General features: G+C 39.1%; 6 protein-coding genes and 1 long non-coding RNA gene across 21 annotated transcripts; 5 read left to right on the top strand and 2 right to left on the bottom strand.

Annotated features, from left to right (window-relative positions):
• Nucleotides 1-36,517: 36,517 nt before the first annotated feature.
• Nucleotides 36,518-73,216, top strand: LOC113127689 (phospholipid-transporting ATPase ABCA1-like). 4 transcript variants are annotated; one of them, XM_026302382.1, is made up of 49 exons: nt 36,518-36,681; nt 40,575-40,683; nt 41,713-41,806; nt 43,125-43,266; nt 43,358-43,476; nt 46,409-46,530; nt 48,860-49,051; nt 50,643-50,732; nt 55,693-55,936; nt 56,042-56,181; nt 56,273-56,389; nt 57,593-57,787; nt 59,496-59,704; nt 59,809-59,985; nt 60,065-60,287; nt 60,566-60,787; nt 60,999-61,203; nt 61,367-61,477; nt 61,658-61,832; nt 61,934-62,065; nt 62,158-62,297; nt 62,399-62,536; nt 62,659-62,888; nt 63,164-63,236; nt 63,378-63,580; nt 63,755-63,806; nt 63,940-64,044; nt 64,377-64,525; nt 64,672-64,796; nt 65,050-65,145; nt 65,319-65,508; nt 65,639-65,733; nt 65,837-65,869; nt 65,983-66,088; nt 66,293-66,367; nt 66,711-66,880; nt 66,996-67,173; nt 67,322-67,437; nt 67,541-67,685; nt 67,833-67,956; nt 68,068-68,197; nt 68,368-68,551; nt 68,794-68,900; nt 69,009-69,150; nt 69,402-69,536; nt 69,663-69,766; nt 69,947-70,039; nt 70,198-70,441; nt 70,526-73,216. In XM_026302382.1, the coding sequence occupies exons 2-49, from the start codon at nt 40,618-40,620 to the stop codon at nt 70,667-70,669; spliced, it is 6,801 nt and encodes a 2,266-aa protein (XP_026158167.1). In that variant the 5' UTR covers nt 36,518-36,681; nt 40,575-40,617; the 3' UTR covers nt 70,670-73,216. The 4 variants fall into 4 exon arrangements, with proteins under 4 accessions (XP_026158167.1, XP_026158164.1, XP_026158165.1 ...); XM_026302379.2 differs by having other exon boundaries at nt 63,940-64,053; XM_026302380.2 differs by having other exon boundaries at nt 36,518-36,685; nt 63,940-64,053.
• A 263-nt stretch (nt 73,217-73,479) lies between these two features.
• spink4 (serine peptidase inhibitor, Kazal type 4) lies at nt 73,480-77,616 on the top strand. 3 transcript variants are annotated; one of them, XM_026303693.1, is made up of 5 exons: nt 73,480-73,508; nt 75,052-75,149; nt 75,673-75,704; nt 76,812-76,921; nt 77,425-77,616. In XM_026303693.1, exons 2-5 carry the CDS (start codon nt 75,095-75,097, stop codon nt 77,501-77,503), a joined length of 276 nt encoding a protein of 91 aa, XP_026159478.1. In that variant the 5' UTR covers nt 73,480-73,508; nt 75,052-75,094; the 3' UTR covers nt 77,504-77,616. The 3 variants fall into 3 exon arrangements, with proteins under 3 accessions (XP_026159478.1, XP_026159479.1, XP_026159477.1); XM_026303694.1 differs by lacking the exon at nt 73,480-73,508 and adding an exon at nt 73,522-73,663; XM_026303692.2 differs by lacking the exon at nt 73,480-73,508 and having other exon boundaries at nt 73,688-75,149.
• Nucleotides 77,617-77,758: 142 nt separating this feature from the next.
• stra6l (STRA6-like) lies at nt 77,759-85,100 on the top strand. 3 transcript variants are annotated; one of them, XM_026303685.2, is made up of 18 exons: nt 77,759-78,030; nt 78,336-78,409; nt 78,703-78,803; nt 79,016-79,146; nt 79,253-79,373; nt 79,560-79,605; nt 79,709-79,834; nt 80,102-80,175; nt 80,568-80,676; nt 80,778-80,931; nt 81,069-81,144; nt 81,316-81,397; nt 81,921-81,969; nt 82,161-82,278; nt 82,372-82,491; nt 82,665-82,828; nt 83,714-83,857; nt 84,107-85,100. In XM_026303685.2, exons 1-18 carry the CDS (start codon nt 78,006-78,008, stop codon nt 84,346-84,348), a joined length of 1,956 nt encoding a protein of 651 aa, XP_026159470.1. In that variant the 5' UTR covers nt 77,759-78,005; the 3' UTR covers nt 84,349-85,100. The 3 variants fall into 3 exon arrangements, with proteins under 3 accessions (XP_026159470.1, XP_026159471.1, XP_026159469.1); XM_026303686.1 differs by having other exon boundaries at nt 77,759-78,031; nt 78,354-78,409; XM_026303684.2 differs by having other exon boundaries at nt 77,759-78,031; nt 78,304-78,409.
• Nucleotides 80,906-100,083, bottom strand: LOC117152678 (uncharacterized). Of its 6 annotated transcripts, XR_004463127.1 has the most exons (6): nt 99,928-100,083; nt 94,500-94,643; nt 92,096-92,298; nt 90,100-90,329; nt 89,544-89,764; nt 87,909-88,359 (listed from the first exon to the last, which is right to left on the bottom strand). It is a non-coding gene; the product is annotated as an uncharacterized LOC117152678 (long non-coding RNA). The 6 variants fall into 6 exon arrangements; XR_004463129.1 differs by lacking the exons at nt 92,096-92,298; nt 94,500-94,643 and adding an exon at nt 80,906-82,435 and having other exon boundaries at nt 88,257-88,359; XR_004463128.1 differs by lacking the exons at nt 92,096-92,298; nt 94,500-94,643 and adding an exon at nt 86,681-86,745 and having other exon boundaries at nt 88,257-88,359.
• Nucleotides 85,800-98,483, top strand: tdrd7a (tudor domain containing 7 a). Its single transcript, XM_033325322.1, has 21 exons — nt 85,800-86,003; nt 86,226-86,370; nt 86,637-86,751; nt 86,908-87,000; nt 87,257-87,294; nt 87,867-87,907; nt 88,216-88,386; nt 88,690-89,448; nt 89,575-89,771; nt 90,151-90,343; nt 91,909-92,020; nt 92,120-92,331; nt 92,588-92,722; nt 93,476-93,559; nt 93,710-93,844; nt 94,546-94,656; nt 95,031-95,205; nt 95,322-95,491; nt 96,145-96,338; nt 96,526-96,686; nt 97,671-98,483. Exons 1-21 carry the CDS (start codon nt 85,800-85,802, stop codon nt 97,901-97,903), a joined length of 3,678 nt encoding a protein of 1,225 aa, XP_033181213.1. The 3' UTR covers nt 97,904-98,483.
• A 175-nt stretch (nt 100,084-100,258) lies between the features above and the next one.
• tmod1 (tropomodulin 1) lies at nt 100,259-118,172 on the top strand. Of its 3 annotated transcripts, none has more exons than XM_026303687.2 (13): nt 100,259-100,395; nt 104,143-104,221; nt 104,394-104,480; nt 104,907-105,042; nt 106,932-107,088; nt 108,516-108,632; nt 110,210-110,299; nt 111,739-111,869; nt 112,498-112,605; nt 112,750-112,893; nt 113,446-113,590; nt 114,389-114,488; nt 116,105-118,172. In XM_026303687.2, the coding sequence occupies exons 4-13, from the start codon at nt 104,920-104,922 to the stop codon at nt 116,121-116,123; spliced, it is 1,134 nt and encodes a 377-aa protein (XP_026159472.1). In that variant the 5' UTR covers nt 100,259-100,395; nt 104,143-104,221; nt 104,394-104,480; nt 104,907-104,919; the 3' UTR covers nt 116,124-118,172. The 3 variants fall into 3 exon arrangements, with proteins under 3 accessions (XP_026159472.1, XP_026159474.1, XP_026159475.1); XM_026303689.2 differs by having other exon boundaries at nt 104,143-104,243; XM_026303690.2 differs by lacking the exon at nt 114,389-114,488.
• Nucleotides 118,173-119,208: 1,036 nt separating this feature from the next.
• On the bottom strand, nt 119,209-140,316 carry cplx2a (complexin 2a). The gene is made up of 4 exons (XM_026303691.2): nt 140,144-140,316; nt 138,620-138,704; nt 129,540-129,718; nt 119,209-120,874 (listed from the first exon to the last, which is right to left on the bottom strand). Exons 2-4 carry the CDS (start codon nt 138,648-138,650, stop codon nt 120,683-120,685), a joined length of 402 nt encoding a protein of 133 aa, XP_026159476.1. The 5' UTR covers nt 138,651-138,704; nt 140,144-140,316; the 3' UTR covers nt 119,209-120,682.
• Between the last annotated feature and the right edge of the window lie 3,493 nt (nt 140,317-143,809).

The following is a 143,809-nucleotide window of genomic DNA, read 5'->3' as shown; positions in this document are numbered from 1 at the left end:
GACATGTCAATCAAAATATTTCTAAAATTTAAATACTAATATTAAATCTGCAGTCAATAAAGAAACACAACATAAAATGCTTATAAAAATCCTTAGAAAATAAACAGTGTTGGCAGTCTGAACCAACTGTGTGCCTTGGCTGCAGATTTGATAGGGTGTACAAAAGTTGTCCAACAGATGCCTAATAGACCAAGTGGAAAGCTGACACTGCAGCACATAGAAATTCTCAGTGCCATTACCGCCTCTGCTGCTGAACTGAGCTGGCAAAATATCTCAGCAGCTTCAAAGAAAAGATGGTTGTATTTGGACTTTTCTGTCTTATCTCTGATGCCCTGTGATGGACTGTCCAGGGTGTACCCCTGCCTTTCACATGAAGAGAAATGGGAAGGGCTCCAGCAGATCCCCATGACCCTAAAAATAGGAATAAACAGGTATAGATAATGGATGGATGGATCCCTGGTGCCGCAAAGGTTCCGGCAGTGGAATAAACTCATATATATTACGATATTGTAACATCTTGGATAGAAATATTTTCTTTCTGTGTACACTATTTTGTTGAGTCTGGAGTCAGTTTCTATGTGTTTCCTGTAATGGGTATATTATTGATATAATGTAATGAAAATACTAGTGGTACTCCATTCATGTGAGTACAGCTCACTGGATTTTGGTAAAATAGAAATGATTCAGAAATCAGTGACAGGGGGCTACAGATGACAGAGGGAAATGACAGACGGAGGTTGGGTGAACAGCACTGATAAAATAGTGAAGGTTCTTATTTGGGTTTGTGTTGCCACCTCATGGCTCACAAGGGTAGAACAACATAATAGGGCAAATGCGTCACAGGCATTTAGGCTATTTGTGACTGGAAACGAGGGCAGAAAATAAGGGGCACACAGAGAACACACAGTAACAAGCACACTCATCACCCAAATCACTTCAGTAGACAGTCAAACAGAGGGACACTGCTGCTGTTACAGTTGATCAAAAGAGAATTGGCCAAACTGTACCTATTAGGCTTTGGTTAAACGTAGTGGCTCATGCTTGCTTTATGACGAATCAAGTGCTGAAGAGCTTCAAAACACAACAATTCCAAAAAATGACAGATTGCGGGCACAATTACACACTTGGATCGGCACACTACATCAGCTGTGAGACTCTTTTCTTGGATTCCATTTGTCATTGGCTTAGCAGAGCTTTGCTGCTGCCTTTCTTGGTGAGTGCAAAGGAGAAAAAACATTGGTAAGTTAGGATTCAAAACCCAGCTACAAAACTAACTTAACTGAATCCTTGGTTAGTTTCTTAAATTTAATTTGCGTGAAATGTGGTTGTCCATCATAAAGTTAGAGAAGTTATTGTTTAAAGTTATGCTGCCACAATATAATCAATCATGTTCAGGTGTTGAACAATGAGAAACCTTTACCTGAAAGATGAATGAGAAAACAGTCACCTAGTGTCAAACTACATTTAATCAAGGAATTTGCATTTAAAGTTATCACGACGAAGAATTTCCACTCCCAGTTGTTGATCATGGGTTTGGAGGTCTCTGTTGAGATTTGATCACACTATGAAACAGCGACCGACACTTGACTGACCTATTAAGGATATGGAGTGGGTGTAGACAGTCATGCCATTTGCTGAATTGATGTTGCACTGGCCAGCACTGTAAGTACTGCAGCAATTTTAATTTCAGTATGCTTTGTCTTCCATTCCTTCCTTTTTTTTGATAAATCGAATGAAGATTGGATGGGGACACTTTATAAGGTGACATCAATCAAACAGACGCTCCATTTGTGAGCATTTGATCCAAGCTCCTGAAATTTGCATAATGGCAACTCAATCTCCACTTTTGACACTTTTCTCCCACTGCTACACTTTTTTTTTAAATTTTTAACACTTACCTTCTGTCAGTCCTGCAGAAAATATTTCTCTGTCTGTGTTATTAATGCTTACAGCAAACAACCGACTTCATATGCTGCACATCAAAAGACATACATCTACTGATCCCTGTCTCTCCATAGCTGTGTTACTTAGCTAGAAGATATCCCGTTGAGGTTTAATTCAAGCATCTCGAACAGCTGCTTCCTCCTACGAATGTTTGTTGTGCTAAAATTCTACTTTGGGTTTTTAAAGATCAGGAGACATTTATACTAAATGGACAGTCTTAGCTTTTTATCTCTAAAGTTGGGACAGCTACTGTCCCTGTGGTCATAAAATAACACACACACACCAAGCAAACTGTTAAAAAACAGGGTTAGGCTCACAGGTGTTCCTAGTCCTTGGAGTCCATTACTGTTTTTTAAATCTTATGATTTGTTACACTGTCCATGCTGTGACAGTTTGGTAGGCAAAGTGTTGACACAGAGATGACCAACTCTTAAATAAAATGGAATTTAACTTGTTTTGATGATTTTTCTCTTATCTCCTCACAGACACATATATTTAAAAGCCACAAAGAAGTGAAGAGAATAAAGCATCCCAAAGGTGCATTCTGGTACTGTTTACTATTTGTGTCATGTCAGGTAATTTCGCTCAAGTTATCAAAACTATGAAAAAAATGTAATTTCCGGCTGTGAACAGAAGGGGTGAAGCTTTGCTGTAAACTCTGTGATGTTGGGCAGCATTCATAAGGGATGAAATAAAAGGAAATATCTGCTTTTCATATTTCAACTGCAAACAAGGTTAAACTGTTTTTCCCCCCAAGGGGAGTAGAGTTAATATATAGTCTGCTGACTGAGCTTCAGAAATAATCAAAGGCCCTGTGTGAAATGATTGGGAGGCTAGCTTTAGCCCCCACATACACAGGTTGATAACTGACAAGAGCTTCACGTAGCTGTTTGAGTCTGATCAATATTAGCTGTGTGATGAATACCTGCTGAGACACTTAAACTCTTTTTCCGTTGTGATCTTCAAGTGATTTTTTTGATTGCAGTGTTTGAAACTACAATATTTAAAAATAAAAAAATAAATCCAGGACATTCTCAGAATATGTCCTCATGGAAACTTTTTCTTTTTATTATCTTTTTTCATTCTTCATAACCAACCACCAACACCTACACCTGTCAGCCCTAACATACACACCCATTTAGCTCCGTCTCAGATATAGTGCCAAGTTGTAGCCCACTGTGGATTAGTTGTATGCTGGCATCTGTAGTGCGGTGTTTTGGTCCTCTCTTCATGTGTGTGCTTTTCATGTGAATCTGTGCCTCCTGCTATGTTTGCCTTCACATGGTGTTTGTGTTTCTTGATATAGAAATACATCAAGCAGAAAGCTGGATATTTGGGGAAAATATATTCTGATTCAGCACAAAGTGTTTCTGTGTGTGTAGTAGTAATAGTAGTGTTAGTAGTAGTAGTAGTAGTGGTAGTAGTAATAGTAATAGTAGTAATAGTAGTAGTTGTTGTTGTGTATAGGACAGTTACATTTGTCTTGCTTGTCTGGGCCCATCAGTATCACGGCATTCTAAGGATATGCGGGTGGACACACATGCTCAAATTCTTGCTCTCTTTCACACACACACACATAACCACACACACTCACACTCTGTGTTATTAAATTCCCTCTCTCCCCAGTCAGTGTCCAACCTCTCCACACCAAGTTTCACTTAACCACCTTTTTGTATCTCTCTAGCAATTAAAAAGCTAATTATGTACCAACCTAATCAATTATTGATTGTCATTCCACTCCACCAGGAATATTCCAAAAATATTCGCCCGCCCTCTTCTGTCTGTGGGTGAGAATGTCTGTCGCAGAGTGTCTTTATTGAGATAAATGAGCCTGTAATAATTGTTTAGACACATATCAAATCCAGGACACAGGACCAATTCTAACATTGGCCCTGGGCCACATTCAGCTCAGCTCTGAAAATGTCACCTTGATGAAACCATCTTGAAGAACATGATATACAATCAGCTTTTGGGGCAATGAAGCTTGGCAGTAACATCTTTAGCACACACAGCAACTGGTAAATGAAGTCAAGAGAGTGTAGTCTTTAAGCAACCTGATGAGACAGTGACTTAATAGAATGAACTGCTAATAATCATTGGCAGAATTAGTCAGCAGAACTCAACATGTTTGACATAATGACCTTATTCACTTGCTGTTTCTATTGTGTTATCAAGCAGTTTCCTATGTACACAGCAAAACAGACACATAGCAATGTTAACGTTATTATTAGCATTGTGTATTCACTCTTCATAGCTCTGGTTTGGTCTTCACCAATTCCTGAGAAGTATGACTGACCATATGACTCCACTAGCTAAATCTATGTCTGTGCCATTTGGTGCTGTGCAGGTGGATTATCAAGATCTCCTCATTGAAAAAAAATATCTGCCTGCTGTGCTTGCACTCAGGGTTGAATCAGACTGTGAGAATCAAAAATAAAAATGTTAATGTTCTGGGCCATAAAAAACAATCATTGAGCTGAAAGATGCTAACACGCTTTACACAGCTAAGCAAAACTATGTGGTTGAGTATTCTCACATAATGCCATTAAGTCATTTAATTCATTGTCAAAATATTGCTTAACAAAGTCATTCATTGGTCATGCATTGGTAGTTATAATGCCAAAGAACAACACCGCTGGTCTTGCATTTAATATGTTATATAATGGGAGAAAGTTCATGTTATGGGGGGGTGGGATTTAATTTTTTCACAGGGTAGAGGTGTTGGATTCCAGTGTGAAACATTGTTTTTAGTGCATGGAGACAACCCATGGAGACAGGAAAGGGGCTGATTGTCGTCCATACAAGGCAGGATGAGAGCATAATTGTGGTCCACATCCCACTAGGACCTGGAAGTAGCACTGAGATCAGTTCTGTGTCATAACTCACCTGGAGACTCTTTTGACGACTGAAGTTTTGATTTTTAAATGTTTAAGATCTTCCTGGTTGTCTAAACCTCTGTGCAATATTACAAATTATATTTTTGATAGAAGAATAACATCCATCCATCCATCCATCCATCTTCTATACCCGCTTTTCCTGGCTCAGGGTCACGGGGATCTGCTGGAGCCTAGCCCAGCTCTCTCTCGGGTGGAAGGCAGGGGTACACCCTGGACAGGTCACCAGTCTGTCGCAGGGCCACATATAGACACACAATGACAGACAACCTCACACACTCACACTCACTCACACTAGAAGAATAACATGAAGCATAAAAGTAATAATATTAGAAAATGTAGAAACAGAACCACCCTTCAAACGGACTGTCTGCCTTGTGACTCTGCATCTTAGCAACTGGCTTCAATAAATTTTCTATGCAATCAGACCAAAACTCTAGAAAGTTTCCTACAAGATTCCTACAGGATCATAGAGGAAAAAAGAAACAACAAAAAAACAGTGGAAAGCCAAGAAGATTCTCTAAAATTTTACTACTGAGAAACCCTCCTCTCTCCTTTGTCTATTTGGTCCTCACTCTGCAACATAATAAGAAGAATCCTGAGGGTGCACAAAACCTCAAGTCAACTTGCTTAAAGAAACCATTCTAGCTGCTCATCTATAATCCCCTGTATGATTGAATGAAGCGTAAACTCCATATTCATCCCTCCATTCAGTCTCTGTCCTGCTTAGTCCAGTTCATGGATGTGGTGGGGACTGGAGCCAATCCCAGCTGACAAGTGGTGAGAGGCAGTGTACACCACGGATAGATCACCAGGCTATTGAGACAGACAACTACTCACAATCACATTTACACCAGGTACAATTTAGAGTCACCAGTTGAACTACCCCCAGTCTGCATGTCTTTGGATTGTAGGATGAAACCAGAGTTCCCATAGAAAACCCACAAAGACACGGGAGAACCCAGGTTCAAATGAGATTATAACACCCAAAACCTTCTTGTTGTCGGGTAACAATGACAATTACTGCACCACTGTGCTGCCCTTATAATCTGCCCCTTCATTTTAAATAGCTGGTTGCTAGGGTGCATATTTAATGTCAACTGAATAATCAGAGATAAATAGGTCTGTAGGCTAGCTCAATAATGGCCTTAAAATTATATGCTGTTAGAGATGATGGATACAGGGGACAAGGGCGATGAAGAACTGAAAAGAAGGAAAGAAAGCAAGAGAGGAAGAAATAGTGACATGGACAACTTTGTAAGAGAGAAAGTATGACGGAACATTGATTAAGAGGAGCAGAGAGGAGCAGAAAAGGGGAACTGAGGGAGAGAGGGAGAAGAAGCAAAAAAAGTTAAGTTACAGGAGATGAGTAAGATAATGTTAAAGAAAAGGAACAAAGACAGATGAGATTGAATACAGATGGTAAAAAGAAAGATAGATGAGGAAGAGGAGTGAGGGGAGGAGGAAAGGGTTGGGAGTTCATTACAGAAGGCTGTCGATGCCTGCGCTCTGTGGCAGTTATCTAGATATAGTGCAAAGGAGGTCTAGTGGACTTTACTGTGCCTCACAGGGGATTGTAGAAAGCTGATGGTGTCTTTCTCCACACCGCCCAGCACTCATTCTAGTGTGTGTTTGTGGGGTGCACACTAACAGAATTTTACTGGGCTGCTCTTTACAACGCTGTAGTTAGCACTAATTGTCTAAAGTAGATGTAGTGTTGGAGAGCATGAGAAATTGATTGGAAGAAGAGAGCACAGGAGGATGGGAAAAAAAACAATTAAGAGACTGAGATAGATTAGGTGCAAGCGTGGGTGTGCTGTGTGTGTGTGTGTGTGCGTGTGTGTGTGTGTGTGTGTGTGTGTGTGTGTGTGTCCTCCCATGGTATCTCTATAAGCTGCAAATGGCCTGACGAGGTTAGAAAAATGAGGAAATCTGTCCAAAGTACTATATTCAAGGTCCTTGTTAGTGTCAGGATTCAGAAAAAGAATGAACATATTTATGAGCAACAAGGTTACTGCTCTCTACAGCTAAAGTTCATAAATAAAATGCCACATTTAACTGAAAGGAGCTATGGCAACAGTTAGTTATGCTACAGGGTGTGTTACAGTGGCAGAACTAAGAAAGTGTTGTATTAGGGATAATTAGCAAATTCAGGATTTTTTTTAACAAATAAATATGGCGGTTTAATCAGTGTTGCACTTCTTTTGCTCATCCCTCGATGCCAGTGGAATCATTTTTTATTTAGGCACTCAGTTGTATGTTTGCCCTCACCTTCCTGTCGTCATCTAAAACATTCCTCTTTGTTTGTATTTTGAAGTGGTACTGGCTAAGAAATTATCCATGAGTGCTTCTATTATCTTATCTCACATTGTCTAGTTTAACTGCAAACCTAAACAAACTGAAGTTGACCTCTGTGTTGTTTACAATACTCTATATCACAACCCACCTGTCACTTCATGTCTTTCTACTTCCTGCAGTTCTTGTTGCTTCCCCCCAACTTTACGTGCTGTTGTGGGTCACTTGAATGTTTGGACTTTTTATATATACCCACCATGTCCCACTCCTCAGTTGCCAGTTTGCTTTGGTTGCCCTCAGACTGCCTTTGCTCATTTAGATCTTGTTTCACTGCCTTCCCTGGGACTCTTTTGGACTCTAGCTTTGTGTGTTGTGTTGGTGCCTCGCTCTGCTCTGTTTTGTGCCTGTATCTAGTCCCCCGTGGTGGTTTGTCTGACTTGTTTCCTGGCTGTCTTGTGTCTTTCTATGTAGGTATGTTAGTTTACTAGCCTCAGTTGTTATGTTCACTCTTTCTCTGACATCTCTTCTGGTTCTAAATAAACTTCTGTGTTTCCACCATCCTAACATTCCTGCTCAGTGTGTGTAAGTCCACAGCTGCTACTTATTCAGAGGTTGTGACAGAATAGGGGTCTGTCTCTATCGCAGACATGCATAACATTATTTTGAGAGATAATGTAGATATTTTCTTCCCATAAAACAAATAGATTAACTAATTTTGGTTAATCTTACTTTCTTTTTCCTCAAAATTATGATTTTTCTAATTGTATTGCAAAACATTTTCCTATTATTACAGTTATTACAGACCGAACAAAACTGGATACTAAATGTTATGCTAAATCTGTTGTACAGAAAAGAAATGTGACAGCAAACCATTAAAGAGAGGAATGGCAGTGTGAATTTATGACATACTGTAGAGATAAGGTCTTATTGACATTGATGCTGTTTATTTATACAAGAGTCACCTGCTCTAAACACCACCCACTCAAGTATCCATATAAGTTGGAGTATGGAGCTAAGCATATTTAAGAAAAGTATTCTCAGGATGTGAATATGAAAATGATGATGCTAAATTTAGTGTTGTTTATTTGCATTATGTATTCCATCACTGAGACCAGTGATCTTTGTGCATCTGCATTTAAAAAATGTAAACTGACTAAACATTTGACCATGACATTTTATATCTATCTGACCCAGTCACTCTCAGACTCTCAGATTTTTTTATTTAGAAGACTAAACTTCGGTTTCCTCCCACAGTCAAGAGACATGGAGTTTAGATTTATTGCCTGAAGTTGCATTCGTGAGTGTGAATGTCTGTCTCCAGCTCAGTGTACCCCATGACCCCACCCCACCCACCAACAGATGGATTTTAGCTTCTGTATAAAGATTTCTCCCTTAGGATAATTCTAAACTGCATAATGTGATTCAATCGCTGTTTAATTCTCATCACATTTCTGCCTTTGATAAGAGAGGAAAAGCTAAATTATTCTTCCATAGCAGTTGTACCTGGGGACAAGAGAGAATGCAAAAATGTACTTGTTGCAGGACCAAGAACTTCAGTGAATTTTGGCTGCATCTCAAGTTTCAAACACTGTGTGAGAATATGGCTTTGAGTTTCTACAGCTACCATTACAGTCTCATTTATTATGATCATAACAGTGTACAGTATGTTCCACCCAGGAAAAACCAAAGAAAAGAAGCATGCTGACTATGGAGGAATAAGAGTCCTGCATTACATTAAAATTAAAATATCTGTAATTTGAAGCAGTGGAAGCTATCAAGAAATGTTTATAACTAGTCAGGTTTATAACTAGTCAGGAGCAAAAACCCTTTCAATAAGGCACCACTCCAAGAGATCAGTGCCTGGGGCAGGATTCTTGAGTTTTCAGACCCTGACAAAACCAATGCTGTGCAAAAATAGTACTCAGCATCCTGAATAATTAGATGCATACTGATATTCAAGGCTTCAATATACAGTTTAGCCTTGAGGTGGGAAGAGCATTGTCAATCCCTCAGGTTGCTCAGATTCCAGATGATACAAAAATATTCACAAGCAGTCCTCCCTACGCCAATGTCAGAAAGGTGTTCAGGTGAGACGGTCTCCATAGTAATTTCAACATTTGCCCAGCACTTTGGACATTATGCTAACTTAACAGTGCCAATGTGTGTCCTGTCTCAGTCCAGCTGTAACCTTTGTCACAGATCTTTACTGTCAACTGGTAATGCGTTGTAAATACCCCCAAAATAGCCTATTGCCTAAGCTGGGTCACTAATGTAGGGGCACTATTAAGCTGCTCAATAGCAAGTATTAACAACTATCTCCTATATAGATACAGTAACAACATGCAAACGTCATGACATCATTAACCCCAGGTTTTTCAAAAATTGCAGTAGTAGTAGATGCTGGCTGAATGAGTCCATATTTCTTTAGGAAAGGAGAGATGGCATGAGAGGAAAGAAGTCTGAGGCAAAACATTCAAAACTTTTCTCTCTAAAGGTCTGTTTGACAGTTCAACCCAAAGGCTTCCTCTTTCTCGTTCCACCCCTCTCAATGTCTCTCTCTCTCTCTATTAATCGACTTTATTTCCAATGTCCTGTACAGTCACTCAGGTTACATTTCTCCATGGCAGCTTCAGGAAATCTTCACACAATCTTAATATCAGCCAGGCAGACCAGTGACCTAATGTAGCATCTGACTCACCAAGACAAGACACCCAGAAACTGTGGACAGCTGACATGCAGTCATGCACAAACATACAAACACACACACACACACACACACACACACACACGCACACACACACACACACACACACACACACACACACACACACACTTAAGGCTTGAAGTACACATGTAAGAGTGATATCATGGTGACAGAGAGGAAGTCAGTGACCTTTGGCTTTGCTGGTTGATAAAGGTGGGTCATGCACATTCTGCTTTTGGTGCAAACACTCCTGCCAGCAACAAGAGACAGCTCATGGGTACAGAAATGCAGTAGGGAAAGAAGACTATTAAATGAAAAACATTAATATAAGATATGAAAAGCTCAGCTTAGCAAATGTTTATTGTTATAGGATAGGAAATACATTCATGTTTCTTAGACCTTAAGGATAAACACAACAGTAACACTGAATGTAACCAAAACTTTTGTTTGTTTACAAGAAAACTCCACGGGTGTATTAAGATTTAACATATCTTAGCCAGACCAGAAGATACTTTATGTAAATGAGGCAACCTTTGACTTACTAGGAAGTGATTTCTTCCTCTTTTGCCAGAAGCTAACAACTTCAACCCCTATACCAGGGGTGCCCAACCATGGTCCTTCAGGGCCACTCTCCTGCTTGTTTTCCAGATATCCTGTTACTCCCACTGCTGAATATCTGGATCGGGTGTGTTCAGCCAATCAGACGCTTGAGCATACCCATTCACTTGGTCTTCCCCTCCTTTCCACCCTCATCTGAGATGTACAGTATCTTCTATCTCAAGAACTAGGATTTGGCACCCCTGCGCTATACTAAGCTAGCAGGTCCTACATTGATCTCTACAATGAACCCATAGAGACCAAACTGATATCATCTGTCCATTCAGCTTCCACTGTATTATCAAATAAAACAGCCCCCAAAGCTGTTAAAGGATGGGGCCATTGCTGAGAGTAGTAATGCAATCACTTGATTAATCAAAATCCCATAGAAAACTTTCTGAAAAAACTTCCATCTATTTACTGTAATGTCTCACTAATGTACCGCACTACTGCCCAGCATTAAAATGAAAAAAAAATGTGGGCCAATTCACCTATAGAAACACACACACAAAACCTATGAGACAAAGCTAAATATAATACGTGAGAAGGGGAGGAATCTAGGGAGTTACAGAACAACCTTAAAGGAAAATGTTAGAGTAAGAGAATTAGAGTATGAGTGCGAGGAGTGAGGTTGTGGGGGGGTTGGAGGAAAGTAACTCCCAACAGAGTTAGGCAATTAAGAGCGCCTCGTTAAGGAAGCTCTGAGTGACTAATGGATGAGATGCAGAGGCGTACACACAAACCACAGGGGATGAGTTATTTGTAAATGCAGACATTTACCAGCTTCTACAGAATGATCTTTGCATTTTGTCTTTCCTTTATTTTTCTCCCTTCTCCCCACATTCCTGTCACCTTACTTGTAATAAAATCTGAAACTATTCTGTTCTACACTGCTCTCTGTCCAGCTGTCTGTCTTATACATGCCTCAACTGATATCATTAAACAAGGGAGGCTTGCACTTGAGCTGTCCCATGCAGTACTGAGTGATAATTGGAAGGAAATATTGAATGTCAACACTTCCAGGAAATCCTAAAAGATTATGCCAGTATTTCATTGCTGCACTGGTCAAAGTGGTTTTCGTGTTGAAGTATTCCTGCTGCTTAAGACCAGTTTAATTTCATCACTTCTTGTGTGCAAAGAAAATTCTCTTTTAATGAGCATGCTCAATATTAGAATTTCATTTGGGTAAATTGGTTGACTCTGCAGTGTTTTAATTAGTGAAAATGGGAGGCTTTATTTCTTTCTTCAGCCTCACTTTGTGATTTTAGGCTGATTAGATGAGCACATTTTATGTCCACATCAGTATCACTGCAGATCCAAGTTTTGAGCTCCGTTTGAATGTAGCAGCCCTGAACTGAATTAAATGTTTCTATCTGGATTCGGTCTGGATTCCCTGAACAAATAGTGCCCTGTATTCTCAGAATCAAGTCAAAGTAAGATTCAGGAAATGGTTGCTGCATGCTGCTGACCAGTTCTTTCTGCCTTACTCTTTCAGCACAGAGTCCACAAGGAGCTGTCTCATGTTGTTACAATCAATTCTCTTGCACACGCCACACCATTGCTTGTAGTATCTATATTTATCTACAGGTCACAGAGAGGGCCGGGGTGGGTTGTTTGTAGTCTGAAGATTGGAAAAGTTGGTTTGTGATTGGAAGTGTGCAGGTTTAAATCATAGTACAAGCTGGGAAGATGAAGGTGTGCAAGTTAAAGGTGCTGTCAGTGATTTAAAGCTCTTTACTAACATCTAGTGGATGCTATGGGAAACCATGACGGCACTTGCAGAGGCATATCCTCTCTTCCCAACCATATCTTTAATTATTTACTTTCTTTTGTAGTTAATTCCATATTAGACTCACATTCAATTTCAGATATGCAAAAAAACATTCCAGAGAAAAGGCTTCAAAATAGTCTAATTTAAAGACATAGAAAAACAGCTAGCAGCTAATTTGGCTAACAGCAAAGAAACCAGACAGCTATGAAAATTTCTTGGTGACCTGGCAAGCTGATGAGAACATAGGATCAGTGGTATAAATGCAAAATGAAATGGGTAAAACACAGCAAACGCATCAGTCACTCGATCAGTGCATGGAAAGCATGTGGCTGAGCAGTGTGAAGAAAAAATGAAGTTCATTAAAATCTCTGACAGAAAGTTTAGTTAGTGCTGCAAATGATGGATTGCAGTAAGGTAAATGGTTAGGGTAAAAAAAAAACATACAAACATACTAGCCAGGCCCCCTTCATCATATCTGATAAAGTGTATTTTCATCATCATTGCGATATGAACATGCGTAATAAACACATTACATTACAAAAGACTGCCAGAAATGTGATGAATAAGAATCATCATCAACCAGTTTTGTTGAACCTTGATGGACTAAGACAGTGTTTAGCCAATTACTGATCAAAGCAGCTAAACAGTAACTGGCACCTATTAAAGCAGGAAGACATAGGAACTGTAGTTAAAATACACAATTAAATATTTATCACAAGTCATATTGTCATTGCAGTATTAAGCAGTGTTTTTGCACATTGCAGATTTTCCTCATATCATGCAGGGCTAATCATGTTTCATTTAAGTTTATTCAGCATTTTTATAATATATGTTATTAACAGTTAATCATGCTTTAGGAAAGCAGAAGACCTGTATACTTTTTCTGTGAAATATTTTACTTTGGTCAGTTAAATTAATAAAACCATGTACAATAAAAATCTATTTTATGAGGCCCAGATTAAAAAAATCATGCAAAAGTATTAACAAAAATGTTCTTAAAGTTTTAGTAGTAAAATTGGTTGTATAGTTAACTATTGCAAGCACATCAAAGTAAATATACTGCGTCACTTTTCTCCACTACCAGCTACTTAGAGCTACCAGAACCTATAATGATCAGAAATCAGAGCTCTGAGGTGGACTAACACTCCAACAGTACACCAATCTTATACTGCAGCTTTGCAGATTTGTCCACTTTTTAAACACTACTATCATGTTTAGTGTAGACTACACAGTTGAGAAAGAGATTTGCATTTTCAGTAAATGCGGCACAGGCTGGCCTGATCACGCCTGTTGAGACAGCTTGAAATCTCTGCAGTGACTAACAGAGGCTGGTATTGATCAGCAAAACGCTCACTGATAAATTGCAGCCAATGTATGAAGGGGGTTTACAGATCACACCTTCAGCTGAGTAGCCTTCTCAATAAAGTACTTCTATAGTGTTGATTGCACTGAGCTGCCACCAATGGTGATTGTAGCTTCCAGGTGTGAAATCAAGAAAGCTCTGCAACTTTTACCAAGCTTGAGAAACAACTAAGAGCTGTAAGCTGTGGTTTACAGATAACAAAAGCTTTTGGTTTTCAGCCAATTTTCCTCTCAATGACCGAACAATATGACTTGCCTGTTGTGTATCTGCCCATAAAATGAAGATGAAAATAATGAATGCAGTGACTGTAAATGGTAACAAATTAGTGGGGAAAGGCTCAGTTAGGGCACTCAGATTGTGAGAAACACCCAGCCACTCACCACTGCTAAGAACAGGCTCTAATTTCCTTCATATCATTTTAGTTTTGATTTTGAAGTTTTGATTCAATCTCTTTCTCATCTGGTGGCTCAATTACATTTTTAATAGGAAACTAATTTGAGTTGAAATTGTTCCCTGCATTTAAAAAGAGAGAAAAAATGAGCTGCCTGCCACTTTGATTGAAGAATAAAGTCACATTTTTTCTGCCCACATTTTCCCTCTCCATTTTTTCATGTTCACCCCACCTGTCTATAGAAATCCATTTCATCTAGACACTGCTGTTTGTTTTCACATGACCTTTTTGTCAACCATGACAGTTTTTGAAGTGGCAGGCTGAAATAAATGCATGCACTTACCATGCCCAACTGAATAATTGCTTTATTTTTGTTTGTGTTGTTGCTAAAGTTTCATTTAATTTATGAACATCTGAATTCTCATCATCAATAATGGCTGATATTGTTTTATCAATCCATTTTAATATATCTTTTTGAAACATGCGTTCTGTGTATGCCACACTCACAATTCACGAACATTGCCACCTACAGTGATGGATGACCAAGTTATATGGTGATAACAAAAACAATAGCCTGTCTGAACAGGATGAAGAGAAGACAGAGAAAAAAACTAAGGGTAATATTAGATATCAATAAACACTGTCGGACTTCAGGACCTCTCATAATTCACTTCCTGTGTTTATATTCTCTGCTTCAGGATTTCATCAGCTAATTCAGTGATTAATTCCTGTAGCTAGTTTTTTATGTAATAAGACCTACTGTAAATTGTCACATTTATCTCTCTAAGACTATCCGATATATTAAAATGAGATGGCGAACAACAGTTAAAGGATTAATTAGAGACAGTGGAGTAAATGTAAATTGGCGTGTTTGAGCAAGAAAGTTACACCGAAAATAAAAAGAGGGAGAGTGGTAATACCCTTGTAACACCTCTGTATTTACTGCACCGTTAAGCCGCATTCATTTATCTTATGAAAAAACAGCTACACACACACACTTGTACATACAGATGGCCCAGTGAGGGCTTTCTTCCCAGACAGCTTTTCTAATTAGTTGCATTTAAATGAATAGTTTAAGTAGAGCTCTCTTTACAAGTATGTGCTGATACTACTTATACAGTGTATTTAATTGTGCTGCACCATATGTTTTCGCAGGAGAGAAAGTCATATACATCAGCTGTATAATACTGTAAAGTCATTCCTCCTTTTTAACCTACGAGCAGTGGGCCTACTAATGTGCATTAGGAGGAAAGGAAAGACCAAGCTTCTTTTTTTTTTTAATTTACAAACATTGGCTGATCAGGGGCTGGCAACCTACAGCTGAATAAATTTGCTCTTATGGACATATCTGTTTAGTTCATATTTCACATGGGTAAAGAAAAACCCATATTAAAACCTAAATAGCAAAGAAATGCATACATTGTAAGGGAAACATCTACAAAAAATCCTTTCCTGCAGAATCAAACTCCCCCAGATCTGGTGCTATTATAACTACTCATCTCCTGCTGCTACACCTTTGTCCAGAACTACATTCATTATGTTTTATTGCCACCTTAAGTGTCTTAACAGCTGCCCTCGCCCTCACTATAGGGTGACAAGAAGACTGCTGACAAGACACAATGCTTATTCTTTTACACCTTGAGCTCTAAACAGTACATTGATAGCCCCTGAAATGCATATGGATCCCACCCTTTAGCAGTATAACAGCAATACAATATAAATACATCCTGGTGGCCAAGTTGTTGCGCCAATGATGTTTATTGCTTGCAATGCCCCACTCTTTCACACTTGTTTCCTATTTGTATCCCCCTAGTCACTAGTCAATCCAGGCAAAATGACAAATACAAACTTGAAAAGAAACCTATGTATAATATTTGAAATGGAAATTTCACTCAAATAAAGATGACATTTTGTCAAGTAACTGTAACTAGCTACTAGCAACCATCAGTTTAGATGGGTAAACTTCTCATTTTCAACAAAGGCTGTACATGTAAAATCAAATAGAAAGCCCCAGGTTGACTGTAGGTCAGTGACTCTTGGTGGTATGGTATGTGGTAGTTAAATTACTTGCAAAATGTTCAGTACTGCAGAAAAATCTAGTTTTTGCACATAGTCTTGTTTTTGTGGATGAGTGCTGTGTCAAAATGCTTTTCTAAAACTTCTCAGTTTATGCTGTGTTGACATGGTGTATTTTTACCAACCTGGGTCAGGTAGTGTGATATTATGAAAATATAATATATAATGAAGTAGCCATACTTTCCTGTAGGAGTTTGGAGAAACTGTTGACCCAACAACATGATTTATACATATACACAAGCGTATGGTTATAGTTTTAGCCAACCTGTAGTGTGGTGAAGCTAAACAACAGACTGTTAACCTCTGTGAGAAACCACCCATTCATTATTTATACCAGCTCATCATTTTCAGGATTGAGGAGGGTGGAGCTGATCCTAGGTCGGATTCAGTGAGCACATAGTGGGGTGCCCTTCAGACAGGTGGCCACTGTCTATAGAGATTTGTTACGACCTACTCTAGGGGAAGAGGAAGTAACACATGAGAATGTAAAATGGCCAATGGGAGAAATTTTATTGTAAAATATACACAATAAACTAACAAGGACCGACTTTGACCATAATCAAATGGGTACCAACAAAAGGCTGTTACACTCTTAAAAGGTTTTGAATTCAAAGCGTTCCCCAAAAAGGGGAAGTTCCTTAAGTGAAAGAAATGAAACCCAAAAAAGACGGAGAATCAAACTACATAGAATACAACAGAATCTCACTGGGACAAATCTTTCCCAATAAAAAGAACAACTTAAACCAAGTACAAACTAACTAACAAGCCAAGCTGAGTCCTAAAGCACAACACAGTTTACACAATATACTAACAACCTCCTTATAGCCACTGGTTAACTTAAGGTTTCCACAAACCTAGCAAAGAAAAGGACAGCATGGCAGACTGCTCACACAAAATCAGAACTGCACCAAATGGTGGTGATGAGACCTCTTTTAAAACCCACTCTTGATGATGTCACTTGAACTTGATTGGAGTACCAAGCAGAGATGAGTGCCAGACGAATCAGGAAACAGGTACTGGATCATGTGGCTCAAGGGCCGGAAGAAGGGAACTCCAATGGTAAGTTTGATATTCTGACCAAATGATTTGGCTTCTCAGGCGGTGAAACACCAATCAGCTTCAGGCCAGGGTGGGATGTTGGAGAAACACAAAGGGCCAATCACAGACGAGCAACTGGTGCAGTTGATTTGCATTTTCACATAGGGCAGCAAGTGAGAGAGAGAGGGAGAAAAAGAAACAAAACACAAGGCCGGGGGCCGTAACAAGATTATTCATAAAGAGCCACAAGAGATAAAATATTTGTATGAGAAAGACCTGAAATCTGAGTGAAGTTCTTTGCAGTTTGCTAAAGTAACTTGAAGACCTGAGTTACCTCATCAAAAACTTTTAAACAAACTCAGCCCTAATGAGGTCACAAGAAGACACATAATACACTATTCAATTCTTCACTTCATAATGAGCACACATTTTTTATTTTCTTCCATCATTCATCATTTGACATCCTTTCTCTGGCATTAATAAGTCATGGATGTGCTTTCTGGCCATAACACCTCCCAGTACACTGGCAAGATGATGAACAGAATGTGTGTACCCCCTGAAATATTTAACAGCCCAGTGTTCAGCAGATGTTAACCTACATGCACAATGTAGACATGCTGTGTGTGTGGAGCCTACAACCTGATTACAGTTGTGATTACCTTTTTGAATGCTTATGAATATTTTAGCTCCTTCTATATCAAGCATAGGAGTCACTGATGATAATGAAGATATTTGTGTGATATCATCTTAATTCATCATTAATTTCAGTAACTTTCACATTGTAGTAATGTCCTGAAAAAGACAGATTAGTAATTTAAAAATAATAATTAATAATGAAACGTCTATGAAAGTCATTGAATAATAACATGAAAATCCAGTATTAGGAAAGTTTTGAACTGAAAAGGAGCTGAGACCCTTTGGTATAAATTTTTTGTGAGATTGACCTCACAAGCAGATTTTTAAAAATCCATCTCGCAACTAGGAGATATAAAATCAGCAATTGATTTAAAAACAAACCTTGAATGGGCTTAAAGATAAAAAAAATACCAATAAATGAGTGATGGCAATGTCTGCAGAGGGACAGAGGCACTACTCACCCTGAACATACAACATGAATTAAGGAATAAGAGGTTTACAGTCAGATAAATATCAGTGATTTGTGGTGCAGAGCTTCCAAGACAAAGAGACACTGGCTTTTTGAGTAAACAACACCATAATCATAATTCCTTAATCAAAGTGGTGAAACGTGGCTCCTTCCAAATCCTTTGAATAATCAAATTTTCCCGTCTGAAAAGATATGAAATCTCAATTCTTGCAGGATATGTAATGAGAGAATGGAGAAGAGAGATGGGAAGAACGGGAGAAGTGGACTAATTAAAGAGTAAGTAGCAGAGGGAGAGACATGGAAGAGAAGGGATTCAGTAAGAAGTCTTTATCTGTCTGAGTGTATGTGTGTTTGTGTGTGTGTATACTCGCCTAACTTCTAAATCCTGTGCAAAGTCAGAGGAGTCTTCCATTCCCAAGATGCATAAACATTGGCCCACGTTCTGTCATCACGACTCCTGTGCCTTCAACCAAAAACAGCCGGTTTGTTTCTTTCTCTCTTCCCCCATGCCAACAGACTAGTGTATGGACAACAAATAGCAAGAGTAAAAGACAGAGCACTGCCAAAAATAACACTTCAAAAATCTAATTATTGTTTATCACCCATCTGCGTAATTAGAAAACAGAAGAAAATGCGAGGAAACACATATAGGCCGTAATGCTCATGCTCCCTCACACACAGCCCTCATTGTATTAGGTGCACATCCCATGAATAATTCATGTTCCAGATGTAGTTATTGAAGCAATGGTTATGATTTCTCATATTCTTATTATTCACATGCAAAGTTGGTGTTTGGTGAGCTAGTAGGAGATTCTTTTTCATTTTCTGTTGCTTAGCGGGATGAGATTTTCAGCATTAATCGTAAGTATGAGTTTATCACCCCTCCTCCTTCTGTCTCATTTATCGTCACATTCACTCCCCAAAGCACCAGGTGGAATCTGCTGCAATGTTGCTATCATATCATGTGCACCTTATATGTAGCCATTTTTTCTAGTATAACATAATGTTGATGCAGAAGCAGAGAACTACTTGGCCAAAAAAGTGTTGTTTCTCCTTTCTTCCTTTACTGCTCTAGTGAATGCCTGATGCTGTTCGTTTGTAGGACACCAGTGCACAATAGATACTGAGGTAAATATTGGCCTGCTGGACCCTCAGGGCTGTTGTTTGTCCATAAAACACAGCTTAGACTACATAAGCCATTTGGAGAAATTTGATGGAATCTGAATTTTTTCATGGAGCTGTAAAAAAACGGACGTTATGTGTAATAGACATCTTATATTCAAACTGCTATGTTGCCCTTAAAAGTGTCATGCAGAAACAACCAATACTCATGCACATAAATGGTCACTGTAATGTTTCAGCTATTAAATATGTTTCTGTTGTCAAACATCATCACAATTATTTTGAATTAACAACCAGCCAAAGTAGTATTTCTTTTTTCTGACTATAGAGGCATCCTCCACTTTAGTGTTACTGTATGTAAAAGGCTTCTCTCTCTCTGTAGAAGCAGATAGTGAAGAATGGAGGCCAATAAAGAATGCATCAGTTAGAGAGTTAAAATAGTAATGATGAATTTGAAGTGTTTTACTTATCAAACTAAAAAAGCCATTTTGTTTTAATAACAAGAGATGGCAATTACCAGATGTACTCCAGGTATGTACAATAAATGATACTTCATGTACTTACCCAAGTAGACAATTACGTTTCATACAAAATGTGGGTGATATAAAAGAAAAGGAAATTCATAGGAAACTTTGTCAGTTATTTTCAGAACAAAACAGACTCTTATGGTTTACAATAACTGATTCAAAGACAAGTGATGATCTAAATACAGTGTAATAACATCCATTTATAGCAAGCATAGTCATTTGGTGTGAGTGGTGTGCACGGGTTCATGGTGACTACAACTGATGACTAATGTGGAACACAGCGTGTACCCGTGTATTAATTTTACAAATCTGTCAGAGGCAACACATGCTGCTCTTTCCCTTAAAATCAGTCACTGACACTGTAAAGAGAAGGAAAGGCGTGACAAAAAAAAACATTGATCTGTGGCAGTGAATTCATACTGTAGTTCTCTGGCTATGGATGTTACTGCCACAAATGATTTTGCAAATTTCAACATTTGTGCTCCAGGTATATACAATAAATGATACTTAATGTACTTACCAAGTAGACAATTACGTTTCATTCAGAATGTGGGTGATGTAAAAGAAAAGGAAATTCATAGGAAACTTTGTCAGTATGAATTCACTGCCACAGATTTATGTTGTTTGTCAGGCATTTCCTTCTCTTTAGAGTTTTACATCAAATAAAACTGACCTGTAGTGTGAACATTGTCTTTATGTGGAAAAAAATGAATAATTGTGGCTGGAAAACAGCTGCTGCAAGCAAAAGATTAGTTTTTGGAACTCATTTATTCAATCATGTGTTTTCAAGAAGAGAAGGGTTGTTTATTTTTTCAGGAATATGGTGTTTCACACTTTCACATTATTTTACCTTTGACTAATGGGCAGTCATGCTGGTACAGTGGGACTGAACCAGAACATACAAACAAATTCTCCAACCCAACTTTTAGCTCTTATATTGGAGTTCAAACTAGTGGATTTCCAAACAATTTACCATCAATGTAGTGCAACTGAAAATATGAAAATAAAAAAAATAAATAAAAAAATTAAATTGTATCTTTTGTATTAAAGTATAATTCTTTACAATCTTCAACGGAGTGACTGGTTGAACAGGGCACATGTTGCACTAAGCAGAATCTTCAGTCAGTTTTTAAAGCAGGAATCTCATTTTTTAACATCAAGCTTCCACTCTCATGGAGGTGAACCCTATTGTCATTTCCATACATGTACCAATAAGTGATAGAGAATAAATGTTCTGCTACCGTGCTGTTACATGATTAAATATATTATTTTCAAGAGTTTTATGTGAGCATACTAACCAGTTCCACCCTGTCTAGTAAAATATTAGTACGAATGAATCAGGAGTACTTATGCTCTAAATTACTAGGCCGATTTTTTTATGGTCTGTCATAAGAAGTAATCATATATTGCCTACGGTAGTTATGTAAAGTATTTATTGCAGTTTGACTGAGATTATGACATATTGGTGCTACGCTCCTAAGACCAGGTCCAGCAAACATCATCCAGTTGTATTGCCACAGTGAAAGCATTTTGAAGCCTGTGGCCCAGAAGTTATAAAAGGCTTTGAAATTTTGATTAAAATGTTCTTAATCTAAGAAAAAACAATGTACTGCAGACTTTTAGAGCTCCTTGCCACAACCAGCCACCTCCTATTAACACAATGGCACTCTGATATACAGTAGGTAATAATTCACAGCTCTGGGTTTCTATTTCTCTGTCAGTGTTTTAAAATCCACTTCATGATGTGAATATTTTAATGGGCAGTTTCAAAATGCTTTCTCAAATGATAAGCATTACAGCCAGTTTAAGTTTAGTACTTTGTCTCTAAATTGTTAAACTAGAATTTTATGCTATAACTGTTCTGCTGAATGTACATAGCTCCAGCTCTCTGTGTGGAAGCTTACCTGTGTGGATTTTAAAAAGGTTTTTTAACTTCAGATGTGACTTTAAAGACTGAATGCATAATAATATCAAGCGCTGCAAGGAGAGTGAGTCTCTACCTTTGTAGATGATGCAAATCAGTGTCATAGTTGACCTAAAATAGCCCTACGATTAATCATGGCTGCATGGCCTCATGTAAAATTATGTTGGCACAATATGAATAGCTGACACCAGCGTCAACATAAACGGATATTAAAGGCTTTGCAAAGATAAGAGTTTTGTGGGATTTAATTAATTGTGCACCCAATGAACTGGACACTCTTTATGTGTAACACACGTTTCTTTTCTTGTATCTGCTTTGGGCCTGTTGTAAAGTCCTTTTTTTTTTAAATTCTTCAAAAGTTCATACTTAACTCTTAACAACACAATGCTACACCAGACATGTTTACTGTGGATGTTATGGTGCTGCATTAATATTGGCTTTTAGTATTTAGTCTTTATTGAGGTGTTGCAACAATTGAATTTGTATGTAATATTGTTGGTTTTTATTCTTCTTGACAGTAGTCTTTCAAAAACAATAAAGCTATGTATTTTTCTGTCCATTTTATCACGATTTTCAAGTTATACCTTTCCAGAAAATGGTTGGCATGCATCACAGTATGTTCGACATGACAGATGAAAGTAGATTATAGTGCATGTTTGCTTATAAAGCATTTTGTTCAGTTTTTGGTTAATCATTTTCATGAATGAGAGTAATGTGTGTGTAAAACATGTAAGTTTACTTTAGGTGTATCCAGTATTATACAGCGGATTCAGAGAGACTTCAGGCTTCCTTCACTTGTGTTTGACTCTGATGGTTATTCACCTAGTGTCTTTTAAGATATGGAGATTCAATAACAACTACATTGTTATACCTGGATGATGATAAATACAGTGTTAAATGTCTTGTCTTGTAGAAGTGCTTTTCCACAGACAGTACAGTAGATGGCAGTAGAGTCCTGTGTTGCTGCTGCTGTTATCCAAGAAGAGGAGGATGAGTCAGTAGCTCCATAAATGCAGACCTTCACTATGACTTTGGAAAAATGTGATTATGTAACAACCACAGACTGGCATATACAAAAATAAAATCACACGTATATATTTACCCACAAATAAAAGAAAATGCACACAGACTAGCAGAACACACTCTGAAATACATGCACACTCTCGCACTGCAACATTGTCATTGATAGGGGCAGACGGTAATGCCCCTCTGGGACTAAAATGGCTCAGACGGACTAGGGTATCCAAAGATAATACAACCTTCATGCAAAAAGAACACTGAAGGGACGAAACACTGGCAATGCAATGGTACCGGGAATAAAACACTGTAGGAAAACAAGAATATTTAACAAACTGTGAAACAAGCTTATCTTCCAGTTGGGAGAGTTTTGTACAGTTCTCTAATATTAAATAAAACATTAGTCTGTAAAACAAAAAAAAAAAAGCTACCAGTCGTGGCCACTGCTAATGATGACAGGAAATAGAGATTTAATAGCTTTCCTTTTTTTTCCTTTCAAATCAGACGTACTTTGGTATTTACAGTGAAAAATTCCATATAGGGCTTCCTGTCTCACAGATGCAGACTGAAACAGCTGACAGTAACGTATTTTTTAAGATGGTTACATCACACTCACTGATTCAAGTCTGAGCTCACAGCTGAACTGAAACTGAAACTTAATTCCAAAGAAATGAAGCATTTCTTACACTTTCAGGAACATTTTTCAAATAATGGGTGTCAAAGTGAAGCACCAGTCACTGCGCTGAAGCAAAGGTCTGTTCCCACAAAATAGCTGCTTGCATGACTATAGAAGTTTTATTTTCAGTGACAGAAACACATAGATTTATTTTGGTTTATATATTCTGAAATGTGCATTATTTTGACATTAATTTTGAAATCATATCATACATACAAGTAGCATTTTCTATTTCATATCAGACCTGCTAGTTATTGGCTCCGGTCGCCCACCCCATGACCCTTGATAGGAATAGGTGGTACAGATAATAGATGAATGGACAGACATGCTAGTTCCTTCTCATCTAATTATCAATTACTTACTAAATTGTTGCTAAATTTGTCATATCTTGTGCTGTTTCTTGTCATATTATAATTTTGTCTAACCTCTAACCTCTATGTTTTTTTAAATTTCTAGACACTGAAAAGTTAAACTTTCAACCAGACAAGTTGTGAATCTGGATTTTTGACTCAAGGATGGAGCAGGTTTGCCTTGGAGCGGTGATCATCTGTCCTGATCCTCTTCCCTTTACCACTCCAAATCTCCTCCCCCCCCCCCCCCCCCAACCCCTCAGCCACACTCACGTGGATGCAGAAAGAGCAGCATGAGTGGAAAAAAAAGAGGCTCATCTGTTTTCGACTGGTGCAGCTGTGCTGCTTCACGATACCCAATTTCTTTCTTCCATCCCGTCTATTCTATACTCTCCTTGTAACATCTTTACATCTGTGTTTTTCTTTTTTCGCTACCTCTCTCTTCTTTGACCTCATTTGTTTCTTTAAGTATCTCTTTGCTGCACTCAGGGTCTCCTCCTCTTTTCCAGAGCTGCTTTTCATCATTTTTCTCCATCCTGCTTCTCTGATGCACCTTTAAGGTCATTGGCATAAATCTCACATAATTTTAGCCTTCTGCATGTAGATGAATGCCTTTTCAGAATTTTCAATGCCAAAGTTTCTTTTCATCTCTGAAACGACTTGTTTCTTGTTTTATCCACTGTCCAGTAACAGAGTGGGTACAGTGCACTTTGGGCCAGAATTAAAGCCTTTTTTACATTAAAATTGCAGAAGCTGCTGAAACATATTATTTTGTAAAAACACAGGCTACAGTAAAACTGAATTCTGTGGTTCTGACAATTGGATGCTGTCTACATAATGATTGTGTACTGGGAAAAGTCTCTGAACTATTGAACTGAAGAGTGGGACAAGTGATCACGGGCAGAGCACTGTTATATAGTACAATCCTATTCATCCAGCCATAAAGAAACAGTCTGATATTTTGGAAAAAATAATTGAATAGCTTTCTTCAGTGGAGCTGGATAAGCACTTCAATAACATTGTCGTGTCTGTGTGTTTTGTTGTGTTCCCTTAATGTCCAAACAAGATGTTATATGTTAACAGTTAGTGAGCTTTGGAGGTGCAGGTAGCACTATTTCTTACTTTAAAAAGAGGCAGACTAGTGGTATTAATTTTATCTTCAAAATATCCGTAACAATAAATACATGTATTGTTAGATTTTGACCTATTCCTTTCAATTTTGTATTTGTCATGGCCATGGTCTGACTATATCAGCATTAATCCAGTCTCCTTCAGTGTAGCAAGGATCACTTATGTTATTCAATGCCTTTTTTCTAAATGCTTTCTCTCTCACTGAGTATTAAGTCCTCCACGCTGCCCAAAATAACCATGGGTTCTCCTTTGGGAGCTTTGCTGTAATAATCTGTGTGTGTCTCTGTGTGTGTGTGTCTGTGAGGATGTGTGTGAGGGTGTGTGTGTGTGTGTGTGTGTGTGTGTGTGTGTGTGTGTGTGAGGGTGTGTGTGTGTGTGTGTGTGTGTGTGTGTGTGAGAGAGAGAGTGAGAGAGAGAGAGAGAGAGAGAGAGAGAAAAAGAGTACATGAGTAACTTGCTAAATCAGCAGAGTCAGATAGAGGCCCTGACAGGAGAAAACCACCACAGCAGCAGAAAGAGAAAAAGAAAAATATGGGGGAAGTTTTAGATGGTGGAGCAGGAGAGACAGAAAACACAGAAAGAGCCTGAAAGAGACAGAGACTGGACTAACACAACTATATAGCATTACTCCTCTCCAAATACAGGCCAGAGAATCCTAAAATGGCTGAAAGCTGATGTGTGGATTGAAAATGGACTGTGAAAGAGAGGGCAATATAAAGCAGACTCTAAGAGACAAACGTAAATACAGTGAAACAAAGATTACTACAAGATAGAAAAATACCTCAAAAACAGAGAAAGAATTTTATCAAAACACTGTATTTTTGTATCCCATGATTTCTTAGTCCTCTTTGTGCCTGTTAATTTGTACCTTAACAGAACCAAAATACACACACACTTAATATCATCAACCCTGTTTATATGGATTAAAGTTAAAGATCACCAAGTTAATGCTCATAAAGTCTGTGCAAATGGTATGTTCAAGATTAGATTTTGTTCAGAATTGCAACACAGAATAAAGCAAGAGCAATGTACAGTTCAAGGTTATCACTACCCATATGTGGTCTCCCTTGTATGCACACACATACACTGTAATGACCCCTCTGTCTACAGGTTTCCCTCTTTACTGCAATCTCTCCCTCCTCGGGCCTGGAGGGCAGAGGTGACGATTATCACCAGCTGCATTATACAAGATAGCATGAGTCAGCCCATGTTTTACACTCTCCCACTATCATTTGAGTTTTTTTGGCTTTGTTGGTATTAAGGTTTTTGTTTCACGGTGCACTTTACCAAATCATTCCTTCATAACAAGCACCACTAATGTTACAGTCTCCCATTCATTGTTTCACACTGGTTTAATGGACCTTCTTTTTTTAGTTGGCTGTAAACAAAAGCATGTCCTGTTAAGAAAAACCTGTCGTTCATCAGAAACTATATGACTGACTCTCGATTTGTGAAGTTGGTCACCATGTTTTGTTTTTTTTTTAGGTCTCTGTCATAACAAAATATTCCCCAAAGGTCCCTGACCTTCCCAGCCTGAAAAACATCTAAATGTATTCTGTGATATTCCAGGGATTCCACAAACAGTGGGGGACTGACGGAACAGCAGACAGAGAGAACAGACAGAGGTCAATGTGGCCACCAGCTGTTTGTGATGAATAGACCATTATATAGATCACCAGGCAGCAGATGGCATGTCAGCACTCTGATACACACACACTTACACATACAGAGTCAGAGGCTAATGAGGACACAAAAAAAAAAACAGTGTGATGGTTAGCATATCTGGAAGTATTTTTTTAGATTCATTTGAGTGTTGTAATCTGGAGAAGCCATAAGGACATTTAAATTACAAATCTGCTATTTCATGTTTTAAAAAAACTATGTGCAAAAAACATCAAGATGTTAATTATACAGTCACCACTCTGGAGACAAAAACCAGGCACTCTGAAACACCAACTTTCATGCACATGTATACATGTGAGTTGATGCACATGCACTTAACCTTAAATGTTCTCATATACAAACACAAATACAAAAAAACACAGTGGCCAGTTGTAACTTCAGAATGATCACCCACTCACACTAAAGTCTCAGTTCAGGAACGCGTATATGTTTTAAACACGTGTTTATTTTCAGACTTTTTCAAGTGGTATGCAAAGAAGGGTATTGCTGAGCATGAAATCACTTCCCATTTAGCACCAAACCGCTCATCAGACAAAAGCCTCTACTTCTTACCACTGAGGAGCTTTATTAACCCATTCTTTCTTATCATTCATCCAGGTTAAAGTCAAATCCAGGGAAAATCAAGTGAAAATTAAAGACTGAGTTGGACTTTGATTGTAGAGCTGGAGATGTAGTAGTACTCATTCAAAAGTCTTCATCAGCTCTGCTCTTACGTTTTCTCAATGTAGTGTGTAATGTTGAACCAACTTTCTTCCCTAGTATTGAATACTTTAATGCTTTAAACCAGTCCATTTTAAGAACAGCAAAAATGAACATGCTCAGAAATATTTGTAAGTGAATAGCTCTAGAAATAGCAGTCGCATGAAAGAGATGCACAGTAGAGGTTTTATACAAAAAATAGGAAATTCTCAGTAATCACCTTTCCTAAACAGATAATGAAATCACCTTGACTGAAGATTTAAATGAATTTTAAATTAAGTGAAAGCTACTGATTAGTCAGCTTTTTATAGACTGGCTAATACTTTCTCACTTGAAAATATTGTTTAACCCAATTCATAAACACTGATAGACTGTACTCATTGAAGCCTGTAATTTATTAACACACACCTCAGGACTTTCTGAGATACACATTGCTGAAGGTAATAGGATGTTTTCTGATGTCAGAACAGTCGTAGGTCGACACCTTGGAGACTCTTTAGGCAAACACAAAATGCACACACGGTCACATTTAGTTAAATGTTTGCAGGCACACACCTGTGAGTCATGCTTGCTGCAAGTGAGAGAAAGTAACATTTGAGTGTGTGTGTGTGTGTGTGTGTGTGTGTGTTAGAGGAAGGCAATGTTAATGTTGCACTCTGTCCACAGAGATCTTAAACAAATTACTGTCATCAAGACTTCAATATCGCACATGTGTTCACAGGTCAAAAATATTTTTAATATATTGGCTGTGAACATGGAGTGGGAGTGTTTTGAGCACCGCTGGTTCACCATGAACATTTCATATCATATGAAGAGACAAAACAAAATGTAAATAACCTCAGGATCCATTTATTTAATGTAATTAACTGTAAAATTCTGTCTGTAAAAGATTTGTGGGTGTTGAAAGTTAATGTGATCTGCTTTTGGTATTACCTTCAAAATCATGAAAGAAAGAATAAATTTAAGAGGGAACATTGGGTGAGTCATGCCAGAGGACAGCAGGCTCAGCTAAGTGCAAGCTTTTCAGCCCTGTTTATGAGAGGCCACAAACACAGTGGAGAAACAGCCCTGAATGTTTTAAACTCTGACTGTTTAAGTGCTGTTTTAAAAGTCACGTAGACTGGTTGATGTTCAAATTCTTTTTTTTTTTTTTTTTATGTTAGGTCTACAGTATACCCCCTGTGGCAAACTGCAGGGAAATAAAAAGTAATTAAAAGTTAGTTTCAACAAAGTCTGCCATTAAAAGAAAACGCCACACTCCTGTAACATTATGAGACTCATGATGTGCATGATTAATAACCAGATATTGTCTTTTTTAATTTGTAAATTCTTCTTTCTTGTCAAGAACTTGTGCCTACAGTTTCTATAGTCCAACTAGACCACAGACAGTTCAGGCGGAGGTTCGTAGGGGCGAGTGGTTAATGTAGCCTCAAGCATAGATGAGGAGCAGCCAACTATAGAGTCCTCATTAAAACTAGGACAAGATGCTAGAAACACAGCTCATTGTAATCAATACAGCTGGTTGGGGTTGGTTAGTAATGAACTGGGCTTTTTTGAATTTATTCAAAGGAATATTAGACATTTATACTGCAGCTTTAACATGTACCAAAGCAGCTGGAATAGATGTGTGTTTATGTGGACTGTAATTTTGAAACAACAATTCAACAACAAACGCCAACAACTATGGGCTTGTTTGTGTTGTCTCTCACAAAAACCGAAACATTAAAATCGACAAAAGCCCCTTTTAGAAACAAAATTGAAACACTACATAGAGCGCACAAAACACAAATTATTTAGGGTCATGACTTATGTAACGAATTCTTTTCAAACTATTCCCAGAAAATAACATCTCTAACCCAGTGTTGCTACAATAGTCTCATTCACACACTGTGCATAAGTAGGACACTTTGATAGGAGCCAAAGTTTCTTTATAACTCTATGGGAAATCATTATTCAATATGAGCCCACAAATCACCAGTGTTACATGCATTATGTTGCATGCTATGTACAGAGATACATTTATGAAGACATTGTAACCACACAATGCATTCATTTATAAAAATGTAAAAGTTAGGAAAAATCATAAATTGTTTATGACATAGCCCATAGCTCACACACACATACACAGATGAACATACAGACACATATATCAAAAACCTTGAGTCTTGGCCTGACTAAGTTGTACAGTGTGACTTTATGGTCATGTTATGAGTTGGTGGTGGGATGATGAAGGAGGAGAGGAGAGGACCCAAGTACAGAACACAAAGAGGCTTTATTAGCCTGGACTCTTCAGGCACAGGCAAAAAAATCACCGACGCCAATCGGTGTTTGGGACACAAAAAAAAAAAAAACTGGAGATGGGCGAAAAGCTCTCCTAGGACAAACAAACACATGTAATGCTCCGACAGCACACAAAGGTAAAGAGGGAATATATATATAGATGGGGAAACAGAACTAATCAAACACAGGTGAAAGTAATATAACTAAATAAACACAAAGCCACCTGGGATCAATACAAGAGAAAACAGGAACAGGAACTTTCTTGAAAATACAAAATACATGTTCTGAAGCATAGAAGTCCTGCATTTTATCACAGACCTCTAAGAATTTCTTTTTAACACCCAGGCAAACTGAAGCTGATTTATCAGTTTAGGAATTACAGGTTGACCTCAACATTTAGGTTTAATGAGAAAATTCCTCCAAGCCTCCTCACAAAGACTAATATAACCCATCGTTTACAGAAAATCACAGTAAAATCTATTTGGAAATCTTGCTAGCAATTATTCAGACTGCTTTTCCAGTGCCCCTGGATACATTTCACCGACATGGCTTCAATAAACAAACTGGAGAAAACCCAACATTAACTGAGTATGTACTGTGAGTCCCTTACTGACTATTACAGTCACCACTGTAGTAGAAGAACACAGTTGTTAAACCATATCCACTATTCACAGTATAAGCATTTTGGTAATATAGAGGATTTAAAACTACTGTTGATTCAAAACTATCCAGTACAATGTATTCAGTATTGTTGTGCTGTGCAGAGATGGAAAACATGCCTTTGATTGTAAACCAATAACAATCAGGTTCTTCGCTGGAATATTTCTGCCCAGTAACCAGTTTGAGTTGCTCTAAGGTTTTTCATTGTTCCCGTCAGTCGTCCTCGGCCAGGCAGTGACATCATTCCCCTTTCACCCACTTCCCTGGTAGCTGCAGTAAGAGGTAACCAGCGGTCAAACCACGACGCCTTCAAGGGCTCCTCCTCAGCTCCGTAAATCCGTGATGTCGAGGCAAGATTTGGAAGATCATAGTTTTTGGTGGAAATTAATAATGAGAAAAGACAGGAGACCAGACCAGTTTAAATTCACACAATGCCTGTCACAAATAAAGTGTTTTTCTATGATGGCTTTGGAGAATAGACCAAGACTCACAAATGGACCCAATAAACTAACTGGGCTGTATTATAGGAAAGGGGGTGGGGGTTTACTTCCCCAGCATGAGAGTATCGTTTCTTTGTGTAATGCAAATTTATATAAGATGAAAATGGCATTTTGTTCTATAGCAACAAAATAAGTGATAGACTATGTAGAATATTTATAAGACTTGGCTTTTTATTGTTTGTTTGTTCTTGTTGTTGTTGTTTTTTGCTGTTCCTGGATGCTAGAGTGCATCAGTTGCACGTTTATTTAAATGATATTGTATCTATGTAGACAGATGAAAAAAGCCTCATAACTAACTCGGTGAAATCAGTGTAATCCTATATAAAGGCCTGTCTGTGGACCATTTTAAGTACAAAATGACGCTATTACGATGAGGTGTTGCTCATTTGCCATATTTCCGACAGCACTCGAAGGCACCATAAGTGTCGACGTTGCAAGCAGGAAAGAGTCGAGCCAGTGTTGATCTGACACAGATCTGTTGAGGCCGTCTCGATCATTTCATTATTCAAAAACGGTTCTATCGTTTATTCAGACCATTACTCAGATTTCCACTGTGACATTAATTGCATATTTCTAATTAAATCATGTGTCACGTGTTTTTCTTTCCCAATATTGCTCCGTCCGTTTTGGCATGTGTTCAGAAAACAGATGTAGTTTAAGGACAGTGGATTATTTGTTTATTTAATATACCAGACAGATGTGACACATTTTTGCAGCGCACAGTTAAATATAGGCATCCATTTTCTTCAGCACGCTGCGTGCAGGGGTTACTATCGGACAAACCTCCTTTCCTCCCTCGTTCTCTGAGCTGGGGTTACTATCGGACAAATCTTCCATCCACCTCCTCCTCCTATTCTTCTTCTCATCCTGCATGTCTGCACCCGCATCATGCAAACAGACACGCATGTAGCCTATAGGCCTGTTTCTTTTTCCAGACGATGATTTGTCATTTCAGCTCGCATTGTTATGAGCTTGACACTCATATCATATGTTGCAGAGTAATTTATTCCTGCAATTTAAAAAACAGGTCTGGTCGAGGTTACTATCGGTCACAGTGGTAATAAGGATGAGGATACAGTTTTTCAGGTCGTGTTCCCTTTATAATGAAACCGAAAAGTAGCTGAAGAAAAAACGAATGACATGATTAATAGACAAGGTTTTAAACTTAAAGAACAGGGAGAATTGACATGTTGCATTTCAGTGCTGAAATACCTATAAATCATTTTCTTATAAAGAATTACAGGTTGTTTATCTCATCTCTGCTTGACATGTGAGTCCACTGTGTTCTATTTTCTGAATTCAGTTGAATTGTCTCAAAAGTGATCACTGATTGCTCAGGAACCCTTCACTGTATCCTGACTGCTTCTGAACAAAAGCTTGTATGAGTTTCATCTGTAAATGGAAGATGGTGTCATTTTTGCTTGTGTCAGACCTTGACTGAAGTAAAATAGGATGGTCTCTTCTACTATATTTGTCAGTTCTTTTTAACTAATGACTGGAAGAAAAGAGAATTTGTTATATTCAGCATGCAGCAGAGCCAGTGGCATGAGTAACACAAAAGGCTGGGTCAGTAACGAATCTGAGTTGCAACATTTTTTCAAAACGTGTTTTTTTCTGAATAATATGAATGATTTGCACAGAAAGTCTTTCTTACTATTGCCTGTGGATTCTTGGATGAACTCTTAAGACAGTGGTAGCCAACTCAGGTACCACTGGCCTGCTGGTTTTTCAAATACAATATGAGGACTAGAGTTGGCTACCACTGTCTTAAGCAATACACCAGGACAGGACTAGAATAGGGCAATCAGGCATGCGTAACAGGAACAGATATTTGGTCTCTCAAAATGACAATATCATCTATTCATTATCTACCACTTATCCTGGAACATTCAGGGTCACAGGAAGCCTGGAGCCAGTCCCAGCTGAAATTAGGCAAGAGTCAAGGTACTGCCAGTCAATTGCAGGGCCAACACACAGAGATAAACAAATACTGATCCTCACATTCACACCCACAGGCAATTTAGACTCACCAGCTACCTAACCCTAATCTACATGTCTGTGGACTGTTGGAGGAAACTGGAGAACCCAGAGACACATGGGGAGAACATGCACACTCCACACAGAAATGCCCAGAGTCGAACACAATTCCAACCCAAACCCTGCTGAAGGCAAGAACTTGTTGTGAGGCAAGCCACTGTGACAATAGAGTGACATGGCAACTCATTTTTTCTTCCTTAATATAAAGTCACCACCAAATTATTGTATGCTTTTACCTAAATTACTATTAGTTCAGCAGACCTTATATATATATCACAGGTTTCATTGTCATGGCCTTCCTTCCTGCAACAAAATGCAAAAGCATTTTATTATTAAAAGCATTTTATCCAAAGTTGATTATAGTCTAGTGATCCCATCCGCCCTGAGCGTAGAAGCTTACTCACGCTGTGCCAGCCATAACACACCATTGTTCTCCAGGCAGTGGGAATAACCGCGTCTGACAGTCCACTACACATAATCAAAATGAATAAGATGTGAACTGCTCGATGTGAACCCTCTCCAAAAAAAAAAGAGACAGACATTTGTGCTTTTTCATACTACAGACTTGCTGGCCATGCATTTTTTTCTGCCCTTCCAGTAGGTGTTCATGCTTGTTCTCCAGTAATCAGTTTATTTCCAGTAATCAATGAATTATTACCATCCAGAAAACAACACAAACCTATAGCAATCTCCTAGACCTTAAACAGAATGTAAGTTTTTGCTCTTCATATAAATTACCCCCTGTAATATAAAGCCATTTGTACACCAGGATTTCTTTTCAGTTATTTTCAGTGGGTCACAAGGTTATTTTAAGGCTTTGACAATGACACTACCTTCAGCTTTCCCTAATTATCCTGGCTTCTTCAAATAAAAATGAGCTGTTGTATAGCTCTGGATCTTCTTTGATGGATTAAGTTAATAATCACCGTGATTGGGGATCCCATTTTAATGAGACCCCATGCTAAGAGACCTCAGTGTATGTCATTCACAAAAAGTGAGAAAAAGTTCAAATCATCACAGTGGCAGACAGGACTTACTGTGCTAACACAATGAGATGGAAATTATTGTGTTCTTTTATCTTCTGTAATAACGTTAGTTGAAATTTGCATATCAAAGGGTAATAACAAATTCCGCTCTTTACTCAGTCAACTTGTGACATAGCAAGTGACTTGTACACTGTTTGAATGGAAAACTCATACTCGTTAGATCATTTTAGACTGACCATGTTTGAGTCAGCTTTCCTGAAAGTCACTATATATCTGGAGTTTTGTTAGAATAGACCAGAGCAGAAACAGGAATTTTATCATCTATCCCCACTTCGTATCAACTGTTAAGTGGAAAAGGAGAGGAAAAAGGAGGATTTAGCTGTCCTCTGTCTTTAAATTAATTGCACCCTTAAGCACAGAGAACAGAATAAAAGGCAGTGGAGGCAGACTGGGGCAGATAATCGCTGCCAGATGGCCGTCATGCTTTTTGTACACTTGTAAGCCTAGACTGTACACCAGGCTCATGTAGCTTCTACCAAACATCAACAAAAGCTAACCATGGGGCAAATAGGATCAGAGCTCTGGAGAAATGCTGTGCTTTACTCTGGGGATTTGTCAGTGCAGTCAAAATTTAATAATGATGTGAGCTGGGGATCAGTTATGGTTGATTTTTATTTTTTTTATATGCTCTCTTAAGGAGTAGTGTGGGCAGAAAAGGTTACAATGCAGCTTTTTTAAAACCTGCCAGCTGCACAAATTGTTGTTTTGTAGTTGATGCACAGTTTAAACATACTTGTTAATGAGTTTCTGCAGTCTCATCTTCCTGCATCCTTTTGGGTGGAAGACAGTCATTCAGACATGAACTAGATAAACACTGATGTCAGTATTTACTGTTGCTCCTGAAATAATGTTAGACAGTAGAGTGCTCTGGTTACCCAATGGCCATATCGAGACCGCTTGTTATTGTTTAGCCCAAATCTCTGGGATGGAAAAGTTTTTGGGACAATCACAAAACTAGCAACAAGACAGTGGCAACTTTTGCACTGCAACATAGAATATTATTTCTTCTTGATTATTAGAAATGTTGATGTAAATATTTAGGCTTATGTACATTCAATGGTCACAGTAAGAAGGTTCTGGGTTTGAATCCCATTTGACTTTTTTTGACCTTTGCCTGTGAGTGATTATCTGTCTTTATGTGTCAGTCCTGTGATTCTGGTGGTCTGTCCAGGGTGTATCTCACCCGTGTGTCATTTTTGCTCTTTCCACTGCTTTTTACCAGTGATGACAGCTTTAAATAACATATGCAGATATCAGTTCAACACAGATCTGATCAATCTTTTGGGGATTTCTGAGGCAAATATTGTCAAACAACCAAGCTTTGTAAAAACCACAATGAAATTCACAGGAAATATCAGAAACAGAAACTAATTTTAAACTTGCTTAGGAAGCTTAGTCACTTAGAAATCACAGCTGAGTTATATTGCAACAGCTGTGAAAGACAACAGTCTTGTTTCTTATATAAATCAGGTGCATGTTGCTGCTGGACTTTTACTTCACGTGACTTGCTGTCCTTGTCCTGCTGCAGTCTGAGTCTAGCTTTAATGGATGAAATCAGCAAGTGCAGCAATGGCAAATTGACATCCAACTATCCATTTTCTAAGCTGCTTATCCTGTTCAGAGTCATGCAGGCCTGAATCCTACCCCAGAGAGACAACCACATTTACTCTCACCTACAGTAGTAGTACTGTTTCTAGGAGGAAGACAGAGGACGAGGATGTCAGCAAGGTGACAGACCTGTGTTTTTAATAGAACTCTCCTCATTCTGTACCACCATAAATACTACTAATATACAGTATTTTACTGCGCACTATCATTGTGCAGTTTGTATATCTTTATAGTTGGAGACTATGATCAATTCATAGGTGCTAGCCTCAATTTTTATTTATGTACTTATATTTAATTTGTTATTTATTATAACTTTATTTTGTTCTTAGCATTCTATTTTAATACTCTTGCATTTGTATTTAGTTGTCATTTTGAAACTGTTGTAATTTATTTGCATATCTGCGGTTGTTTTTATGTTTTTTGATGTTTTTTTTGTTTGTTTTGTTTTAGTTATTCTGTTTCTCTTTTTGTTCACTTTGTGCCACTTTGTGTTCATTGGTTCTATGGTTTACTTTTTTACTCTACGCATTTTATAGTGATTTTATGGCTTGCCATGCACGTTTACTGTCTGATCTATGAGGGTGATTTTGCATCTTTACATTGGCTTTTTTTAAAAAAATTGTTTTCAGTCTCTTTTATTATTATTATTTCTTATTCTCTTTGCTATTCTGTGCATACCATAGCCCTTCCTTAGAAGTGCAACGACTTGTGTTGTATGTCAGTCGGAGGCAGGAGACGATGAAACGTCTTGTGACATGTAGGTGGTTATAGAACATATTTTCTATCATTTTTTTTTTTTATTGTTTAGCCTGTATTTGTGCATTCAATGTGTACATCAGCAACAAGAGTGAGGACTAAGCCCCCCTAAGAATGAAATCCTAGAACCGCTCCTGGTAACACGTTCCTGTAGGCCACTGTAGCAGCAGCTCGGTGAATTGATCAGGCGTTGAGGCGTCGCTGGCCCTTTAAGAGATGTTTTGACTCCGCACGTGCTTGCCTTATATGGGAGCAGCAACAAACGGTGACCGGTAGTTACCTCTGCTGCTGCTGCTCTCTGCAGCGAGCTGCGCTATAAAAGCCTGCTGGAGGAAAAAAAAAAAACAGTTTGTCAAACACTGAGACAGAGCAAAGCAGGACATCAGAGGAGTACCGTTTTTTTTTCTCCTATTCTAACTCCAGCTGGAAGAAGAGTTTTCATTTATGAAAAGAGAAAGAGTGGATATTTGCACAGACCAGGATCAAGGTTGGTGAGTCGGGAGTTTTGTTATGTGTGGATTTGTGAGTTTCTTTGTTGGAACAACAAAGAGATGTATGGCACTGTGTGCCACAGGCATTATTACATTATTTCTCCACTTATTATTATAACATTCTCATTTGGGCTTTGAGTAATTAAATGTTAATAACAGAAGCAATTCTTGTCTTGAATGTCCTGTCCTGCAATAATCATTAGATTTTCTTTATTATGATTATTATAAAGTTAGATGATTATTTTAAAGCGGTAAAGTTAAACTGCCAGTAGAGTCGTGGTGGAGGTTATTAGTTACAGGTAATATCGTAGATTAAGGAAAATGACAAGAATTTTCCTCACTGGTTTTTGCTCTTTTCTCATATTCACTGACCACCGTTAGGACTAATTAACGTCGAGACAGATGCACAGGCAACGACTTGACTTCCGGTAACTTTTTCAAAAAATAAAAGCCTCTTGATTACAACCTTTATAATTTATAGTCCACAGATTATCTAACAAAAAAAATGGGAAATGAAAAGTCTAACTATGTTCTTATATATTAATGTTCTGCAAATTAACCCGCAGCCAAATTAATTTTAATGCTTACAGGAGATTAGCTGACTGCGGGTATTTTTGAGACACGTTTGCAACTTTATACTGAAAGCATCTTCCTCCCTGTTGTTGTCTCATGTTGGCCGACTTGACGCTGCTGCGGGTCAGCATCGCGAAGCCGAATGACCGACAGTAACCCCAGTTCAATAGAACAATGAAACACAATTATTTTCACTCGGTCTCTCAGACTGCCATAAAGTTGGCATTGAGGTGCAGCGCAAATGTCCCCTTTATTACATGTTACTGCGTCCTGCGTTTTATTCTTGTCCTAATTCATTTTTTTCCAGAAATGTGTGCTATTTGAGCTCAGTATCTTCATTTATAGTTCTTTATTTATTTTCATATGTGCAGTTAATGTCGAAGAAAAGCGTTTGCTTTCTTTTTTTTCTATTGTATCTTGAATACACAAATATGTCTCGACGGTCTGCTATATTTTCTCTCATGGCATTTTTTCTTTTGGTTAGTTTTTCATTTGAGATGATGTTTCGATTCAGAAAACAATTGAGACAATGGAGTTGAAAAAAATCTATAGGAGTGTGATATAACACGTGAGCGAGAATCGATGGTAAACAAGAATAAAAATGAGTGTTTTGTGTGCGCCACTAGAGGCGCCCTGGCTCTGCACCATTTGCGCAGCTCAACATTCAGCAGAAAACCCTTATCTCTCTGCATACGATGTATTTCCACCAGTGCTGAATTAGACAAGGCAGAAACGACTCAGTGCCCTCAGATAAGATTACAGACGACATCAGTAGAACCAAGCTGATGCAGGTGGATGAAGATCTGCTGATATAATTTAATTTACAATAAACTATCTACACGGTAGTAAACACGCGTTCTGTTAAGAAATAAAAGTGCGACACTTGCAGAGACGCCAATTTCATTCAGTGTTTAAAATGAACAGGCGACATTTGGGTATAGGCTGTAATGTGGGGAAATTAAGCCTAATATGTGTCAGCTGTGGGAAAGATGTAAAACTGCCTTGATTGTTGTCCCCCATAGACAATATACAGCAGCACTGAACATAAGCAGGTTTTCCCTGTGTGATTTGGATTCATGCAGTAATGTAAGAGGGAAAAAATCAAAACTGCTTATGTCAAACCTGCAGAGATGATGTTTTTGGCTCTATAACCCACAGCAATGATGGCCCTAAAACCAGTTTAGGGTTCAAGAGTTTTACACTGTGTCTTGGTTAGGTCAATGGAAAGGTCAGTTGTGTTGATGCAATTATAATTGAATCGATTATCTTTGTTTTAACTGTAGGCTTTAAAAAAACATACAGCTGGTGTTTTGCTTTGTTTCTCAATGACACTGTTAAACGCAGTGTATCCTGTGAGTGCTGCTATTAAATCAAGTGACTCATAGAGAAAACAGATGTACCAGTACAGCAAACATTGTACAAAGGTCACAGTTCTGTTTGTTGATCCCAAAGTTTATGTTGGTTTTTTTTTAATTGCAACATATTATACATTCCAGTAGATCTACTTAATACAGCCTACTGCATTTTACTTTGGAAAATTGGTGTGGTGTAAATGGGTTATTAGTGTAAGCAGCCAGAAAGTGATGGACAGTGTGCATAAACTGTTTGTTAATGGTATCCTATTATCAGAGGTTAAAAAACACTTAGTGCTTTAATTTTGACAGCAATGTTTTAAATTAGTTTCACCCAGCAATAAATTGCAGAGATTGCCAGAGATGTGGTTAAATGTGATTATAGTATTGTAATTGCATTAGAGAAATGTGTTGCAAAACCATAGAAACTGGATTCATGACTTGATCCAGACAACTGAAACGCAAACAAGCAGTGGAGATTGTGTCCTTGACACTGTTGTGTTGTCGTTCCAGTCTCTATGACAGTGAGTCAGTTTTATACTGTATAAATGACATTATGGCCTTTTAAAGATTTCCAACTTCATCTCTCACGTTAACCATCAAGTCTGAATTAAACAAAAAAGTTAAGCAACAGTGTTTTTTTTTTTTTTAAGTATTTATAAAATGTAATTACGTATGTACCCACAGTGTCTTTATGTTAATTAGTTCTTAGTGTAGATGATAATTATAGGAGTGGTTATAAGTTTCACAGTTAAATGTTTGCCATATTACAATTCAGCCTGGCTTTATAACATAGAAACTGTTCTGTTAAGAGCTGAAGTCTGTTTTTCTAGCTCTATAAACAGTGTATAATTAAATGAAAGAGTCAGTTTTCAGTGACTGACCTGACTTCAGGTCTTGGTGAGCTGGTGTCCATTTTGGGAAACCTGAAGGATAACTCCAGATAACGCAGTGTTTCTGATTTGTGGGACTCTTGGGTTTTGGTTGCTATCCAGATAAAGTAATTTATCTTTGTACGAAAAAATATTACAAAACAACAAGAAGAATGTTGTGTATTTTGTTTCTCTTGGAGCTTGTTGGACTGGGTGGTCTGATCCAGTTGCACAAGTCTGAGCACAAATCCAAGGACTTTTGTATCTGCAAACAGAAAAAAACAAATAACCATGAAATAGTGTGTGCCCCAAGATGAATCGCATGGCTTTGACTAGATTAGGCAAAGCCAAGTGTAGTGAAAATCACATTACTTTCAGTAAACCCCCTATTTTCTGTTTAATCAGCGAGTCGGGTTGATGATGTACTATAACATTTACATCAAAGTACTACATGTGTAATATGAAGTGTTAAAAGGGTGGAAATTCTGACCATAAAAGGATTATCAACAACTTTCACCACACACAAAATGCCCACCACCCACTCCCAGCTGAACTGACGCCTGACCTTTGGACGGCTGAGTCTACATCAAGTCTGCACTGGTTAGCAGCCTTCCTCAGTTATCAGCTGCCTTCATTTGTGTTCTTGTACTTCTGCTTGGTCTGAGTGAACCAGTTTTCTTCAATAGGTGAATCTGTTGTCATGATTATTTTCTGTCACTAACGATTCTTTGTTTTTTTTTTTGGCAACCTACTGCTTTTTAGTTTGAACTGTTTGTAGAATCACATAATAGTCCAGTAAAGCTCATCCTGTTTTCTTATTTTGCTTGAAATCATCAGGATGTCAAGGTCATAGTGTTTACGAGAAGCTGTCTGACTCTATAACAGGGCATGAAGCTGAATGTTGCATCCGTATTTGGTACAGTTTCGTGACCATGGTTAGGGCTTGTCGGTGAAGCCTAATGGCTTTCTGTTCTGTTTTGTGGACATTATATGAGGGAATTGCATCTTTTATAAACCGGGAACACTGTTATACTGCTGAAGTTTATTTAGCTAACAGTGATTACCCTGTTTCTTTGCCTCTGTTGTTCACAGCGAGGGGCTGAAGCGTGCTCAGTGAGGTTGGGAAGACGGCAACATGGCAGTCTTCACTCAACTGGGTTTACTGCTTTGGAAGAACTTCACTTACCGACGGAGACAGACTGTAAGTAGGAGTGCTTCAACTTACTGACTCATAAGAACAATGGACTAAATGAGAATACAGTACACAAGCAATTTAATTGCCCATTTGATTAATCATCTAGCCTATTTACTTTTTTATAACTTTTTTTGCATTCCTTATTTCAATGTTCAGTATCACAGTCATTAATGTAGACCAATTGCAATGGCTTCTTTATTGAAGTTACCTTTAAAAATAATGAACATTCTAGATAAGTCCACAAAAAATAACTAAAGATTTTTAAAAAACAGTCTGGGGGTCCAACTCTCTGTTCTCTGATTAGATTTACCACAAATGCTTTGTCACATTTTGAATGGGGTGACTTTGAATCATAGATAGATATAGATATGGAACTTTTCAAGTTATGGAATACTAAGGTTTTATAGATGTAATGTTTTTATCCATTCATATGCATGAAACCAAAGCATATTCAGCCCACAACAATGGAACTGATGTAATTCTCCATCAAGCAGCTTGGACTAAAAAAGCATTACTGTTTACAGATTGAGTCAGCAAAAGATGTGATGATGACACATTTACATGTCAGGGCTGTAGCATAGTACTTCTTTATATGTGTGGAGACTCATCTGCATACAATTAATCCTTTTGTCCATCAAGCAGAAGCCTCTTCTCATGGTGACAGCTGTGGCTGCTTGACTTTCAGTCCAATTATTTCCAACAACGGGATATAGTCCATTTTCTAAGACAGTGTCTTTATTCTTTATCCTCCAGCTGCATGCCTGCCATGTTGTTTAATGCCAAGACACAGGCAGCTGAAACACCAGAGCCATATGGAGCAGATAGACATTACCCATAGTCCTCTAAACCCTGCAGCCCTCACCCTGTGTGTCTCACTTTGTGTCCCCTTATTAACCCATATACTTCTTTACCATGACACATAAAGGAAAACTCACTGCTGAAGAATGATTAACTCATCTACTCTGTGATTTGTATCCTATGAGCGTAAAGCTTTGATTAACATCCTTTTTCATCCTTTTTATCTTCCATTTGTAGATCCAGCTGCTGATTGAGATTGTCTGGCCTCTGTTCATCTTCTTCATCCTGATCTCGGTCCGAATACATTATCCACCCTACGAGCAACATGAATGTAAGCAAACATGCAGACATGGTACTAGCAAAAACTGCCTTTACTAGGAGGATTAGTCCTTGTCTAGGACTAGGATGGGATGCTGTCTTCCCAGAATTGATGTTATATTGCCCTTTTACACACACACACACACACCCTCACACACACACACACACACACACAGACACACACACACACACACACACACACATCTAAGAGAGTGACTTTAAAGTCTTTTTCTTTTTTTTTTGACAGTGTTTGCCTCTTTGTTCAATGTTGCTGTAACAGAAGGATCTGTTGGAATTGTCAATATTTGTTTGCACTGTGGGAGCATGTGATAAGAGTTTCAGCTCTGAGAAAAGAGAATTACATTATAATTTATCCGCAGAACTAGTTTCACAACTGTAAATACATTTCATCTAAATTAGGTTATCACTTAAAGAAAAAAAATCCTATTAGCAAATGCTGTTAATTTAGTTCAGTTCTTACAGGAATTTTCATTTGTACTAAAGTTATTCAGTATTATTTTATTATGTACACTTTTCATTTCCTGTGTCAGTTCTGCCATAGGAGATACAGATTTTCAAAGAGTTGGTGCATGTTTATTCTTGTTTATAGACACAGACTTGTGTCTTAACATTATGTAATTATCATGAGCTAACATGTGATTGTTCTGTCGACCAACAAACCTTTTTCACTATGTGTAAGAAAAACACTAATACCAAAGACAGTGTATCATAAGCCAGTTTGAACCCAAGGTAGTGCAAAGAAGTGCGTCAACTTTCTGACCTTCTCATCCTCTAAGCTTGTTTTTTCAATATAATAGCTAGCTAACCACTGTAGATTGCAGTACTAGCATTAACGTTGGCTGATAAGTGCCCCAACAATTGTAAAGATGAAGTCACTGCTTTTTAAAGCTGATTCAAAATGCAAAGGTTCTATATTATATTGTTTGCATGGGTGAAAATCTTGTTTTTGTAACAACTCCTTTGAGTTATGTCAAAGACATTTTATCCACCTTTAATTTCAGTTCTTTATGTTTTGTTCAATGGTGTCTAGTTTTTTTGTATAGAGAAAATAGCAATTGTTAAACAAAAAGGTTGTTAAACAGCTGGCATGATTATTTACACACAGTGGAAGTAGAGATGTAGGTTTGTTTAGTGGAGAATAAGTAGTTACTGAGACAGCACACCTCAATTGCAAGGATTTGTCTGATTTGGCAAGAATGATAAATATCCTAATTTGTTTGTAATGTTGTAAATTTTGATCTCCCCTGTCTGTTACTGATATTTAATTTCACTAAACAAATTCTAAACATCATATTATCTTTTTACTCCAGGTCATTTCCCTAACAAGGCCATGCCATCAGCAGGCACCCTGCCCTGGGTACAAGGCATTATCTGTAATGCCAACAATCCCTGCTTTCGCAATCCTACCCCTGGAGAGAGTCCTGGGGTGGTGGGAAATTTCAATGATTCTATGTGAGCATCATGATCTTTATACCTATTACGATTTACACCAGTGCATAGTTCTGATTCACTGTGCTCACTTTTTGCTTCTCTCTTGAACCAGAATCTCCCGTCTATTTATTGATGCCAAGAAGATCCTGCTTTACACCCAGAATGACAAGAGCCATGACGGTTACAAGGGACTGCTGAGGGCCCTCAGGAAGCTGCAGCAGAACACTGCTCGTAAGGGCCTACCTTTGATTATCTGCTTTTTTATTAAGTTAATGACAACAGTGAAGAATTGATTGAGTCACCTGTCTGTTCAGTGATTACCCATTAATTTAGATAATATGCTTATTTAAACAGAAAGGAACACTGAGGCACAACTACATGTCCAGGTGTTATCTAACCCGGAGGGAATATTTCTGTTAATGAAAATGTATTGTGTATCCAAGGAGAAAGTAGTTTTGTCAAGATTTCTAATGTGCTTTAAATCTGACCCCACAATTAGTATAAAGTGAGTCAAGCTTGAATCATTACATATCAATACGTAGACAAACTAGAGAAAGTAACTTGTTAATGTTACTTTTGCAGTGTAGCAGCTGATGCAACTGATGTTAGCCCTGAGTCTTCAGAGCAGGGTTGATGTGACATGTCCCCGTCTTATCACTGTCTGCCAGGCGTGGTGGCCCCTCACAAAATCCAGAGGGTGTTGCACTTCTCAGCCTCTCTTATTACATGCTAGTGGTGGTGGTCCAAAACAGGAAACACTGAAAGTTGTTTACTGCCCTGACAATCAAAGCACAGATCTGGTTTATAAAATGCCAAGTTGTTCGGACTTAAAATCTGCTGTTTCCTATCAAGGACAGGGAACAGATGTTGTCTTGCACTGGTATAGCACATGATATTTTTCAAACTCTGCTATCAGTTTTACAAACACATTTAAACATTACTTTCAATGGTTTCTGGAGCATTATTTTTAAAATGAAAGTGGGAGAGTTTTAGGCATGACCTTGGTTGTGGTGGAGCAGAGAAAGATGATCTTTCTAAATTAAAAGCTTGTTGATGACTCGTCTGTGCTGCTTGGGTCAAGGCAACCCAAAATAGGAAAGAGGACTTTACCGGTAACTTTGCTCAGTGGAAAAGATTTTCATGTCAGTTTAATACTCAGAGCAAATCAAAAGAAATACTATTCTTTAAAAAATTCTGTTTATAAGAAAAACTCCTACATTTGTTCACCTCCTGTTAGAACCCTACCATCTGTGGGTCATTTCATTTGAACTGGAATGAAAAGAGCAGTATGTTTTTCCTTTCTCTATTCATGGCCATTTATTATATTACTGAATTTTTGGTTTATCTATCTGTTTATCTTTATTCTGACTGACTTCTAAATGCACAGCAGTCATTTGTCTTGTGCAGGAACAGTCATCTTTGATGCAGAAAAAAGAAACAGCTCTACTGATGCAGAGTAACGTTTTAAGAAGAAACAACAGGGATCAAAGAAGTGAGAGTGAACCCCCTCACATGTCGCTTAATAATTCAGCAACTGACAGGGTCACCTAATGAGGTTACCTTAACAGGGAAGGGGGATTAAGCTCAGGGAGAGGGTTGAGTTTTCTGTTTATAGGAGAACTAGATAAATCAAACAGGATATACCTTTCTTTGATCAGGTCCAATGCATGGCTGCTGCATGATACTGTCCTGAATGACAGATGGATAAAGAGATAACACAGAGATTTGAACATTTTTAGGAACAGAGTCAGGCAACCTTTTTTAGGAATAGAGATAAATGTAGTCTTATTATGAGTGGTGAGCTTTACAGGTTACACTACAGTTTTTACAGTTTGTTTCTGATCTTCCCAAATGTGTTTTCACAAAAGCAAAGCTGAAAATGGAAGCCAACTTGCGATAGATTTGGGCATATGTAGTTCCAAGCAATCACAGTCTATTTGTGGACTAGTTTGACCAGTAATGACAATGGTTGTTAAGGTGTGTGGTGGCAGAACTTAACAGGAAAGGCATCACCAGGAGCATGTGCAGACTTGTAGGTGTTAATGTAGGGTTCACTCCTGTAGGAAAAACATAGACAGATAAGGTTTGTTGCTCCTGATGTTATGTTACTATCTCAATTGCTGATAACAGTGGAGATTTAAACCACTTAAGCAGTGTAAATAAAGACAAACACACATAGATAAGATAAAACAAGGAAATGAAATGCGCACATACACACACGAAAGGAACTTTGCTGATGACAGTACTGCTAGTACTTTCCATTTTAACAAGGTTGCACCACCCTGTCTGGTCTGCTCTCAAGGGCCTTTGCATGCAGTGCACCATGGGAGTTTACTTACCACTGGGACACTGATTAGACCTTATTAACACTCCTTGGATGTTCACCCCTGAGAAATGTGGTCACATATGGGCATCATACAGAGCTGCACACACATGTACAGAGGTCCATGGAGAACAGGAATAAAGGATGGTAGGCGTGTATGTAAAACACACACTCACACCTCAAACTCACAAAGGACACACACTATGATGCAAAGCCATGGAGCTAATAAGGCAGAGCAACGCAGCACATGTGCCCCCTCAGTGCATAGAAACACACTGTTCTATTTCACTTCCTCCCAGAGGATGTTCAGTTCAGCTGAAGCAAAGTGTTTCCCGTTTGTGTGCGCATGCATGCAGCTGGCTCAGGCCAGTCACAAAAATGGTTTGACTTCTGTGGAATGCAGCAGTAGTACAAAAAGCTCTCAGAGCTCAGAGAGGAGAGTATGGCTGTGTTTAAAATGAAACGAGTTGGTGCCAATCAGTTCTTCAGATTTACTATTTTTATGTTCTCTTTGTGGTTATCACTGATCATGTGACTCTTTCCTTTGGCTTTCCAAAGGAATTTTGGGGATTATTAAGAGGTATAATCCAGACAAGGAAATTCTACAGGGCATCTAATTTCCCTTTACTGGTATATGCCTGGATATGTTTTGTAAGTTTCATAGCAATTGTATGAGAAAGTGTTTTACAGTGTAACTATATGTGGAAACTAATGTAATTTACTGCATATCACATAGGGACTTTGATTATTGTCCTTGTCTACCACCATATAAACATTTATTTTCTCACAGAGGGTTTTGCATCTCATATTTTGTTGACTTAATCCTTCCATTTTTTTTAGGTTTCAAGCTGAAGGACTTTTTGCAAGACAATGAGACCCTTTCCCACTTCCTGCACCACAACGCCTCACTTCCTCATCATGCACTGAAGCAGATAGTAGAGGCTGATGTCAATCTTGAGAAGGTAAACTATTGCAATTAGCCTGATTCTTTTCAACCACTGTGTATTTTGTCATTTTCTATAGCTGAAATACTTTTATCAGATCTACATATTCCTGAGTTTAAGAACCAATTTTCCTCCTCCATGTAAATAATCACTGACTGACCTAGAAATTCTCATATTAAAATACCAAATTGTTGTAAATTAAATGGTTGATCCATAAGGAAGATCATTGCATGTTACATTTCTCCACCACTATCAGCTGCTCCGAATGTCTCAGTATTACAGTCCAGTATTATACTGTATACAGCCTCTTTGTTTTTTTTCATTTTCACATATGACATATTCATTCTCCCCTGACCACAGCACTTGTGCACAAATCCAATGACCTTGGCTTAACGACTACAGAGCCGCAGGATTCTGCTGTGGCACAGTTAAGCCTTTAATACCCAGCAGAAAATGTACTGTGAAAGGGGGTTTGGTGCTTATAGAGATTGTTGGGCACCACAATCACCCTTCCTGTCCCTCTCTTCCTTAACTTTCCCCCCATCAAAAAGTAATTGGGTGAAGATTTTCTTTCAGATGTAATTTTTCTGTTTTCCTTTCAATGCTCTAATTTCATCCATTACTCATTTATTGAATGTTTTTCTGTCAAGTCTCCTGTTTCTGCTTTTGTTTTCCTAATATCATTCTTTTCTTCCAACATGGTCTATTTACAGGATTCTTTACATGCATTCATAAACATACACAAACTTCCTTATGTCCCATTCACATCAAATTTATTTTTATAATCTAATATTACATACACACATATACTGATTCAGCCACCTAGATCCAGGCCAAAAACACCTCCCATCAGAGCTCGTCAGCATCATCTCTGCTGTGCAGTTGTAGAGCTGGGGTCACGTGACTACTCTCCCCTCCCTTCCCCCCTTATCGCCTCACGTGCAGAGGCTTAAAGACAAATTCATGTTACTCCATCTGATTCTGCTTAACAATCCCTTTACCTAGACATCTATGGATCAGAGGGGATGAGAGTCTGTGGAAAATCACCAGGAGCATTATTTAAATAGAGAAGAGAAAATGAAGGGAAGCTTTTTATTTCTGTATGGAGTGAAAGTCATTTTGTTAGTGTGGTTGACAAATACATCAGTGAGATGCATAAGACACAAACACCAAAATTGACAGATATAACTATGTATCAAATGCAGTTTATGTTTGGGATTTTCTATCAGATAATTCCAGTCATCCAAACTCACTGCTTATATTTTTCTATTGAAAAGATTATCAGCTGTGACTATGCGTGTCTGTAGAGTATGTGTACACTGATGGTATAACACAGACTGTTCAAGGACAGTTTGAGGAGAAGTCAGTCTTCTGTTTGTCTCTGTCTCTGTCTCTGTGTCTTGTCTCTGTCTCTGTCTCTGTCTCTGTCTCTCTCTCTCTCTCTCTCTCTCTCTCTCTCTCTCTCTCTCTCTCTCTCTCTCTCTCTCTCTGTCTCTGTCTCTCTCTCTCTCACACAAACACACATCCAGATCCACAAAAGAACATCCTGACTCTGTCAAAGAAAACAAAGCATCTGTCTTTAATGCTCTGAGGTCCCAGAAAAGGCCATTTTGTTACTACACTTGCACAGGCACAACTGTGCTTTCCCTTTTAAATAACTTGCTTAGCAGGGGAACAGAGCAAAGTACAAAAATAATTTTATCTAAAAAAAAAAAAAGAAAGAAATATCGCAGTTTTTATCACAACACTTGTCTCTGGTAGTATAGTTTTATTTGGATTACTCCGTATGCCAGAAGGCTTTACTGAGAATGACCTTGGCATGCCCCAGCATTAATAATCAAAACATTTATTTTCTTCATACTTGTTCAGTGAAATCTTTTTTTTTGGGTTGACACATAATGATCTGCAAAGAGTCAAAGACAACTCCTAACTACAATTACACATTTTAGGAATAGCACTTATGAAGACATTGTGATTTAAGTATCTCCTCACTCTTTCTTTGTAATTGCTTTGATTGAAAGTTTGTATGTTCCTAATAAGGAAATAAAAACCATTGATTAGATGAGCCCTAAATATTTATTGGCAGGATGCCAGCATGTTTACTGTATGTTTTAGTTAACATTTATTGTGTAGTATTTATTTAAGGTGATGCACAGGGATATAATGTAATAAATGCAGCATCCAGGAGATCACTCCCTTGTGTTACTATTTTGACACATTAACGTTTGAACCAAACTAAATAAATTGGTTATTTTTCTCTCCCCTTCCGGCCTTTTGTGGCATCTAACACTTGCTTTGTAATTCTGTACTTGATCTGAATCAGTGTGCTCTTTTTTTCCTTGTTCAGGTGCTGACCAAAGGTTTTGGCTTCCATCTCAGAGACCTCTGTAACACCACACCGCTGGAGGAATTTGTCCACATTGCTGACCTCAACGTGTCCCGTATGACTCAAGAAATTATCTGCAAGTCATCTAGTGATTGGCTGAACAAGGCCCAGAGCCATTTCCTGTCCAACTTGGACTTTCTCAAACCCATCCGGGTGAGTCACACACATTGACTAGTTGTAGAGTGTAATGATCAAATCTTTCGTAACGCTCTGGGTTACAGTTTTCCATGGGAATGTTGGCCATAACAAAGTAAAGGCAAGCATGAGAGAGTTAGAGAGGTTGTTACAAACCCACCGTTTGAGTGTTACACAATCCCATCTCACAGGGACATTGTGTCTCGTCCACTGACCACAAATCATAAGATCTTCTCATTTTAAGAAATATGTTGCATAATCACTGACCTGTGTTGCATAACCACAATCAGGGGCCTTTGCCAAGAAGTGACCTGTCATTGTAGATATTCCAAGAAAATGCAATTTTTATTCAATTGGGAATTTGGAAACAACCCTATCTTTTCTTTCTTGGCAAGCAGACATACTAAGAAGTCATTATTTTATTTGCCTTTGCATTTTGTTTTTGTAACTTCAGTGTTTATAGAATATGAGCTGGGACATTATGAACCAAATCACACATTCCAATACACAGAAGAAATGCAAACACACATCCGCATGTAGTGCATTGCTGCTTTTTATGTAATTTTAGATTTTCCTTTTGGTCTCTGTATTTATCCATTCAAAGTAAAACCCAGATTCCATTGTCATCTTTTTTGCTTACTGCATTATGTTTTCTGTATCCCTCTTCCTCTCATCCTCTCTTTCTTTCTCTTTCTTTCCAAAAGAATTGTGAAAAAGTAAGGGGTTAGAACTCCTGCATGGCTTTCTCCTATTTTTTGCTTACTCCATGTGTGGGTGTGTGTGTGTTTAAGACAGAAATTATTAGGTCAAGAGACAATGAGAAACAAAAATGAGCATATGAGAGAGACAGAGCTACAGTATTGTTCTCACTTCTCAAATGGCTGTTCTGTCTTCAGTAACACCTGTGCTTTAACCAGTGTAGACAATTCAGCAGCTGACAACACAGTGTGATACACACACACACACACACACACACAGAGCAGGTTGACAAACATGAACACAGAAGGTCAAAGCCACACTGACCGGTTGTTCTTTAACAGCTCCCCTGTTCCTTCACCTTTGACCCCAAACTTGTCCTCTTCTTTCTGATGCACCTTCCTTTATATCAGCTTTTGTTCTTTTCCATCTTTTCACCAAGAGTGTGATGAACCTTTCACTGTCCATTACAGAAAACACTCAAAAGGTATTTTTAATGATATCGAAGAAGTTTCAGTTTTAGTCATTAAATAGGTAAAATAGTTATTAATAAAACAAAAAAACATAAATACAATATTAAAAATGGAAATTACCTCTTCATTCATAATAACAAATGAACTTTCAGAAATTATCTAATTATATATAAGATTATTGTTTTTTTGTACATAAGTCACATGAATAATGAATACAAGTTACATTCAGATTGTTTTTACAGTTTCTAGACATGATTTAATTTGAGATGTGTTTCCTATTGTTAGGAACTTTTTATTAATTACAGTACCTTGGCCTCCCTACACATATCAGTACTTTTATTGTACACCTTTTTCCAGGATGTCTCAATTGTGCACACGGGAAAAAAAATGTAATGTAAAATCTGTGCAACATAGTAATTATCCCTTTTCCTCTCCAACAGAGAGATGTGAGGTCAGACCCAAAAGTCGTTCAGGAAGTCTCAGCTGCAACCGACAATCTTCTGGAGAGCCTGGGAGCACTGGCTGTGGAGGTAGACACAGCACGCACACACACACACACACACACACACCAAGCCTATTGCCCACATATTATAATTGGTACACACAAACATACTTTGTTCCAAAGTTCAGTCTTCTGTAGTAATGTTTGTGAATAAAATCAATTCTTACCAAGAATCAGCTCTCAGTGAAGTTGCTTCAGTTACTGTATACTCTGCTCATAGTTGGGGCAGGTAGGGTCAGGGCCATATTGACAATATTAACACACACATGTGAACACACAATCTTTCTTGGAGTTTCAAATCCTAGAAAGCACATTCTGATTTTAAAAAAAAAAAGTGATATTGGAAGTGCAACTAGTGTAAAGTACAAAGTAGGTGCTCAAGATGTGAGACTGAGTATTGTCATCAAAAAGGGAAAGGGAAGATCCCTAGCAAGTCAAAGCACACTGCTTTGTTGTAAAAAATTGTTTATCAAAGCTCTTGGTAACATGGTTGCATGGTTTCTCAGTGTACAAGCCACTTTAATAATAACTTTTTAACTTAATTCTACCACAGTGACACTGCTGGCTTTGATTTAAAGATAACTTGCACCTTCGATAATAAACAAAAAGCTCAGTAGTAGATAATAAATTACAGTCAGTCTTAAAAGTTCTGAAAAAATATTCTCTCAAGCTTAATTTATAATAAATCTGCGGTGGAAAATGTTACTGTTGATCACATCACAGTAGCACACAACAAGGTGCACTGTATACACAAATATATGCATGCACACTTGCACAACATGACTGCCTTAATCTAGTGTAACCCAGTCTGACCTCTTGGAATGTAGTGGAAGAGAAGATCAGTGGTGCAGAAACACAGTCACACCAACAAATACATACACACACAACACAACCCCAACAACCTGCTCTGTTAAAAGGTAAAATTGTCATACACTCTTTGTGTATGAATGTGTGTGTATTTGTGCTTAGAATGGCACCTCGCTAAGTGAGCTGTTACCTTTTGTCTTCAGCTACTAATGCTGCATCCTTCAGCGATCCATTTATCTCAATTTCCACAATATCAGATAATTTTCTGCTTGAAACTGCAGGACAGCAATATTTAAATAATGTGAACTCATGAAGTATGTGAAAGACAAAAGTGAAAGAATGTTAACCAAAGTCATTCTTGCGCAAATTCCTGAGTTTCACCATGTAGCTCTTTGTGTTTGAACCACTTCTTGTTGATCTTGATCTTTTATACCTCTTGAGGAGACATGTGCTTGTTTTAGGGTAGTGGTACGCCAGGTATGACATGTCAACACACAGTGGCATATTCACTGAAATGGCTTCTATTTAATCAGTGGATATTTAGCTACTAACAGAATCCATTCCTCTTCAGTGTGGTTTATGATATTTGAAGGTGATTATATGGGTTCACATATCTGGCTGGTAGGTGAGGTATGTGCCTGGCAGAATGGAGAAATGCACTCCTGTAACCTCTGCTTCAAATGCAATAATCATAATAATAATCACCTCTGCTTATCACTGTGGGAAAGAAAAAAGAGCTATGAGCCATTGATTATTTTCAAAATTTCTTCTCAGAACACATTACACATTTCACATTTCAATTTTCAAAATGTTTGCCATGTGAGGCTCTACATGAAATTAATAGAAATAAAAATGATTTTAAAAGGGGCAAAACAAATCAGGTACTAGGAGAGAAGAAGGAAGAGGGTCTGAAATGTGACGTGTTTTGCTGCTTTATTTTCAAGTGAATTTTTTTTGGAGCAGAACAACTAAACAAACTTGCATTCACTGTGTCCAGTCGTAAATTTACATTTACCTATTCAGGATACGGGTTTTTCCAGGTTTTTTTTACTGGCTTTCTGGGTAAGTTTATTTGGGGAAGGTATCTATCAGGTAGAACAAAGCATGTTGTGAAAATTATGTTGGACAGTTGGAATATGATAATTATCATTATCACAATAAAGTAAATGTGACCAGTAAAATATCCTTCACTATTTCCTCAGATCAAGCACATCAGCAGTCATCCATAGTCTAATTGTACTGTTAATCTTAATTAGTAGTTTCAATATCCCTCTTAGCCGTTTTCTGTTTGTAAGTCGATTGTTTTTGTGCAGCTCAGGAGGCTTCCAGTGCAGAGATTTTATCTCTATTAAGTTGGACTCCTACTCATTCCCAGGCTATTACAGCAACCAAAGTCTTATACGTGATTGGTGACATTTAAAAAAGCATTATTTACTCCCCTGACAACCCTGGGAAACTTGTAAAAACGATGTCTTCTAATTTTAATCAACATGAAAACATTGGTGACATTTATCTTCTTAGTATTGTTTGGGTTAAGTAGCTTGAGCAGCAGGGGAGTATGTGAGCAATCTAGTAACCTCTCCTGATCACTGTCTTCATGGAGAAATCTACAGCCTGATATCTGGAAAGAAAATCAATCAAAATCACCAAATTCTGGACTCTTTCCAGTTTTCCAGAGTTTTCATGGTCAGACTAGAAAGGTACATCGTTTTAGCCTCATCAGAGCCAATATTTTTTTAACAGATTATTACTGCAGCATTAGCCTTATTATGTGTTAAGGCTTTACACAGATGCTAATCATCAATATTTTATAGTCTTCTAGCTAGGTGTTTACTGCTTTACATTAAGCATTACATATTTTGTTATTGCATTTTTCATTTGACTATATTTATACTGTTAGAGTGAGGGTTGTCCCTTGTGGTCTAAAAGAAAATTAGTTCTAAAGTCTTGTGATATTTAGGTAACAACCTACTGTGGATATTGTTAAAATGTATCATTGTCTGTTAATATTTAATTCAGGATTGGCCCCTGAGCTGCACTGGTTTAAATAGCTGTGTGCTGCTGTGGAGGTATGAACTATAGTAACCTCACACAGGCTCCACTACAAGGTTACTCTGGTACGATCCTCTTCTGATGCCACTCTGTGTGTGTGAGAGTTAACATGGGTATCTTCCCTGTAGAGAAATGACACACAGGCTCAAACAACAAGCAGAAGCATTTTCAGCACAGGCAAATGAATAATAGCTTGCACAGACCAACATACACTCATATAGATTTTTGGCAAACGTGCACACATGTGAGAGAGAGAGAGAGAGAGAGAGCTCATTTGACACCAGAGCAGAAGCATAAAAAAAGAGGCTGAGGTTTCTGTCATTGCTCAAGTTTTTCAGCTACTGCAGTTTTTGGCAGAGAAGTTACATATGACAAGACACGTATATAAAACACATACAGAAAACATTTTAATGCATATCTGTACACAGTCACACATGAAAACCACCTCCACAGACCCACATATGCACCCAGTCCAACAGACCACATGTACACACAATCGCACCAATTCTCTACCTGTGAACGAGCAAGAAACATATGACACTTGATGTGGCCATGGGTTCAGTTGCAAAGCAACCACATACAGAACGAGCTAAAGTAGTGCATGCATGTGTGTGTTTGTGATCTGAGATGCAACAGCTCTCAGTCTAACTTTCTCTTTGTTGGAAAACAGTGTTGAATATCTTGTTGATGGGCAGAATACAAACTAAATGCCGTCAACGGACTAACAGTTGGTTTGACATAACGCTGAGTCAACAGAGCAAACAAGGTTTTTTTGTTTTCAAACAGGCATGCATACTGTCACAGTATCATTTTGCCTGTACATGTGTTTGTATGCCATCGAGTGTGTAACACCTGTTAGTATGACAGTGCTCTGCTGTGCAGCCTGTCAGGAAAACGACCGATAGTAACCTCTCTTTGTTCTTGTGCCTTCCCTTCCTGCCTTCTGCACTTATGTGAATGCATATGATTTTCTATCTTTCCTTCTTTTTTCCTACCTCATGTCTCTAGAGAAGGAGACATTTAAACTCTATAAACAACCCAAGTATGCAAAGTTAACAAAAGCTCCCCTATTCTTCTGCCCTTTCTTTGTTTAACTGGCACAAGAAAACAACCCCCCCCCCCCATCATTCCTTCCTAATCACGAGTTGGTGACATAATTGCATGTGGATTTGACCAGGACTGAGATATAAACTGCGAACTTGTGGAGACTTGTCTTTTGACCTATAGTTACCTCTGTTTGAACCAAATTGAACTCCCTGCTTCCTTCAGCGTGATGTAACACTATTAATGACTGTTGATAGGAAATCATAAAAATTTCTCTGGTGACAAGAGGAGTGTGACAGCAAACTCTTTTGTTTGTCATTTACGGCAATTAAAGGCAGCAGAATTGTATATTAAAGCTTGTGCTTGCACATACCATAAAATGTCTTAACTAACTTTAAGATCCTGATAGTTAATTTTTATAGAAGTAACAGTCATAAGCAAGTAACACATTTGACCAGTTATGTGTCATCTGACCTTTCCTCTAGATTGAAATGAAAGTCACACACACACAGAGGGAGAATGATAGCAGTGAGAACCACAGTTAAATTTATCTTAGTTAGGCAGACGACTAAGTGTTCAGCGTCTCCACCCCCCACAGTCAAGCACTTGACTTCCATGTCCAGAATACCACTCATAGTGTAGATGGTAACTTTAAGCCTCCAGGGTCACACACAGGCATGTGATTTACATAGGTTTCCACTTTTGTGACAGATGAAGGTCTTTTAAAGGTAGATGCAACCATATTATAATTCAGATCTCATGCCGTGGGTGCATTGCGTGCAGAACAAGTTTGAACACGGATGTGATAACACGAGGGAGATAAGACATACAGTTCTTTCAGCACAGGCCTTATTCTGTTGCTTGAAGCTGTTATCAATTAGGATTAATTTCACAGACATGAACAGAAAAAGGACAGCTGTTTATATGTATGTACTAACTAATGAAATAACTTTGAAGCATGAGCACCTCCAATCACCTATCCCATAATAAGATGAATTATTTTAATATTAATTTGTATAGTGTTAAAGCTAATCAACTTAGTCTACCATTATGCCAACATTTTCTGTATGTGATTCTCCCTTCAGCTTTCCAATATGAAGAGCTGGAAGGATATGCGAAAGGAGATCCAGTACCTTATGGCAAATGCCACAGGCTCTCCAAACCAGATGTATCAGGCTGTGTCACGTATTGTCTGTGGGCACCCCGAGGGAGGAGGCCTCAAAATTAAGTCTCTCAACTGGTATGAGGACAATAACTATAAGGCTTTGTTTGGAAACCATGGTAATGACAGTGACAATGAACCTCTCTCCACCTACGACAACTCTTCCAGTAAGTGTCCAAAGTCATTGCCGAGACCTTTTTTAACTTCATACTTTTACCTGAGTCTTTACTGGAGGCTGGCACTAAATATCTCAAAACGTCTTTGTTTCCTAGCTCCTTTTTGTAACAACATGATGCGGAGTCTGGAATCCAGCCCCATTTCTAGGATGATCTGGAGAGCCCTAAAACCTCTGCTTGTGGGGAAGATCTTGTACACTCCAGATACTCCAGCAACACAGAGAATCATCCACGAGGTAAAATAGGCCTCTGTTTCATTAAAGGCCCAAACCACCGTCACTTAAGGCCAAATAAATGAGTAGAGATGTGTGTATCTGTGTGTTGCAGGTGAATAAGACCTTCCAGGAGCTGGGTGTGCTGAGGGACCTTGGAGGGATGTGGGATGAAGTGAGACCCAAAATTTGGAACTTCATGGAGAGTAGCGAGGAAATGGATTTGGTTAGGGTGAGTGGGATGCACTGACAGTATTCACGTACACATTCTTAGTGTCCTTCCTGTTTACAAGAGGGGTTTAAAAAATGGTAATCTGTGCATCTGAGTGATTAAAGTGTAATTATATCTCTTACAAGGTCTGGTTATTTTGTAGGGGTCAAAAAACAAAATATATAAAAATATGTCTGATTACCCCTGAATGTCACAGAGAGGTAATGTTTTTTGGGGGGTTTTCTCAGGCTGATGAAAATACTTGTAACTGTGGAGAAAGAGGGAACAGTCAAAGAAAAATCTGTTTTTCATCTTGACTGGTGATTGTATGATTCCCATGAGAGACAAATAAACAGAAAGATAATTCAGATGAAAATGGAGGCTTGGTTGATTTCTTTTTTTTTTTAAACAAACCATACAAGTATTTTGGTGTTAAAATGTAGATTTGGTTCATGCTACCAGGATCAACCATTTCCCCTCTTGTCAATAAGATCAAATCGCAAGTAACATAGCTCTATCTGGCTAGAAAGGTGTTTTTTCACTCATGTTAATCTGCCTCTTCTCTCATGTAGCTCAAGTAAGAACCACCTCCACCTAGTGGCAAAAAGTGAAATTGTAAAGATTAAATTCACTCAGTAGTTCGAAAGCAATGTAAAAAAAAATGGATTTTCTGTTTTGTTTTGTAAGTCTACAGTTTGTTTAAATCAGTACTTTAACTTACAGCTCTGTTCAGTTTTATTTTCTAATGATGGCAGGTTAGAAAACAACCAGGCTTAAATATTCTTCTGTTCTCTGCAGCATATCTGATTAGATGGTCGTCTGTACTACTTTAGCCATTCTGCCATGTAATAATTTCATCTGTATGGGAAATGTGGAAAATGGCTGAGATAACAGAGATAACTCATTTGAGAACAGCCTTGAGCAGGGATCTTAGAAAATCAAATGACAATAAAATAGGTCACAAACGACACAAAGAGGTCCACACAAACAGCAGTAATTCAGGCTGAAAAACTAAACAAGCCTCAGGACATACAGTGATTATTCAACAGTTTATTTTTTGTTGTCTGACATATATTTTACAGCAGAACATGAGAGAAAATGAACTCTGATTGTGTATGTATGTCAGGTATTTTGTGTCCTTAACCTTTTTAGGTTTTCTTTGGCATGATAGGTAATGGTACACTACCTCCCAATAATCAACAAGGTAAACCTTCCTTTTTGCAGACACTGCTCCAGAATAACGCCAGTGCTGCATTCTTAAATGCACAACTCAGCGACACTGAGTGGCGTGTTTCCGATGTGTCCAATTTCCTGTCCAAGGCCTCAGAGGACCAAAGACCAGCAGGAGTCACCTATACCTGGAGAGATGTCTTCAACGAAACGGACCAGGCCATACAGAGCATTTCTCGCTTTATGGAGGTTAGTGCTTGTTAGTGAAACATGAAAGGTGTATCACTGAAGATCCAACACATACAATAAAAAAAAAAACTTTTAAAAATGTTGACAGTAATGTGCGTACAATGATGTGTGCTCTGTTTCCTGGGTAAACACCTTCAGTGCATAAAACGACAAACCAGTTTTAACCTGAAAGAAAACAGATCTTCAGAACGTTATAATGGTTCATATGTCTGGTTTGGTCTGTATATGCAGGTGTGCAAAATAATATTAGTGTGGAGTCATTCTTGTTTTTAAAGGCAGTGCCAATGAATTTATATTTGTATGGGTCTCAAGTTATACTTGTAAAGTTGCTGTTATTTAATATCTCTAGGTCATGATACAAAGATAGCCTAGTGGAGAAATAAGTTAAATACCAATTGCCTATTTAGGTCAGAGCCTAACAAATTCGTCCAGTATCTTCCTTGTCTCTTTTTAACAGCGTTCAGATCTTGGCACGGTTATTAAAAGCCTTGAAATCAAATGTTATTTTCTGCCCCTTCCCTGATACAAATCAAACTGTTGCCATGCTGAGCGCGTCACTGCTCAGTAAGCCAGATCCAAGTCTTAGTGGTAAACAAGTAGCCTTTTACTCTTGCCAAATGTTAATCCATTTATGCCCTAGTGAATGGGCAATTGCTGTCTTATTTATCTGTGTCAGACAATCTCTTCATTGAGATGTCTGTAAAATGAATATCATGTTTCAGTGGTAAATGGCCTAATGGCCTGATGATGTACCTCTGAATAAATAATGTTTTCCATTACATAGACTAGTGACAGGCACACTAATGATCTTCCAAATATAAGAGAGGATCTTTATGTGGTGTTGAATCCACATCATGGTCTTAGACTCCCCTTAGCCTCTTCATGGTGAATAATGTAACAATATGCACAAACAAAATATTTTTAAAGAAACAAAATTTTACCCCAGTTTGGATGTCACACAGATATCAAACCCACTGAATTTAATTAGTTACTGTTTGTTTGGCAGCCCATTGACCTACTGACTGTGTGTCTTTTAAGCAGATTGTATAATGTGTGTAAACTGATGGTACACATATCAAAAACTATGTCAAGGCTTTACACAACCATGAAGGACTGTCACACCTATAGCATTAGGAGTTCTCTCACTCTATTGTTCATTGTGTATTTTGAACTTACTGGCTTCTCACCCACTTTTATGTAGGGATGATATAAGGTCAGCTGAAGTCAACTAAATGTGTGAGAGGCTAATCTGTAGGAGATCTCACCAAATCAGCTGAACACTGGTGTGGTTACTCAGTATCTACCCAAAGCACGAGTTTGTATAGAGTTCATAGTTGTTTTCAGCCTCTGAACAATATTTATGAGGGAATCATGTGATTGTTTGAGGGGGAATTTTTTTATGACTTTGTACAAAAGTTAAAGAGATATTCTTTTGTTTGCTGCAGACTGGTGACTCTGTAAACCACAATAGCTTCAAAATAAACGGTCATATCATGTCATTAAACTCATTTTACAGCAACATTTTAATTGCTATGGTTTGGCACTCTCCACAAAACATCCTACTTGTGTGTTTATTTTTCCCATCTTTCTGTAATTGGGTGACATTCCATCCAAAAGAACATTTTTATCTTACATCGACTAATGCAGTTGCATGGTCTTATATTAGTTAAACTGAAATATGGCACAAAATCTGCTCTTTCTCCTTCAGTGTGTGAACCTGGACAAGTTGGAGCCAGTAGCAAATGAGGAGCGATTGGTCAACAAGTCTATGGGTCTTCTGGACAACCAGAGGTTCTGGGCAGGAATTGTGTTTCCTGACATTGCCCACACCAACAGCACTGACCTCCCCCTCAATGTCAACTACAAGATTCGCATGGACATTGATAATGTTGAGAGGACAAACAAGATTAAAGATGGGTATGTGGGTGTCTTCAACAAGCTGCTACTATTTAATCACAAATACTTTGTAGATTTTTATATAGTTGTGTTATGGGCTTAACGCTATTCAACTTGCTTTTCAGCTACTGGGACCCTGGTCCCAGGGCAGACCCCTTTGAGGACCTCCGGTACATCTGGGGTGGATTTTCCTACCTGCAGGATGTCATTGAGCAAGGAATCATCAGAGCCATCACTGGCACCAAGGAGAGGACAGGCATCTACATTCAGCAGATGCCCTACCCATGTTATGTTGATGACATGTAGGTGAACACTTTAGGGGATAAAAACCAAAAAGTCTGTCCCAGTACAGGTGTGTGACCAATTTATCTTCTTTCACAGTTTCCTGCGGGTAATGAGTCGGTCAATGCCACTCTTCATGACCTTGGCATGGATGTACTCAGTAGCCATCATAATCAAGGGTGTTGTGTATGAGAAAGAGGCCCGGCTTAAGGAGACCATGAGGATCATGGGACTAAACAACGGCATCCTGTGGCTCAGCTGGTTCATCAGCAGTTTGATACCACTGCTGATCAGTGCTGGCTTGCTGGTGATGTTATTGAAGGTTAGTGTTAGACTTAGACACGCTCACATACATGTGCATCCAGGGCATCATCACTCAGGAATGTCAGCAAATTACAGCGTACAAGTGGACATACTAGCACCAATCATTGCTGATGTTTATACTCAACATTTAACCTGATAGTCAATGTTTTTCCATGATCACAATACTTCATTGTCCAAAAATGTCATTAAATTGGAAAACAATGAAGTCATATTGTTGTAACCTGAAAACTATTTAACTTTTGCTGTTTCTTTCTTTCTCCATGTCATCCATTTCAGATGGGCAACCTGCTGCCTTACAGTGACTCAGGCGTGGTGTTTCTATTTCTGGGATCATTCGGCGTAGTGACCATCATGCAGTGTTTTCTCATCAGCACACTGTTTTCTCGGGCCAACTTGGCAGCTGCCTGCGGTGGCATCATCTATTTCACTCTCTACCTGCCCTATGTGCTGTGTGTCGCCTGGCAGGACTACGTGGGCTTTGGAGCAAAAGTTGTAGTGGTGTGTGAAAGAACTTCAGTAATACACATAATAACATACATGAATCCATGTGTTCAGTGTTGTGCTGAGGTGTTCAGATTTCACCTTTACAGCTTTGTATAGAAATCTGATGACTGTCAAGTTGTGATACACAAACATCTCTATTTTTCTCTGCTCTGCAGCATACTCAACATGTCATGTGCTTATTTTTGTTTTTCTGTTGTTCTCTCAGAGTCTGCTGTCTCCTGTTGCTTTTGGGTTTGGCTGTGAGTACTTTGCCCTATTCGAGGAGCAAGGGGTGGGTATCCAGTGGTCAAACCTGCTCGCCAGCCCCCTGGAGGAAGACAGCTACAACTTGACCACGTCTATCTGCCTCATGCTATTTGACGCTGTGCTGTATGGGATAATGACATGGTACATCGAAGCTGTGTTTCCTGGTGAGTAATGGACAAAGTTTGATAGGAGAAGATAGTATCTTCCAAAAGATAGTAGAATTTCTAATTCAATGATGTACATTCAAACAGTGCATAATGACAAATGACTTCAGACAGGTTGCTTTGGTTTGTATTACTGAAGGACACAATATTCACTCTATTCTAGGTCAGTACGGTATCCCCAGGTCTTGGTATTTTCCTTTTACTAAGACCTACTGGTGTGGAGAGAAAGAGAACAAGAACATTTCCACCCCTCTGTCAAAGGGTAACGCTGAAGGTACAGATCACAGTCATCACAATTTACTATTTGTCCTTCTTCTTTTGGAACTCTTCTCAAATAAAACCAAAAAGATTATCAGAAGTTTAAGGAGAAGACAGACAGTTCCTTAATGTCTCTCCAAACCTCTACTTATGTCATTGCCATAATGCTGTTGTCCTTGTCTTTATTTATCCACAGCTGTGTGTATTGAGGAAGAGCCAAGCCACATTGAGCCAGGTGTTTACATTGAGAATCTGGTGAAGGTCTACAGCCATGGAAACAAACTGGCTGTAGATGGACTCTCCTTGAGGTTCTATGAAGGACAGATCACCTCCTTCCTTGGCCACAATGGAGCTGGCAAGACTACAACCATGTAAGATAATAGGTTCACCGTGATATGGCGAAACTACAATATTCCAAGAGAGGAGATGAGGGTGGTGGCTGAAGGTTGTTTCTCTGGCTGGTTTCTGTTAGGTCGATCTTGACAGGACTGTTCCCTCCCACTTCTGGTACTGCCTATATCCTTGGCAAGGACATCCGCACTGAACTCAGCACCATCCGGCAGAATCTGGGGGTCTGTCCCCAACACAACGTACTTTTCAGCATGTACGTATGCAGTATGAACAGCTGAAATCTTAGCACACTTTTTGATTCTTGTATTGAGTTAAATGTGGAATTTGTGGTGCACTGTGATCCAGGCTGACAGTTGAGGAGCACATTTGGTTCTACGCCTGTCTGAAAGGGCTGCCAGAGGAGAAGGTGAAGGCTGAAATGGAACAAATTGTGAATGATGTTGGATTGCCACACAAACGAAAATCCCGCACCAGCACTCTGTCTGGTCAGTTTGATTATCTCACATGTTTTACTTTTGAAAATTTTCCATATAGGATTTCCATATAGCTAGTAATGTCATTCTTACTTTTCATGTTGTCTTTGTAGGTGGGATGCAGAGGAAGCTGTCAGTGGCTTTGGCTTTTGTCGGTGGCTCAAAAGTTGTGATACTGGATGAACCCACTGCTGGGGTTGATCCTTATGCACGTAGGGGCATCTGGGACCTCCTGCTTAAATACAGACAAGGTAAATGATGCAACTGATAGTTGATTCTTGGTCATACAGTAGTTAAGTAGTTATAATTTTTTTATTATTTGATATATTTGACTCTGTAGTTTGTAAGCTGAATATGTTTGTCTCTCTGTCAGGTCGCACCATCCTCCTGTCCACTCATCATATGGATGAGGCTGACATCCTGGGTGATCGCATCGCCATCATTTCCCATGGCAAGCTGTGTTGCGTAGGTTCCTCGCTCTTCCTGAAGACTCATCTGGGGACAGGCTACTACCTGACCCTGGTGAAGCGAGACTACGACTTGACTCTTCAGTCCTGCAGGAATTCTGCCAGCACCGTCTCCTATAGCAAAAAAACAGAGAAGGTAAAAGAGGTGTAATGAGTAATATGGCAACGCTGTGTAATCAATGGGAATAAAAGGATTTTATCAGGTTTTATTCCCTCACATTGTGGTCAAAAGCAAGGACATGCAGATATACATTGAAAAGGATTTTTTCTTCTGAGAGAGAGTTTAATTAGTAAAAGGAACAAACACTAAAAAGCTACTGTGGCTTAGTTGGGGATAATTTATTATTAGGAAAAAAATCTAATGTTTGTTTTGCTTCACTTAACTGTGTATGTGCTTTGTGCTTGTTTCAGGAGGACAGCGTATCAGAGAGCAGTTCAGATGCTGGTTTGGGCAGTGAACCAGATAGTGAAACCACTACTATCGGTAAGAACTGAAAATACATTGGCTACCTTAAAGGCGAGCACATGTTTTCAAATAAACTGAACATTGCAAAACATAAGATGTTGGTGTTGATTTTATTCTCCCTGACTAGGTTGTGCTCTGTCTGTCCATTCTTCTCTACAGATGTATCCCTTATATCCAATGTGATTTTCAAACATGTCCCTGAGGCTCGCCTGGTGGAGGATCTTGGCCATGAACTCACCTATGTCTTGCCCTATCAGTCTGCTAAAGATGGAGCCTTTGTAGAACTTTTCCACGAGCTGGATGACCGTCTCACTGACCTGGGAATATCGAGCTATGGAATATCTGATACAACCCTTGAAGAGGTTAGGAGCAGTAAAGATCTTGTACACCCTTTCATTTTCCTTTTATAATAAACTTGGTCATAAGTTGAAGGAAACTGTTATATATGTATTATGTTTCATTTATTGTTCATATATCTCTGTAGCTGGTTATTGTCTGTTTTCAGTTTAACTAATATTTCAATCTTGTGTCTGTAGATTTTCCTGAAAGTGGCTGAGAACAGTGGGGTGGATTCTGTGGAGCTTTCAGGTACGATTTATGATGTATTTTTCTGTAATAATTATTTTAGATTCTCTTGATTGAGAATCCACGGGTGAATTGTCATTAAAAAAAAAACAGCAATCAACGTATTTAAATCAATACGTTGATCTTCCTGCTGCAGATGGAGTCGTACCGACCAGGACTCGTCGCCGTCATGCCTTTGGAGACCACCAGAGCTGCCTGAAACCCTTTACCGAAGATGACTTTGATTTCAACGACTCTGAAGGTGATCCAGGTAGAACCTTAATACCAGCATGCAGTGCAGTAATAACAACAGTCTGATTGCTTTAATTAGTACAATATTTTATCCTTGTGTGCTTTGTATTTCACCAAAACTACACTTAAAATAGTAGCCAAGATGTTCATATTTAATTTTTTTATAGAAAACGCTGATGTCGTTTCTTGTTTGAATGAAAACTGCTTTTTATTACAAAAATCTGTTGTAAAATTGCACTTACAGACATTCAGTTACTATGAAGAGTTTCTTAATACTATTACAAAATCACAAAAGACACAAGCTGCAAGTTTGCTCATGTGTATCACGGTTTCTGTGCACAGAATCCCGTGAGACTGATTGGCTCAGTGGAACAGATGGCAAAGGTTCCTACCAGGTTAAAGGTTGGAGTCTGAAGAGACAGCAGTTTGTTGCTTTGCTCTGGAAACGTTTCCTTTATGCTCGGCGCTCCAGGAAAGGCTTCTTTGCTCAGGTATGTTGATGCTGTTTCACATTGAGGTATTAAATCTAGGAGTCTTGTTGCCTTGCATCACTTCCGCAGAACCACATTGCTCTTAGAATAGGTGTCAGTTTTACTGTGTGTTAAATGTAATAAATTATCACTGGGTTATTTTTCAGATTGTTCTACCAGCGGTGTTTGTGTGTATTGCCCTGGTGTTCAGCTTAATTGTTCCTCCATTTGGAAAGTATCCTAGTCTGGCTATGGATCCAAGCATGTATGGAGAACAGTATACCTTCATCAGGTCAGATACTTTCTCTGTCTAGAAAAAATACATGTTTCCCTTTTAAATCCATTTATCTCTAATTCATTTACAAAAAATATGCTTCTTCTGATTTTACATATTACTTGCAGAAACCCGCTAACCATTTACCTGTCAATGCACTTTTTAATCTCCCTTGATCAAAATATTCTCTTTTTTGTGAAACAGAAGTTATTTCCTGTCTGTAAAGTTCTATCTGTATAAAGTTATTTGATGGGGTCTGTGTTGTTTATAGTAATGACTTGCCTGAGGACCCTCACATCAATAAACTACTGGGAGCTCTGACAGAAAAGCCAGGATTTGGAACACGGTGCATGGAAGAAACTTTATCGTGAGTTTTTTTTCCAATTCATCTTAATATAGGGGGAAAAAATTGCCTTAACTAACATTTGGAAAATTAAAATATATAGAACTATATGTAGTATTAGTAAATACACAATATGGTTGTCTTCATGTATGCATGAAATGGAGATTAACAAACACTTTTCTCTCTCTGGGCTCCAGTGACACTGCCTGCACTGCAGTAGAGGATGAGTGGTCTGTTCCACAAGTCTCTCAAAGTGTGAAGGACATGTTCGACAAAAGCAACTGGACCATGGAGAATCCATCTCCCCTGTGTGAGTGCAGCTGTGAAAAGCGCAAGAGGATGCTACCCGAGTGTCCAGCAGGTGCCGGGGGACTTCCACCACCACAGGTCAGTGACACCAAACATTTTGAAACTGAGGAGATAATCAGGCAAAGTAAAGATTACAGCATAGATTAAATGACTTTTACGAATAAAAAATAAATGGACACAAAACATGCATTATCTTTTTTGTATCCAGATGAAGATCAGTGACAAAGACACGCTTCAGAATTTGACTGGCAGAAACATTTCAGACTATCTGGTTAAAACCTACGCTCAAATTATTGGCAAGAGGTAACACCTGTTTCAGATTATATTACTATTTCTATTTTTCTAATGTTACTAGCTCTTATTCAGGAAGACATTAACCACTGAATATTTATTTCTCTTCTGACAGCCTGAAGAACAAGATTTGGGTCAATGAGTTCAGGTTAATATCAATAATATTATCTATCTTGAGCTTATTTGTATATCCATAATACTGAACTGAGTGCTTCTCTGCTGTGTCCTTCTCTAATGTTAAAACAATCCTGCTCTCTACAGATATGGCGGCTTCTCACTGGGTGCCAGGAGTTCTCAGTTTCTGTCCCAGAGAGATGAAATTGATGATGCTATTGTTCAACTCAAGAGACGCTTCCATCTGGAGAGAGTAAGAGATTTCATCACATTTGTTTAAAGTAAAAACACATAAACATCTAAACACAGGGACTAATTTCTGCAGTTGGTATAATTACAGCTGTAATAGTAGTTCTATTATTGCAGGTCTTAACGTTGTCATATCATCACTAACCATGTACTGATGTACACTCTTTTCCTCTCCCCAATTTCCATCTCTCTCTGCCTCACCCATCAGGGAACTGCAGCAGATCGTTTTTTTCGCAGTCTGTCTGGTTTTATCCGAGGGCTGGACACCAAGAATAACGTCAAGGTTAGCATACACCCACACACACACAGATGCTCACTCTGTTAGAGGCAATATGATCCATTCATTCTTTTCATATTGTGTAATTTGATTGTGTTATAATTACATTTTTTCTTGTGAAATAGTGGAAGCCTAAGCACACTTATTACTTAGTACACACAGTACTACTTTGAATGCAAAAAAATGATGACATTACGTAGAAGGCTATGAGGCACATCAAGGATATAATCTCCCACTATTTACTCACATTTATAGCACTTATCACCAAGCTCCCAATTTACTTCCAACTACTTTGTTTGTCCTACAAGGTTCCAAAAACTAAAACCTTACATCTGCCTCCTTTCTCCAGATCTGGTTTAATAACAAGGGCTGGCACAGCATTGGTTCTTTCCTCAATGTAATGAACAATGGCATCCTGCGGGCAAGTCTGCCAGCCGGCAAAGATCCCTCAAAGTTCGGCATCACTGCCCATAATCACCCACTCAACCTCACTAAGGAGCAGCTGTCGCAGGTTGCATTGTGAGTATTAGGCTCAGTATGGAATGACATTTTAAAATGTTATCACCTCTTTAAATTTGAAGAGATTGCACTTCTCGTGTTCATCGTTTCCTTTACTATCTTCTCCCTCTCTCAGGATGACAACCTCAGTGGATGTGTTGGTGTCTATCTGCGTGATCTTTGCTATGTCCTTTGTACCTGCAAGTTTTGTGGTCTTCCTCATCCAGGAGAGAGTGAACAAGGCCAAACACATGCAGTTCATCAGTGGTGTTCAGCCCTTCCTCTACTGGCTGGCCAACTTTGTCTGGGATATGGTAAGACATGTAAATCTACAGTGTAGTGGGACCCTTGAAACCACAAATATTCCATATTATATAATCCTGTGTAATCTTGGTAGAAAATGCAATATGATAAAACTTATCAAAGACTTGTTTTTACCTTCTTTCTCTCCCTCTCCTGCAGTGTAACTACATTGTACCAGCCACGCTGGTTATCATCATTTTTGTGTGTTTCCAACAAGAAGCCTATGTATCCTCCACCAATCTGCCTGTGTTGGCCCTGCTGCTGCTGCTCTATGGGTGAGCTTGCCACAAATTTAATTGCTTTGGTTCTTTATTTCATATTTTTCTGTTTGTTATTGAAGCGCTTCTCAATTAAAAATATGTTTGCACTTCCTCCCAGATGGTCCATCACCCCTCTGATGTACCCAGCTTCGTTCTTCTTTAAGATCCCCAGCACAGCATACGTGGTCCTGACCAGTGTTAACATACTTATTGGAATCAATGGCAGCGTCTCCACATTCGTCCTGGAGCTTTTTGGAAGCAATGTAAATAATTTCCCCATGCAACAATTGACTGATTCTTGATTGTTGATTCAATGTGTCAGATGAGAGTATTGAGAAACAACTAAGAATAAATGAGCCACCCATCTATGTTATATATTAACTGGCAATGTAAATATTTGTTTCTTTCAGGAGATTGGTGGTATCAACGACATCCTGAAGAATGTGTTCCTCATATTCCCTCACTTCTGTTTGGGCAGAGGATTGATTGACATGGTGAAGAATCAGGCAATGGCTGATGCTTTGGAAAGATTTGGTAATTACAGCAGGCCTCTATTAACAATGGATTCTTAAGGTAAATATTCTTAGGGGTTTTGACTCCTAAGGGAATTTTTCTAATAGTTCTGAAATATTGGTTCTGTTGCAGGTGAAAACCGGTTCCGCTCCCCTCTGGCTTGGGACATGGTGGGAAAGAACCTGTTTGCAATGGCTATAGAGGGTGTTGTCTTCTTCTGTATCACTATCCTCATTCAGTACCACTTCTGGTTCAAGGCCAGGTAATGTTCTACAAAAGTTATATCTATTCTACTCTGTTAAGTTTATTAAAAGTCTCCACTTCTCATAACATTTAGGGCATTAAGGTTTAAATTCCCTCTGGAAAGACAATTCAACTAAAGCCCTCGTCAAGCTGTGTCTCTAATTTAACCTCCTACTTATGATCTTCCAGGTCATCCACCAGTCACCTGAAGCCTATTGGAGAAGAAGATGAGGATGTGGCCAGAGAGCGACAGAGGATCCTGAGTGGAGGAGGACACTCGGACATTCTGGAGCTTCGACAGCTCACAAAGATTTACAAGCGGAAACAGAAGCCAGCAGTGGACCGGCTGTGTGTTGGGATCCCTCCTGGAGAGGTACAGATACAGTATCTTGTACCTGTACCTGTTATACCTGCCATACATAACTATAGTTCAGAGCACCAGGAGAGGATGGAGTTTCCTTAATAGAGATAAAGAGTAAAATATGATTTTTCATAATGTAAATTTCAAGTTGGGCTATAAATTACAATCTAATACAGTGAATTTATAAAAGTGAGTAAAGAAAATTGCAGCTTGCAAAAGAAACTTGACGTTAACATGGCCTCTAAATCCTGCAGTGCTTTGGTTTGCTTGGCGTTAATGGAGCAGGGAAAACCAGCACCTTTAAAATGCTGACAGGAGACTCTGTGGTCACCAGTGGTGAGGCCTACCTGGCAGGCAAAAGGTAAGGATGCATTATCACACAAAATACACATTACATTACATATGTAATTATATTTTGCTTTCTGAAAAATGGAAATGGAAATACACTCTTCTTCCTTCTTCACTCCAGTGTAACTACAGAGATTGATGAGGTGCATCAGAACATGGGCTACTGTCCTCAGTTTGATGCTATCAATGACCTGCTGACAGGCAGAGAGCACCTCGAGTTTTATGCCATCCTGAGAGGGGTCCCTGAGAAGGAAGTCTGTGAGGTCAGCAAAGCACTACCTACCCTGTTTCTTTGAACTTTTTATTGTATTTGTTGAATATACTTCGTTGCATTCTTTTTTTATAACAATTCTTCTTTCAGTTCTTCTTTCTTGTTTTACTATTTTTGAATTCTGAGGATATATCATCATTATATGAGATCTACAGGTCTATAAATGAAGTAGATATAATGTTATGTTAATAAAAAATAAAAACTGTATCAGTAATCATCATAAAACTTTATTATGTCCACTAGGTGGCAGAGTGGGGAATCCGGAAGTTGGGTTTGGTCAAATATGTGGACAAAGCAGCCGGCAGCTACAGCGGAGGAAACATGAGGAAACTGTCTACTGCCATCGCTCTCATAGGAGGACCACCTGTTGTGTTTCTGGTCAGTGGCAAAAAACTATCATTTTTCATAAAGTAGGTCAACACACTAAAGCCAGAGAACTATATGTGTAGATCATGTGTTCAGCAATATATTGTAACAGCTGAATATTTTGTTTTCTGTTAACAGGATGAACCAACAACAGGCATGGACCCTAAGGCACGTCGGGCCTTGTGGAACGCCATCCTTAGCATTATCAAAGAGGGGCGTTCTGTGGTCCTCACCTCTCATAGGTTAGATGGAGCAATTAAATTACACAGCTGTTCTGTTAACAATATAATTCTGTTTTTCATTGTGTAATGGACAATCTTGTATTGCAACCAAAAGAAAATTTCATCGTTTATTTCCTGTTCATTTCAGTGTTTCTCCCAATGTGACTAACCTTATCATGATTTGTATTTGTATGTTTACAGTATGGAGGAGTGTGAAGCACTTTGCACCAGGATGGCCATTATGGTCAATGGCAGGTTCCGCTGTCTGGGCAGTGTGCAGCACCTCAAGAACAGGTAGGAATACATAGGACACAACACATGACACTAACTGCTCAATGCAAAAACCTCAAAAAAAAAAAAAAGCCCTTCAAGTGCCAAGAAATGTAATGAGGCATAAAAAAAAAAAAAACAATTTAAGTTCATTAAAATATGCTTCTCTGTATTCTTGCCAGGTTTGGTGATGGTTACACCATCATTCTGCGGGTGGCAGGGCCAGACCCAGACCTACGGCCAGTAATGGAGTTCATTGAGCGAGAACTGCCTGGCAGCACGCTGAAGGAGAAACACCGCAACATGCTGCAATACCAGCTGCCCACCTCCCTCACCTCCCTTGCCCGCATCTTCTCCCTGCTCTCCAAGAACAAGGAGGCACTCAGCATAGAAGACTACTCTGTCTCTCAAACCACTCTAGACCAAGTAAGCAGGTTTAATAAACTCTCTATATATAACTGGATTGTGTCTTAATTTTAGGCTAAATCCAATTTCACTTTGCCCCTGTAGGTGTTTGTAAATTTCGCCAAGGACCAAAGTGATGAGGACCATTTGAAAGATGTCCATCTGAGCAAGCGGGACGCTGTGGTAGTGGACATTTCTCAACTAAATTCTTTCCTTACGGACAGCAAGACCAGGGAGAGCTGTGTCTGATTCCTAACATACCATCAGCGGGAGTTGCTAGACTTCGCCCAGCCATCCCCTACACCTGAAAAACATGGACCACTAACCTGAGGGGGAAGATAAACTGTTGTGTTTTTTATTTCAATTTTTTAGTCTTTTTTAATTATATCATTTCTCAGTGGATCTGCACTTCAGCGCACAGCCTCTTGAAAAGGCAGAGAATGCAGATATTCAGATGCTGAAATGATGAAAACTCAATGCAAATCAATGCAAGAAATATATAATTATATTTAAGATGAAGGATGGAGACTGGTGCTTCTCCTTCACTAGATGGACAGAAAGAAAGACAAGATAGAACACTTGAAATGCCAGCAGGATTATGATGCTGTGTTAGACTGGAAAGCTTGTAGCCTTGCTGCTCACTCAATGGACAAGGCATCGGGGATGATAGATGGAAGTAGTTAGCAGTAGTCAGTGGGACCGTGTGTGTGTGTTACCCTGTGTCATGAAATCACGACAGCGCAAAAACAAAAAAAGGCATTTGGATCATTCACTGCCAACTGAAGATGGACTGAATACTTTTACATTCAGGGTCAAACCTCTCTCAATTTCACTTTGTTACCAAGCGCAGTTGTTTTATAATGTAAGTGAAAAGCATTTACAGTCCAGTTGATTTCAGTCAGAAACATGCAATCATGCAACATATTTACTGATTTTTACTAATTAGATTTTCCAGATTATTTCATTCTACTAGACAAACATAAACTAAATGGAGTTTTTTTTTCTTTGTTTGATTAACAATTAAGATTAATAACCAAACTGTATTTTTATTTGTTCTTCTTGGTGTCCTTGACATTGTCCAGCACAGTGCCTATACTATATCATGGTGGAGAGAGAAATCTGAGCACTCCATTGTAAAAACAACAACATAGGCTGCCAAGGAATGTATAAGACAGAAATATCCATCAAAGCACAAAAAGGAGCTTTTCGTGGAGATGACAAATGAAACTTCACTGTTTTTAAAAAAAATGTCAAAAAAGAAAACTCTTGTGGCTGCTTGGTGTACTGTACTATTAGCTATACTGGCTTGTTTTTGCTTTTCCTGCCCACTTTAAAAGGACGTGAAAGCTAATCGGAATGATGTGTTCGAAAGATTAATGAAGAATTTGGGCACTTTTTTGGAAGTTCATTGGAAATATGTATTGCATGCCTTCCACAGGTTCACACACCTGGACTTCGTGTGTGTGTCAAAGCATGCGTCAGGTCAGCTTGTAACAGAATGGCAGAGGACTACGTTCTGTTTCATTGTTGTTGTATTCCGAGTCTTAATCCAAATTCTGTTGTTAAAAAAGAGCAAAATCTGTATCAAAATGTAATTTTCACAGTGAGCAATGTAACTGTTCCTGCAGGTCAATCTGTAGCTCCCATACATGGAGATGTCATTTTCAGTAACTCTGCTTGTATGAGCCCTAAAGATGGTACTTCATGCAGTAACATGCTTTTTTCTGTGTCTGTGAAATGGCACCATGAGAGTGTTTTAGACCTGAGCCAGTGCCAACATGGATATTATTTAAAGTAGCAGTTGTGTGATGTGGAGTAAAAAAAAAATGTTACCAGTGGAGTGAAAAACAGCATTAGTGCCAAATGGTTCTGAGTGTGTACCTTTGATCAACCAGCATAATGTTGAAGAGGCAAATGTTTTGTAAAGTTGTGCTTTGATTTGAGTACTTTATTCATCACTTACAGAAATCCTCATTCTCATTGTCAGCAGCTCAAGATATATATTATGTAATATTTGTGTTCTCTCAGTGAGTCTTCATATGACTGCAATTTCTTTCTATCTTCTAGTGAAGTTGCCAAATTCTAATCTTTCTGTCTATCCACATTAATAAGCTGCCACACTGAAGTTATACTGTCATTAGCTCATATTTTATAAGTAGGGTTGAAATATAAATGATCTTTTCTGACCTAATCAACACTTCAAAGTATACATAAATAGGGACCACGTTGAATGGAGTTGTGCTTTTAGAGTTGTGAGTTATGCTTTATAGTACAAAAATTCTATCCAGGTTAAAATTGAAAGACAAATTATTACGGGTGCTCTTGTGTCATACAAAATCTTTGAAGGAGGCTCTTTTATCTCGGGAATCTAATACCTGCCTACGGGCTTCGGTGTTACTCTGCTATCGACACTGAGGGTCCAGGCTCAGCCCACCAAATCCCTACCTTTAGGTAAGTAGGGATTTGGGTATGGCAAATTAGACATTTAAAAACAAATCTCTGCACTGGAACATAGATATTTCAGACAAAATGAAGCTACACCACTGCATTATAACATTTGTTTGAAACTTGAAATAGAGATAGAAGAATTACATGTGATTAAGAAACATGAGTGAAAAACAGAGGCAGTAGTGAAGTAACTAAAGAAATGCAGGACAGTATAAAGGTGGTCATTTTCTCTTCTTGTGCTCAATATTATTTGTTTACATTTTTAAGTATTAAACTGTTTAAGTCTGTTACCCATTATGTAAAGTTACTCTTTACTCTTTAATAAATTTTAAAAACATTCACTAAAAATGAATGACTCCTGCTTCTTTTTTCTTTTCTTTTATTTATATTGTGTTGTATTTATGTGTGTATTTGTCAAATCTCTTTTCTCTTTTTCTTTCTATTTCTTTATTTATTCATTTTATGTCAAATTAGTTGTGTCTAGTTATCTGTCATAAATGAATATAATTATATGAATATAATATAATTATGTATGAATATATTTATATGTATATGATTCACAGAAACGTTCCGTATCAGACTTTTATTTTGATACTCTTCCAGTCACCTGACCTTGTTATTTCCACCTGAGGCTCTACAGGTAAGCAGCTATTCCAGTTTCCGCAGTTGTCAGGCTGTACTTCCCGTGGTATCTTTTAATGTTGATTAGTCTGCGTCCGTCTGACTGGCGGCCCGTCTAAAAGAGTCGCCTGTGATCACCGATTTAAAGATTAAGGTGGCTGTGGTCAGGATAAGGTGAGGTTCCGGCCTTGTGTCGAAGTTTTCCCTTAAAAGAGAGAATTCAGTTATTTTGGGATATCACGTGATTTGAGGCAACATAACCGCATTTTTCTTATGCTGTGAAAAGGGCGTGTTAAAGTTAGAAGATTTATTTATTGCTGTTGAAGCAAACAGCTCGAGTCACGTGCCTTAAATTAGGTGACATCACACGGGGTGTGGTCCGCACTAAACAGGAAGTTGATCCTAAAAATAAGACGCGCAGTAAATAATTAGTATGATGAATGTAGATAAAAATTATATACCAACATGTATGGTCTTTTACTGTACCAGAAAAACCTTCTTGATTTAATATAATTCATAAGAACTGCATAATGGATAACATAAAGAGTATAGCAATGAAATTTTTAAAGCAATGAAATGAAACTGTATCCAAAGTATCCAACATGCCACTAAAAATTATTTTTTGTCAACTGCAACACAATAGTGAGTCATGCTTTGATAAAACGTCATGCACACTTATTTTTTTCACATAAAGTTAAAAAAAGCATATGTTGATTTTTAATTGACAAGAATGTTGTCACAGGATAGAATTACAAAAACTGCCCTGATATAGCTGAACTCGCCCTGCCTTAACCTGAGCCTCACCTTATTCTAACCAGAACCACTACACTGGGAATGCTATGCACAACACAGTGTCAACAAGCGGAACAGATTTCCAAAACACTTGCTCATTAATATTTTTTCACGTCAGCCTATAGGGGAGAGTGTGGTAAGCAGAGCCAGCGGGTCATGTGAGCCACCCCTTGTATCTAGGCAAACATAAACAAAAGTAACCAGGTGATCACAGATCAAAATGTCTGAAAATATGATTTTTGTTTTGACAGGCAATTTTGTCATTAATATTTCATCAAACCTGTAATTTAAATGGAAAAGGATCAGTTTTCTCAAAATGGGTGTGGGGCAAAATGCACCACCAACCTCAGGGCAAGTTGAGCCATTGTGATGAAAATCACATTTACATTTTCTTATGGTTAAATGAGTGAAGTGTTATTTTCAGAATATGTGGAATGTGGCCTCAGCCTTACAGTCACAGCCTTAAAAGGTGGAGCACAATTACACAAACATACACTTCCTATCCCTCCTGTTCTGGTCATTATTTATGTTCGTTACCTTATCGCTTCAGCATCTGGGTCCTTGATTTGTAACCCATGACAAATAGATACTAAAAAAGCCAATGTGGGTTTGTCAAATGGGAGTTTGTAGCTCCTGACTGATCAATACATTTCCTGTATGTTTGGGTGTGTGTATTTGTGCTGGTGACTATGAGTTTCCAGACTGCAAGTGATGCTGTGTCAATTTTCACCTGCTGTGTTCTCACACCCTCACACATTTATATGGCCAAGCATTCTGAGGTTTTTGTCATCGACTTACTTATCAACCAACATCATGGCTGGAAGAGTTGTTTTTCTGGGACTTCTTCTGCTCGTCTGTGTGGTTGCAGGTAACAAACGAAAAAAAAAATTATCATTTGTATTTTTGCCTTCTAGTCTGAAGAGCAACGTTGAGCAAAAGGTTTTCACACTGACAGAAAGCTTTTGTTTTTTTCTCTTGGAATATTGAATCTACATGAACTTCATGTGGCTTTTTGACATTGATCACCATAAAAAAAACTTGAATGTCAAAGCGAAAGGAGATCCCTTTAAAGTGATCTAAAATACAAAAAGATAGTAGTTGCTTGCATACTCTCTTTAGGTACTGTGCAGTATACAGACATCTCATGACACTACAAATGTAAACTCATATTGTAATAATATATAAATATCTTGGTATTGCATATCATATTAAAATATGTAGTTTATTGAAATCAATGTTCTGTATTTAATATATTTATTACTTGTTTTTTGTGCATTTAAGCCTGCAGGTGTGTAGTCAGTTTTGAATAGCTGATATTTTTCTGTATCAAGGATTGCTTTTATTCTTGCATGTTATTTGAACTTGATGCACCTCGTGTGTTTGTTCCACAGATGTGAAGGAGAAGTCTGAATTCATGAGAAAGGTGAAATACGTGTTACCGTGTGTGTGTGTGTGTGTGTGTGTGTGTGTGTGTGTGTGTGTGTGTTGGAATTAGGTTTGCTGTAGTAGTTTGGCATAGGCATTTAGTTGAGGGCCACTGCCCTGCTTGTTTATGTGGATCAGGTGTGTTCAGCCAAATAGAAGCTGGAAGATACCAAATCACTTTGTCTTCCTCCACTCCACTCTCGTCTCTCCACCTGATCCAGGGGTGGGGGGTTGGTTAGGGAAAACTCAGTTGTTTAACCCTGAATTGAGTTTTCTCTTCCAGAGACAGAGATGATTTAAACTCTGTGTCAGTTACTGTGAATGAAATCTATAGGCTACACAGTCCTTTATTACTGCATGGATAGTCCTATTAGAACAACTGCCAGTTTGTTAGTCACATCATCTCCTGTCAAGCCAAAGTATAAGACAGTATTAGAACCACAAGGGAAGATTTTGTATTTAAATTTTGCATGTTGTGAATGAAGTTGAAATGTGGGATTATAATGAGTGAAACATAGTCTATGTGTTGAAACTGCATTGTGTTTGATAAATGGTCTTACGGTGCATTCAGAAAGTATCCAGACCGCCTTCACTTTCTTCAGCTTTATGTTTCCGCCTTACTACAGTTGTTTAAATTATTGTTTTTTCTCATTAATCTACACTCAGTGCCACGTAATGACGAAGTGAAAACAGAATTTTAGAAATAAATGAGATTTATTAAATGTATTGCACTGTACATAGTACATCTCTACACTCAAGTGCACTCAAAGCACTTCTGAATTTTGATCCATAGAATAAAATTTTTTTCCTTCCGTATAAGAATTGGTGGTTGCACTTGTGTGAAGAATGTACTGTAGTCCTTTTTTCCTCTCTGTTGCCATGGTGAATTGTTCTATCTGAGCTCCACTGATGATGGCTTTTTATTGACCTCCTGCACATAGTTAACTTGGAGTTAATGAACTCAGAGTTGGTTGAACTAACTCTGATTAGGTGAGTTTCCCATCTCAGGGTTCATCAACTCAAAGTTCACGGTTAAGTTCAGTGTAAAGTGTTATTGAGTAATGTTGAAATCCAAAAGACAATGCCACGTTTTATTTTATGACAGCCTTCCTGTCCTGATGGAGAGATTCTGGCATGCCCTATGAACTTTGTTCCTGTGTGTGGCAGCGATGGCAACACTTATCCCAATGAGTGTGTCCTGTGCTCCCAGATACAGTGAGTACACACAGCTGCTTCACTCAAGGCATTCACACAGTGTCATCATCGCCTAAAATGGCTCTGCTGGAAAAAGTGCTCCAGTCTCCATCTGGTGGTGAAAGAATTTAAAGACTAGTCACAATACTGAACTCTTACTAGATAACAGTAGATGATGCAAAGCTTACAAATGTAGTATAACATTCATGTTTTGGTGAATGGAGAATAAGATAGTATTCATTCATTTTTACTGCAAAATGAAAAGTGTATACTGTATGCACTACTAGATTTCTCCATTTTCTGGGAAGAGATCCTTGTGGATTATTGCTTTTTTTTTTACACAAGTACAGCAAAACTAACAGATTTTTCATTTAAATCAAATGATGAATGGCTTGATGACAGCCCTGAAAGTTTTTTTGTATTAAGTCTTAAGTCTAGCACTTAATGCACTGTGCAGCTCAGGGTGAACAGCAAGTTTATGAGGAGAACCCCAAAAGCACCTTTTGACTCTTTTCTCCCTGCAGAAAAACCAAGCTGGACATATTCATCGTCAAGGAGGAGGGTTGCACACCTGCTGAGGTTGTGATGACACCACCAATGTGACCAATCAGGATCTAGTTATGAATGTGACATGGATCTTCAAAATGAAAACTGGATCCCAACTGTCTCAAATATATGTGTAATTGACATGAACAATAAATGTCATCTTAACACCATTGTGGATTTTTTTTAAATGATAAAGTCCAAATCTCATGAAGTTAAGCATTAAGAAAAAGTTTGGAACATGTGTAAAGGAATAAAACAGATGCTAGAATGAAAAGGCAAACATTCTTTAGTAAAGTAAAGGCAGGAGGTGAATGACTGGTTGGTTATATCTGTGAGCTCTGTTTACTTTTCCTTTGCACAGTGGTCCATTATCGCGTGATAGTGGAGCATAGCCACAGAGGACATGAAACAAGAGTTAGAAATGAAGTGTTATATCTAGAGATCAAAGGTCAAATTTGAGTCACATGGCTAAAACCAGGAAACAGAAGTGGTTTCTATCCACAGTTGCTTCCTTTGTCTTTACAATAGAGCAATAGTTTTTCAATGCACTGACTTAAGGATGATAAGAGACCGAGTGGAAAATGTGTAAGTACAGAGTGTAAACTCTCACCGTTTCTAGTGTAATGATACCACCTGTTGGTTATGTTACATAAAATTTAGAATAGACGGTTTGATTTGTGCAGTTTCAAATGAAATGCAACAGCAAACATTACCTGAGCCTAAACAAAGTTATTTGATTATTTCATATTATTAAAATTTTAATGATTTGCTGAATGTGCAGAAACAAAGTCTGTTTTTGATATCCTGTGTAGCTTAACTTGGGTCAGGTGAATGTCACTGTTACTGTTTTGGTTCAGGTCAGGTGACTATCTCCATAATTATTTATCCACTGTATCCACAATTCAAGACTGTCAAAATGGAATCTCTGTCGACCTCTTCCTGCACCTTTCACTCATACCAGCTGTAAGTTGATCATCTGTTAAACTTCTCTATGCACATAAAGAAATGACTTACTAAAAGTAGCATTTATTATAGACAAACCTTTTCTAAAACTAGGTATGTAGAACATGGTAGTGTCAAGTGTCTTAAACATAAACTGGCATTTTACAATCAGTCAAACGTACACAAAAAACTACCACTTTTACATCTTTGTTACATGCCATATATGTCCACTTTCATGCAATTGCTGTGATACAGACAAAGCATTGTCCAAGTACATTTCTTTATGTATGATGTATTGATTTGTTGGTTTCCAGGTACTGATTGTAGGGGTGCTCTCATTCCTTCAGAAAAGAGCCCAGAGACTAGGCATTGACCACAGACTGCCCTTCCTTGGGGGACGTTTTGCCATTGTGGTGTAAGTCAACAGGGGCAACACTCACATCACTTTAATATCCTGCCTAACTGGTCCTTAAATCTCCTATGTCAACATTTAAAATCAATAGGATGATTGTAATATGCAGCTATAGAAAGCCTTCGATGTACTCATATCTATGCTCATACAGTATGTCAGGCTACTTTAAGCAGCCATGTGACTTTTATTTTATTTTGTCATGATCATATACACAGGCCTTTGGATACTATAGGAAGCCTTAGCAATCGTTGGTCCTATGGGTTTGCATTTGGTGCTGTATCCAGCAGTGTCCTGCTGCTCTTCTCTGAGCGTTACATCCCCTTCACTGTCCCACATTGGGCCAGAGGTACTCCCGCAGTTGATGTCCTAGACTCTATATTCAAACACCTTCGCCATACATATGCAGGGAATGAATTCACTGACTGATGTGATGTCTCCTGACTCCTCCTCAGCTATAGTGTACCTGGTGGGAGCTTTAGAAGTGGGCCTGGTGTACTTCCCTTTCTTTGCCTGTCTGTCTACAGCTTTCAGAACAGCCGGGGCTGTCCTGGGAACACTCTACTCTGTGTTCTGGTAATGATTTGTTAATTTGTATGTAACAAAATAGAGATTGAAAAATGTTGATGTAATGGTTGATTTTTACTGTAGATTTGTTTTGGAATCATGCATAAAAACATTTCAAAATGTTAAAAAAATGAATTAAATTAATGGGTGAAGATGTGAATTGTTAAATTTTTATGGTCTTGGTACTTTTTGTAGGATCATCATTATGGTCTGGGATACTTTCACCTGTCCTGATGGTAAGGTAGGTGATAAACACATTACAGCTAGTACTTTATGCATCTGTTGCAATGCATCTTCATGAAAAAATTAATTTAACGGATGACTTTGTGTGTGTGATTTTAAAGATTTTGGGAAAATATCAGAAGCTGATTATCCAGTGGCCATGCATCCTGTCTCTCATCTTCCTCTTGGGTCGATTTATCTACATGCTGGTTAAAGCTTTTCGAATACAAATGCAACAGGAACAGGAGGTCAGCATGGCAGTGATTCTTACATATGTTTGCTATTTTGCTGGATGCTTCCTCTATGGGGAATTTCTAATTACTTTATAATATTAAATGTAACCTATATTAATACATTTTGAGTTTTTTTTTCCTTGTGTTTTGTTTCTTTTTATTCTCTATTTCTGTATTTTCTTTTGTTGAGAGATAAGTAACTTAGGATCTACAGTGATTATATAATGCTTTCCTGAAATTGCTTATAATAATAAACAATGAATATGCTGAAACTGCTGCCAGGACCCTGATGAGCTGATTGAGCAGCACCAGGTGCAGCATGTTAAAAGACTGCTGAGGAAAACACCTGCACACAGGTAGAATACACATTCAGTCACTAAAACCTGTACTTGACCTGCAGGTTTGCAGGCCTGTTAATACATCCCATTTTTATACAAGTTTTAACAAGTTTACCATTTACTCTTTATACTCTTTATACAAACAAAGATCGTTTTGGCTTTCTTTTAGGAAACCACTTTGTCTTTAATTTTTCTTATTATACAAATCAAAATACAGAGTTGAACATTTGAGTTGAGCATTTCTGAGTAAGATGTTACATCACTTGCATCATATCCATTTATTCATCATCCACTGTGATTTGTTCAAGTTTTGCTGGAATGGCCCCAGCACTGAACATTGACAGGTGGTGTTTTTACAGCACTGTGACAGACAGAACACACATTGGTTTTGACCTACCTCTGTGTTGCAGTAAGCCACTCAGCTGGTTCCAGAGAAGAGTGTATGAGTGGGACCCCTACTTCAAGTTCCCCAACAGGATCATCGGCACTGCCATCATATCACTTATAGGATTATATACAGTAATGACAGAAAAGAATAATATTTTTGTTCTATAAAACTAAATGTCTTAATTGGTGTCTCCATGCTTAATGTCATAATTGATATTTTGCACATTCACTAGCTAACCCTGGCAGACTACAGTCTCAGTAGTGTGGCTTTTGAACAAGTAGAAAAGTGGAAGAATACATTAGAACATCTGGTTACATCTTGCAACCAGACCGAAGCTTTAGGAGCCATGATACCACAGCTGGAAGAATTTCTCCACGTGGCTAGGAGTGAGTTGTGCTGCACCTAACAGATTCTAACAGATTCATGTCAAATGTTTCCAGTAAATCTGTCCTGCTTGCTTAATTCTGCATATTTCTGAAAAGAAAAATACATTAAAGTCAAGTGTCTTAATGTGTCTTGTCAGAGACTTGGCTAGCCACTACCATCTTTGCAAGTCTCAACTCTGTTGCCTACTCTTTCCATGTCCTGGCATGTTACAGGTAAGAGACCTACAAAATTATGTGAAGCATACAAAATGTACTGCAATTTGATCTGAAAACTTAAAATGTTTGAAAGAATAATGAAAGTCAAATGTAAATATCATTTTTTAGTGTACTGGAAGTTAAAGGAACTGTCTCTATCAGCTATCACATTGTATACTGATGCTATAGGAAACACATGAAGAGACTGTGGAAAGGACAGAAGGGTTTCCTTCCTGAGAAGTTTCACAACCCTCGATCTGCTGTTAGTGTAGTAAGTAACATACATACAAACACACACACATACATACACACACACACACACACACACACACACACACACATAGCTGACAGGAGATGATTTCAGGGCAAATCATATTTCAGCTTGCCACTAAAGACATACCACATTAACTTTAGTTTAATTGTATTTTCAGATCATAATGTGTTTCAATGGGTATGGAATATTTGAGCTACATATTGCAAACATTTGGTCACAGCACCCCACAAGCTCTGCAGAAACGCTACATGCTACATTTTGTTCTGGCTCTCTGTGGTCTTAATGAGGCTTCCAGGTGGGGAACAGACTGTGGCTAATCGTGGATGCAACACCAGACACACACTCTACCCAAAACACACATCTGCAAATGTTTGAAATATTTCCAGTTAATGTATGAGGAGTGATTCAAAAATGAGCATGTATTTACTTTGTGTGTCCGTGTTGGCCTAATATGCATTTAGTTTACACATACTTCTAAAAAGACTTTATAAATGCAAGTGTTCTTATTAAATTCTCACAGGCTTCCATTGCAAGATATTCTGGATGGCAAATAGCATTTACACTGTGGGGTAAGATTTTCATTTTGCCAAAAATGGAGAAGAGGCAGAGCATGTACTGATGCATTCTATGTGCAATTCATTGTATTACTTGATGAATTTCGTTAAAAATACACAACAAATGTGTGTGCATTGAAATTTTTGTTATGGTGCTTTTTAGGAGTTAGTGAAACCTCCAAAATTATTTTCTGTCTTGTTTTTAGGCTACTTGATTGTTCATTTTGTCCAGTTCCTGTTTGCCCTGGTGTTTGTCTATGTGCTGGTTCTTCCTATAATGCATGGAGAAACACTGAGGATGTTCACCAATCTGGGAATCATACTGTAAGGCTGTGGCAGTTGTGGTTTTGATGGTATATGAATTGATGGTTAGATACAGTAGACCTGCCAATTAATTGATTTTTTCATGTCTCTCAGTCTGACCATCAGTCTGGTGATTGCCATGGTGATTTTCCAGGTAGTTCTGGTCCAGATCTTCTTCCTTCAGGACAAAATATCACCAACTGATAAACAGAAACCTCTGGCTCTCAACAACAGGTGGGTATATCTTAGTGTGAGTCACCATACTCAAACCCAGATTGCCAGCAAACACGATTGAAACGAAGTGTCATCTGAAAACAGGCAAATCACTGATAGTTTTAAATTATTAGCTGTGGAATGTGGGTGGGTTGATAATATGCAGGTTATGATTTCCTCTTTCCCCCCTTTAGAAAGGCGTTCCACTGCTTCAACTACTTCTTCTTTTTCTATAACGTGGTTATGGGGATAGGCAACTGCATAATGAGGCTGCTGTGCAGCATTGTGTTGGGCACATGGCTGGTGTCCCGCATTGATCGAACCATCATGCAGAGAGGATATGAAACCATGGATGCTGGTAAGTTTAAATTCAACCAAAAACTTGCACTAGACAAAAATGAAATAATATTGTAACATTTTTTAAGTTCTGATTTCCAGATTTACCACCACAACATATTACAGTAAAATCTATTTCTTCCTAAAATACTGTAGCAGCACATAAGACCGTATTTATTATATTATGTTGGCACAGTTTTGTTGAGGTCACAATATAGATTTACTGTGATGGACTGCTAACCTGTCCAGGGTGTACCCCTGCCTTTCACCCAAAGAGAGCTGGGATAGGCTCCAGCAGATCCCTGTGACCCTAATTAGGACTAAGCTGGTACAGATAATGGATGGATATAATAGATTTATTAATTTTGTGATATTGTTACTGCAAGCATCTACATATTCCAGCAGATGGCAGCATTTCACAGAGAATCACAGCAATTACTGTGCTCAGGAAGTGATAAACGAAATATATTAGATATGTTCTATACAGTATGTAGATGTATTGTATATCTATATGTATTTAAACTTGTTATATACTTTGACTACAGTTGGTTATCAATAGTAACAATCCTGCCACCATCGTTCCTGGGCAATGAATAGAAAAATGAAATTGCTGTAGTTGAGTAACTACTTTTGTCTGAAACCTGTCAGAGAAACTAACCAGCAGCAGTATTGTCTTAATATATATGTATGTACCACTAATATTAGCCTTTCCTGCCTTTGTTGATCTTGAGAAGTAAATGTGTGAAAGATTTGGAGTTCAGAGTTTAATTTGTGTTAATGAGACATTTTCCTCAGTTGTGTGTCCTCCTCAAACACATTATGTATTATTAAAAATACAGTACTGGAAATGAGGAGGTCTTTCCTTTATAAGCTGTGGGGATCTAACAGTATTTCTCACAAATTACAGGCTATAGTACTTGGGTTGGGATGATCTTTGCTGATCACTATCATAACAACCCAGTCATGGTGTGCTTCTGCCATCTGCTGCTATCCAACATGCGCGAGAGACACACTGCATCTACATACTCCACATTTAACAATGAACTATCAGGTCAGTAGTGTGTGTGTATTGAGGGGATTTAATAACTAGTGCTTGCACCTGTCCTCTGTTTAAGAACATACAGGCTTTTAGACAAACTTTTCACCAAACTAGTATCTTCGTTTAAATTATTTTTAAATTCTGTTTTTGCATTTAGGCCATTGTTTTCACTCTACTTAATTTCCATTCTGCAGTGATTATGTATTATGGGAATTCATAGTTTTCCTGCTTTTTCTTTTATTTCCTCACCACTTTTTCCAGAAACCCCTTTGAATAGCTGGGCCAGGAGGCGTTGGATGTTGTTTTATACCTTACTGCGAAACCCTCCTCTGATCCTACTCAGAAAGCACCACCCCTCCTCATCCTCATCATTACATACAGCCTCATCATCCCAGACAGACACGGTGGTGCAGGCCTGGGTCATGGCAGCTCAGACACAGAGAGGCCAAACAGCATCACAGTCACTACCAGAGATCATAGTCACTCCAGCAGAAGTCTATTAAAAAAACATTCCTATAGACTCTGCACCATTTAGCGGTGGATCTCCACATTGTAGAATGGGTACTGTGGTGTCATTTCATAAGGTTTAGCATTACCATGTTACTTGACTTATTTCTGGGGATAGCATTAATATCTGACTGACAAGATATAATCTAGATAATGTGATTAATTATTAGGTCAACACTCTATGAACTTAAAGATTGCATTAATCTTAAGTCTTACGCAAGGTCCCAGACAAGCGGAAGATGGATGGATGCATGGATTAATCTTACTTTACATATTTAACCACCGCTATAGATTGATTTATGCAGTTTAAGGAGTTTAAATGTATTACTGCTTGAAATATGTAAGATTATGTTCACTGTTATCATCGGACCTTAGATGCCAGTTTGTGCCCTGCTTGTCACTGAATGATCAGAACTAGGCAAAAGCATAATTTAAGTGTTGCTATGCTGTATACAGTCAAAGTTAAAAAGTAAACCTCTGTACATCATCCCAATAACATCCCTAACATTTATTCTATATGTACTAAAGTTGGACATATCATCCATCCACTGTGCTGCCTAGATGGACGTTTTTCTTTTAAATAATGTTCATTTTACTAGAATCATAGTTGTCATTTTAGGGATGTGTTATAAATTTGATTATAAACTTCCATGCAAAGCAGCTGTGTTTTCTCAGTGTTGGTAGTCATGTACTACCTTGCATTTGAATGTCATAAATGTACCGCACAAGCAATGTTGTACTTTGGAAATAAAAACAAAATGGTAATACTTGGATTTCAGACAGTACCTAAAAGCAGCATTTTTTGCCATTGGCTTTTTCCCCCCTTCCTTTATTTCTATTTGTCATCACATCACATTTAGCTAAATATTTAGCATTTATTCAACGTTCGCTTTCTAAGTTTGGTAAATGTTTATGAAAATTAATTGACAGACTGATCTATATTGCCTTTGACTAAAATCAGCAACAGTGACCTTTTGACCTTGTGGGCGTAAACGTGCGTCTGATTTTGAATGCGGGTCAGGACGAGGCGCGGCGGCGTTGGACTGCTAACTTAGTTGAGATTACAGGTAATTTAAACTTGGCGTTACGTTAATATGTCGGTGGTTTGTCTCTCGCTGTGGAGAATCACAGCTACTTTGTAAAAAGTGGAAATACGGGCCGTAATAAGAAACTTAATTTTACCGCTAACAGTTAGCCGTTAGCTAGCTAATGTCCACATTGTTAGCTGTCGGCTAGTTTGATAGCAGGAGCTAAAGTTAATGCAAACACGTGCGGTTATCACAGCACAAATATTACTTTTCCTCTAGGTGTCTTTAAACTTAATGTAAGGACTGAAAATAAGAGTTTGTGGTTACTCACGCAGATATTTCTCAAGTATTGGTGCTTTTTGTTTTTTATCATTATTGTTATTTATGTGTTGTTTCTGTTTCAGTGTGTATTTACCAAGATGTGCGACAGTGAGTCCGTAAAGAAAATGCTGCGGTCTGTTCTCCAGTCTAGTAAGACTGGAGTATCGATTAAAAACCTCCAGTCAGAGTACCGGTCACTATGCGGAGAGATCATCCCACTGAAGAAGCTAGGCTACCCAAACCTGGAGGATTATCTTCGCAGCATCCCTTCAGTGGTCCGACTGGAATACCGCATGGGTGATGTGAGAGCTCGTTTAGTTTTTTGTTTTGTATTTTATTCGATTGACAGTACTGACTCTTTACCACAGTCTTACAGTCTTTACCACTGTCATAACATGGTTGACTAACATTAGCACACAGCCGAGAAACTGGAAGTTGTCTATACTTTGACAGATTTTGCTAAATCCTAAGTAGTGCTCCAAACTTTACTTGCCAGTTCAAGTCACAGTTAACTTCCACTGCAGGTGCAGTGCTTTGCAGCGGTGTGTAAGGAGACAGCACACATTGCTGAGCTGGTGGCCAAGCAGAGGAGCTCCAAGAAATCTGGTCGCTCCCAAGTCGTCAATTGCAGAATGAGGTTCAAACCTTCCAACCCCTACATGCATAATGGTAGGAGACTCTTATCATCTAAAACACATGGCTTTGTCTCTTAAAACAGGGCTCTCTGGCTACAAAGGCATTTAAATAAATAGAGAAGCATCTAATTTTAAGCAGTCTGCAGCTTACTAGAGCTTAGAACTCTAGGAGGTATGAGAGAGGGGGCATAAACCTCTAAAATCTTTCTTGGGGATTTTTCAGCATTCATCAAATATTACTTTGCTCATTTTTTTCCTCCACTCTAACCTAAACTGTTATACCTTTTTCCATATGTTCAGTGAGGCCAAGATCCTCTCTTCGCCAACCCTCAACTGGTGGTGCCGTGAACTGGTCAGCAAATCGAGCTCGGTCCCATGGCGGCTACAGGGGCTTCAGTGCTTCAGGGGACTACAGGTAGACATTATCACCATTGTGGTTTTGATATGCAGACAACTTGGCTGGAGAGCATTGTCCATTAGAAAAATAGCCCAGCTGTGATGTTTTCTGTAAACAGTGTGAATGAGGTTGACAGTTTGTTTTCTTCTTGCTTTTGTTCTGTCCAAACATCAGGAAGTTGGACCAGAGTTTTGGCTCCATAGTAACTGGGGAGCACAGTCAACCTACTCCTCAAACAGCTGGGAAACAATGCATCACACCTGACAGGTGAACGCACACGAGCAAACCTTATACATTTGTGAAATAGGGCCTACTGCTAAAATATTGTTCATGGGAAATTATTTTATGTGTTAGCAACTTTATGGTAATTCGTGTCTTCACAGGTCACTTCTCATCTGAAATATATTGGCATAGACAGCAATAGACCATTCTATATTAACTTATTCTAGGATTACAAAATATTTGTTTACTGTCGATGTTGCTATGAAAAGCACAATATGCTTAATGTTGCTGTGTCCAATAGGAAAAAGGAGAAATTGTCAAACTTCCAAAAGCCAAGAGGTATGTCTATATGTATTCGCATTAATTTCACCTTTTATGTGTTTTGACCCTTTAAGTGAAGTGTTCCAGTATTTATTTATACCGCAGGTTGATTATGATTTTTGAAAAATGTTTTATTTGAAAGTGTTCTGCTTGGCATATTTAAAAATGTTTAACCCATTTTAAGACCTCACAAACCCAATGTTTTCCTTGCATTACACAGGCTAGTCTAATTTGATAGCATCTGGACCACCAAATAACTCTGACAGTTTTGTTCAGATAGCATCTCACTATGTTATTGCTTTTTTTGTAGCTGATTGGCTTGGTATCCCACACTTTTATTTCGCCAATAATACTTGATTAGAACAAGTCTTAATAGTGATCCATTAAATTTAAGTTAAATGTTCCACGGTCACTGTTAGAACATGATTTCTCAATAAGACTAAATGTCACAGACACATACATTATGTGTTTTGCACATAAGTATGAGAATCAGATTACCTAGCAAACAGTCAAATCAATCTGCTGCAGACTGATTTACAGATATCAGCATCTGTTAACATTTCCTTCATTCTTTGCACATTTTCTCACAGAGAAGCCTCCTGAGCAAGCCTCTAAACCTAGGCAGACACAGGTATTGAAAAACCTTTATTTTGTTTGTTTTATTTATTTTTTGTGTTATTTGTGTTATTTTATTTTTTTTCCAGCATAAGTGATTTCATCACTTGCAGTACATCTGAATACGCCATTGTTTTGTGTCTCTTCCTACTTAGATTAATATTTCAATGTTCTGGTTGAGATGAAGTAATTCACAAAAATCTACACTGATCCCAAATGTTGTGTGTTTCTGTAATGTGTGGGGGTAAAATCTAAGACCTGTAATAAACCAAAGCATGGGGTGCATCTTTGTCAAGGTTAATCATGTAAAATCTCTTCCTGCAGTTAAGTGTGTATGATGTGGACGTGGTACAGACTAGACTCACTGAGCTTCTGGAGAAGTACTGCAGTGGACTCTGGCTGTCAAAACTTTCAGCGGTCTACAGCCAAATGTTCAGTCAGAAGCTCAACCCTCAGGTTCTCACTGACCTGGAAAAATGGACACACATATGTATGGTGAATAAGCAGCTTTTATTTGTAAAAACACATTTGCCAACATGTCTTTTGGCCACCCCTACTTGCAGTTAATTGTTGTCTGTGTTGACTAGGCATACAGTTCTCATTTTATGTTTGAAAGAAAGTTTCTACTATGTCTTTTAAGTCATGGCAATGGTGGGAGGTGGGGGTTGCTGATGCAATATTGCTGGACTAGAAGTTCTTAACTAGAAAAACACTGCCAATATTTTATACACAACCTTTATATGAATTCAGATAAGTTAGTGTTTTTCTTTCTGTGTCTTGCTTATATGGCCTTCATAGGTGGAGCAGCCTTTCACCACCAATCAAGCGGATCGGCTGATCTATCCTCCTCTGCCTCCCAAGCCCTGTATTGTCCCTAGGAATAACACCAACAATTCCTTTTCAACATCATCCACTAATTCAAGCACAGTCACGACTCCCACTTCTTCCCGTCCCTCATCACCTGAACAACTCACGACACCTCTCTTCTGTTTCCCTGTTCCTAAACCTAGAGTCTCCCCCATAAGTCCCTTGGCTAAGCCCACTTTTATTTTTTCTCCACAACCAGTTGCTGCATCTTTGTGTCCAGACTCATTACACAGCCCTGTCCACAACCCAGCACTTCCTCCTTCAGTTGTCAATATTGATGTTAGCACCAGTGATGGGTGTAAAAATAATGACCTGACTGCAACTACCCAGCCTCACAAGAACACTGAGTGCTTAGTCCCCACCTCGACTTCCCCTGCAGCAGCCAGCCCTTCTGCAGTTGGTTCCTCCCATGATCCTGGATGTCACATTTTACCGCTTTTGAAGGTCACTTTTCCCCCTACTTCTTGTTCAGCCCCTCCCTCAAAATCTGCTGCTGTTGTATCAGATGAGGTGCGTCAGAGAATAAAGGAGCTTCTGTCCAAGTACAGTCAAGGTCTGTGGGCTCATGCTTTGCCTAAACTCTTCATTGACACATACAAGATGGCATTCCCTGATCATATTCTGGACAACTTGTCTGTTTTGTTGGATATATGCACTATAGAGTACCCCATACCACATGACAGGAAGAAGGTGAGTGAATCAATTCGCTCACTTGCCTCAGCACAAATGGAAGTCATGTTTGGTGCGAAGAACATGGAATGCTGCTAAGAAGTTTAATAACATACATGTCTGGATGATATGCATTCTTGTGATTAGGTCATCCTGTACAACTCCAGCAGAGCAGACATGGAAGCCACAGGTAGTGTAGAAAGCCACCAGAGCAGAAGCCATCCCCTCCCCTCTGGTCTTGATGTCCTGGGCCCTGTGCGTCCCCCCTGTCTGGTTCCTCCCTCAGTGCAGTACCCGTCTGTACTGGTTACTGATGTCAAGAGCAGCAATGTTGTCACTATAAGGTAGGACATGTATTTGTAACAAATGTACACACAATGTAAGAGTGGTTAACTTTCAAATGTAAAAAGCCTAACAAGAGTATATCGTTTCATTGTTAGATTTTGACTCTTTTTACAGTGTCAGCATTGCGTCAAAGTGATTAGATATATCTTTAAAATAATTTGCCTCCAAATAGCTCTCCACCATATAGATGTTTTCTTCTAGCATTTTAATCCCTTCGTATTTCCACACTCTTTCAACATTTTGTCTTGCTAGGATATGCAGAATAATTTTAGTGTTTCTATTCAACTTCTGAATATGTTTGGATTTCTGTTTTGTATAAGCACTAACCAGGTGGAATTACATGCATCATATGGAACAAGCTTTTGCCTCTCTTTTTAGGTATGTAGGTGAGAGCTACTCTGATGCCCAGGAAGCCATGGAGGATATGATGCGCTCCTTCTACAGCCAAAGGTCTACTCAGGATCATCTGTCTAGCCCCACTGTTGGCCAGCTGGTAGCGGTCAGAGGGGAGGATGGAGATGAGCTGGCCAGAGCGCAGGTCTTGGAGGTCACAGCCCCTAACAAGGTCAAGGTAATTTGTTCAGTTTGGTTGTAGTTAATTGTTTTTGCTTTAACCCTCTGGGGTCGACGCAAGCGCCGGTGCATTTTGACGCATCTTTTTCTGATAAGGCCGAAACAAACTTAAATTGCTCCGTCAATTCTGATCGTACAGATAAAAGAAGTATATCATTCAAATCTGTAAAGGGTCTAGTTTTAGTGGTATACCATCAAAATAACAACAAAACGTTGTGCTTTTTTTAAATAAAGAAAGCCGACAGGGTGCGCTCTCGGACTTTTCTGTCTCTACCATTTCTCTTCACAGACGCATAAATAAAACAACCAGAATCTCAGCGAATACTTGGCTCCTAAAAATAAGAATTATATGGCTAGAAAGCTTGAAATGTTTTCTTTTGAGTGAAACAATTCAAGTCAAAAACAAATCATCACTTTTTATTTAATCCGTATGAACGTAAGGAGAAGTCCGTTTTTTCCTGTCTCACCTCATTACAGGTAATGCGGTCCCGCCTTGTACACTGTCCACTGTTCACATGTAAATAATCTCAGGTGAACCAGGTAAATATGTGCACGCCCCCGAGAAATGACATAAAATATCAAACTTCATCATAGAATTTACTCACTTTTTCGGCGCGTTTGGATGATGGCGCGTTACGCACGTGAAGCGGCGCTCCTTACATTCCACACAGAGACAAACAGTTTAGTTTGTCCTCAGAGTAAAAACACTGATTTTAACTCAAATGAGGATCGTTTGGCTCCTCATTGTGTTGTATTGTACAGCACTAATCCGTCCCATCTACATTGACTGAAAGGCTCATTATGCGCGTCTTTGTCTGGTCGTTCAGTGCGTCTTTTGTGTTCTCAGGTAAATCACATGACTATTCATCCTCAGACACACCCTCTTGCATATGGCCTTTCTGCACAAAAAGTGTCTTGATGAAAATTTAAATCAGTGTATTGTTTACTGTGAATGTGTGAACAAGATGACATTCACAGCACTCTGAAGTAAACACTTTAGCCTACAACATGCTGGTCTCCAAAGTCTTGTGAACCAATGTTCTGTTTGTGTTTTATGGTCTTATTTCAGTGAGTAAAAAATTGTAGTTTTTCACTAACCATGCATAAACACTTTTTTCTCAAAAACACAATAATGTATAAACTTGAAGCTCACATATTATTGTAGCCAATTTTGTGCTGATTACAGTGTTATTAGACTTTAGACATTAATATGTTTAAAAAAACACTGAAAAAAGCACAAATGTCAGGACATGTCAGAATTTGTCCAGGCCCCAAAAACCCCCTCAGACCCCAGAGGGTTAAAAATGTTGAATTTTCTTTTCCTCATTGTCAAAAAGTGTAAACATTTTTTTATGCTTTAATTCAGAATTTTAAAACACAGATGCGAGACATTTTAATGGAATGAACTGGCAAATTATGGCATATATGATCTAGAAATGTAGATTTTAGAAGATTCAACCACTTGCTGTAGCACAGCTCATGACAATTTTCAGTTTGCTAGAGGAATATTTTGTGAACCAACAGCATGGGTGAGTGTGCCAGCACTGTCTGTCTTTCTGCCAGGTATACTTTGTAGACTATGGCTTCTCTGTTGAAACAAGTGAGACTCATCTGCTGAAGCTACACCAGGAGTTCCTGTCTCTGCCCTTCCAGGCTACTAACATTAGGCTTGCAGGTGAACACAAGATTATGAATTGACTGTAAAAGTTATTTCACATTACTGGTGTTGGTGAATACTGAGACATATTACCCTATGTCTTTTTCCTTCGGTCAGGTCTAGAGACATTCAGCTCACACCCACTGGTCATATCATCCCTGGAACAGTTGGCAGTTGGAAAAATTCTGCTGATGGAGTCATTAGATCCATGTCAGCAGAGTGAGATGCCTGTGGCAGTGCTGTATGACACTTCGCAGGATGATGACATCAACATCAACTCCAAGTGCCTCAGGTCTCTGCAGGATGAGACCATGAACAACCCTCTCACTGTAAGTTTAGGGCCTTCCCGTCGCTTAGAAAATAACAAGTATATCATTTTGTCTCTTAGTTTTATAGTCAGCAGTCAGTTATTGGCTCGACGTGTAGTGGAATGCATGAGATTAAGGACAACTCTTAGAGGAGCAATTATCAGCTAATGAAATAGCAGTAAAGGAGAGGTTTGTTATTTGCTACTGTAGTAGTTGAAGTTTCGTGATATCATTGCCCCCTGCATTATATATAACATCACTCTTCTGTTGCCTATAGGTAAATGTTACCTATCAAGATGTGTGTGTCACAAATGTATGTGCCGATGGCACCATCTACTGCCAGCTGCCCTCCAGAGGAACAGCAAGACTTGGCAAGCTACTGGAAAAAATAGAGGCCTTCTTCATTTCCCAGGTAGGCAAGAGGTCAGAGTACACAAATATCCCCATTTGCTGTAGCATTTGTAGAACATTTAAAGTTTTACTGTGATCTTATGTGGAATAACTTAACAGTTTAGTTTTGGAATGTCTCTTCGATGAGCTTGTCTGTGCAGACAGGCTGTCTTCATGTTTAAATTTATTTAGTAACTACTGCAAGTTCACTTCACTGTTGTGGGCTTCTCAAAGCAATAGTTGAAAGTTCTTTATAAAACTAACTTGTAGGTTGGGCTTGCCACCTTTTGTAAGAGCCTAATTAGTGCAGACTGAGGTGCACAAACAAGGTTTTCTGAAATGACAAAAGTAGGTATTACTTCATCAAAATATTTAAACCAAGAGCAAAAGGATATTGTAGTGTATATAAACATAGTGCTGTTGTCACACATCCTTTTGCAAATGTTGCAGTTGAAGCCACTTTTGTTTTTTGCCAATTGCCATCTCTTTGGTGTCGTTACATAAAAGTTTCAGCCACCCCTCTGATTCCTAATCTAATGGGGGTTTTGTTAGGTCTTGAAGTGGTGATTTTCTAACTCTATCTGCTATATCTAGATCGTGATTGGAGCCTGCTTTCATGCTTTCTTTGACATTGTCTCTGGATGTCTTAATTGTCACAGTCAGGGACTTAGACCCCTTTTCATAGAGTTTTCATTGCTTCTCTGATTTTGTCCAGTGTTCCTCTCTCCACAGGTAGAAGGTCTTTTATAATTGTTACTGTAACTGTTCCTACTAGATAACATCTGAATCCCTGGTGTCCAGACCCTTTTGTGGCAAGTGCTGTCTAGCTCGCTACAAAGGAAAGTGGTCCAGAGTGCAGGTAAAATCCCAATCATAAAAATTCATTTTACTCAGTATCTTAAAAATATAAAGCTCACAGTTACTTTGAACATTGAAAGCACTTGGGTATTGTATAGTTTGCCCATACAGTTTCTTTAGCACCCAGTCACAATGTTGGTCTTGTTTTCAGATCACCAACACGCATAGCAACAGAGTCATGGAGATTCTATTCATTGACCTGGGAATCACTGCAACTGTGGAGGTCACTGATCTCCGTGAGGTGCCTCCTCTTTTGCTCAAAGACTTCACCATTATCCCCCCACAGGTCAGTTGTCTGTGTGGACATGTGACTGGGAGTAGATTTCATAAACCTGTTTCCATGTAAAAGCCTGATTGACTTTTTGCTAAGACTTGTAAACAAGCCATTACAATAACTGTAGCAAGCTGGAGAAATCAATCAAATCAGTGAACCAATACATAACAGGATAGCTGATTTCTTCCTGACAAGTCTTCATGAAAATAACTGTTTCTGCTGTCCGACAGGCTGCTGTAGACACTTTCAGTCACTGTCCTTTAAGCTCCACAAGAGCTGCTGACTGACAGCTTTTCTGACAACAGAGAAGCTGAGTTAGTGTGGACTAAACAATTCACTTCTGCGTCAGTTACATTTTTAATATGGATTCTCTGTCACCCAAATATCCTTTGTCCTCTTTCTTAGTGTTCAAGGGCTGATCAGGAGAGGGGGGGATGGTTTTGATAAATTACTCGTTTTCTTTTGCTCATGACGATTTTATCGCATTTTAGAGTTATGGGAATAACTGTTATAACCTTCTCTGGTGTATGTGTGACAAAGAACTAACATGAGCACCTGCAACATTAACACCAAAACCTTACTAAGCCTATTCACTGGTACTAATAAAAAAAAATGTTCCCCATCCATATTAGGAGCTGGTTCAAACTGGGAGCACTAGGACACTCACACTGGGTTGTCTGATAAAGTATTGCACAGTATTTTTCTCTCCCCAGGCCATCAAATGCCGCCTGGCTGACCTCACCATTCCAGAGGGAGAATGGAGCCCAGAAGCTGTTTTGTGGGTGAAGCAGGCCGTCCAGGGTTCTGAAGACTGTAAAATGAAGGTAAACAAAGATGATGAAAAATATCTAACCTGTCTATTGAACTTATCTTTGAGTTATTTTTCTTCTATATTTCTCGAAATTGCAGCTGTAAGACAAACAGTATTGTAGGAAACTAAAATGATTGTAACAGCTTAACTGCCTGAGGCTCACTAATACTATGTGGGCTTGCAGGAGTAGTGCTGATTCAAATATACATACTGTGCAAATGAAACTTAAGCTTTGTTACAGGACTCCCTGGCCTATTGGAATATTTACAAACTGTACATTCATGTTATGAGTCACCTTCTTGTTGAAAAGAATTTGGCACACATCTGTGTACACTAGTAGTCAGATGTGCATCATTGTTTTTTCCTTCTTTTCTTTCCTCATTTTAGATTTTGAAGTTAGACCAGCACAAAGAGGACCGGCTTGTCTATATGTACCTCTTCATTGGTGCTGATGGCCAGGAGCTAGACAAGAGCATCAATCATCAGCTGACTCAGTCAGAGTTGTGGCAGAAACTCAGTACACAGAACAAAGTCACAAGCAATAACAGCAGCGTAGATGCAGGTAATACGAATATGACAATATGAGTCTGTACTCTGTCTGGCAGTTCCCAATAACTAACTTTAAAATTATGTTTAATATCTAAATTAGAGGATGTTTTACTTATGTTTGATTTCTAGGTCTCAGTGCTCTAGTGGAGAAGTGGACTCTAGACAGCTCGGACCCAAATCCTGCTGTCAAGACCTTAACTGAGCCTTATTTTGCGGCAGGTGACTTGTCCCTCCCCAATATGATTGCCAAAACTGGGATCCAGCCACTTTCACTGCCCCCACCAGTGGTGCTTCCCCAGGTGTGTGGAGATCGCCAAACTTTCTGTAGTGGTTTGCATGACACATGAGAGAAGTGTAATGTTTGTGTACAGTTGTGCTCATAAATTTACATACAATTTTAGAAACATTGAAAACTAAAATGTTTTCTGCCTTTTGAAAATCATAACTGCATTTACTAAAGATACTATCAGACTACTTTCCTGTAAAGAAATGTTTTCCACATGCTCATTTCTTTTTAAAATGGCCAGTACTTCTCAGTGCTAGAAGTATGTACATTTATGAGCACAACTGTTTGTATGTGTGTATAGATGAATATTAACAATCTCCAGTCTCACTAGAGAGGTTACATCAAAATACAGTTTTGCAAATATTTTTTTTTTACCTGTAGGTTGATGTATATAAGACAAAAGACAAGCAGAAAGTGTTACAATTCATCAAATGAGCCTTGAAAGGGTTAATTCTAACAAAACACTTTCAAACTCAATTTTTGACTTAATTTTTTTTTTTGACATATTATTATTTATTATTAGTGTCTTGAGTCTTTTTCACTAGAAAAACTAACCCTACAGGACAAAGGAATCACAAAATGCTGTTTACGCAAGTAAAATCAATATGTGGCAAAGCTTATGTGATCATATACACTAGATTCTTCCTCTTTTTTTTTTTTTTCCAGCCTGGGCAGAGTATGGATGTGTTTGTGTCAGTAGCCTGCCACCCTGGTTACTTTGTGCTGCAGCCATGGCAGGACCTGCATAAACTGGTGGTGCTGATGGGAGAGATGATCCTCTATTACAACCAGATGTCTAAGAGCAACATAACCACACACATCCAGAAAGGAAACGTCTACGCTGCCAAAATAGAAAAGAAGTATATGATTTAATGTTTACACCTGAATATTAACCTGAATTTGTAGCATTGAACTTATGTAAGGACAACATTTTTAAATTAATGTTATGTTGATCAGGCTACCTATTTTGGGTTGTAAGGAAATTAACTAAATGTAAAAACCCAAAGATGCTATTATCTGATGGTTGATGCCTGTCTCTCTACCTAGCTGGCACCGTGTGCAGGTGAAAGGGATTCTGACTAACGGCTTGGTTTCAGTGTATGAGTTGGACCATGGCAAATATGAGCTGGTCCAGAATACTCTGATCAGGCCCCTGATAGAGGAATTCAGACAGCTGCCTTTCCAGGCTATCACTGCACAACTGGCAGGTAAGTTCTGTATTGTTTTATTGTATTGTTTTTCTCTGGTTTTAATTGACATGCATTGACCTCTTCCACTCCATACCTGATTTTTTTATTTTTATTTTTTTTTAAATCAAAAAACCTAAAATGACATCCTCCAACTAAAATAGCTGTGTCCTGATCCACTGTGACTGTATGAATCAGGGTTTTGTGAGTACTTTAGACCAAAATCTGGTCATTTAAAATTATTGAATCTACCCTGAGTCATGTTTGGCTTGATCTTTCTGATGTTAGGTTGATGTTACATTAACTGTCACAGTAGCTTCAGTCTCACTTTGTTTGGTGGGAAACTGTTGAGGTTAGAACATATCACCTGTGATATAGTGCTTCCATGTTGTAGTTCCTTCACAAATCAGTTAATATTTATCATTCTGTACTAAAACTCCAAAACATAACATTTGCAGACTTTGCAGCCTGGTCAGAGTTAATCAGAAAACAGCACGATATGGAAGGAATAATACATTAACATCTCACTCACAAGTGATTGTTTCTCGTGCCTTATTGACCTAATATGGGCGAGTCCAATGAGACTCTGCACTTAAAAAAAGCGTGTTTAGTGCTCAGTTGGTGATTGTCAAACACACTGAATTCTATGTGCAGGAAAATGCTGAAATAAGTAACTGAGTATAAAAGTGGTGGAGTTGCATGGGAAGTTAAAAAACAAAATTGCTCTCCAAGTCATCCAGCAAATCCCTGCCATTAAACAGGGATTTCACTTTGCACCCTCCACTTTTTGAATCTACACCGAGATTAAAATGATTTGAAAAAAAAAGAGTTAAAATGTGAAATTTACAGACTTAAAGTTACCAAGATAGTGTGCTAAGCTGCTCCTTGAATATCACTGATCCAACACCAAATCCACACAAAATACACATAGGCACTCAACCCATGAAAGCAGCTTATGAGCACAAGATAATAGGTCTGTTTTGACATCTCCTGATTGTCTTGCAGGTGTGACACAGCAGCACTGGTCAGAGGAGGCCGCCATGTTATTCAGAAACCACGTGGAGAGGCGAGCACTGGTAGCCCAAGTGGAGAGCGTGCAGGAGATGTCAGAGATTAAAGGTGAAGTGTGGGAGCGCAGGATGACAGTTTACCTGGTGGACACTGGACATCGGGACAGGGACCTTTGGATTCACAGTATCATGGCTGACATTGATTGTGAGCTGTCTTCAGCAGCTTAGAATGGCACCTCATGAATGGTGTGGGGAAAAACAGCAAGCAGATTCCATCTTAGTCCAACCCCCCCCCACAAATGTATTTTTAAAACTTTTCTTTTCCCGAGTTGTACTATTTTCTAAAAAGGCTGTAAGTGCTCAGTGAACTTTACAAGCCAAGATTCACTTTTGTTACCTTTCATTCACTTTCAGCAATTTGGATGTTCCTTGCTGTCAGAAGCCCTTTTAATATTAATCAAGGGTCCTGTGATGATATTGTTTTGAGGTGGTATTTCTGAAATTAAGGACTGACAAATTATTTCAGAGGAGGCCAGTATTAGAAGTACAGTTTTCACGAAAAAAATGTAAACATCACTAATCAGACATTTCTTGCCAGTCTTACAAATAAGCATTTTGCAGCATACTCATCCATTCACTCTTTGTTCAAGTCACCTGTGTTGCATGTTTTGCTTGTGTGCTTACAACCCTGTACCCCCATTGAATTTGTTTCTGCTTGCTGTTTATTATGCATGCATTATAATGGCTTGTTTTTTGTTTTAATTCTGTTTGTTTTTTTTAATACAACTTAAATAACTTAACTGCATTCATCCACAGAACTTTACAGAAAGAGACTTGTTTCATATTACCTTCTTGTCTGAAAAATATGTTGTAAGATTTCTAGTGTTTCAACATGAAAAGCTGTTCAAAAACAAAACGGTCCAGAGAGATCTGTCTAGAAATTGGTCTGAGTCCACCTGTGGCAAATTGAATTGACTTCACCTAGTTCAGAAAAACACACACTTGTGCTAAACTATTAAACCATTCTAAAGCTTTGAGTGTTACCAGGGGCACAGTGGTATCAATAATTGGATATGTTCAACTATCAGAACTTTTCCAAGAGTCTGGTCAAACAGACCAACTGGTCTTGGTCAGGGAGGTGTTGGTATTTAAAGATGATTATGAATTTGTTATGTGATGAACTACAAGTTGAATGATTTGGGCAGAACTCCAAACAAACACAATGTTTGGCAAATACCAGGCAATGTTTAAAAACCTCCCTGGCGGTGAAGTGTGGTGGCGGCGACAGCATCTTGTTAGGAGCTCAGACCTAATGGAAAGAGGAATTCAGTTGACAGTGCATCCTCCATTTTGGTTTCCCACCAGGTTACTAAGAGAGCAGCTGAAATTGCGTGAAACACTAACCATAATTGGACTATATACCAATCAGCCATGACATTATGACCAGCTGCCTATCACTGTGTACACAGGAGTCAATGCAGCAGTAGGTTGGCACTTGTCAATCTGCACCTCATCTGTGAATCTGTTTGCTTTCATAGTTCTACTGTCAGGAACACAAACACACATTTGTCCAGCATGCAGTGAAAAACATATCAAAGGAAATGAAAACTGTGATCATGAGGACAAGTTAGAGATCATTTTTTAAACAAACCAGGAACACCCAACACAATCTGTAGTTTGCTCTGACCCAGTCAGCCAGGCACCTCACTTTGGCCCCTGTCAGAACCACTCAGATCCTTACACCTGTCTGCTTTTCTCTCTTCAACTTTGAGGACTAAATGTTCACCTGCTGCACAATATACCCAACACACTGGCAGGTGCCACAGTAACGAGATCTGTCGGTGGTCATAATGTTATGGCAATCAGTTTGTTAGCTGTTAAATTACTTTTCAATGGGCACGTGGGCTCTTGTAAGAGCAGAGTCTGGTTAGTGACCTTTGTTCTGTTAGAAAAAATCCAAAGATTGAAGAAAAACATTATAGCAAGATTTTACATTTAATTCCTTCCATTCACAAGCTGGGAGCCCCTGGACTGAACTGGGTAGCTTTATGGAAAATAAACTAGTTCCCCTTTGATCAACTACAATACAACAGTAAATTATTATTTGCACATTATTAAAAAGACATCAGGTAATATATGACGGTACTAAATTTAATGGACAGTTCTGCAGAACCAGCGCTTTCAGTTTTGATACTTTAGTAGGTGTGTAATCCTGACACTTTGTGTTGTATGTAGCGGTGCAGCGGTTTTACCTGTGATGGAGTGTCTGGGACACACAAATGTGGAAACTGAGTTTTTGCTCGGTTGTGCGTCTGAAGGTTTCACAGATGAACCAGCGCGTCCGACAGTGGCCCCAGCTCCACTTCGTGACGTCACTGGAGTGACAGGGCAGCCGGGTGCGGGGGGAGGAGGGGGAGGATCTCTCCCCGTAACTTTACTTTGCCCATTGCGGGAGATGAGACTCAGCCTCGGGAAACCCGTGGTCAGGCATCCAGGGGAGGAAACTTTGTAAGGGCGCTGAAACATCTGCATTCAGGACTAACCGGGTCATGGACGGCTTCGTGTAGCGGAGTGTTATCGCGGATTCCGGGTTGCGAGCTTTGCAGCAGAGCGGACCTCGCAGTGCGACTCCAGGCGGCTCTGAAGGAAACCATATCTGGTCAAAGTATTCGTTGCTGTCACCCTGCTGGACCGGCCGGCTATAAATAGCCCTGGAGGAGGTACGGAAATAAATGCAAAAATTATACAGCAGGCAGTAAAACAGACAAATTAGTGAAGATCACATATCTGGGTTCAAATACTGAGCAGGGCAGCGGTTTTAAAATCACTTGGAAAAAAAGAAGTTTCTATGGGGCGTTGAGAATAAAGGAGCTTTTCTGGTGGGGGAATGAGAAGTAGTTTTATTTTTTTTATTTCGCATCAGTTTTATTTCAGGGTTTTCCTTCCAGACTGCGCTTGTTTTATTGGATGTGGTAGGATGTGTAACTAATGCAGACACCGCAACGCCTGACACCAAGATCCTGCACAGATACGGCTCTAATAAAGGCTGCAGGACCAATTTACAGGTCTTTGAAAGAAATGGGTGAAATTTTATGCTGTGACAAATCCGAACCAGCGATCAGAATTAGGAACTAAATGAGTTTAATGTTCATTTTCAGATCTAACCAAAGATAGAGTTCATTTGATTTCACACAGCCAAGACGAATCTGGCCACTAAAGTTACCAAAGTTTGTGTTAAGACTTATGCATCACCACCTTCAGTCAGCAAGTGCTATGAGATGCAGCAGTTGTCTATCAACATGCTGTCTCTGTTCATCTTTGACCTCACCATATTTCACACTAGCCCTAGACTAGGACTTGTAACCTCTATAGATTAGGGTGTTATTTTTTCCCTTTAGCTTGGTTTAACACAGCCATGCATGTTTACTTCACTGTGCTGAGCCTGAGAATAAACAGCCACTTTGGTCATTTTTTTCTTGCTTTTCTCCATCTTGGTTATTATCTCTTTGGTTCATGTGTTTTACTACACCTGAGCCATGGATGAATCATTTCATGTGTCTCTTCTTTATCCCTGGGGTTAAAAGTGTCTCCTATCATCAGCTGACCTGAAGCAACACTCTGAGTAGTGAAGTGACACTTTATACAAACAGGTTGACCTCTGCAGAATTTACATATGGCCTGACCTCAGGTACAAGGCAGCAAGTGAGTGAGCTGCCAGGCCCTTCATTATACTGATCCTGATACACGACTCCACGCTGGTCCCAGAAGTTAACTAATGGGCTTAGTGTCCTCAGCAATATGGACAGCTTAATTTCAGCTTCAAGAAAACATTGGTTAAATGACAGAATGACTTTGTCTTGGCTTTCATGTTTACATCTTTACATATAATGTAAAATATATGGTAATAACCTGATATGAAAAAGACTATGCATAGTGCACCAATTGGGTTAAGTAACCCTCGATGCATTGTTTCATTGCTAAAATTAAATCTACCAAGTACCGTAAGTGGACACCCTCATTACTGTGACAGCAGAAAACACACACTGTCCTGTAGAGCTATCTGCCACATGCAGCAGACAGGAGAGGAGGACAGCTGCCTCTCAGCTGTGTTTTTACTGGGTCATTTCAGAGACCTGTGCAGTTCGAATGACCACGATCTTGCAAAAACATTTCTGACACCATAACAATTTCTCTATAAAGCTCTAATTCCCACACCGCAGAAGAGAAACAGCACTGGATATGTTGAAGTAGTTGGTAAATGCACTAATCTTCATAGCATATTGTAGTTATTTTTTGTTCCCAGGAGACGTACCATTGTAAAACTACCAGTGCAGCATCTAGTTAGAACTCAGATTAGCAATTTAAGCAATTTTGCAATTTCTTTGTTATTTTTAAAAGCTAGAAGGATCTGGAGTTTTTCATGTCTTTATGTTATTATTCATATCTGAACCTCTAAATCAGTTACTCACTAATGTATAAATGATAGCATAAGACTACCTAGTTTACACTCCTATGTTTAGTGACTTTGACAATAGATTAGAAATGTCAGCATTAAATATTGGACTAAATAAAACACACACTACTTACATTTTATTATGCAGTGTAAACTAAGTATTAGGCACAGCAGTGAGGTGGTTAGTGCTTTTGCCTCACAGCACAAATGTTCTGGGTTTGAATTCCCTGCAACCATGTGGTCTCTCTGTGTGGAGTTTACATGTCCTGCCTGTATCTGTGTGGGTTTTCTCCATGTACTCCAGCTTCCTGTCACAGTTCAAAGACATGCAGGTTGGGGTTAGGCTGATTGTTGCACATAGCGTTGAGCCTGAAAGGATAAGTGTGCTCTCACCATGTTTTATGCACTGACTTATTTGTTTGAGGCTTTACAGAGATATGTGTGTATTCATGGCAGCTTCACCAGGGTTTAAAAGCACACTGAAAGATTTAGAAGGAAAGTGCATTTGAAGCAGGTCATAGTACTTTACTCTGCAAGAGTAGCTGCGTGTTATTCTTGTTCAGAACTGATCATTGTGTGTGTGTGTGTGTTTTTTATTTTACTGTAAAAAAGATTGCTAATTACCACCAGTTTCAAGGTTTTACACACACATGTGACCTGATTAATGATCCTGTATACTTATTGGCCTGAGGACTTGACAGGTCTGGGTTAGAGGGCAAAGATCAAGTCAAGTGTTTTTGACTTTTACAAGGTACATTCAGACTCAAGTGAACTCATGTTGTTTTTCATTTCTGCACCAGTGATGTCCTCCAATGAAGTAGAAGTTGCTGAAATCTTATAAATACAGGCATGGATCTGTTTGATATCATCAGAGCAGGTCAGCCAGCATCTTCCAGCAGTCTTGTAGTGTTATTTGGAGTTCAGCCCAGTTCTTCATCTTTGGTTTTGGAAACTTGTCTTGTCATGGAGCTTAGAGAAAGCAGAGCAAAAGAGTGGCATGCTTGACCCTACCTTTTAAGAGGTTAGCCAAAACACATTTGCTGACATACTTAAGATCAAAAAGAAAAATTTGTGCGATCATCTGTTCTCATTGACTACAGAAGTGTTTGCACTTCAGTGGTTTTTAAGTCCCATCTAAACTTTCTGTGTCTAGTTTGAGTTCATCCTTGGCTGATGCTCAGTAGAGTTATTATCAGTGCTATCATGTGCAGAGCTATCAGCAGCAGCTCACACCACAATTCAAACCATGATCCAGAGTTTTAAGAAACCCGGGCTTAGAGACAGCATACTGTTTATTCCGAGCGTTTGGTGCCGTGACCTACAAAGGTCTGCTACAGCTCGTCCATCATTAGTCATCTGGTCCCACAGCCAAGACTCTGTCCTGCCATGCAGAGAAATGGAGAGCCTCACCACCAGCTCAGAAACAAAGCATGAGAAAAAAAAAAACTTTCCAGGAAAGTTATTTGATGTTTCCAGGGCCAACTTCTATTTTTCTGCAGAGTGTTTGAAAAGCAGAGCTGTACTTCTGTGACTGTTTAATGGCAGAAAGGTCAGGATATAATACTGGGAGAAAATGGAGCATTAGTTTAGACACACAACATGACAATGAACAGCTGGTTATATTCTTGGAAAATGAAAGAAAATTCTAATTTCTGTAGCAGACCACACATCTGGACCTGAACTTATACTTTGTTGATATGTACAGCAATGGTAGGTTATCTTCTGTAGGTACCTAATTATTTTTTTTAAGTGGCATCTGATGGTTTTTTTTTCATGCCATCAAGTGTATTACTGTGCACAGAGGATTCAGCAGCCCTTGTGTAGGCTTTGATATCCCTTTTCAAGGTGAGTGTTAGAAAAGTATCAGAGAAGCGACACAATTCTCTCACTTGCACAATTTGTCTTGTGAGGTTTCCAGCAGCAGATGTTTCACTTTGATGAACTGGTGGATCTATTGCTTCCTAATTCTGAGAGTTATTAATCCCTCTCTACGCTGTGTTTCTGCCTCCTCCAGGTCCCTCTCTTTCCCAGGAGCGTAGCAGCCACTTGGCTGCCTTCCCTGTTAATTCACCACCAAACTAGGGGTCACTGAGGTGTGTGCATCAGGTTATAATGGTACACAGCAGCATTGTTAGTGTATATCTACCTATTTTTCTTTTGGTATTCCACTGTTAAAGGCAGTTTTGCTTTTGCTTTAATCTTTCAAATGCCCTGCTATTTCACAATTCACTTTATTTCTCTTTTTGTGGTTGTCTCCATCCACAGGTATAGTTTTTTTCTCAAACCCAAGAGTCTTCCAGGCTCCTGATTGCCTCAAGTTGTTTTGATTTTCTGTGTGGAGGGCTTATTGAGGTGAGGGAACCTTTTGAATGACTCCTAAATCCATTTGTGTTGTTGTATAGGATAAACTGAATGTCAAGTCTCAGATATCTAACAAATCTAAACATGACATAGACAATACAAGAGATAATGACAGAAGCAAACGCTTAATTTAATTGCTTGCTATAACACCTGAAGTAATTTAAAGTACAAGAAATTTAAACGTAAGATCAGTGTTTTAACATATTGTAAAATCAAACTGTTATTACCAGAATTCATTGTTTGTGTATTGGTTTATTTATTTCAGAGATTAAAGGCATTTTTACCTTTTTTAAATTGTTATTTATATCATCTAATCCCCTCAACGTGAAAATTCAGCCAAGTGGTTATGTTTTTGCGTTTCACCTCGTCTTCATGAACGTGTGTTTTACCGTGAAGTAACATTATCCGTATTTCCAGGTTTTCTGTCATCATGTCGGTGTTGAAGAAGGAGATGGAGAAATACCGGGATATAGATGAGGACGAGCTGCTGAAGAAACTCACAGAGGAAGAGCTGCAGCGGTTAGAGGATGAATTAGAGGAGCTGGATCCCGACGTAAGTTTATAATATAACATCCATAAGATGCTGTTCTTGTCACTGTGTTGGCGTCAGCGAAGAGTTATGGGGTCATACAGGTTTGACTCAGTCCCCTAATACAGTAGTGTAGCTGTTAGCTGTTTTCAGCAGCAAAAACTAAAACATAACATGAAAAAAAAACAGAATATTAACATAAAAGAGAATAGAAAAGTGTAATGGAATATATTACATTATACATTGGTAGTTAGAGCTACTTTTTTTCCATTGAATATTTTGTTGATCAGCAGTTTTTATAAAAAGTTATAAACTTTTTCAAAGTAAGAGAGAGGAAGTGTAGGAAAAGCATGGGTAATTAGGCTGAAATGAAGCTGAGCTGTCAATAGATTTTTAAATAACACTGCTTTAAATTAGACTGATTTTATTGTTTAGTCACCTTAATCTTTATTATGTACATTATGTCTCTCTTTGTGTTGAGCGCAGTCTATATGTCTATATGTGTTAACCATGCTACAGTAGGTACAGTACACCAGTTACTCTTGTGTTGAGGTTCTTTTGCTTTTCGGGATGTGTTTATTTTTCCATCATGCATCATGGGTTGAGGTGGTGACAGCAGCTGTAATAGCTTTCTGATAAATGTCTAAATATTCATAAAGAGACTGGCGGGGATCCCCCACCCCCATGCCAAGAGGATGACTAGAAGGGTATAAAGAGTAGAACTGTACATGTGCATGAATGTGTGTATGTGTTAGAGAGGCTGATGTGACCGCAGGGACTCCATGACGTAAGCTGAAGAAACAGTGAGAAGCAGTGTGTGTGTGTGTGTGCGTTATCTTGTTTGTGCCTGTTTGTGAGTGTAACAACAGTAAAGTGCCCCTTTGCTTTGCAGTACATTGTAACCTTCCCACATCACTTCCAGTAAGCCACTGAAAAAGCCCCGTCATGTTGGGAAAATAAAAACATCTGCCAGCTGTACCGTGACTGTACAGAAGTAAATCTGTCAGTCATCTAGGGAACATTTTGTGTTTATAGTACACACAGTACTATGCCATGGTCGTATACTGCAGCTGGATTTTGGTCACATCCTATTACACTGAACTCTTATACATTTAGACCAATCAGCTTTTTAAGGTCATAGTTTGTCAATGTTTTGTTTACAACTTAGTTTCTACGGTGAAAATCACCTCTTGCAGCCTTGAAAAGAAGGTTTGGTCACATTTTACCTGAATGTATTGAGATGGATAGACCAGTGTGAAGTACAGTTAAAGGGGACAGGGGATGTTGGTAAAAATAACATGCTGAGACTGAGTCTAAGAGGCCTGTTATCTACAGCTGATATGTAACTGTGTGACATAAAAAGCTTGACACATATGGCATGATATATTCTTGTCTTAACTATAAATACCACTGTGGATTATGGACTTCGTCTGGAAGTGCTGAATGAGAAAGTGACTGAAGTTATTTAGTTTTTTTTTCTAAGACAATAATAATACTGTGTAAATTTGGTGTTTTTAAAAATGGTTTGCTGCCTTGGAGCTGTTGTTCTATGGAGGCTGCAGATTAAAGAAGATAGTTTGAAGTCAGATAAGAGACAGAGAGAGACGCAAAGAGAGTGAGTGAGACAGAGAGAGGCCTCGTAAGTGCTGAGAAGACAGATAAGATATGAATCTATAAGTAGCACTCCAAAGACCTGGGTTGTCTTGTTTCTGTATTGGGTTGGAATAGAGATAGGAGCTTGTGAGAAACACTGTACAGTACCACCATCTTGAGTTTGTTCTTCATTGATGGTGCAAAATATTGCAGGACTGAATTACTATTAGAGAAGGAAAGGAGTGAGATGAGTTCGGAAAAAATGAACCTTCTTTCCAGTGCCTGGCCTTTAAAATATGAAAATTCCCATCCTCGTCTAGAATGCATTGTTGCCAGCTGGGCTGCGGCAAAAGGACCAGACTAAGAAAGCCCCAACAGGGACGTTTCAGAGAGATAACCTCCTGGCCCATCTGGAGAAACAAGCCAAAGAGCATCCTGACAGAGAAGACCTGGTACCCTTCACAGGGGAGAAGAGAGGTAGGGACGTGTTTTCTTAAGATCAGCCCACATAGATGAAAAGCTTCTGTCTGATTTTCATCAAGTGATTGGACGGCACAGACATATGACGTTAACACTATTTGGTTTCTCCATGTTTTGGTGTCAGCTGAAGAGTGGATGGTCTCCAGTATATTAGCTGTATTGGAAAGAAATCTAAAGTGATAAAAAAAAAACACTAATAATGGAGCAGATTCTGATTAACCCTCAAATAAATCCTGTCTTAAATTAAGCCACAAACCTAAGCAAGGTGTCTCAGTAAGCCTTAAATACTGAGGCCTGCCTTGGAAATTTCAAGTGCAAGGATTTTTTATTTTATTTTATTCCGTTCAGGATAATTGGTGCCATGAGACCAAGTCTGGTCAGGCCTGTATGTAAACCAGCATCAGTCTAGTGTGGACACAGATATGTGATGGATAGTGAGAGATACCAGACACCTCTATCTAAAACTCAAGAAGGTTTTCTCTGCTCTCTGTTTTTCTCTTCTCATGGTCTTTTTTCAAGTTCCATGGCCATATTGACCTTATCTTGTTTATTTAAAGACCTGATAGATTTCAATTTCATTTCACAGACCAGCAGAGAAACTACTGGTGTTGAAGGTGAATAACTAACAGTTTCTCATCCCTCACTAACCACAGTTGAGGGGCCACTGAACAAGACATTTAACTTCCAGTTCTTGTGGAATTGCCAGTTCACTGGAAACCAGATCATATAAGCAGAGTTCGGCAGTAGCAGTTTCTGCCTTCTCTTCAAAGCTTTTTGGTCATTTGCAGCCACTCTGTGTTTTCTATTTACTGCTCCGCTCATGCAGAGACAAAGCCCACCACAGGGTGACTCTTTGTAGGACATAAAGCAGGTTGATTTTTTACTTATCAGTACTCTTAAGCGCGCTAAACAAAATGAAATTAATTGAACTGAAAGGGAAGTCATCTGCTCTCCAGCCAAACTCACCACCTGTGTATAAATGGGCATCAGAAAACGTCTGGTTGAAACTTGAGGAGATGACCATGCACACATACACACAAACCTAGTAGACCTATCAGAAAAATACACATCTCAGGGTCTTAGTGACAACAGCGCGTGGTCAGATATGAAGGGACAGTCAGTTTTGATTACATCTGTTCTGGACTGAATATGACAAACTGTCCCCATGTGGACCTATACCTGTGGCTCTATCCAGCTTATACCTGTGCAATCTATTTAGCATTTTTGGGTGAAAAGACCTGGGTGAGCAGGGGGACCTTGAATTCACAAAAGCAATGCAAGTTGTCTAGCAAATACATTACAATTGTGCAAAGTGTCACTAGCTGGGATTTAATGCTAGTCATCATAAAAGCAGTACTTGTACTACAAATGCAATCTTATGCAGTTTATGTACTACATATTAAATCTGTCTGCTCATGCTGTAGGGAAGGCCTGGGTGCCTAAAAAGATTGTGGACCCCATGATAGAGAGTGTGACTCTGGAACCAGAGCTAGAAGAAGCCCTGGCTAGTGCTACTGATGCTGAACTGTGTGATATTGCAGGTAAGACACACACCTAAGCCTTCACACATCTCATCACAGATACACAGGACTTGATTTTAGTTTTGCTCAGTTTTTACCAGACTATTGCACTGCTGATATTTTTTTTTATCTGATTTTGATACATTTTTAATATTAAATAAAATAACGCTTGTTTTTTAAATAAAAACTTTAAATAAACACATCCAAATGCATGCATGGAATACTGCATGATATTCATAATCTTGATTATTACTATTAAATATACTAAAAAGTGTTCATCATTGCATTAGTCAGTGTAAACACCATCTTACCAGTAACTAGCGCTAATGAATAAACTTCATTCTAACTCCTCTCCCTCTCCTCTAGCTGTCCCTCCATCTTTCCCTCCACCCTTCCCCTTCATCTCACCATCAGTCCTACCATCCCTGCTGGATCACTATGTTCACTAGCTGAACACTATCCAGGGTATCTGTAGACTGCACACAGTGCTTGCATGGAAGGATTCTGACCCTCTGTCATGTTCGTGTTGTCAGCTTGTGAAAAACAGACATTTATCACAACCATGTGACTCCACTCAGAGCCAGACAGACCTCTGTTATTGTATATGCATTACACATGAGTACCACAGAGTGCATGGCAATGTCATTACTGTGGCAAATATCTTGCTGCATGTACAAACTTCCAGTGTATTGCCATAATTTGTCTATGACTGACAACACATGTATTGAAACACTGTATACAATGAAGGTATAAATGTGGAGAGCTCATTTACTCCTCAATCATATTTAATAAAATATCACAACCTAATTTAGATTTTTTTTTTCAAATCATGGAAATGATAAATAACAGGTTTGAAGTCAATAAAATGCAAATACTGATATTTTCTTAACCACCATTTAAGTCTCCATAGTGCATTACTGCTTTTATTAGCATGGCAGAAATTGATCATCACGTTGATTGTTCCACAAAATTGTGTCTTGGAACATAAATTGAAAAGGAGAGTAATTTTAGGAGCACAACAAGTTCTTGCACAGAATAATGTCCCCCTTTCTACTAAGAACAGCCTGGTAGCTTGTGTTCCCTAACTGTTTATGTCTTTGCAAACACAGTCTGTTCTTATGCGCATGATCTCTCTGACATAAACACGGTGATAATTCTCTCTAAATTGGATCATTATTGCAGTGTCCTCAAGGAAGCTGCTGATAAAAAAACAAAATATATTTCAGATTCACTGTTGCCTGGATCTTGATGTGTGGTTTCACAGGTTGATAGCTTAACATCTGTGGCAGTTATGGTGTAGAAGGTATAAGAAGGAGTATCACATTCATACACATTTGGCCAGAAGAGGGTGCGATGTCAGCTGTGGACATGGGACAAGCTAGAACATGTTATGTTAATGCATCTGAAACCTCGCAGTATTTGATTGCTTCTTAAAACTGAGCTTTCAGGCTTGACTTGCTTATGAGTCTGCAAGTACTTTTGTGCCATCTGTATTAGCATGGTGGACCACCATATGGCTGCATCCCTCTTTGTTTTCTGACCCTCCATTTATTGCTTCATTCTTTCCATCCTCATTCTGTCTTCTTGTTGTCTTCCAGCCATCCTGGGTATGCACACCCTGATGAGTAACCAGCAGTACTATGAAGCTCTAGCCAGCAGCACTATAGTCAATAAGCAAGGCCTCAACAGTACGTGAAACACACACATGCACACATTAATCAAAACGTACTACTGGATATGTTACTGGAGCCATTATTTCGAGAAATCAGTTGCATGAGCTGTCTTCACTTTATTTGGTGCATGGATTTTCAAGAAAGGAGTAAAAGGACTATGAAATACAACAGACTGCTCAAGTAGTTTGAAGCAAATATCATCTCATTTAAGAAAAATGTTGAAACGAGTTGGCTTGGAGTCAGATGAAATGATCTCATGTTGGCAGTATCTGGGTTTATTTTACTAAAGATAATAAGCTCAGTCTTTTTGTACATCATCCAAACACAAATCTAGCTAAACACATTAAAAGAGCAGTATGCATATACAATTGCTAAGCGCATGGGTAGATATAAAACACATTACAGCAGTACATTATAGCTCCTCCAAAAATATCATATGATGTTTACCCTTGTTCTTATACTGTAGTATAAAAAAATCTTCTGATGCTAATTTTATCCATCTATCACACATGGACACACGTTAATAAGCCATTGTTTATCTGGTATGTTGGCACCTTCCATAAAGTCTCTTCAAGCTCTAAACAGAGATGAGACAAAGTAGATCACTTCCTTATATGAGTGTTGCTCATTAAGGGACCCAACTACTAATCCATGGGTCATTTTCATGTTTGCACCATGAATCTTTTTTGTTGTTGTTTAAATACTGTTAGAGACAATGAATGTGTATCTGTATTAAAGAAGCCAACAATGGGATCTCATCCTTTTTGCCCAAACTCACACTGCACTGAAGGGACATTCATCTAATATTGTACGCTGTAAATTTGATTTCATTTACACATTTACTGAAAAATGCCCAAGAAGTTGATCCAAAATCTTACCTTATTAAATCTCAGATGGACTTTCCTGTGGGTGCATGAAATGTGAATAATACAAATGAAATTATATATGAAATGGTATACTTTTTAAAATGGTGATCATAGGTGTCAGTCACATATACATGGGTTGTAGTAAATTGTCTAAAATTTGCAAAACCATGGTTTGGTTTATTGTTTTCCTTTTTGATGTTTTAAGTTAAATAATGAAATTCCCTGAGAAAGTTAACTTCTGAACCAGCAGAAGGCCCCATAATTAAAAATAATATTGAGTGTCACCTCTGACCTTCGTAAACAGTAGGGAATGCTTTTTTTTGTTTGGCCAGTACTGTAGGCAGATGTGTTAACGTCTTTCCAGATAATGCTGCTTAAATTGTTCAGTGAACGTAGATATAGAAATTGGCAGACTCCTAATGAACTCCTAATGAAGTAATATGAAGTGGGGAAAAGACTACTTGCATGTTTTAATGAGTGCTGTTCCCACAGTAAGACTTACTCAGATTAGACCTGATGAAGAAACGGTCCATCTCTCAACAGTCTCATGTTGTACATAAGTGTGTAAGTAATGCTGTTGTGTCCCAGGTGTGATCCAGTGCACCCAGTATAAACCAGTCCCTGATGAGGAGCCCAACTCCACTGATGTAGAGGAAACTCTGTTGAGAATGAAGAGGAATGACCCTGACCTGATTGAGGTCAACCTTAACAACATCAGGGTATGTGTGCGTGTGTGTGTGTGTGTGCGTGTGTGTGTGTGTGTGTGTGTGTGTGTGTGTGTGTGTGTGTGTGTGTGTGTGTGTGTGTGTGTGTGTGTGTGTGTGTGTGTGTGTGCGCGCGTGTGTGTGCGTGTGTCTGTGTGTGTAAAATTGGGTTTTCACAGACAGCTTGTTTTCAAGAAATAAACTTTTAAATTAAGTAATATATGCATGACTTTCCCCTTGGGGATTGATAAAGCTTATCATAATTATTATTTTGCAATATGAAATTCATTCAGAAAAAGCGATGCTTCAATGTATAAGTCGCATTTCTAATTATACTAATTCTAGTCTAAATTAGCCTATGAAGAACATAGGCTACACATAACAACAAGCAAAAGTGTATTATGATATTCACTCATCCATGTCAAGTAATGTTAAACAACTGTGCCAACATCAGGGGGAAGAAGAAGCCAGAAAACTACAAAAAGCATGACTTACAGTCTGGAAAATATGGTGCCACAGAATCTGAAAATAAAAAAGACAAACATTGAAATGAGTCTAAATTACTTTTTGCTTTTTTCCCCTTTGGATCTAAGAATAAACACTGTATGAGTGATATTTTGGTGTTGTGGTTTTCTATACACAGAACATCCCTATCCAGACTCTGAAGGCGTACGCTGAGGCCCTAATGAAGAACACTGTAGTGGAGAGGTTCAGTATTGTAGGAACCCGAAGCAATGATCCTGTAGCATTTGTAAGTCACAGGTGTCAATCCAGATCAACCAAATTAGACTCACCTTTTAGTTGATGATTTTAGTTGGTGTTGTGTCTAAAGATATTTAGATCTAATAAACAAGTCATAGAAATAAAGAGCAAAATGCTGTGTGTGTGTCCTCAGGCCCTGGCAGAGATGCTGAAGGTGAACACAACACTTAAAAGCCTGAACGTTGAATCCAACTTCATTACAGGCACAGGAATCCTGGCCCTCATAGAGTCACTGCAGAATAACACCACACTATTGGAGCTCAAGATAGACAACCAGGTACAGACAGACACACAAATCCCACCTACACAGGATATGCAGACTTGTTTACACATTACACGTTTACATGCACAAAAACGTGTGTGTGGGTATGTGTGTCAGGTAATGTACACTGACTGTCTTTGCCACTTCAGTCTAATGCTCCTAGATTGCGTTGTGATGTGTCATGTTGATGTTGTTGATGCTTAGCTGTATAACTTTGACTCACCACACACTGATTAGTTCAACATTTCAAATGATTCACAATGTTTTTCACCTCCTCTCCTGTGCTCCTTTGCCATTTGGCTACACTGATTGATTGAGTGAAAAGGTATCAAACTGACATTGAAAAAGCATGTTCCCTCCTGCCACTTCAAACTCTGTTGCAATGGAGATCACTGCTGTATTGTGTCTGTAGCAGCACTGGTGTTCAGTCTGCGGATGCCTCTTGTCTCTGTCTTTTTTTGTCTTGTCTTCCCCCTTAACATTTATATATATATTTCTCTGCAACTTTTAAGCCATCTCTACATCTATTCCTGTTATTCCACCTTCACCTTTCTCTTTAAACTCCAGAGCCAGCCGCTGGGCAACAAGGTAGAGATGGAGATAGCCAGCATGCTGGAGAAGAACACCACACTGTTGAAGTTTGGCTACCATTTTACCCAGCAGGGCCCACGCCTCCGAGGCTCCAATGCCATGATGAACAACAACGACCTGGGTGGGTTACAGACACACACATATACATGCATTTGATAAGGCAGGTACAGTGCTGAGTCTTGTATACCACTGCATGAACACACATAAGATGGTAACATTTCAAATACATACGGTATTTGATGATTAAGTCCCTTCACTCTGATTTCAGTTAGTTACATAAGTCCTACAGTACACAGTGTTTCTGTGGTATTTCATTTGGCAACGTTGGTTGTTATGTGTGTCAGTGCTGACGCTTTATCTTCACTATATCTCGTTTACTTTTACTTTAATCAGACCCTAATAGAAGCAATGAAGTGATATCATCAGCTTTTGACTCAGTAGTAGGGCCAGGAAGCCCCAGCCAATGAAAACAGTGCCTTCTTAAATTATGACATCAGCACTAAGAAAAGGCTGTTTGCATGAGATGGGACAAAATGAAATCAATGGAGGAGCTGTTTTTTCATCTCCATTATTCATGCTTGTAACTTTGTATAACAAACATCCAAAATGTGGCCTTAAAAATAGACTCAGTACCTCTCTAGACACAAAAGTTTAACCTTGTAAGATTCACAGGCATTATTACTTGATTGCATTAAATTGCATGAAATTTTATTTTATTCAAAGCCTTGACATAAGCCTTGAGTATGACAGGCAAAGATATAAGAGAGGGTGTGAGTGAAATCTCCTAACATCTGAGTTCAACAACATGTTTAGGTTTGGGGCTGTTTCAAATGGTCTCATGGTCTGTTTCTTTTGTGTCACAAACCATGTGAAGTTAAGTACATGTGTCATAATTTGTCCTTGCCTCATCATCTTTAAGCCCGAGTCGTCAGGTCAGAGACTGATGGCTCCTTCACCCTCACTCTGTCTGTCCCTGAGCTGGAGAGGGCCTTCGGGAAAAAGTTCAAGTCCAAGACTAAGTAAAGAAAAAAAAAAAACAGCTGAAACACAAACACAGCACCGTTTGACCGCTCAGCCTTGTCTTTCTTCTGCCAACCTCTCCTGGTTCTTTTCCAGACCGCTGCCACCTCCTGTCATAATCCTCTGAGAGTTTGTGTTGCTCCTCCACACCACCTCTCATCACTTTCCTTCTTTTTCTCTTCTAGTCATCGCTCGCTTGCAAAGGCCACTGACAGTGTCTACCAAATTTAGCTGTAGCTGCTCTACAGTGTCTACTACAGTAATACTGAAGAAGTAACACAAAGAAGTTTTAAGAATCACCATTTTTTTTTGCCAGGCTAAGACCTGAACAGTACTGAAGTCTGGAAGAGCCAAAACAGGAACTTATATTCATCCACTAAATTACAGAACATTAATTTTCCTCAGCACAAATAAAATCAAATTAAAGTAAACAAAGAAGATACTGCAGGTATAAATTAACCTGTACTTTTAAAAAATTGAATCAGAAGAAAAGATTATTCTCCCAAAATGGACACATTGATCTCAGGTCTGAATTCTGTCATATGCTTCTGTCATATGTTGTAATGAAATTCCCTTAAGCAAGACAGTGAGTCACCAACTGATTGACAGTATCTGCTGATGCTGTTTCAGCTTCTGAAGTCTGGTGGATGGGGTGAAACAGTCCCTTTTTGCCTGCTATAGAAGTTTTTGGCAGATTCTTTTGGCTGCAGAAACCTCCGAGGTCTGTTGTGTTTCCTACATCTCTTTCCAATTAATAAATCTGTGCTGCTGTTTAATCTTTGGCCATAATATCTACAGTGTCTTTTTCAGTGGCCCTTTAACACTTTGGATCTTTCTCTTCTCTTGATCTGGTATTTTTCTGTCATTTTTGCATTATCTGGAGGACGACTTCTCTGCTGAGCCTCTGTGCTCTCCTCTCACCTATAAACTGCTCGTATTCACAGCTGGATTACCAACTGGGCAAACCAGGCAACTGCCTTCCAGACCATGCACTGGTCTAGGGCTCTGAGTGATCAGGGCATCTCTGGACCAGACATGACAGACAAAATGACCACCACCACAGACTCAAAATGACTGCAAATAGATGCAAAATAGCTTCAGAGATGCTCAAAGTGACTACAAAGGAATGCAGAGCAATGACAACATGCAAAATGACCACAAATAGACTTAAGACCAAAAAATATTTCCTTTTTTTGCATCTCTTTTCAGTCTGAGGGTCCTATGCAGGGAAGAGTGTGAGTCTCATTACTGGGTCCCACAGGGGGTTAATCCAGCCCTGCTATCATATCAGCATCCTGTCTTTGTCTCCTGCCTCTTTTCAAGCTCTTGTTTTAGCTGTTGCTAAAGCCATTTACCTTTGCAGGCATGAGAAATTGTTTATCTTTAATCTTTCTGTCCTATTTTAAAAAATGTTCCTTCATTTGCCTCACTTCTTGCTTGATGTAAATGAATAAGCCAGACAAACTGTGCTCTGCTTCAGCTAAAGATTATTATGGTGTTAAATCTTTGTTCATTTTTTTTCTTTTTCCTTTCTTCTGCTTCTCCTCTCACCCTTGCACCTCTTTTCTCTGTATTGTTTGTTCTTTCTCTTCTTCCTGTGCCTTTCCATCTACAGTAAGAAAGAGAAGGCTTGAAGGAGGACCCATCTTCCCTAAATGTCGGACAAATGTGTAGAAACCAGCACTACCTTCAATTTCCTGTTCCCCTTTGACAACCATCGTCTTTCTGAAACCTGATCTTGTAAACCCTCTTCAGCCACGCACCCTGTAATGGCCTACCCAAAAGGCCATAATGTTTGCTTCAGTGTGGGGTTTGGAGAAAAAAAACCTTTTAATTTCTAGAGTCCTTTTTGTAGATATTAGAGGATCCAAAAGGATTGCACAGTAGTGTCCTTATGAGGTTTCAGTGCATGTAAAAGTGACATTGGTATGTTTTTTTGTTCTCTGCAGTTTGTATTTTGACTTGGGTTCTAGGCTTGGACAGCAATATCTGGAGCTCTGTGAATGAAGTAACCATGCAGCTTTGAATCCTTTAATATCTAATGAAGTGTCTAGATTCCTTAAGGGTTTTAAGGGTTTTCATTTTGAGTATGGACTCATTTAAAGAGTGACAGGCCACTTTAATCATTTGAATTCATTCTGATTAATATTATTGTGGTGTTATTGAGTTGTGCTGTTGTTACTGTTGTTCCCAACAGTTTCTGATGTTGCACCAATGTATTGTCAGCAAACTATACACTGAACCAATGTCCCCTTTAATTTGACAGACAGAAGAATATTAGATTCCGGCCTGGTTCTGAAAATCTGATGTAATAACCTTTTTTGTATTGGGACTGAACAATGTTTTAGTGACTCTAGGTCCTCAGACATTAAGCTATACAGATTCTACAGTAACTGACTGATTAATAAACCTGGCTACTGTGAGATTTGTCACTATACAGTATGTAGAAAGTATTTATTTGTGACAGACCTGGGAAAGAGCCAAAATCCATTGAAATACTTGACATAGCTTGGATTTATTGTGCTGGATAGTGTAATAACTGACGTGAAGTGTTTGCGAAGTAAATGATGTGAAGTAAAGGAAGTAAAAGAAAATGTTCACACTTATTGCATGTTATGTAGTATTTATAGTTGTGGTCTCGACAGGATTTATCCTGTTGAGCTGTGAATGACTTTTTCTGTGAGTGCACCATAACATATCTTATGAACAGCATCCTGTTATTTAGACAAAACTGTCTAAAACTATGAAAGTCAGACTTTAATTTTAACTCAAAAGAACCGACAAGTATTTCAATGGAGTTTTGCTTCACTTTCAACCAGATTTGGTTTGTTGATTGTTCTTTATTTACTGGAGCTAAAAAGTGTGCTTTAACATGAAATGGTTGGTACTGTTGACGCACTTGTTGACGTACTGTTTATCACAGTTTTCACATTAACACCTCAGTCCAGTTTTGGAATATTTCAGTAATGGATGATGCAGATTTAAAAAAAATACACAGGGAACTTTCAGTGTCTTTACAAATTATACAGGTTAAGTTTATTTAAATCAGGAAATTTTAACATAGTTTGAAAATGCCTCTTCAACATGTTTAGCTATGCCGCATCTTAAGTCAACCATTGAACATCTTACAGCATTTTATGACTTTATTACCCAGTCAGATTTGCAACTTAGCACAATGAGAAAACTTAGAGTTTGCTGCTATCTAACCAAGAATTAGAGCAAAAATTTTGCTTCTTCAGTAAAAATGAGACAAGAATGCCAGGGTCTAGCAGTTGTGGACTTGAAAGTAAAGTTGTTCCTACCATTCATGGTTTTTGGCATGAATAACTCCTTCCCAATACTGAGACTCAGAGATGAAAAATAAGTCAGCACAGGCCAGCACATTTAAGGGTTAGATAACCCATTTAATGTTAATTCATACAGTGTCACTGCTTTCCTACTTTCTCATCAGTGCAGTGGGTGTTGTGCAACAAATGTTAATTATGGATGTAAACATTTGTGAAACAATAAGTAACTGAATGCTCAAGAGGAAAAAGCTTCACCCTGCCATTCACAGTCCTTGTGTTTTTTGTTTTATTCTGTGTAGTGCTTTCTTATATTTTAGTGATTAATTCTATGTTTTGTTAGATAGTTCACCTTTTTTGGTTGAATTGTTTATGAAATAAAAGCTTGAAAGTAACATATATATTTGGTTGGATGTGTGGACTACAAAGACAACAGTGACTCTATGTGGCTAAATGGCAGAAATACAAGTTCAATTGGATAGTCAACCAATTTGTGTTGCCATCTACAGACCAACAATATTATGACACTTGTGTGTTGTAAAAGTGCTAATGAAATGAAAACTGCTACAATGCAATGCTCAAAAGTTTAGATTTTACTTTGAATGATTTCTATATTCCGATTTCAGCTGAGACCCTTCAATTCCTGAAAATCCATAATGATGTATAATAGTGTCAGGTGAAATATATATATATATATATATATATATATATATATATATATCTGTATACTGTACCTTTTATCTGCAGGTGTCTGACCAGGACACTATGTAACTTAAATGAAAGCCAAAATACAGAGAAAAAAACCCTAAAATATTCTCTATTTTAAAATGTGATGCACTGTGTTGTAAAAGATTGTTTTTCATTTGGCTTTGTGAGTAAGGGATTTTATTATAACAGCATTTTCTTTGCCCCAAGAGGTCTTCATGGCAGGCTCAATATTTCACGACTGTACACTTGCACTTACACTTACACATCTTCTCCATCCTTGAATGACAACTTCATGTCATTCTTAAATCGCTACTGTCTTGATGCCTTTAAAGTAATTTAATAGTGCAATCATGCTTTCTAGAGTGGTTCTAGACACATTCTTTTTTACAGTGGGCCTTTTTCACAGAAGGCATTTCTTATAGTAGGAAAAACACAAGTTTTACTAATGTCAGTAGACCAAGAGAAAACCGTATCTTTTTTGCTTTGCCTACTGTAACATGTCAAAATGTCTTTGTGAAAATGTCTAATACCAGACTCAAAGACACTGCATACATGGATAATAGTCAAGTTAAGGGATGAAGCTTGCTGGTTATTTTGATGCACTTTATGAAGCCAAACTGACATTGCAGAGAAAAGAGGATAACATGTTTTCATGTATGTGAACAAGGTTTTAGGTTTTTATTGAATCTCAGGCAGAAACATACACAATAATCCTTTATTGCTCATGGCATTCCACACTGTCTGCAACAGCTCACTCGCACATCTAAACCAACAATATGTAGAACTGAATCAAGCACCTCATCACACCTTTTTTTAAAAACACATGGTTTTGCTGTGCTCCTAAATCAGCTTCCAAATTCCAGTTTTCACTTTACTGTGTGTGTGCTGAGGGAGGGTAGTCTATTTCTCATAAATCTTATCCAGACTTGCACTCCACTCTCAAGTTATTTGATTATAATAGCTTAAAAATGATAAATACTTTATTATTATTATATTTATTCATGTACTGTATACAGTTTCATTCAGTATTCTCTCTTGTAGGAGATCCTGACAGTAATAGTATATATATATATATACTGTAAGTTCTGGTTTTATGGCTGAAAGCTTAAGGTTTTGGCTGTTGTATGAATGGCTACAAGTCTTCTTTGATAAATAATTATCAAAACAAAGAAACAGCAACAACAACAAAAAACCCTGCAAACCTGTAAATTAAATGTCCTGAATGCATACTTTTTTGTTGGTTTGTTTTACATTATTAACCGTTATATTGATATGGTAGTGAAAATACACTCAAACCTAGGAGTTATTGCCTTAATCTTTTTTGCATGATATAGAACAGGATAGAAGGGGCAGGGGGATGAATTTGAACATATTCACACAACAGATTTGTCCAGACAAATGGCATGCAGGACATAAGGAGATGCACCGAACAGGGGAATAGAAACATTTTTAAACACTATACTACATGAATGTAATACATTTTTAGATTGGTGTTATGTGGAGTAGTGTGGGGTAGAGAGACAATATGTTTTACAGAGACTAACACTGTGCAAAAGTTCTACATAAATTTTGGACATGATCAAACACAAAACTGTAGGAGCACACAACAACAGTTTTTAAATTACATTTTCAAAGTATGGCTTATCAAGTTATCACATTTTGTTTTATTTTAGAGACAGACGCACAGTTAATACAGTATGTTAATATATTTTATGACTCCTCCCCTTGAGGCTTGTTATGTTTTTATTCATTTATGTACAAACTGTGAACAGCATGGTGGACAAGGAGATTATACTTCAGAGCTGCGAGACAGTTCTGCAGCGATCAGAGAGGAGAGAAAAAGAGTTTAAAACATCTCAGACTAGAAGGATAAACTATCGGACATTGTGTTGTTTGCCCCTCTGCTTGCTGTCAGCTTCTTAAGTGTATCAAAGCTAACATTTATATCAGTCAAGCTAACGTTGACCTGGCTGGGGTTCAGCCTAGCTCAGTCTAATGGCTGCAATTCACACTGATGGTTCACATTTGGTTCATTTCCCCACCTCAAAACGTTGATTTGTCTGAACATCAAAACACCTCACCAGATTTCAGCACTCTTTGCCATACTGCACGTGGATGGAAAGAAACCCTGATTTAAGCCAATCTTGTGAATGTAGCCTATGAACTCAGCTAGATAACGTTAGCACAGCTTGCTAGCTAACCTATTTCTTCAGCATGTCTTGCAGCGGACCTGGCAGGTATTTCATCATTGTGTCCATGATGCTCTCCTCCTCCTCTTCATCCCCACAGCCAGTCGGCACTGCCTTCTTGGGTCGAGTCAGGCTGCCGGCTGCAGGCTCCTCCACAGCGGCTGCTGCTTCAGCCTCGGCCTCCTCACGCTTCTTCAGGCCGTACTGATGGTCAAGCACAGAAACAGAAATATATACAAATTAGGGTAAAAAATATCAGAGCTCCACATTTCAGTAGCATTATTTTATTTGTGAGAAATTCATGTTAATATTGTCATGTGTAACAAAAGCTGTGAGATGATGTTGGTGTAGTGGCCACTTTGGATATTGCAACTCCCAGTATCACCACATGACACACCTGTGGGCCCACAAAGTGTTTTTCATACACAGCCCTCATGATTGTCAACCCACCTGACTGTCTGCATATAGTACTGTAACTGTTCACCCCTCACAGTTTCTACTGAACATACTGGGTACTGTAACTGTTCACCCCTCACAGTTTCTATTGAACATACTGAGTACTGTAACTGTTCACCCCTCACAGTTTCTATTGAACATACTGAGTACTGTAACTGTTCACCCCTCACAGTTTCTACTGAACATACTGAGTACTGTAACTGTTCACCCCTCACAGTTTCTACTGAACATACCGAGTACTGTAACTGTTCACCCCTCACAGTTTCTACTGAACATACCGAGTACTGTAACTGTTCACCCCTCACAGTTTCTATTGAACATACCGAGTACTGTAACTGTTCACCCCTCACAGTTTCTACTGAACATACTGAGTACTGTAACTGTTCACCCCTCACAGTTTCTACTGAACATACTGGGTACTGTAACTGTTCACCCCTCACAGTTTCTACTGAACATACTGGGTACTGTAACTGTTCACCCCTCACAGTTTTTACTGAACATACTGAGTACTGTAACTGTTCATCCCTCACAGTTTCTACTGAACACACTGAGTACTGTAACTGTTCACCCCTCACAGTTTCTACTGAACATACTGAGTACTGTAACTGTTCACCCCTCACAGTTTCTATTGAACATACTTAGTACTTTAAGTCTTCACACCTTTCAGTTTATTGAAAATACTGAGTACTTTCTGTATGTGTGCAAGACACCAAGACCCCAGTATAGTTACCTCATCTCTATAGTACAGGATAGCAGTAAAACTGCTTTGTCTTACACTGAATCAAAATACAAGTGGTATGTGTCCTGTATTCTAATGCATACATTTAATATCCACAGTGGTAACAATGTAGTAAAGCCAAACTGACTAAGGGTCTGACAGGTAAAGGCTTGCTGTGTTGTGTATCAGGCTGCAGGGTCTGCTGGTTCTGTGCCTCACCTCTGTGGGGCCCGCCCACCGGGTTACCTGTCAAACGTTTTCACCTGCCCCGCATTTCTACTCCAGACATGCAGGCGTCGCTGTTTTAAGGTCAACTTTGCCGCCACTAAGTCCTTTGTAGCACCTGCAGTTTTCAGGTTTGTCTGAGACAAGTGCGTTCAATTCATCCCTACTGACCGCCAGAGGCGGTGCTTGAGGCACTGGACGATCATTCTTGTGTATGCGCAAGCTGAGTATTAATAAAAACAAAGTCATCTGTGACCTTCTGGTGACTCCCCGGTGACCTGGTGAATCTATAAGATCATGTGACACCGGAGGCTCAGTCCCTTTTGTTCTTCTCGCGCGCAAGTTTGCTGAGTGCATGTGTGGTTGTGATTACCGCCACTCCTTTTCATTTGCTTGTCGCCAGTAGCCTCGTGACTGTATTACAGTCGGAGCTCCTGGTGCATCTCGCAGTCGATAGTGGCGTTCCCTGCTCGACCCGACTCTCTAAAACAGTGTTTCCTTAACACCTTTCCCACATGATAAATATTTAATTGTTGCACAATGCTTGAATCCCTGTGCTGTAGGATCTGTTTTCAGCCCCTCCAACCTGAGGATGGGCATGATATGTGTCCCTCCTGTCTTGGAGAGAACCATCTCAGGGAAGCACTCACTGAGAACGCATGTACCAACTGCAGTATTTTGCCCAGGTCCATACGGGCAGCCCGCTTGGCTGCATTGAGCAGCCTACTGAATGGCTGGCAGAGGGGCAGTCGAGCCAGTTGCCGGCAGGCCAGACTGCGGGCCTAAAGCGTGCAGCTACAGCGGGGGCATCTATTCCAATCAAGCGAACAAAGGAGAGCTCCGGAAAATTGTCTGCTCAGGTAGACCATCTCACTACGGAGTTGGCCCAGATGAGAACCCTCCTCCAGCGGCAGTGGGCATGAATCTGCGGCTTTAGCTATACGTACAGCTCTTGTCTGCTTGCAGCTGGACATTCCACAGGTGCAATCAGCTACTTCCAGTGCCTTTAGGTGGCAGGATACCGCGTCCTCCTTTGCTGTCCCCCCTTCGGATTTGGATTGGGCCATATGCCAGCAGTTGAACCGGCTATAGTGGCTCCAGATGAGGCTCTAAGGCAGGGGTATTCAACTAAAATTTAAAGAGGTCCAGTTAGAGAAAATTTCTTGAAGCAAAGGTCCGGAAGATCATAATGTCTAACTAGTTAGTGTGATATATATTTAAGTAGCCTAGTAGTTTTATGGGCAGCATGGTGGCTGAGTGGTTAGCACTGTTGCCTCACAGCAAGAAGGTCGTGGGTTCGCATCCCGGCCTTTCTGTGTGGAGTTTGCATGTTCTCCCTGTGCTTGCGTGGGTTTACTCCGGGTACTCCGGTTTCCTCCCACAGTCCAAAAACATGCATGTCAGGTTGATTGGTGACTCTAAAATTGCCCGTAGGAGTGAGTGTGAGTGTGTGAGGTTGTCTGTCTTTGTGTGTCTATATGTGGCCCTGCGACAGACTGGTGACCTGTCTAGGGTGTACCCCTGCCTTCCACCCGAGAGAGAGCTGGGATAGGCTCCAGCGGATCCCCGTGACCCTGAACAGGAAAAGCGGGTATAGAAGATGGATGGATGGATAGTAGTTTTATCAACATCTGCATGTAATCAATACCTGACTGTCAAATCAAATGAATTCAGTACCATTCAAAAACTTTCTGACAATATTTATTGTCATGTAACACACAACTGAACATACATGTATGGCTGTAGATATGAATAATGTTCTCTCATTAACTAAGTTCTCTCTCTTTCTCCGTCTCACTCGCCTGTTTCTCTCCCTTTGTTTTCTACATGTATCGCTCTTTCTTTTTCTTTGTACTGTCTTTTCATGCAGTGTTGCCAACTCGTCAGTAAGGAAAGTAGCTATTGGCTGTCCTAAAAGTCGCTAGAAGTCGCTGAATGGCGTCATCGCGTAATTTGCATAATGTCCATGGCACATGCTGTAATTGTGATGGACACTTTTGCCAACTTCAGAAATGGAAAGTAAGAGACAATTGTGATTCTTTATAAGAAATAAGGGACAGAATAAGGGACACTCAAAATATTTGTACTGTGCCATATAATGTAGCATGACGGCCTGCAGTTAATAAGTTCTCAGAACTAAACACATTTGCCTTGCTGTAAATGACCGTACACTGTTTGAGTCAAATGCAGTGATTTATTTTAGACAAAGAACATTTTACTTTTCATTTCATTTTATTTTTTTATTATGCCATGCATCAGTACAGATCACGCACATACATGATCGCACGCGCGATTCATTTGCAGTCGCGACACGGAGGCGTGAACACTTCCTGCTGTGACTGCAGCTGGGAGGGAGGGACTGCTGCGAGAGGACTGGGCCGCCTGTGAGGGCTTTGGGACGGGGGAGGGGCTCGCGGCTGCAGCTGATTTGCAGTCTTACTGCGGCAAATTGAGAAGTGTAAGAATGGTGCAGTACAAACACATCAGAGTCTCCAAAAGTCTCCAGTAACACCAGAAAAAGTCGCCAGATTTGTCGCTAGTCGCTTTTAAAAAAAAGTGTCACTAGAGGGGTCTGAATACTCGCTAAATATAGCGACAAAGTCGCTAAGTTGGCAACACTGTTTTCATGTGTAACTTGCCTCTAGCGCTGTTTACACTGTAGAGTCGTAATGTTTACTGCCTGGGATGCACAGACTTGATTGGCTGAGTGGTATCACGTGGGATGGCTCAATTCGCATGCAATTGGTCTGTGCGTTTCCACTACTGTAAAATCTAAAAAAGCTGGAAATAGAAGCGCCCCGTTAGGTTTTAAATCACAATCTTCTGTTTTGGCTGTACGTCCGGGTCCGTATGGGGCGGCTTCTGGGTCCACACCCGGACCGCGGTCCGCCTGTTAGTGACCTCTGCTCTAAGGGCTAAGGCCAGGTGCCCACGGCCACAATGTCGTATTACAGATGACCTGCTATGTAAAGGGCCAGCGGGCCTGGAACAGAAATGATCGGGCCGGTAGTCGGTTGTTTTACCCCAGAACAACTCAGTTACTGGGCCATTCACACCCCAGACGACTGGGTGCTGTCCACCTTGTCTCAGGGATACCACCTACAATTCCGACGCCGGCCTCCCATTTCTGGCCGAGTCAGGATGACTATCATCCACGATCTGACAAAGCCCAGGCACTGAGTCATTTCTACCCTGTTGGCCAAGGGTTCTATAGTGCCTGTGGACCCCCTGACAGAGCCAGGAGGCTTTTATATTTTCTTGTACCAAAGAAGACAGGCAATCTATGCCCGATTTTATACCTGAGAGGTCTGAATGTGTTTTTAAGGGTGATTTCTTTCCACATGTTGAGCACCAAAGAGGTGCTGCAGGCGATTTCCCCAGGCGATTGGTTCACTGTCATCAACCTGAAAGATGCCTACTTTCATGTGCCAATTGCACCTCATCATTGGTGATTCGTCCGTTTTGCTTTTCAGAGGAGACACTTCCTTCGGACTGTCTCTGTCCCCCAGGGTTTTCACCAGGTGTGTGGCAGCGGCCCTGTCTTCCCTGCAGACACAAGGCTTAAAAATTCTGCCTTACCCGAACAACTGGCTAATTTGCGCACCGACTCCCTAGGTGCTCTTCCTTGTGGGAGATGCTTGTATATACACATGCATCTCCCACGGGCTGTGGAGCAACATGGCAGGGGCGAATAGCACAGGGAACATGGTCCCCACAGCAAACAAGAGAACACATCAATACACTGGAATTAATCGTTGTGTGGTTGGCCCTACAGCACTTCCTCTTAGATCTGCGAGGCAGGCATGTCTTGGTGTGGTCCGACAACACCTCTGTGGTCTATCATATCAACCACCTGGGAGGGACCAGATCAATGAAGCTGACACTGTGGACTCTGCTTACTTAGGCAGCTTCCCACTTTTTCAGTCGCAGTTCATATTCCGGGGGCACAGAACCTGGTAGTGGATTTCTTGTCCCGTCAGACGCCGCTACCAGGGGAATGGAAACTCCACCCACAAGTGGTGGAGTACATTTGGGAAGTTTATGGCAGAGCAGAGGTGGACCACTTTGCCTCAAGAGAAATAGTGCCCTCTCTGGTTTTCCTTGACAGACAGCGGCAGCCCTCTGGGCCAGGATGCACTAGCGCGCGACTGGCCAAGGTTCTCCTTTATGCCTTCCCACTAATATTCCCGACACTCCTGAGAGTCCTTCAGGAGGGACACAGACTGCACTTGGTGGCTCCTTTCTGGCCAGGGAGGACTTGGTTTCCACTCCTGCGCAGGCTCTGCTGCGGCTCGACGAAGTGCCTCACCTTCAGGAGAGATCTCCTATCCCAGCTGGGGGGTCAGATACTACATCCCAACCCCGATCGCCTCCAGCTCTGGGTTTGGCCACTGCGGGGCCCGGCACTTCCTTCTCGGAGTACCCTGAGGAAGTAGGTGATACGATAAGTAATGCACGAGCACCGTCCGCACGTTGGTTGTATGCCAACAAGTGGAAGCTTTTTGATAGGTGGTGTCAGGAAAAGGGACTGGATCATGTACGCTGCCCGGTCTCATCCATCCTAACGTTCTTAAAAGGACTCCTTAATCAGGGACGTTCTCCATCTACTCTGAAAGTCTATGTCGCTGCAATTTCCTGTTGGCATGATGAAGTGGATGGTGGTACCATTGGCTGTAACAAGCACATCTCCTTGTTCTTGTAAGGTGCCCGACGACTGCACCCACCTAGGTGCCCCATAGCACCGACATGGGATCTCTCACTGGTGCTTAATACCCTGCGGGTCGCCCAATTTGAGCCCTTGGCAGACGCAGACCTTAGGTCGCTATCAATGATGGCATTTTTGTGGTGATTGCTTCAGCAAAACATGTAGGAGAGCTGCACGCGCTATCAGTCCACGAGTCCTGTTGCCGGTGGAACCCTGATGGTCCACACTCTGGCCCAATGCGTCATTTATTCCTAAGGTGGATTCATCAATTGGCCACATTCGTCCACTGCAGCTTGCTTGTTTCGACACAGGGACCCCGTCTGAACCACTGTGCCCTTTTCGTGCGCTAGAGGCATATATTAGTGCAATGGCAGCTGTTCGGAAATCTGATAGACTGTTTGTGTGTTTCTCAGGCCCTCGCAAAGGTCAGGCACCCTCGAATCAACGCCTTGCACACTGGGTGGTTAATGTAATAACTCTGGCTTATGCTTCACAGAGTAAGCTACCACCACCTGGAGTGAGGTGCCATTTTACTAGGAGCCTCACAACCTCGTGGGCTGCAGTGAATGGAGTACCTCTGGATGTCATATGCGAGGCAGCATCCTGGACATCGACGGACACATTTGCCAAGTTTTACAGGATGAATGTGGTCACACCCCATCCATTAGAAGGGATCCTGCGACAGCACCCTTCTTCATTCCAATGAGATGGCTACAATTCTAAGGTCTAAGGATTCCTTGTGACCTTGCTTGTGATCTTGTTGGTATAAGTCATCCAGTGCTTCAAGCACCACCTAACTGCGGTTCTATGAATCCCGGATGACCGCCAGAGCGTTTGGTCCCTCAGAATCCTTGTGTTTTCGCAAGAAGAGCAAGGGACTGAGGCTCCGGTGTCACATGATCTTATAGATTCACCAGGTCACTGGGGGGTCACTGGAAGGTCACAGGTGACTTTGTTTTTAATAATACTCGGCGTGCGCATGCACAAGGATGATCATCCAGCGCTTCAAGCACCTCCTCTGGCGGTCAGTAGGGATTCATAGAACCGCAGTTACAGTCGTAACTCTCGTTTTATCTTGAACAACATCAGAACGGAGCCAGATGCAAATTCGGAGAAGGTACAAGATGAAGATACGTGCAAGGTAACAAAGGAATTGACACCTGAAACCGGATAATCCACTGTAAAATTAGCACTGACTGGTGTTGCCATACATCTACCGAAGGATTAGTCGCATTTCCTGCAGTTACGCCAACACCTGGAGCTGCAAAATGAAGACATAGCTTAGAGCAGCACAGTAGAGGAGACTATAAGCAAGCCTGGCTGGTGTCTTCTGTCACCTTAAAGGTAGGAAATATGTTCTCATTCTGTGTTGTATGTGTTGAAAGGTATATTTCTTTGTTTGCAGTTTTCAAGGTGTTGTGTGCAGCTGGTGTCAAAGTGGTTGATGTTAAAGGGAACTGTGGCAGTCTGCGTGATGTGGACACAGCTGTTGGCTGTCTATAAGTTAGTATGTCAGTATATTGTGTAAAAAACAAACAAAAAAAAGACATGTTTAGTCCCATAGTGTGCAAAACCCCATCCCCATCCAAGCACCCCCAAATCCACATTGCAATTTGGACCCTGGTTGTTTATGGAACAGCACTAACTGTGCAGACCACAGCTCCCAGTTAGTCCAGTACAAACACTCAGTACTAAGCAAAAGATATAAGGAAGATATATTATTGTTTCATTTTCTTTGGGCTTATTCAGAACATCTGTGATGAGATCAGATTTTTATGAATGAAGGAATGGTGCTGCATTAAATGTTTCTAATCTCAGTCTCTCCATAGGCCAATAACTACTGGAAAGTGAACAGCAGTAGATGGCAGCTACTTAATGATCAATGTTTGTTGATAGTCCATTCACTTATATTGTAATTTTGAGACTGGAACTACTTTTTAGTTGTAAAAGTTTATATCAGTAGTATTGCTGCTATAGGGATCAATTCGTCCACCACTGTTTAACACATTACAGATGTTTCTTTATTCTTTTCATTTCTGCATGTTGTTCTCTGAGAAGCTCAGCTCAGAAGCTCTATAGCCTTAATGTACCTTTAATATTAGTCAGATAATTTACACTTATATTTATTATCTCTTTGTTTACATTTTTGGGAGGTGGGTTGGGCTGGATAATTACAGATAATCGGAACTGGTTTACTAGAGTTCAGAAATACACATCATTGCACATGAAATGTCAAAAAATTCAAATGGATTCCTTTTTAAAATGGCCTCTTTTTTCTACTGCTTTCTCCTTCTCTGTACAGATGCTTCCTCATGCTCCACTGAACTGTTTTATGTCAGAAAATTTTAAAAATAACAGAAAAGCAAGCAAAAATAGTGTGATGATATCTATTTCAAACACAGGTCTGTTATAAAAAGAGTTTTGCTGTCAAGCAGCCAGGATGTGATAACTTTAAGAGCTGTATTAACATCAAACAACTGCACCACTTCCAAAATATCAATGTGACTCACATGGATGACAAAACTTAAAACACACTAGGAATAACTGATTGTAAGAGATAATGATTTTAGATTTGTCTGTTAGGGCTCATTGGTAGCAAATTCATATTAAATGTAGCCTGCTTCCTCTGTGGCTTTTCTTTACATAGGTAGTCCTATGTCCTGACAATGAGAACTGACGGACTTATATAACGACTTTGAGTGTAATGGCAGGGACAGGGTATTTCCTGTAGTCATTCAGTTAGTATATCATCATCATCACTATACCTTATCCCTGATTCCTTGCCTCATCCTTTCCCTCTCAGCCTCCATCTTGGCATATTTGGCTTTCCTTTCTTCTTCCTGCTGCCTCAGCGCCTCCTGTCGCTCCTCTTCTTTCTTCGCTGCATCAGGGTCCTCCTCCTTCTCCTCCCCTCCCAGCATCTTGCCCACATCAGGAGGACCTCCTGAGAGAGAGAAAGAAAAGACACAATGACATCTACTGTGCCACTAGGATTGAGATGTCAAACTATCAGATTAGTCTGTGAGCCTCTGAGGAAAACCCTCAGAATCAGAGACTGAAGCCAGATCGACCCATGACAAGCAGGTAAATTGACACCTGGGACTAACACAATGTAATTTACAAACAGTTAAAGTCTTAATAGTAAAAACAAGGGTGAACAATAGTTATAGCTGTTGTTTTCTATCACTATCCAATATTGTTTGATAACTTTGTCCATTTTCTATCCAATGTCATTGTAAGCTTCATTGTTAGACTGTGTTCTTGTCTGAAATACCATGTAGATTATCAGGACTTGGCCGGACTCACCTGTGTTAAATGTAAATATACAACTGAATAGTTTTATGCGATATCTCCATCCTATTAACAACCTGATTAGATACACTAGACAACAGTAAAGCAGCAGCATGGTTGAGGAGAAAAAGTGTGGTGTTGCTACTGTTTTTACCTTTACCTCAATAATAATGGTATCCAGAGCCAGGATTTTTAAAATGCTAAATGTCAGCACTCTAAATTCCTCAAGGTGGGACAACTCTATTCCTATTTTTAAGATTTCCTAAAAGTAACCAAAAACTCTGTGTTCACATTATTTTATTTGTCCCATATATTTTATAATGTAGTTTCATTGGCCACCACTGCCATGATGTCAGAAAGAAGAACTGCAGATCAGGCTGCGTGTGTGCGCTTCAAAATATTGGCGTGTAATTTAAATGATCATACACTTATATGCACTTAAAAACTGAAAAAACAGATTGATAACTTTATAAAAAAAATAAATAGGAAGAATAAGAGAAAAGGGAGAGACTTGAGAAAAGAGGGAAATGTGTCATCAAGCTTCACCAGAAAAGAAAAAGAAAAGCCATCAGTCTAACAGATTTGGCACAGACGGGCAGATAAGTAGAAAGGAGGAAGATAAAAAGAAAAGAAGATAGAAGGTCAGGAGATATAGGAAGCAAGTATACTGCTGAAAACAAGACATATTTAGGAAAACAAGGAGAGCATGAAGAGGGGAAGAGAATCTGTCAGAAACTGTTGAGTGCAATTAACTAAGCTGTTCCAGTTAGTGGGATTACCCAGCAGTTTCTTATGGGAGGAGAGTGGTGGGGTGGGGAGCTGACAGCTGAAACGATGGAGAAGAGGGGGAATGGAGGAAGCGACCAGAAGAAAGTGACAAATTGAATGAAGGAGAAAAGAAGACATCAGAGAAAATAGGTGTAAAGGGAAGAGTGATGAAAGTAAATGGTGGGAGAAGGATGGAGGGTTTAGATGCAGACAATGAGCATCTGAGAAGAAAAAGCAAGCAACCATGAAAGAAAGACAGAGTATTCCTTCAGTATGCAGCTCCCTCCAGTATCATTAGTTTTTTTGACTCATAGGTGCAATGAAAACAATCTGTTTATGAATCTAAAATGTGTAAAGATAAAAGACAAGAAAGATGCAGCAGAAGAAAAGGTTGACACAGGAAGGGATGAGTGCAGAAATGTTAGAGAAAAATAATGTGTAGACGAGGAAGAAGCAGAAACTGCAGTTTATAGGGAAGGAAGCTGTGTAGAAAGAGAATATGAGGCTTTTCAGCCATTGTTGCAGCTTCAATTTCTTAATTCTGGTCTGTTTCTTTATATTTACTGGTATACTGAATTTGTTATTGTAACAAACCCTCTTAATCCATTTTAATCCATGGTTTCTATAACATATGCAACTGCTTCTCAAAAAGCATGTGTCAATGTAGTTCTCTTACCCCCCCACCGCCTTATAAACCCTAACGCCAAGGCCTCACGACTGCATACACCAGTGATTCCCAAACTTTCTGCAGGGCCCCCCACCTTTTTTAGATAAGAATATTTTCTGAGCCCACACACATGTACATGTTTTTTTTTTCCAAACTCCACTGGAATTTATTTTAAACATTGTAATTAATACAAAACTGTAACTTCTCATTTAACAAGCCAAATTTAGTCATGGTGTCTCAACTAGTTCACTTTAAAACTGTCAGACGCTAACAAATCAGCATTTTTACACACACAACACACTGTTCTCTCCTTGTTACCCACCTTGTTACTGGTGAAGCTGAGGGCCATATAGGCCTCGTCATATTTTCTTGTCTTTGCTTTGGCAGCTTTGAGCTGGTGAAGGCTTATCCTCTACTGTAACGTTATGTTTAGCTGGGTGCCCTCCCACAGACTTGTCCATGTTATGCTTTCAGTGCTCAAGCATGCGTTATGACCCCCCTTGTAATAGCTCCACACTGCCCCTAGAGGTCCTGCCCCACACCTTGGGAACCACTGGTACTGTACGTAGTGTTAATCACCACTAGCCCTGTGTCCAGACTTTACAGTGTATAGACTCAGTGTTATCCTAACTGTGTTGCTAGGAAACAGCCTCAATCCAAGTTTATTTCCTATAATCATATGATATTTGGTATATGAATTACAATTTACTGGTGGTTTATTATTAATTACCGATGCACCTAATCAGCAAAACAATGAGCCTGTGCATACTGTGAAAATCAAACTAAAACATAATATTTACTTGTATCGGTTTCCTCAGTAATTTAAGGATATCCCAGATGTCTCCAGATTTCTCAAACAAGCAGGATTTAGGATCAGCTTATGTGCCCAGGACCTGAATTTCTCCAATAGACTCCATGTAAATATTGCTATTGAATAACCTAAGTGGAGCAATGACTCACAACCAGCTAAGCCTCATTGTCAAAATGATTTCTTTACCAGAAAAAGCCCTCTGGTACCTCTTTTAGCTACAGCGTGCCAAATCAAACAAATTTGGTTTGGTTTCACAAAATCTTATTAGCATATTCTAGCACATTCATATGGATCCTGGGAGACAAAGCCCTGAGTTATATTGAGCTGTGATCCTGTCTTCTGCTTTGTGAGTCATTTGCAAGAGATACTGCAGTGCTCGTTTAAACCAGAAAAATTCAGCTAAGCTCTCAAGCGTCACATAGGATGTGTCGAGCTATGTTTGAGTGTGTGTATTTTTATTATAGTGTCTTCTCACTTTAGCCCTGCAAGCTGTATAAAGTTGTTGTAGATGGATTAATATTAAGTACAAGCTAATATAAGTAATAATATAATATAAGTTGACAGGGAACAGCGACATGTCTATCAGTTGAAAAGATCAGGGTCCAATTTAAGAGTTTTTGGGGGTTGTTTTGTTTTGTTTTTTTGGGGGACAGAGCTGGCATTGGTTAAAAGGAGAGGCTATAGCTACATCTATATATAAAAAAAAAGGTTTCAATGCTAAACCCTTGCATGAAGACAACATGACTATTCCACTGAATAAAACAAATCAACAATAATCAACCTAAAATCAACTGATTCCGAGGTCAAGACCTATTTTTAGCTGCTACTTCAAAATTTTAAGACTTCTCCTGTGGCATCAAACTGTGGTAACTCACATAGGTAAGTTAGACTACGCTATGCTGTGTTATACTTGGACACTGCTTCACGGCTTACATAAAAGGGTGTCACCTATCTGATCCCTTCCTTCTGAAAAATCTTTTTTAAATCTTTGTTAAATACAAATCATGAGGCAAAGCAGGAAAGAATAACCTCAGCATACTCTCCCAGTGCTTGAACTTTTGACAGCATCATACAACTAGTACTTATCCACTCTTTTCCCACTCACGGTTCAGGCCAAATCCTTCTGTAAATCCAAAGTGTGGTGGGAAAGCGGATGAGTATTAAGATCTAGGTTTGGCCTTGAGGACAGAAACCATTGTCTCAACACAGCTTATTTTGCAGCAGAACAAATGTAGCAAGGGAGAAATTAGTGAAAAGAAAATGTGCTCACTGGTTTTCTGCAGGTCTTTTATTTCCCATCGGTGGAACAGCTTTGCACATTTGTAAGCTCGTCCTCTTGACCCACAGTTTAAGAAATGGATTATAGGTTCTTTGGGTCAATGTAATTTTGTCACTGAAAGGTTTTATTTTATTTTTTTCCAGTTTCTGTTTACACTACAGTTCCAGTAATTCAATTCCTACATATGCTTATGAGAATGTGCATGAGCCTGTACATTAACCAACAGCATCACTGTATGAAAATGTGTCATGTACTGTTTGTTTATAAAAGTAATATGCGTAAGAGTCATTGAGCATGTGTAATAGTATATTTGCAATTTTAACTATGCAACAACCATCTCCTCAAATTTGAAATACTGAATTTCATTATGTTAAATACATTTTACTGTATTTCACAGCATAGCACCTTTTGTTTTGTTTGGGCTTCACCAGACAATAAAGCTGCTGACATACAGCACAGTGTCTGTCAGGACACCCTGTTTTGACTGAGTCTGCTTCACAGATGGTTTCCTGGATTTTTGTTGTTGTTCTAAGTAATTTCTTGTGCATATGCCATTGCTGACAAACCAGTACTAGTTTCTTCTTGTAAACCAGGACTAGTTGACACTTTAGCAGCAAGTTACACATTGTCTCAACATCCACAGTGTACGAGAGAGGTTGCAGTGTTTCAGGCTGTCCCGTCAGTCTAATAATTATGGAGTCATTAAGACAGTTGGCAATTATCTGTAGTTGATCTATTTTTTTGTATAGTGCAATAGTTGGCTCATTTTGTTTTTAGCTCTCTGCAGGATGAAATAATATCAAAATCAGGGAGAAGGTGAAGTAACGTGTTCCCTCAGGTTGTCTGAATGCCGACACTCAGTCCAAACTTTTTCAGCTGCAGACTTTATTACCTGCAGCTTGAAGTCTGCAGTATAGCTCTTTCTTTTGGGTGACATTTTCACTTGTGTTACACTAGGAGTTGTAGTTTGGCATGAACATAAATGTTTTTATTTTAGGTCAAGAGTGCCATCTAACACTAGTGACTACTTGACAAAATTACTGTAAATATACACATATAAGTCGCTTCACTATAGAAGTCACACTACAAGCCAGAGGAATAAAAAAAAAAAAGTGAGCTACAGTATGGTCCAGAAAATACAGTATTTAAAGTTTTCTACTGATTATATTCCACTTGTTTTCCACATTTAGCCAAAGTTACATGTTTGTTGAATTGGCAGTTTAATCCTTCATCCTTTACTTTTCAGCTGCTACACTGATTTAACTGCTGCCTGAGGCTTTGACTCTGTACCTCGGGACTAATATCTACCTCACTTAACAGCCGCCTATTCTCAAACCTGCTTCAACTTTTCGGAGTTGGGGAGAGCTGAGTTGGCACTAAAGCTCTCAGGAGCAAATGCAATCAATGCACAAGGAAGCTGTAATGGTTCCTGATGGTAAGGTTTGGAGCAAAAGCTATGTGGCTCCAAAATAATAATCCAGTTATAGAAAGAAGTCTTAAACATCTCTGTGACCACACTCTAAGCTCAGAGTTGAATTGTTAATAAAGGCGGTGATAGGCACTGTTATTTCTTATGTTGAGATCAGCCACATTTCATACACAGTTCTGGTCACAAGCAGGTTCATGATTTTGAAGAGAAACAACTTGGAGCAAAACTCTTGCCAACCTTAAATTCAGTGTAAGAAAACAATCACAATGCTCATTTACTACCATTAATACATCATTAAGATAGAAAAGCAACATTTTCAGCCTTCTCAGTTTTTTAAAGAATTATTTTTAGAAAGTGCTTTTTTTTTTTTCATATACCTGCAAGTTAGGTTGTTCTGTTGTCATGACAACACAACAACACTGGATGCCATACCATGCAGCTTTGTGAGATTTGAAGGATTGTGGTGCTAATATGGCTGCTGTAGAAAAGCACATCCACAATAAACACTCACGCTGCAGATGTATGGCTGTCGATTTGATGCTGAATCATCACAGTTAAACATCAGGCTTTTTTCTGTAACCAAAGAAGCCTTGGAGGATTAGTTAATGCACTGGCAGCATTCTCTCTTTCACAGTGACTCCCATCCACAAATTTAACACAAGATATTCAGCAAAGCCCAGGGTGGTATATTTGCATCGAAACAGGAGAAAAACAGCACTGAGCGGAGGACCAACCGTAAGATCATATCCCTGGTAGATGCAGAATTATAGTGAACAAATAGTTGTCATGTAACAAAAGCATCTCAGTGTGGCTCAATTTTGATCTGCCCACAAATTGCATTCTTATGTTTTGAGATTTTCTGCTGTCAGATATACAACAAGGGTTAAAGAGTCAGGGTACTTGTTTCTGTATCTTGTTTTATTCGGTCTTTAGTTAGATCTTTTGCATTCCCCAGCTGGGTGTCACGGTCCTGGTGCTCACCCTTAAATATTCTGGATTTTTTTTCTGTAAATAGTCTTTCTTGATCCAGTCTCCAGGTGTCTCCAGACTTTCCCTGTGATGCAGCCCTACATGCCTGCCATTCATACCCTAATCACCCTGTCTGGTGTGCCTTTGTATTCCAGCTCTCCCTGTGTTAAACTTGTTTTTGAATTCTGGTTTGTACTGAGCACATCTTTGGGCTTGGTTTGGACTCTGGCTTACCTTCCTGTTTTACTTTTTAACTGGCTGATGTCAGTTTGCTGCTTGTATTACCTTGAGACTATCATGATGTTCCTAAGTTGCAGGACTTGGTTTCAAAATGATGAACGTTATGTATTTTTATTTATTTCAACATTCTGCATACTGAAAAAAAAATTACATTTTTTCACATTGTCATGAATGTTAGGTCAACTGACACAAAAAATGGTTTGGCCTCAACCAGCACCAGATTGCCTTTTTCCTCAGTGGTGGAAATTTTGGACATATATATAGAACATATAATGTAACTGATTTCATTGTTTCCTCAATAGTTTATATATAATAGCACATTGCCATGAAGTATATAAATTACCTGTCACAGCCTACTGACTCTTAGCCTTGTTCACCACGTTAGTTTTCCATGTGACCCTACTAATGTTTGCAGCGAATGTCAACGTGAATGAATGTCAACCTAGTGATAGCACAAAAATACCAAAATTTGTTGGTATCATCGTTTGGAAAATATTCCTGTGTAAAAATTTCCCATCAAACCATCTAATAATTTCTCAAATATTTCAGTCTCCTTGTGGACCATGGTCATAGCATGACTAATGAAAATGACAGCACTTATCTTTCCAGGAGGAAAATGTATGTTAGTCCTTTGTTATTTTGCTTGTATTTGGTAGTTGACAGTAAAGTCAGACAGGAAACATGGGAAGGGACAGAGGGCGAATGAATCACACCATGGACACTATGGTTACATTGTACTGTATGCAGCTAAGCCATAGCTATACCTAATAATGCAGCTTAATTGGTAAAAGAATAATTCACTGATATTGGTGTATTGACTGGCAGGCTCTCACTGTCAGATTGATATCTTAGCTGATTGATTATCAGACTAATTGCTTGTTTCATTATCTGATTTTGTCCCCCACCCAAGGTAAGCTTCAAGTGAGTCAATGCACTGTCAGCATTTTGCAGACATTTCTTTGGTAAGGGGTCACTGCATCTCTGTGAACATGTACCAGACAACATGTATGTATAATGTACATACAAATGCACTGACCACACAGTGATCACCCTGTCAGGCATCAGTAATTAGTTATTTGACATATGAAAACACTTTATTATCAAACTTTCTTTTTCATGAATCTTTTCTCACTCTAATTTTTTCTCTTATACACAAAAATCTAAACCCTAAAGTTGGCCTGCACACCATCTATAATTTATCTTGTCTGGAGAAATTTTTCTTGCCTGGAGATTGCAGTATTAACATACACATGATGGTATGTACCGTAGCCATACAGCATCTTTCCAGCACAGGCACAATACAGACATGTGCACACAAAGGCAAACACCCACACTGTTAAATGTATTACCAAAGTCTGCAGGTGACTTATGCAGAGTAAAGCTGGCATCCGATGCAGTGCAGTTGATTTAAGAATTCATAGTGCAACACACTGCACAGCAGCTATGGAGAAGGAGGCAGCGGCTGCATCCCCTGCATCCCAATGAGGAGCAAGGGCTGTGCTTCAGCTCCACATCATAACTGTAGCCACCTAACACATCTGTAACCTGAACAGCAACAGCTGAGAATTGTCACGACTGACCAGTATGTCTGTGCGACTGCTGCAATATAACTGTTGCCACTTTCCTGCCTTTCTCCTCGTAGTTATAACTGACAATGAGGATGAGTTACAGGGCTATAATGAAAACTAATTAAGGGGCAAATAATAGCTAAGATAATATTCTAAAGGATAATACTGGAAGGCTTTAAAGGACAAAAGGCTTGTAAAAAAAAAAAAAAAAAAAACGTTAGTCATAGTTCCTGGCAAAATATCTCTTCCCCTGTCTCTATTGTGCCAAAGGTTTGATTTGAGAAGTGTAATCTATTAAGTTAATCTCATTTGAAAGCCCACAATTTTTTATTGTTATGATATATGAAGAACAGGATTAAGAAAAGTACCAGCCTTTTTTGTGCATGTAAGCTCAAAACTACAGGAAGATCAGACTAAAAATAAGGCTGCTGCTGTCCTGAGAAGGTGACTTCTACTGTCCTGTTCCATCTGCAGCAGATACACTTTTGTCATGAAAACACTTTCCCTTAAAAGCAGAATAGTAGAATAAGAAACCATGAATAGTTTCATAATCCTGGTTGTGGCAATGCAGGGACTTGGCCAAGACCATGTCATATTTTTTAAAAAATATGTCCTATCCTGGAGGGATTTTAAATTTTGGACACAGAGAGACAGGATGCATAAAACTGAAAGTTTTGTGCAGGATGGATTATTGCAGCCTGGTGTTCCCACGACTAGTAGACCAGGACTAGTACTGTACTGCTACTGCTGCTGCTGAGCATCACTTTAAATCCTTTACACTGCAGTGCTGTTAAATCAACCTCCAGCCCGGCAGACTACTCACCTCCCAGTGCAGCTTTCATTACAAAATTCATGATGAAGCAGTTCTGTATTCTCCTCCTTCAGTGGTCACGTTGTCAGGGACAGACCTGCACCCAGGGGACAGAATACACAAGCTGTGAGTGCGTGAATAACACCACCAGGGCATGCGGTTTTACTCTACTGGGTTTTATCTAAAAGAGTTTGATGGGATGGGGGAGGAGGGCGATGATGGTGATGAGGTTCAATGCGGACAGGAAACCTCCAGATGAGATTTTTGTTTGTCCAAGGACCACCAACACCACCAAAAAACCTGCTCTACTTTATATAAATGATCCCAACATCTGCATATAAATTACAACATTGTAACTAGAATATACTTACAACTCAAACAGTCTCAAAATGTAACAACCTCCATTCCAAGGAGAAAAGGTGACTAAAGTGGGTTAAGATGGCTTTACCCTCCACACTGAGATTTGTTGAGGCACCTGCACCCTCGATTTACAACCACACTCCATCTTGTGTGGATTTATGCTGAGGCTGTCTGGCTGCTTGTGATTTATTCTCATGCAAATTAGCCCCACTATAAAAAAATAAAAATAAATGAATAAATAAAACTGGGAGTGAGAGGGTGAGTGGGTGGGTGGGGATAGTGTCAAAAATGAGTGGAGGCATGGTTTGTGTCGGAGCTTAGAGAACATTACCTCACACAATCACAAGTTTTACAGGACAAGACGAGGATTTTTTTTTTAAAGATTCTATACCATTAGTATGTTTATATTGGGTATTATGGCATTTTATTCTCTGTTATCACTAATAATCTATTTCTCATCAGTCTCAGTAGTGAGTTGATAAAAACTATATTTAAGTGGCTCTAATATTTACTATAATATAGACAGGATGTCTATCTGAGGTCCTCAACTGTGGCTTCACAGATCGTAGAGTACTGTATGATCATATGACAATATTATTTTAATATAATATTCCAAAGATGTTTTTGTGTAGGTTGCAGAGTGCACAACCGACTTTTGAGTTTCACCATCATTCTTAACAGTCTTGTTAAAGCCTAACACTCCCTCTGATGGCTTTGCTGCATTTTAACAGCGTCCTCAGCCAAAGCAGTACATGCACCAGGAAAATATCCTGCTGAAAACTTGCTGCACCGTGTGAAACTTGCTCTCCGGATATTTTTTATTCCCAAAAGTCGAATCGGCAGGAGCTGCGCGTCTGTAAGCGTCGTCTCCCGGTTCCTTTCTTCTTCTTCGTCATCTGCAGCAGCATCGGCTTCTCCTCACATGAACCCTTACAGTATTAACTCTGCTCCTGGCGCGGTGCAGCAGCGCATTTACAGTAATGTGGTTACTCCCTGTTAAATTTCTGCACCCACTATAGCCCGCAAGCACGCATCCTGCATTCACAAGTCAGTACATTACAGGCCATGCACAATAGGCGGTTTTTGGAAGCATCGGCTTCTTGCACTAAGTCCCCGAACCCCTCACCTCTCCTGTCCCGTACAGTAACACCACATACCAACATCAACACCATTTACCTTGTTTTGATCTTCCTCCAAGTCTTTATTTCTGCAAAAAAATCTCCGTCGCAGTGCTGCAGCCACCTTCCCTTTTTCGCCTTCAGATGGCTGAAAGAAAACACAAGTTATGAGCCTGAAAGGACGGATCGTGGCTCTCAGTTTGCAGACATGCCAGCTGTTGTCAGAGTCGGGCTGCAGCGGCGAGGGAAGAGCATCAATTCCTGCAGGATGAGATGGGAGCGGGTGGGGGGAATAGGGGTGGGCACGTGAATGCAACACCACCTCTAAAATGATCATTTATTTTCCTTATAAGTTTGTAACTGTAGCAAAAAAACAGAATACAATAAAAACAAATAGTTTTGCCTTCAATATTATTCACTATTCAAATTGTTTTTATTGTCACCTGAAGTAGAATTTTCCCTCAAATCTTATCTCAAAAGACCATAAATCCTCACCTAAGGTAAAATAACTGCATTATTTATAGTACAACTAAAATCACCTGTACTGTATATGCAAATATAAAGTAGTAGAGTGTGATTTCTTTGTCTACTTGGAGGCAGTAGAACATGTTTTCAACATCATAAAGCTGTAGCATACTGTTCTTGTTAGCAAACTGGCAAACATGCATCCACTCTCTGTTTAGCTCTGTCGCCACCAAACTCCTGGAGGAAAATGTCTATTCAGCTGCTAGTTGCTAAATGCAAGTATAAGCTGCTAACTGCCTGCTGTTTGGGGTTGGGCAGGTGCAGTGGCAGATCTTGAAAGTTTTGTTGGGGTGCAAAGGGTTGGCAAAAAGGTTTGGTAGGGTTGCATAAGAAGGCGGTATATGTGAGTCCTTATACACAGTAAAAATACAATTCCACTTTCATGAACAAAAGACTCACAAATATATTTTTATAATATATTTCTTCTTACCTGATATGAATAAACATTTCCCAGACATTTATAATCTTAGACAAAAGGAACAAAACCAGTGTTTGTGTGTGTCAAACTAGTGATAAAGAGGTGTCCAGTTTTTTTAGCAGGTAAAATCAGGTTCTTATGTTTATTGAATAATAATAATAGTAATCTTTAGACTAGAGAGGAATTGAGGGGTCATGTAAGCTTCAAAGTTTTTTCCTCACAGGATAGAAAAAACTGTGTCATTACCCCAGAAATCAATATTAGATGTTGCTCAATCTTCCCCATAAATGGATGCATCACTTGTTGGTAGTATCGTTTGAAATAGATTTTATACAACTTATCATATTGTACATTAAATGTGCATTACAAGAATATACATGACATGTGGTGGCATCAGTTAAAATCCATTTGAATATGCATCATCAGATGAGCATAGAGACTAAAAAAAGTCAGTCAGTCTATAGGTCTATCACAACAAAGACAAACCCTGATGTGTCCATATGATTTTGGTTCCCTGTAGCTGTACGCCCATTTTGGTCAGTCCCTTTAACCGGTGAACATGGTTAAACTGGATGCTGCATTAATATGTTGTTGCTTACCCTGCTGATTGATGCAGCCAATACTGACATGCAATCAGTTTACAGAGTCAAGCAGTCACCTAATAATAAACTAAATCCAAAATCAACAGAGCAACAGAAGCAAACATAAATGACAAATATGATGTTTATCACATAACATATGTTTCTGAGGAATGCCTTAACCTCTAGTTTTTTCAGGCCCTGCAAGTGCTGGTGATGTCCTTTTTTTACACACGTGCACTTTACACCCATGGCGAGGCAGAGAAGGATCACATAGAGCACCTTAAACTGCTGTGTCTCCCATGAATTAATCAAGACATAAAAGGTTGTGTCCAGTCAACACACTCTGGCCCAAGTATCCATCACCTTGTTTATTGCCTAGAAATGCTTTGAAATTACAGCAGCATGCAAGCTCACACACATTGTTTTTGTCCTGTTGTCCTCTAAGTGTCCACCATTACTCCAGTACAGGATACTTTATTGTTTAAGTGCCTATTATCTAAAGTCCCTTGGTTTTAAGGTCAGCACTAGGCCATTTTTGGTCTTGACACATATCCATAGCAGAGCAGAGTATGATTAAAATAAAAACCCTCTCCCCTAACTGCGTATATCCATATCCTCATTCTTATAACTGGTACAGTGTGAAAAATACTGTGGTAAGACTGCACAATATAACCTTGCACTCTTCCCCAGGGCCCCATTTCCATGCGTGATGCAGAGTACAGTGGCTGTTAGTTTGTCCATTCTGGGCTACTGTAGAAACATGTTGCCACAACATGGCTGCCACTGTGAAATGAGACCTGCCTATGTAGATTTAAAAGGTTCATTCTAAGATTAGGAAAATGCAGCGGTTAGTATTTTATGGTTACTACACACTAATTGCAACATATTTATGAATACTTTATTCCATAATACATCACTACAAATGTTACACATTGATCCTTTAAATAAGAATGTTGAGTTCTCCAAATCTGCATTATTCTATTACTCTATTATGATTTTAAAGCATTTGACTTTGAGCTTCTGCAGACACTTCGTACTTCTATAGCATAATATACAGTGAGGTGATAATCTGGCACCTTGGCCTGTTCTGTCTTTATGTGTAATGTGTATTTTATTTTAGTTTGCAGAGTCTTCGTTACCCTCCCAACAGGAGTTCAAACCCCTGTATTTTCCTTAACTCTCCAAGTCAGCACGTGGCCTGTGTCCAAACAGTGAGTCACCATGAATATGTGCCAAAACAAAAGAAAAAGTTATCAATCTATGCCCAAGTTATTGGAATGAGTACACTGTGCATACGCTGTGGCAACCTATGAAATAGACAATTACAACAAATGCCATTTGAATTAGCATTTCATACCAAAATATGTATTGCAGAGCTCCACAGAGACTGCATGTCATTTAAAAAAGGGCAAATTAACATAGAACTGCTATCACATAAAAGCACAGCTGCCGTTAGCACTGTTTGCCTTGCTCATGTCAAGCTATGTTTATATTAGTAAATGCATAGGTTATGTTTATCAAAATAAAAATAGATAGGAGTATATTTGATTAAATAATTTGAAGATGAAGATGAACATAATTATCCACATGACTTTCCATTAATGATTATTGTACGACAACAACTGCTGATAAAAGGAATATGCCTACACCCCTTACTAGTCTTACAGTGGAAACAGTAGAAAACGGTAGAAAAAAAAGAATAACATTTTTCTAGTTTACCACCATTTTGTCATGTATAGCCTATGGCCAATGTGAAAAAACGTAGCTGCATCTGATCTGCTGAAGTTATTGTGCAAAAAGAGGAGGTGATACTGAACACAGCACAGATATTGAATTTCTTCCTTTTGGCAAAGCTGCAGTCACATTAAAGGTGGATTATGTGACGGGGCAGCAACTTAGCATTGTTGTGCACTTTCTTGAGTCAAAAGGTAGCAAAAAAAACAGCAGTTTGTGTGTCTGCATCAGTAGCTCCTTAGTGAATGGCAATTTATAATTCTTTCAGCATCCTTTTGAGTGTATTTGTTTAAAGTCATCCACCATTAGTAGTACAACATCAGACATATATATATGTGCTTTGAATGTCAGTGATTTTCCAACAATTATTCCTTTTCAATTTATTTTCCCACAAATGAGCCTGCTATATGTGGTTTTTGTGTGAGTTTCATTACTAGTCTCCCCATTTTATATTGCCGAGTGCCTC

Source organism: Mastacembelus armatus, chromosome 1 (assembly GCF_900324485.2).
Source record: "Mastacembelus armatus chromosome 1, fMasArm1.2, whole genome shotgun sequence".
Classification (NCBI taxonomy): domain Eukaryota; kingdom Metazoa; phylum Chordata; class Actinopteri; order Synbranchiformes; family Mastacembelidae; genus Mastacembelus; species Mastacembelus armatus.
The sequence above is the reverse complement of the archived record's forward strand: the minus strand, read 5'-3'. Positions and strand labels throughout refer to the sequence as shown.

Excerpts from the sequence above, each read along its gene's own strand:
- spink4 (XM_026303692.2), top strand. The coding sequence starts at position 74,993 with ATGCTGTGTCAATTTTCACCTGCTGTGTTCTCACACCCTCACACATTT. Across the intron at positions 75,150-75,672 it reads GCTCGTCTGTGTGGTTGCAG|ATGTGAAGGAGAAGTCTGAA; the intron begins GTAACAAACGAA and ends TTTGTTCCACAG. Across the intron at positions 76,922-77,424 it reads GTCCTGTGCTCCCAGATACA|AAAAACCAAGCTGGACATAT; the intron begins GTGAGTACACAC and ends TTCTCCCTGCAG.
- tdrd7a (XM_033325322.1), top strand. The coding sequence starts at position 85,800 with ATGTGCGACAGTGAGTCCGTAAAGAAAATGCTGCGGTCTGTTCTCCAG. Across the intron at positions 87,908-88,215 it reads CTAAACCTAGGCAGACACAG|TTAAGTGTGTATGATGTGGA; the intron begins GTATTGAAAAAC and ends CTCTTCCTGCAG. Across the intron at positions 94,657-95,030 it reads CTGAAGACTGTAAAATGAAG|ATTTTGAAGTTAGACCAGCA; the intron begins GTAAACAAAGAT and ends TCCTCATTTTAG.
- tmod1 (XM_026303687.2), top strand. The coding sequence starts at position 104,920 with ATGTCGGTGTTGAAGAAGGAGATGGAGAAATACCGGGATATAGATGAG. Across the intron at positions 105,043-106,931 it reads TAGAGGAGCTGGATCCCGAC|AATGCATTGTTGCCAGCTGG; the intron begins GTAAGTTTATAA and ends ATCCTCGTCTAG. Across the intron at positions 112,894-113,445 it reads AGCTCAAGATAGACAACCAG|AGCCAGCCGCTGGGCAACAA; the intron begins GTACAGACAGAC and ends TTTAAACTCCAG.
- stra6l (XM_026303684.2), top strand. The coding sequence starts at position 78,006 with ATGATAAGAGACCGAGTGGAAAATGT. Across the intron at positions 78,032-78,303 it reads AGAGACCGAGTGGAAAATGT|GTCAGGTGACTATCTCCATA; the intron begins GTAAGTACAGAG and ends GTTTTGGTTCAG. Across the intron at positions 79,606-79,708 it reads TCACCTGTCCTGATGGTAAG|ATTTTGGGAAAATATCAGAA; the intron begins GTAGGTGATAAA and ends GTGATTTTAAAG.
- cplx2a (XM_026303691.2), bottom strand. The coding sequence starts at position 138,650 with ATGAATTTTGTAATGAAAGCTGCACTGGGAG. Across the intron at positions 129,719-138,619 it reads AATGAAAGCTGCACTGGGAG|GAGGTCCTCCTGATGTGGGC; the intron begins GTGAGTAGTCTG and ends TCTCTCTCTCAG. Across the intron at positions 120,875-129,539 it reads GGCAAGGAATCAGGGATAAG|TACGGCCTGAAGAAGCGTGA; the intron begins GTATAGTGATGA and ends CTTGACCATCAG.
- LOC113127689 (XM_026302379.2), top strand. The coding sequence starts at position 40,618 with ATGGCAGTCTTCACTCAACTGGGTTTACTGCTTTGGAAGAACTTCACT. Across the intron at positions 63,807-63,939 it reads GGATTCTGTGGAGCTTTCAG|ATGGAGTCGTACCGACCAGG; the intron begins GTACGATTTATG and ends TTCCTGCTGCAG. Across the intron at positions 65,870-65,982 it reads ATTTGGGTCAATGAGTTCAG|ATATGGCGGCTTCTCACTGG; the intron begins GTTAATATCAAT and ends TGCTCTCTACAG.